Below are 122,996 nucleotides of genomic sequence, written 5' to 3' on the forward strand. Positions count from 1 at the left end.
TTTGTAAATTTAATAAACTTGTTATAATATAAGGATGCGAAACGTTCCTATTATAAAATTGTGCATAGCTAACGTTTAAAAACAATGAATTCGATTCGAGAATGGTTTGATTTTGACATAACTCCGAATGTGGAGCAAATTATTATCACTCATATTCTGTTATTAGTATCAGTTGGTGATGGATTGTAATTCAAAAATTTCTTTTTCAGAATAAAATCAATTTCGAAATCTAAAATTCTCTATACTGAACACTAAAATATTTTTAAATATCACCTAAGACCCTAATCACAATAACGCAGCAATCAAACTGCAAAATTTGACAACTACAAAAAAATATAGGTTTTGGATTATTAAATGGAATCACACACAATAAAACTGCAACCGCAAACTGCAACTACAAAATTAATTTATTTTCTATTTTTACAGTTACTGCCTGTCATATTTTGCTGATATTTTGACATCATCGTATATTATTTTTCTTATTGTATGTTGTTGCGGCCTTATGAAGTTACTGCGCTTTATAAAGTGTTGAAGCCAACATTTTTGCAATTATCAAAATTTGCAATTTTAAGGTACGGTACCGTTGTTTTTAGGGCACAAAAATACTCTCAAGCTATTGAAATACTACCTACATAGTTTTCATTTTCAGTAGCATGAATATTCAATTATGGTAAATTCAATTTAAGTATGAAAAACTGAAAATATGATTTCAGCTACTTTGAAAATTGTATTAGTAATGACAGCTTCACACTTCATAATATTAAAAACTATAGGAAAAATTCAATATTAGATAAAAAAAACATCCAACTAAAAATAGAATTCCATTGAAAATGATTGATGTTAAAAAGGCCCAATTGTTCTCAATTCTCAGTGTTTCATAAAACACGTACAAAAAAAAAAATTTCCCCGTAGATAAAATTGTTATCTTTCAATGTCTACGTTTATATTTTTGTCATGTAATTGTTCTATGAATTATGGGAATAGCAAAACAACTAGAAAAGTTTTAGTGGTTAAATAAACAATATGTTAAAATTTGTAATTACGATATATCTATCATGCTTTCCGCCGTTTCAATTTTCATTGGATACTGTCTAAGAATTATAAGAATGCTTCTTCTATAATTGGTAAATTAGAACCAATTGGTTTATCACTTTCGGTTAATTTTCAACTTTTTTGGCTGTTACAAAAAATAATATTTTGCATAATGCATAATATATCAAAGTTTGAAACGAACGAACGAAAATGTGAATTTCCTGAGAAAGATTGTTTTGACAATATTATTCTAGATCATTGCAGCCAACTTTAGTTAATATTAATTTATCGACCATGTTGGGTAGTGAAATTTTGCTGATAAAATAATTTTTCTTTTAATTTGGAAACAATTTATGCAAAAAAAATATATAAAAAATTTAACTAGAAAGAAATTTGTTTTTTATATTTCCCTGTGATAGTTTTATTTAGTTTTCACATTTTATAGGTACAAATTTAGCGAATTAAAAAAAGAAAAAATGCCAAGAGGTATGTATTCAATTTCCACCAGCGCAAATTATTTTTATACGTGTATGTTGTGTTCATAAGAAAAAATTTCTATTTTAAAATAAAGAATTTGATGACAAGATTTTTTACATATAACTGGTTGCGTTTGCATTTTCGTAAATTAGATTTTTTTTATATACAAGTAAATATTTGAAAATGTTAAAATTTATAACCTCAAAAGAATCTGTTTTGGGTGTGCTACTGGTTTAGAATTAAAAAGAAATAAACAAAAAATAACATGTTCAATTTATACACTTATAAATAGTTGAATGTTGCAAGTTATCCATAATTTATAAAAATTAAGTTCAAATGTAGTAAGAAGAGAACTTTAGAATTATTAGATTTAAATAATTAATAATTTTCAAAACAAATTTGTATTTTTAGGAAAATATGTCAATCATAAAGGACGTAGTCGTCATTTCACTAGTCCTGAAGAAATGGAAGAGGAGATGAAGAAAAAGTATGTATATTTCTTAAAATGAAGATTTTGAAGATTTTAGAGGATATAAAAATTTTTTGTGTGTAGGCACCGCTCTAAAGACGAATCAGATGAATCTGAAGAAGAATCCGCTTCAGGTAGTGAGGCAGAAGAAGATTCAGAGGATGAAGATCACAAAGCAAAGGGGGTTGAAAGTTTGATAGAAATTGAAAATCCAAATCGTGCGCCACGTAAACAAGCACAAAAAGTTTCAGCTGTTAATGTAGATAAAGCAAATAAACCAGAATTATCAAGACGCGAACGGGAAGAAATAGAAAAGCAAAGAACACAGGCTCATTATCAAAAACTGCATGCTGAAGGAAAGACAGAACAAGCTAGGGCTGATTTAGCGCGTTTGGCTATAATTAAACAGCATAGAGCTGAAGCAGCAGCAAGGCGTGAAGCTGAAAAAAAGGCTAAAGAAGAAAAGAAAAAGGCTTCAACGTCAAAATGATCTTAAATTAATGATAAATAAACAAAAAATTAAATTAAAATTTTTGATCAGCCAGCTTTTTTGATAGTATATTAAACTAAATACGAAAAAAGTAAAATTGTTTTCAAAATTGATCACTACCAATACTTGAAAAATTAATTTTATAAGAATAAGCAAATTTTTTTTATATAGAATCAAAAGATAAAGAATATTTTAAACAGCTTGAAAGAGTTTAAAAAAATCAAAATACGTACACACACAGATATAAAAACGTGCATAAGATTCCTTATTATGAATACATAAAGAAAAGATTGTTTAAACTTTAATCAAAATTGTAATTTGATTCATTTTACTTTGTGTTTTTGAAATAAAAAGGAAATATTTTGCAGATTTTTTAAACTGTAAATTGTATTTTTAAATATCTTAAAATATCTTATTTTTATTGAATGTTAATATGAGAGTTTTTCAAAGGTTTAACAGGAATTTTATTTAAAAAAATTCATATTTTCCCTGAATTTAAAATTGCCGTAATTAAATTAATTAATACAACCGTAGCTAAAATATTGTTGAATAGATTTGCACAACAGAACGGTGGGACTTTTCTTAAAAAGAATCGCAAGGTGATAGTATCATTTATAGTAAAAATCTTAAACAAGTTATTAAGAAAATTTGTTGGAAAATGCAGAATATTAAGACAAGACATAAATTTTTGTATAAATTTGTTTGTGTTTACAGTAATAATAGGGAAATATTTACGATAAAAACCAGTATCTCCATTGATAATATCCCAGATGTGCAAACTAAGTTCATATTATACCAAAGGAAGTTGCTATAAATTTATTAATATTGGCCTAAAAAAGTTTTGTTTCTTTTATTAGTTACTGTTTACATAAACGACTAAATTTGCGATTTAGCCTGAGTGTGATGAAAGTCGTAACGGTAAACAATAGAAATTACTCTATTTTCCTCAGACTAACTGTCAAATTTTTTAAAGGTAAATTAGCGATAAATAATTTGTTGTAGAAGTTGTAAATAGTCATCAGCTGATTTTTATTTTAGTTGTCATTTTTATAGCACAATTACTAAGGTTTGACGTTGAGTTTGATGGTCATCAGAAAAATTCAGTCTGGAAGTACATTAAAAGCAGTAAGCCAAAGAAATGAGTATTAGGTCTGTCTATTATAAGAAAGTTTTAAAAACTTTTAAAAATTTTACAAAGTTTTTGCATGCAAAGCGCCTGGGATAATACTTTTTGAACAAAAATGAGAGAAAATAATGACATTCTCATTTTCTCAATATTTAAAGTTTTGTAAAGTAAAATTTAATGTTTCAAAAACTTTTAAAATCTTACAGCTATAGAAACACATGTTTTTCTTGGTTGTGTCAGAAGGTTTTATTTTTGAGAAAAAAATTTTTCATCAACAATCATTTTTTTTCAAAACTTTTCAATTAAAAGTAAAATAAAATAACCAGTATGGGTTCACAAATGGCTTTTTCTAAGTTTCACACTTTCATAATCAAAAATTAAAATTTTCAAAAATTTTTTCAACCGAAATGAACGCAAAGAACAAAGTATAAGCTCTAAAATTTCAAACAATATGCACTAGTCTATTTTGGCCATACAAATTACATGACAAAATTACATACAATATATCAAACTTACGTCTTTGATCAGTTTCAACGTGTTCTTAACATTTCTATTCTTGCTAGTACTTTTGTAGATAATCTTAAATTTTATATATAAACAGAACCTTCCACATAGAAAATCACAAGGAGAAAGTTTTTGTATGCTATTATTTTGCCTGTCATTGAAATCTAAAACTGAAAACACAGGACACAAAATAATAACAAACACAGGAGAGTAACCTTCATTTAACCATTTAAATTAATTAATCTTAACCTTATGCGACCGATCTTGTAAAATTTTTTAGTCTTTTAGACGGATTTGTTCTTTGATACTGAAATCCAAATCTATCCCTGCGTATATTTACACATTTTGTGTTTTCTTTTATACTTTTAATCGAATTATTTCAGCCCTGTCAAGGCTCAGCTGATTGATTATTTCTTTTTTCAAGTCATTGTCATTGTAAAATTTGTAAATTATAAGAGATGTTAAAAAGTTAGAAAATTTCTTTAATTTGTGTATGTAGTATTGAGTATAAAATTTTCATATTTTCCATTAAAATATTATTAAATATAGTTTAAAGAGGAGGAAAAATAAAGAAGTAGAAATAATGTACAGTTTTGATGGTGATTTTAGACGTAGACCAATACAAAACTTGGGTGGTAAAACTACAACATCTGACCGAGATGAAGTTATACGTAAGGTAATTAAAAGAAATTGTACGACGAAATTTCTCATACATGTTTCCAAATAAAATATTGTAAATTTTTAAGATTGTTATTAAATTGGTTGCATAACTTTTGAATCGATAATGTTATATATTATTTTAGGCTCAAGTCGAACGAGAAAAACGTAATTTATTAAGACAACAAAACAATGGGGCTATTATATTACAATCGTATTCTCGAAGTTTCTTGCATCGACAAAGGAAAAAACGTCTAGAACGAGAAAAATTTGATGAATTTCTGAAGGAAAATAATCATTTATTACAAAATGAAAATAATTTAAGTGTTGCATTAAGACGTTTGATATTTTTTTATTCCCCTGATAAAGACTGTAATCGACTAGTTGAAGTATGTCAACAAATTATTAAAAATCCAGACAGAATAATTGTGAACGCAGTAACGGATTCTATTTGGTTACATCGAATAAAAAAACTGCTTAATTTATGTTTAACTCAATTGGGTGTGCAAAATTCAAATCAAACAATACCATTAAGAACTTTAGAAACATTTGCATCAGGAAATTATATCATAAAGTATATGCAAAAAGAAACAAATTTAGAGGACAATGATAAAATATCAGAGTTGAGAGAAAAGTTTTTGAAGAGCTTATTTGATTATTTAATCCAGAACGGAAATTATTTCAAACGAATACGTATAATTTTAGAAAATAAATGCCCCCCATTGGATGGCGAAACAACACAGCCCCCAAATCAATTATGCCGAGCTCTTTTCGAAATGATTTTGTGGCCAATGCAATTAGTTAAAAATAATGAACACATGTATTGTGAATCATTTGCAAAATATATTTTAAGTCCAGAATTTAGTGAACCCATACGGTATTTTATACTTCCCAGTTTGGCGACAAGAAGAGATTTTCCATTTAGTCAACTAATAAATTGTTTAGGTTCCAAACTTTGTAATCGAAATTTGCAAAAAATGGATATTGATGATCAGGAATTATTTACCCACAGCAATAATAATAATACTAAATTTGTGAAGAATGAATCCAATACGGAGCTCTTTTCTTCATTTCTCCTAAATTCAATATTTATTTTAGATACGGATGTATTAGGTAAATATAAATTATGGCTTGATTATTTAGATTTTTACCCTGATTGTTTTTGGTTCCAGATCAATTAGGTAAGGACGGTATATCTCTGGGAAACTATATCAAAATTATTTCAACTATCTCACCAAAAATTTTGAATTTACCTAAATCGACTTTAAAGCAGAATACAATTGATGACTTGGATGACGATGGTGTGTCAGATGATTCTGATTGCGAGATGGCTGTTTTAAAATCAAATCCACCTCTGATATCTTCAATTGAAACTAAAACTTTATTGGAAATCGTAAATTATCTCAACAGTACAGCCCGAGTTAAATTAATTTGCGAGAATGTAAATAAATTTATAGCAGATCCGGAAATTTTATACTCACTTTGTAAACTTTGCCACAACTTGATGGTGTACAACAAGAATGCTATAATGATTTACGAACTTCTTTATAATTTAGCTTTCATGCCTGAATTTATACGAGCTATTTGGTATACTTTAGCATCACAATCAGCAAAACAAGGTTTTTCCTCTCCTCTGATATTAATATCGAAAGGGATGGTACCAAAATCCGAAATAGAAATTAATCGTACAATTGCATTTTTAGCAACATTTTGCGCTCTTTTTGGCCGTCTTTTACCAACTAGGCACGATGGGGAATTTAAAAGAGAGCACTCTTTTCAACAGGATTGTTATCAAGGTAAAAGTGATAAATTAATGCCGTTTTCGATTGAAGAAATCGTCCAACTAAGTAAGACATTGAAGGAAATATCGCTCGGTTTAGTTGAATTGGCATTTCCAGAGACAAGATCTGCGCTTAATGAACATTATAGATCAGTTTTGGGGCGCAGCCATTCTGATGATGAGAAAATAAAGCAGAAGAAACAAGTTTGGACAAACTTACTTAATGTTGTTGTAACGGTTTTAAATCAAATTCATGCTCGAGATCTGCGGATGTCATTTTGTCCTGAAAATCATTGGACAGTTTTGACTTTAAATTTGCCATTGGATAAGCCAACAGATTTACCGTTAACAAGAGCGAGCAGAATGCGAGGCATAAGACCTTTTCAGCCGATCAGAGACTTTACTAGAGAAGATTTTGAAAATAACGATGGACCTCCCATATCCACTAAACAAATTAGATCAATTACTATACTAAGAGAAATTCCATTTGTTGTACCGTTTAATCAGAGAGTTAGTATTTTACAAGGTCTGATCGCTGCTGATAAAATTAGAGTTCAAGGTAATCTACAAGGGTTTTTACATGGCCCTTCAATATTATTGACCGTTAGAAGATCACATTTATATGAAGACGCGTATGATAAATTAAGACCAGAGAACGGTATGTTTGTTTTCTGTAAATTTTTATATTTCACATTTAAAAATTCTACATTTTTAGAACCTGATTTGCGACATAAGTTTCGTGTTCAGTTTACTAATAGCCTTGGTTTGAGTGAAGTTGGTATTGATGGTGGTGGACTATTTAGAGAATTTCTGTCTGAACTCATAAAAACAGCGTTTGATCCGAATCGAGGATTTTTCATGATAACCACCGATAATAGATTATATCCAAATCCTGGTGTTGCTGATATTGTTTCGGATTTTGAGAAACATTATTATTTTATGGGGCGTATATTAGGAAAAGCAATTTATGAAAATCTTCTGGTAGAGCTTCCTTTAGCTGAATTTTTCTTATCAAAATTGGCTGGAAAATATTCCGATGTTGACGTACATCAGTTAGCCTCCTTAGATCCTGAATTGTATAAAAATTTATTATCTCTTAAAGAATATGATGGGGATGTTTCAGAATTAGGGTTAGATTTTACTGTTGTTAGCAATGATCTGGGTAAAACTGAAATCAAAGATTTAAAACCTAATGGGAAAGATATAATTGTTAATTCTTCTAACAAAATTGAATACATACAATTGATGGCAGATTATAAGTTGAATAAACAAATTAGACAACATTGCGTAGCATTTCGGAAAGGTTTGTCTAATGTACTTCCGGTTGAGTGGCTATACATGTTTAGTAATAAAGAACTGCAAATATTAATATCTGGTGCGGAGATACCAATAGATAGCGAAGATTTACAAAAGCACTGCAAATATGGCGGTGAATATAGTCCAGATCACCCAACAATACAATGCTTTTGGAAAGTATTCGATGAATTTACTGATACACAGAGAAGACAACTACTAAAATTTGTAACGAGTTGCTCTAGGCCACCATTGCTGGGTTTCAAAGATTTAGATCCACCGTTTTTAATACAAAATGCTGGCAATGAAGAAAGGTTACCAACAGCAAGTACTTGTACTAATTTATTAAAATTACCTGCATTCAAAACTATCGAACAAATGCGTGAAAAGTTATTGTATGCAATACAAGCTGAGGCTGGATTTGATCTTAGTTAAAAACAATAATTATAAGAAGATTTTTTAACTTAATATACTTATGTATGTGTTTATGTATTAATGCATATGATATGTACATACATATAAAATATGAAAGGTTGGAAAATATTAAAATAAACCTATATTTAAATAAGAATATACGAATGAAAGAAAATTAAGGTCTCTGTATTTCTTTCCAAAACTAAACTAAGATAAAATTGAAATATAGATTAAGTTGTTTACATCAAAAATAATAGTTGGATTTATTTCATATAATTTTCATTTAAGTGATTTAATACCGTTGAAATGGGGAAATAAGTAAATATCTATGTAAGTATATCTATGTAAGTATAGAACTTTCAAAATCGATTGAGTATTTTTAATTGCAATTTTTTCAATTTGCTCATTCTCAAAACTTGTGTCGGAGGTTATGTGGACGTAATATTTAAACGTATAAAATATTAAATTAAAATAGATATTAAATTTGAAAATATTTTTAAGTTGTTCATATTTTATATACATAGATAAATAAGTATGAAAATAGTTTTTAATAATCATTCTACACATAATTTCAGCAAATAGTTTGCTCTGAAGCAATAATTACAAATTAAATAAATTGAAAAAAAAAATCTAATATGCAAAATTTTTAAATGGCTGAGAAGTTATAACGAATTTTACGTTTCTTTGTATTGTATAAAATAATAGAAATGATCTGTGTAAAATAAATGTATAAAACTACTGTAATTAAAAATTACAGTAATTACTGTAAAAAATTAAATTTCATGGTACTTAATGCTTATTAGAAATAACTTTATTTGAAAATTAGAATTCAATTATAAAAATAAAAAACTCTTTTTCGTTATAATGAAATACCCAATTAATTAAACATTTCCGATTCTCTTTAATGCATCTTTCGCGGCTAATGCCATTTGCCATTCATTTGAACCATCAGGTTCTAACGATAAAATTTTATAACTTTCTTCAAGTAATTCAATAACTTTTTTCAAGCGCTTTCTTAATTCTCCAGTATTAATTAACTTCATTTCGAATTTTTTCGTCGTTTGAATCATAATTGGAGCATGCAACTCATACATTATTACTCCTAAAAATTAATTTTCGAAAATTAAAAGAGTGAATCTGTTTTTTAATGTTATATTATTATTATATTACCTCTTAGTCTTGATAACCCTGGTTCTAAAATATCAACAATTCTTAACACATCTCTACAATATTGTTCTTTTCTCTCAAGAAGTTGCATTGGCATTTCATGAATTAAGTAACCTTCACTTCTACCATAAAGTTGACACAATGAGTATTTTGCTGATACATTTAAATAATGATCCTTTGTTAAAACATTACAATATCTAAGAAATACGTTATCATTTTTTAAAGTTGTAGTTTTTATTAATTTTGTGTTGATTTATAAAATATTACTTGTTTAAAAAATCTTCGTAAGCTAATATGTCATGTGGATCTAGTTTATCTAATTCTTTAAATAATTTTTCCAGCATAGCACTAACTGACTTTCCACTTGCTGAATAATCGCATTTGTTACAGCTAGTGAACAAATTGTTTTTAATTAAATTGCATTTTATAGTTAAAAATAAGGTATTTAAAATAATTAATTTGAACTTACTTCCAATCAGCATGCTGTTCTAGTGGGTTTTCTGTCAAAACAGTACCGTTTTTACATTTCGGACATTTTAAAGCACTTGCATATGTTCCCAATTCTGTTGGATCTTTACAACGATCGCAGCAGCACCAAAAGAATTTCCCTTCTTGCAAATGTTCACGTCTTCTCAATGTGCCCTGGTTAATCACGGTTAAAATAAAATCATTAATTAAAACGAGAAAAAAGTTTAATTAAAATTTGAAAACATTTGGATGTACGTAATGAACATACCCATGTACATATGTACATGATATCCAAAATCAAGCAAAAATTAAAAAAAAAATAGATATTTACATAGTATGTACATATGTGTATATTATGTATATGTATGTATGTAATTTTAAGAAAAATTTTTAATTTTTTTACTAAACTTAAAGAAATTTAAACAAAGCTCGAGAAAGAATATATCTGGAAAATTATTATTGTGCAAAAAGGTAGATGACAAGAAATAAGCCAAAATTCGCAAAATACCAGCCTATTCTAAATATTTTCCTTTATTGGGAAAATTTCTCAAAATGCTAAAGAACTTGAGATGTTATTATGAGACTTTCATAACTTCTTTAAGATTCTAACTAGGTGTTAGTTCCAAACAAAAATTTTATCCATTTTTGATATTCTAAACTTACTTGAAAAGTGTAAGCGTAACTTAGTGTTATTGGATCACCTCGGCTTAAAGATTGTGTTACACGAATTGTTAAAGCAAAATTTTGTGGATTATCTGTATGTGTGGTGTTTGGTTTACAGTCATGTGATAATAAAAACGCTGAAGGATATGTTGCTCTTGCTTTTGCTCCCAACTGACCAATTTCAAAACAATTAACTTCAATAACACCACAAATTGTATGAATTTCATCTTCTGTAAAATCATTAATTTTCCATGAAAGTTTTAGTTGATTTACAATAACTTCCTGATTTCGATTCCATAATGACGGAATTTTTTTTCGGATATCATTATGATGTTCCATTTTTTGAAGAGTTTTCCATTTTTCAACATTCCATAATTTAAGTAATAAACATCTTAATGGTAATATTACTTCATAAAGAAAACGTACATCCTTTCCTTTACACGCATAAACGAGATCAGCAATATTTTTTTCTTTATATAGCTTACATTCAAATTTATTATGGCCATTATCGTGATAAATTCCAGGACATTCTGCACTGCAAAGTGGCCATCTACATCCGGGGCACCTAAAAATAAATAAATGATAATATTATATTAAACTGTTACGTAAAGAGAAGAATATTAATTTTCTGATAAAATTGTTTTATGGCATTGTAATAATAATTGGCGTTATTGTTACATTGAAGTAAGCTTTAAGATAATCTTATAATGAAAAATATTTATAAAATCTCAGTTTACAGAAGTTGAGTATAAAAACATCAATGCAATGAATGCAGTGTTCTCATTATCACTTTGTGATTTCGGTTTTCACAATGATTTAAACTCGTTTTTTTTAAATAATTTTTCACATCGCTTTTCTCTTAGAAGTCTAATGGTAGGCATCGTAGATACCGAACATTTTAAGAATTTTTTCAAAATAATTATGGTTTTTGTTGGAATAAATTATCACAAATTCAATCAGCTCAAATTTAGAAAAATTTCCATTTTCGGAAACTGTAGCCATTGGTTTGGCTATTTTTGAAATCAAAATTTTGGGAAACATTTTTAAAAAACTATAATGAATTCTAATTTATTTTACACTTACTTAAATTGCGAATCTAAAAATGGAAATTCAATTGGATGATAACAACCTAAACAAACTGGATCTGAATCGGAACAAGGTCCAACAGCTAATGGCTCTTCTTGAATTATTAATTCACCAGGATTAAGATGTCTTGATGCTACTAAATAACGTCCCATAATATCAGAGAATTTTATTTCATATGGCAGCTGAGATTTTGCTACTATTTTTGTATTCATCTGTTGGATTTCATCATCTGAATCATCACTTGATTGATTAGGTGAAAGAGGTGATTTTGTTCTGGAATTATTATTAACTCCGTTATTGTTGTTATTATCATTATGCGGACGTTTCTTTTTATGTTGCTTCTGAAAGAGAAACGAAAATAAAGAAAAATTAAAAAAGAAAAACAAAAAATTTAGTTTTATTGAAACAAATCAGTGGAAATTTTGAAATTATTGCTGACTGTTTACTTGTAAAACGGAAGTAATCTTAAAGAATTTTTTGTATAATTTTTTTACAGTTTTGTAAGATTTTGTGATTTTCACATGTTCCGTATTTAGTTTCTCTTTATACAGGTAAAATTTTAGTTTTCAGTATCTTTTTGTATTTTTTACGTAAAATTTTATATTGTATAACAATAAAATTACTACCGTTTTAAAGCTGTTGTAAAGCTAACATTTTAATAATGTTATTGTTAAACCAATGTGCTCAAATACACACATATGTATGTATTTAAGTGTGTTCATCACAAGCCGCCACAAGTTTTTAATTTTTAAGAATTTCTTAAGCTTACTCAAGTCAAGAAAACATTTAATATTTAAACGATTATACAGAATTTGTATAGTAAATTTGTATGACTTTAATGGTAATATAGACATACAGTGCTATACTATTTTAATTAACACTTTGAACTCCAATGAATCTTCAGGAAACATTTTTAATGCAGCAATTTTTTTTAAAGGTCTATAACTTTAAGATAAATTTAATTACTGCCAAAGAGAAAAAAACCGAATATTTTTAATCTTTTTTAATAAATTTAGGAAATAAAGCTAGACTTCAGGGGGGCTTAACGAAAGCTCTTTTTGTGTTCTCTGCGGTAAGAGTTTAAGCTAATAAATTGGATTTGCTAAAACTAATTGGTGTTACAATTGGAGTAATGTGTATGTTCCTTTTGAGTTCATCTGTGAGGATGAGACTGAAAGTGTTAAGGTTCATGAAAAACGGTAAAAACCCTCTTAATTATTTATTTAAAATAACATAGATATAAGTAGTCAAAATTCTATTATTTTAATAATAAAAATTTAGAATATAAGACAAGTTTTCCTATGAAATTCATTCGTGCAATGCATAAAAAATAAAAGTGTGTTTGCAAATGCAATACACACTACTTACATATATATCTGCATACATACATATGTTGCACTGCAATCTTTAAAAATTTCTTTTATAAATTTTTCTTTTTTTTTCATTTTTAACAAAATGTTTGAATACTATCAAGTTCAATTATGTTTATACTTGAATAACACACTACATGGTTGGCAAACCTTTTTAACTCTCTGTGTCACAAAAAATTGTTATACTCAAATAGTAATATAAAGGTAATTAATTAATTAATTGAAATTTATTAAAAATGGAACTAAAATTGTTATTTGTTTATATCATATTAGTATGTATCTGTATGTATATTATATAAATATATACACAAAATATACATACAATAACCTATGTTTGTATCTATGTAATAACTATATGGTTTGTAACTATAATTATATCGTTATGATTAATAGAGAAAATTTCACTTTTCTTAAAATTTCTTGCATTATTTGCTTCTGACTTTTGTGTAATGAGTTTCTTCCTCCTGATATGTTATAGGTATAGATTTATATTTAAACTTAATGTACATACATAAAATTGTAAATAAATATTGCGAATAAAAGTGTGATATTATACCTATAAACAATTTTTATTTGAATAATGAATGAGTGGGTTTTTTCTCTCTCGAAATGAAAGTATATGAACTTGCTTTAATATTTTCTTTATTGAACAAATTTGAAATGTGAAAACATAACCCTGAAATTTGAGTACTATTAATGAATAAGAGAAGGTCATGGATTATACATGTAACATGATATATAATATTTAAATTCTTTGCGAGTACTATGTGTTATATCTGTGTCATATATGTATATATACATATAGTACACTTAATAAACAATATGAGAAGCTTTTCGCTATGGGAAATTGAAGGTTGAAGGACTTTTATCCGGTAAAATGTTTACATTTTTATGTATGTACTGAATTTCTTATTTTCTCCTTATATTTTGTAAATAAAGAATAATTTTAATTGTTTTTATGTCTGTTTTATAAATTAGGTCAAATAATTAATATATCACTTTTATTATATTTATTTATAAAATAAACTGCAACTTAACAAATTATGTTTATTGCCCAATTTAAATATTATTGAATTTTTAGTTCATAATTTGCGTTTATTTGTTTTCTTTTTTTAATTTATTTATCAATTAAAAATGAGATGATGAGCTCATTTAAGTATTTTACGATTATGTTATAAGAAAAATTTATATTTTAGGATTATTTATATAGAAATTTTCATTCCATGTTGCTTTTTTAAATATTTTCTATTCTACATGTGAAGCATTTTTCGTGGGCATAGTATTCGCTTTTCTTTACAAAATAAATAATTTTTAAAATTTGTTATCTAAGTTTGACATTAGAAATGTTTGCGGGTAGAATTAAATTAATAACCAACCGCAGGTGTGAAAGATATTAATGTAACATGAGATATAAATAGGTTTTTAAATGTATTATCACTGTCTAATAATTGAAGCTAATTGCCTCAATTCTACATTTTTTGACAATTTTATATTAATAATTTTTTTTTTAAATAAATTAATTTTTGGTGTTTACTCTGGCGTATATTGCCAGAAGGCAATGTACAATAATTGTTTCCACATCATTTAAGGCAGAAAACTAAAATTTTAAATTCAAATGAATATTTTTCCGAGAAATCTCTATATAAGTTATGGACTTCCAAAGTCTTTAACAACTTATTATAACAAAAACACAAGTACTTATGTTTTATAAATTCAAAAAATACAAACGCAAACAAATTACAACTTGTTTATTTAATTGTAGAACAGCAAAGGCAAGCATTGTGACAAAATAGTTTTTGAAATTGGTTTTTGTGTCAGAGTAGACGGTTAGTTGATAAAAAAATGTTTCTTTTAGAAGCTGTAATTATATAATTTCATAATTGTGGTAAATTAATGAAAATAAATATTGAAGATGGTCATCTTAAAAAGTATCTCAACTTTATCAGAGAAAATGTGCTACTTTAGAAAACATTTTCTTGATCAAAATTTATTTAATTTTTTAGATCGACAAATTTTCAATTAAAGATTTTTGGAATTTTAATTTGGTGCGAAGCGTGGTACTCTTTTTATATCTGCATGTTGTGTTTGTATGTGTGAATTTAAATTAAAAAAGAATTTGACTTAAAATGTCGAATTATTCAATATGTCAAAAATAGTGGAAAAATCATAAACAAACTATGAATTTAACAAAAACAAAAAAAAAAATACTTCAAACCATTTTCATATGCTTGTTCTTTTTATCGTCTTGTTAAATAAATCCGCGAAAAGAAAATATTGATTTTTAATTAATTTAACTGTCAAAATAAACACATAATATTAATATTTTCATTTAAATTTTAGTTAAATATTTTTAGATTTTATATGAAGTTCTAAATAAAACCATATTGGAAAATATGTACTGAAATTAGAAATTTATATTTTAATAGTTTCGTAAGCAATATCGGGATTCCAAACAATGTTGGGCAATATTTAGATATCAATTATTGTTCCGGGATTTTGCTTAAGAATGAAAAAAACAAATGTCGAAATTGCGTGTACGCATACATTAAATTTAGTACGCATATGTTAAATTTTCTAATATTTCTATGACAATTTTTTATTTTAATCAATCAAGTAGACTTGACTAGAAATAGTAGACTCGTATTGTAAAAACTATAAATTTATTTCTAAAATTTCATATGCAATTACCATTTACTTCATCTCTGAATACTTGCTGCGGTAAATGTTTCAATATTAACACAACTTCGCATTCATTCTAATAATTATACTCGTATTTACTCTTTACTGTACGAATATTCATTTAGGTCTGGGCACTTTTTTATAAACGGCTGGATTACGGCTGGAACCAATACTCTTTACTGTACGAATATTCATTTAGGTCTGGGCACTTTTTTATAAACGGCTGGATTACGGCTGGAACCAATATTCAAATGGAAGCGATAATTTTTTTTTTTTCAAAGTGTTCATTGTAATTTATTGTTATATTTAAATATGCTAAATAAATTATTTTAAAAATTTGTTTATGACCATACTCCACTTAAAGTCACATGATCATTTTAATTGAAATTTGTATATGTATAATTAATTATAAAATTTTTTTACTGATTACTCAATAAATTTTTAATAAAAATTCAAACAAACATTGAATCCACAGTTGACTATGGTTAAATGAAAAAAAAATCACAAAATTAAGTTTAAAATAAATTTGGCCGAATCAAAAAGTAATATAAGACTCTGTAGCAAACCATTTTGAAATTCATTGACCTCAAGCAACAGAAACAATTTATGTATTGTGTGAGATGTGGAAACACTTTTTTTCATCGTTGGACCTAATCAGTTTTTGATAATTTTTTTAATTAAAAGAACATGGACCCAAATATATTTAATACACATGTGTTTGATTTCAGAATTAAAAATTTTTTTTTAGATTTTTGCTCTTCGTAGTTAGTACGTCTTAATTTTGTATACCTATACATATGTATTTTGTATACGTATTGCACTTAAAGAGAATTAAAAGATGTGGTATGCTTAGTTTATATTTAATTTAATTTTAAATTTTATTTTATTTATTAAAAATTTTTTCTTCCAATAAATTTTGTAACAACAGTATAAAGCTAAATCATGTATTTTTCTTCAGGTTCTTTTCTTATATGAATTTTATTACGAAATTTAAGTATCAATCCAAAGAATGTAGTGTTAAAGCCATTCTTTGATATCGGAGAAATAGGAAAGTCTAAAAGATGGGCTTAAGATAATGCGATCCAACTGCATGGTTAATTTGGTGTGTTAAAACAAATAATATTCTTATATCTCTTCTACTTTCAGTTTTTGTTTTTATAGAATTTCAAAGAAGCTTACAGTTTCAAAAATAAAAGAATCCGCAAATTGAAATTTTATTAATTTTGAGAGATGATTACTAGGAAGAACGTGGAAAAAAATCATATTTCAACAGATTCAATTATGTATTAATTTTTACAAACTACTAAAATCTGGAATTACTACGGGCTTCGGTCTGAAAGAGGGAATTTTTCGTAATAATTTGTACTCATTTCTTCAATCAGGGCCCCAAGAATACAACATTTCTTCAATTGATCGGAGCTCATTGTCACAACTCTTAATATGATCAAATTCAATTTCAGTACTAAAAAATTAAAACTTTCAATACCTCTCTGTTCCTTTTCTATAAAATTTTCAAATGCAAAAAAATTTTCAATTTACTTACTTAAATATTTTTTTATTTCAAAATTATTGATGATAATGTTCCCTCTCTTAAATCAAGCATGTTTTTCCTTATACTAATTTAAAAACATTACAAAAATAAAAACAAAAAAAATCATTTCAGTCAGAAAAATTAAATTGGCTAGATGAAGTAAAAATTCGAAAATCAATAACAATTTGTTTTATGAAACAAGAAAAAAAAAACAAAAAAAAATTGTTTTAAATAATTTTGAAAATTTTATTTTAAAATATTTTGGTGAAACTTTAAAATTTATGAACTAAAAACATAACCAGAAGTCAATTTGATTAATGCGAATAGGTTGGTAAATTTAATTTTAGCTTTTGTGTATATTTTGTATACTCAGGAACTTGTATACATATGGATGTAATATGTGTATGGGGTGAATATGTATGAACATACATGTGTATGTATACAAATATATTTGTAGCACCAGAACATGGAAATAAATTTTCAGATATTTAAAATTTAAGCGATAAATTAATTTAACAGGTGCTTTATGTTACCCCTCTTCAATTTGTGGTAAATTTTATAAGGTTTTCTTTCGATTTTCCATATAATTATAGGTTTCAAATTAAAATTTCATTTGGAAAGCACATATGATGATGACAATTCTAAATAATGCGGTTATATACAATATAAAAACTAAATTAATTTTAATTGAACAGTCTGTATATTTACATACATACTCTGAAATTATTTATAAAACATAACTGCGTGCTTTTTTTAGGATAAAGTATTAACAGGATCTAGTTGAACTAATTTTCCCAGAATTTTTATTTCTTTTTCGTATATTCTGCATTGCAATGAAAATTCTTTTAGAGTTGTGTAAAGTGAGATTAAATTATTCGAGTTTTCGAATATCCTTGAATTTATTGGCGGAATTATTGAGAGTAAAAAAATAACTAATAAAAACAGATTAAATGAAATTTATATTACTCGGAAAATACTCGGATGTTTTAACACCCTGAGGGCATGTCCTGATAATGTAAATTTTTTTTTAATTACTACTAATGCAACTGGATCAAAACAATGTACAAATAGAACTATTTCAAATTATTGCATATATTCAGGATGAAAAAAAAGAGCCTTAACATAATGTTCTAATTCGACGGTTAATTTTTACTTTTATAGAAATTTGGAAAATCTTGCAGTTTCGCAAATATAAGACGTTTTAAATTTAATCATTTTACAACGTTCGGGTTGTGATATGAAGTTGGAAAAAAGCTAACCGTCTAGAAAAAGAATATTATTGAAAATTAAAAATAATTGTGGATTAAATAACGTAGCGGGCCGACCGACAGAGTGAAACTAGTAAGCAATTTTTATACCCGTACGAACGAATGTTCGAAGGGTATACTAAATTTGACTTACCGTTTATAACGCTAAGAAATAACGGTGCTAGATATAGACTCAAGTGTATGTTTTTGATCAGCGTCAAATTCTGAGTTGATTTAGCTCTGTCTGTCCGTCCGTTCGTCCGTCCCAACGATAACTCAAAAACTAATTGAGCTAAGTTCACCAAATTTTCTCAAATGATTTATTGTAATAAGTGCAAGAACCCTATTTAAATTGGACATGATCGGGGCACCGGTTCGTGTAGCTGCCATACAACTTCAAAATTTATTTGGCTATATCTCAGGAACTATAAAAGCTATGTTATTGAAATTTCACACAAACGAATATATTGGCAGGTTCAATGTGCCTCATAAAACTCGTTAAAATTTCTTGGCTCTTTCTGGTAGCTGCATTACAACTTCAATAGTAGTTTGGCACACACAGTATTTTGAAAAACACATAGCAGTGAAATTTTGCATAAATTAATATGGTGATACGGCAACTTAAAGTCATAGTCTGTCCCATAGTCAGTTATGTCATCTTTATTCGCACATAGACTAACAAATTCGTACGGGTATCACAGAGTTGACAAGGTCAGCTCTATTTTTTTTCTCGTTTTAATTTTATTTTAGTGCAACTAAAAATTTCGTTATATATTGTTCTGAGGCTATAGTGATAAGCTTTTCCATCAGATTTTTTCCTTGAACAAGATTTATCCATATGATGTACAAAAATTGAGAAGTTATACCCCGCCTAATGTTATATATATATTCCAAGTTATAATCTTACTGTATTATAAAATCTTTTACATTTTAATTAATACAAAAAGATTTTTTGTTTAGGGATAAATGTTTAAAGATAAACATAGAAGATAAGAGCAGAGGGTCCTTGATTGGTCGGTATGTGCTTTAGACTATAATTTACTAAAGACTCTTAATCTACATGTAATTTTATGATTTTAATTTTATGTTGCATCATTCACGATTAATTATTGTGCAATATAGAGCAGCTAAAATGAAGAATCGAAAAAAAAATACGAAAAAACTGCAATATAAATGAGTCTTTAATGTAAACCGAAGATTTACAATTATCACGTAAATTTTTTCACCTAATTTTTAATATTTTTTATTTTTTTTAATGTAAATTACATTTTGTTAATCCTTCATTCTTTAACACATAATTAATTTCATGTTAGGTACATACATATAATAAAGAAGCATAGAATTCTTTGAACTTAGTGCCGAATACTTCAAATTATTAATTAATTTTTAATTGAATTTTTGTAAAGAATGCAAAGAACATATTAATTATTTTTCTGAAAATATTTTTAATAAATAAATTTGATTTATAATTTTTTTGTACTGACACTTATCTTGATAAAATAGTATTGCCATGTTTATTGCATTTTTAAATACCTATATGAAATCTGTTCGAAATATGAATTTGAAATAAATTTTTTGATGAGTACAAAAGCTTTGTCAAAAAGTTTTTTACAATTTTTGTAATGAATCTTATTTATCAAAAAGACTGAAAATTGGTCTGCAGAATAAGCAAGATGTGAATGGAACGTACTACTGAAATGCAAGTATGATTATAAAATAAAATTTAGTTTAGATCAGTCATCTTGCTATTTTACTTGCCAAGTTTACAATAATTCGTGTAATGCAATTTTTGAGTAGAAAAAGCTTTTTCGTATTGCGTGTATTTAAAACGAAACACAAAATTTAGGAATTATTAATTTATTTTTTTTTTATTAAAGGTGACGAGTTCTGTTGATTTTTTTGAGAAACAATGTGAAAATCCAATTGAAAAAACGAGAATTTTTAAGTGAATAACGAACCAGACTGTAGTATCAATGAATTATGCAAAATAAACGACTGGATTGTCGAATTGAAGCCATATAATCAAAATAAATATTTTTGGTAAGCGTAGGTGATTTCTTTAAATTTAAACATGATATTAGAATTAAAAAAAAAACAGTTTCTTTATAGTAAAATATTTTTTTTTAATTTAAAATTCAAGCCTAGCTAAAATTCAAATTGTTTCTATTTAAATGGCAAATCTCTTTTGCGTCACTTATATTTTTTACACTCACATCACTTGACATTCGTTACGAAGCTAATTACAGAGCACCATAGCTGGGGTTGAATTGGTAGACTTGATTTTTTACATTCATTTGTCACAGGTAAGCAGAATATATGTTTTCTTTTTGTTCAATGGCCAAATAGAACTCTAAAAAGTATTGTTAATTTGCTCATCGATGAAAATTTGGAAGTTAGAGTAAATTTTTTTGTCCACTGACCCACTGAATATATCATTACAAAATTCATCTTATAAGCAAATATGCTTAATTTTTTAGCAATGCAACATTACTGCAATTTTAAATCCACGGTATGCTCCTATTTTAAAATGGAAAATAGACAATCGTTTTCCAAATTTATTTGTGCTAGAATGAATTTAGAATTTTCATAAGGTTAAGTAAAATAAAGAAAAACTGAATTACTGTTGGGTAAATTCATTAAAATTATATTCATCACACGTTTTAATAATTAAAATTAATAATGTTAAATTTTTAAAATTTTATTTGTTACTTGTGCAATCAGGCCAGGTGCCGCTTTTATATGCTCTTTCGAATAATCTTAATTTTCAATGAGTGTTTCTAGTCATTTAGATAAAAAAAAACTTTTAAATTTAATTTTTATAGATAGTTTTTATGTAAAATTTTTTTTTATAGTACAATTATTGTTATTATTGTAATAATAAAAGGAAAAAAGAAGAAGAATATTAAAAAGATTTTTTTTTTGGAATTAAAATGTCTGGCGTTTAAGAACGTGGTGTGGTATAAAAATAGATTGTTTTGTAAATGGATTTTTTTTTCCTGGGATTTCTTATGTAATTTACTTTGAATTAAATTTAGATTCATTTAAGAGAATCAAATCTAAATCTTATTTTAGAATTTAAATGTTCTATATTTAAATTTGTATAGAATTACTTATTTATGCATTTAATATGCAACAAAGCTAGCATATGGCTAAGTGAACTTTATCACACTTTTATGATTTTTGGCCTAATTCTGTTACAAGTTTGAATAATAAGAAAATTTGAGTTAGGTTTCCAAAATAAAATTCGAATAATGCTTACACAAAGATAGCTTAGTGTGTAAATTTAGTGAAAATCACTCAGTTTATTTTAAAAGAGATTGTATTTTCGTTAACTATTTCTTGAAATTATCCATAATTATAGAAACACTGAATTGGCCATAAGCCTATAGAAACACAGAGTATTAATAATTTTCTTTCAAATTGGATGGAAATAGTAACATCAATAGGTTTTTATAAGAGGACCTTAAATGTTATTTTAAAAAACATTTGATAGTTGTTTTATGGTATTTTGAAATATTTGTGGGCGAATCATTCATATTTTGGTTTGAAAACCTCGATACTAGGAACATAAAACGCGTTATTTGATTTGAGAGTGTTTGAACAATTTTTATGCTATTTTACGCAACTTACAAGAAAAACGTTGTTTTTATAAGGATATACATTGTAGTGAAGAGAATTTGATTATTTGGTATCAAAAATTTATGTTCAGTGTTAGAGATTTGGGCCAATGTAAGAGATCTCTTTCTTTTTAAACCTTTTGGTACAAATATTTAGTATTACCATTGTAGTTTACATAACAAATAGTTTATATAACGATATAAAGAAATCTATTTTTGTAATTATAGAAGGAATTGTTTAAGTGGCGCTAGTGAGCAATTAGTTTTAATTAACAATAGCGTCACTCAACAAAATTAGTTCGTTTGTATAATTTCAAAAATTGTTTTCTGTATGTCACTATACACTATCTATACATATATACAGTGGTATTACACATGATTTCTGTATGTGTTCAACTGGTGACAATTTTGCAACTATTCAATTTTCTGTTTTACGAATTTGTATGTGTCCAAATAAATATGATATTGGGAGTGTAATTTTTTTTAATTTAAACAATTAAAAATTTTTCTTTGAAATATGACAAATCGTATTACAAATCCATAACATTATTTTTTGAAATTTTCATATGTATGTATTTAAATTTTTACATTTCAATATTTTTTCAATTTAAAACAAAAATTGGCATGATAAAAATTTTAAAATTTTTTGAAAAAATTCATTGCAATGTCGGTCATTATTAATTATTAGTTTATTGTAGTTGGTGAGGTAAGCTTGCAACCGATTAATTTTAAAATATCGCGTATATCGTGTAGTTTTTGAAAAAAACTTTTTTTTTTATTTTATTAGGAGAATTTTCCAAAAATTTAATGAATGAATAATTTTGTTAAGTGCAATTAACATGTTTTTACATTAAAAATAATTTCATTGCTTTTGGCTTCATAATATTTATGATATTCACCACTTAGATAATTTTTTTTTTTGAAATTCTGAATAGAAACTAGTATATGTAGTGTAGTTTGTTAGGTAAAGTATGCAAGAATATATGTGAAGATATTTTTATTAGTTTTGAATTGGCATTGAAAATTTTTATTTTACTTTCCCTTTTTGGTTGAATCTACGCATATGTATGTATGAGTAATTATTTATAGTAATTGCATAGCACGCGCTTCGTTTCATATTTTAAAATATTTTGCACTCAATTTAAAAAAAGAATTTGTTTTTGGTTTTTACAATTATTTTTGAACAGAAACTATTTTGAAAATGTGTTATACACTCGGTATCTTATCCTTAAAGTCTTAAATCTCAAAAACTGCGAAAAATGCAAAAATGTAAATGGTTTCTTAAAATGCAAAAATCAGTTGCAAAAAAATAAAAATAAAAACTCCAATCAACTTAAAACCATTTAAGAAATAAATACCGAAAATAAACTTTTGTGAGAAAGACTTCATTACATATATAAAAGAAAATAAAGGTTCCTCACCCTTTAATTTCAATATTATTGCACATACTTTGGGTACACTTTCTTAAATCCTTGTATATGCTCTTTAAGTTGGCGCAATTATGAATATTGAAAATGCTTACTCACTTATATCACAATTATTCTTTTACACATAATAATTATGTAATTAACTTCAGTTTCTAAAAATGAATTAACTCTATTAATTAATTTGTTTTTCTCCTTGTAGTCTGTATCAAATAATCTTATATTCTTATATTAGATTATTTCATATATTCTGAAATTAGCTTTTCAGAGATTAATTAGTCTTCCTCCTCAAATATACCAGAAACCCAGTATCTATGTACGTGTCTATTCTCTATTTATTTGTTTAAATTTATATAAAAAATTTCTGTAGTGAATTTATCTTAAAAACTTTAATATATAAATTGAAAATTTGTGAACAATTTTCACCTTCATTAACGAAGCATTTATGTACATTTTAATGTAAATTTAACAAAATTTATGCGATTCAAAAGATAATTTAATTTATTATGAGTTTGCACCTTGTTTTTGGTGATTGAATAAGAAAATTAAAAAGTAATAAGATGATGCGTTGAAATAAATACGTTCATTTCCATCTAGGGTTACCGCACTGTTAAAAATTATTATTTGTCACATTTATAAAAAAAGTTAAATTTTGAAATAAGCTATCAAATTCTACTATTTTGAAATCAAGCTCCGGTGTAACAAATAAGTGCTTAAGTCACAGTAAGGCACTAACTGAACAAAAAAAATAACTTCAAACACAAAAAATAACTTAAAATTAAATTCACAAAATCTGAAAAGCACTCGAAACACTTATTGAACACTCGAAAAATTTTTTAGGTGTAAACAATTTCCCTTATAAAAGATTTTGTATAAAGGGAAAAATTTAAAAAATTAATTTGAAAATTTTAAAAAAAGGGCCAAAAATATTTAAGCAAATACAAGTGAAACAATGGGATGGCAACACTGTTTGTACCTAGAAACTGTTTAATGCGAAAATAATATGGCATTATTATTTTAATCAAATAAATGTCCTAAAAAGATTTGCTTGTGTTGCGGAAATATTTTGAAATTCATCGTTTAATACATCAAAGAAACCAAAAATGTACTTCCGGTTTAAAATACAAAATCAATTTTGCAACATTATGGTACCAATTTTATTTGTGAAATTCTCCAATCTGCAATTGCAACTCCTTATTTTTTATCATAATACCAATCACTTATAAAATGTGTAATGTGCACAACAAAAATCCGATTTCCTACAAAGTAATGACACAAAAAAAAAAAAAAAACAAATAAAATGTCAAGATTTTCCCGGGAAAAAATCAGTATACCGTCAGAAGAGTAATTTTTCTATCTTTAATTTTAAATTTAATTTTTTTTGATTTAATCATATCATCTAGACGTTCTCATTTTTAGGTACCTAAACCACAAGCATTCAAATTTCGTATAGTACGTCTTTAGCAGCTTTATTTATTTTTTTTTTGTTTAACTCAAATTTTATTTTAAAAATAAAATACACAAATCTGATTGATTTCAGAATGTTATCAACGTAAAATGAAAGCATATGCGATAAAAAAAAATGGAATGCTACTGCAAAAATAATTTTCATTTTTTGATGTCATTGTTCTAAAATACAAAATATTTTTGTTAACTTTAGACAAAAAGACAAAAAAAAAAAAGAAATTAAAAAGGCAGAAAAATATGAAAGACAGCGAATTACGCGGGTGGACATTTTAAGTGCAAACAGAAATTTTTAATATTATATAAGATATTTTATAATATGCATAAATACAACACATACTCTCCATTCTTATAATAATAGGATATTATTATATGTTTGTAAATCTGACAAAGATTATTATAAAAGTATATAATATTATAGTATACAGAAGAGGGGGAGCATTGTTGGTCACAAGCAGTGTATGATTTCGAGCGGAAATAATATTTAAAATTTTAATTTCTTTGAATTTATAGTTGAATGACGGTGAATAGAATATTAAAATGACTCAAAAAAAATTTCTATTTAATTAATCTATAGATCTTGTATTATGAGTGTTGTATTGATGTAAAAGAAAATGAATTTTTTCAAGGCTTTTTTTTTTAAAAATAAATATTTTAAATAGGATCCGTAAAGTAATTTAATATATAAATAAAAATGCGTCTTGAAAATGTGTCAGAAAAATCTTTGATGAGAGAAAATAATAAAAGAAAATTTTACCGTTGGAAGTGGTGGCACAATGTAGTTTTATTTTACAGACAAATTAAAATATAGAATGATTAATTTAATCACCAGTTTATAATATTTCACGAGTTTATAGTATAGTAAAGTTCTGAATCACATTTGAAAAATGTATAATTGTGTTATGGAACTTATGCAAGGGAAGCGTGTGTATTATTAAATTAGATTGAGTTTTAGTATATAACAACCACAAAAGAGTTCAATATAAAATTGCGACAACCTACAAAATTGAAAGAAAATGTCATGTGATCCTTTCTCTTTCAATTTATTTACTAATTTCTTACAGATCAAAAATTTGTGTGTAATGCAAAAAATGTCATACATGTCTGCGAAGTTTTAGTTGATTGAAATTATAACTCTGCGTAGCATTCCTAAATACTTATATTCAAATTAAACATTTCTATATTCTGAATTTCTATTCTAAAAGTTTCAGAGCAGTTGGCACTTTGGAAAGTAATCTTAAAATTAGTTACAAGATTTTTCACCAACCTGACGGGCAGACATACACACATATAATAGTAATATGACACGTATATAAAATTGTGGATAAAATGATGGATAATTTCAGAGAATTTTAAGAATTCCATATACATAGGTCAAAACCAATGAAAAGTGATTCGAAGAGGATTTATTTTTTAATAAAGTTTAAAAATTGAATATTTTTTTCTACCTGTATAATATTAAAATAAAATTTCGATATTGTAATGATTAGTAATCCTTTTGACTTTCTTTATGAACATTGCTAAAATTCATTTGTATTGAGATTTTGATCATTGTTGAGATAGTGATCTCCATAAAATAAATAATTTCTGTAACAACTATCACTCTAAAGGACGTATTATCACATACTCCCAAATCACATTGCAGAAATCCAAAAGGAGAAAAGCAACATATCCTATTGTTGATTGCACCAGTAGTAATTTTTCATTTTTATTTTCATTTTATTATTTTTTAAATTACAATAATTTTTAAAACTTTAGTTGTTTGTATTCATAATTTTCAAATTAGTGTTAAATTTATGGTCTTTTATAAAATGAAATGACTTTTTTTTTGGTACAAAATTTAACTAACATTAATAATCTTTATGTGAGCAATTTTAATAAATAAGATTTAGGATATTCAAAATTTTGAAAAAAAAATTGTGCCTATTAATAACAGATTGTGTCATAATATTTTTAACGTTGCAAGTTTTATAACACTAGACAACACTTAACTAACATTAATTGTTGGGATTTTTGTTTCGAGCACAAATATGTTAGTCTTTATACCCGTACGAACGTATGTTCGAAGGGTATACTAAATTTGCCTTACCGTTTGTAACGCTAAGAAATAACGGTGTTAGATATAGGCTCAAGTGTATGTTTTTGATCAGCGTCAAATTCTGAGTTGATTTAGCTTTGTCTGTCCGTCCATCCGTCCGTCAGTCCGTCCGTCCGTCAGTCCGTCCGTCCGTCCGTCCCAACGATAACTCAAAAAATAATTGAGCTAAGTTCACCAAATTTTCACAAATGATTTATTGTAGTAAGTGCCAGAACCCTATTTAAATTGGACATGATCGGGGTACCGGTTCGGGCAGCTGCCATACAACTTCAAAATTTATTTGGCTATATCTCAGAAACTATAAAAGTTGTGGTATTGAAATTTCACATAAACGAATATATTAGTAGGGCCAATGTGCCTCATAAAAGTCGTTGAAATTACTTGGCTCCTTCTGGCACCTGCCATACAACTTCAAAAGTTATTTGGCTATATTTCAGAAACTATTAAAGCTATGGTATTGAAATTTCGCACAAACGAATATATTAGTAGGGCCAATGTGTCTCATAAAAGTCGTTGAAATTACTTGGCTCCTTCTGGTACCTGCCATACAACTTCAAAAGTTATTTGGCTATATTTCAGAAACTATTAAAGCTATGGTATTGAAATTTCGCACAAACGAATATATTAGTAGGGCCAATGTGTCTCATAAAAGTCGTTGAAATTACTTGGCTCCTTCTGGTACCTGCCGTACAACTTCGAAAGTTATTTGGCTAGTTTCTTAGAAACTATAAAAGCTGTGATATTGAGATTTCACACAAGTGAATATATTAGTAGGACCGATGTGCTTGATAAAATTCGCCAAAATTTGTTGGCTCTTTCTGGTAGCTGCCATACAACTTCAATAGTAGTTTGGCACAACCAGTATTTTGAAAAACACATAGTACTGAAATTTTACGTACTATGTGTTTACGGGTATCACAGAGTTGACAAGGTCAACTCTATTTTTTTTCTCGTTTTTTTTATTTTTTTTTTTAAATATATTTATTAGTATTACACTTATGTTATGGACATTGTACTACAGTATTAACAATTGATAAACCGATATGAGAATTCAGTAATTTTTCAGTTTGTTCTAAGTACAAAAAAATTGTAAAGTGAAGAAAAGAACTTTTTATAATTCGCTAATTAAAAAAAGTTTTTTTAATATTTGCACTCTATCCGTTTCTTCTGCATTTGTACTGGCCGATTGAAATTTTATATTAAAATATGTATAATTGCATATATATACATATATACATATACTTTAGTGAGTAACTAATTTCTATTATGAATTTTACTAATACAACATCATACTTGTGAAATTAATAAGTAATGTGCTTATTGCACTAATAATTTTACTTAATGGAAATTTCTTCATGCAACTGCAGAACAGATGGATGACGTAATCAAAGGAGCGAGTTAAAGGCAGAAAAATTAATTAAAAAATTTTTCTCCTCGAACTGGACCCGAACCAGTGCTCTACTGTGTGTTTCAATAGTAGCAGTCAATGTAAACAAACAAATATTTAGTAATCATGTGGATTACAGTATAAAGCAATGTAGAGAACATTTCGTCGGCAATTTCTTCATGCCTCTGTAGCTCAGTTAGTAGAGCGTCCTCCTAGAAAGCGGTAGGTCACTGGTTCGAGTACAGTTCGAGGAGAAAAATTTTTTAATTAATTTTTCTGCCTTTAATTAATTTCTCTTAGAATTAAGTTTTTTATATATTTCATCCGCTCTTACAGTTACTGCTGTGGAAATTGTCATATTTTGCTGTGGAAATTGTACAATTTTGTACAATTGTTGCTGTGGAAATTGTCATATTTTGAAAGGATATGAACAGAAAAATGCATAAATTTGCTAAATACGACGCAATTATTTAACGACAAATTGAAATTTTAGAAGAATCATGTTTCCGAGATTTTTATGGATACTGAGCGAATATTCCTATATTGTTCGGTATTCATGCACAAATGTCGAAGCAATGATGTAATGTCGTAAATTAAAGAGGAATGTGATTTATTAAAGTGACTCTGAATCTACCTCTTTCTATTACTTATATTTGTTTCCAAATATTTAGAATAATTTTTGTTATATAGACGTAATTTGAAGTTTTAATTACAATTTCTAAAGTTTTTGTTTAACAGTATGCTGAAGCAGAAATAAAATTAGTTTAAGTTACCCACTTCTTTAGAGTAACATTCTTTTAAAATTAATGAAATATCGTCTGAGACACGATTTCTCTAGTTGTTTTTAAATTACTGAAGAGCTTTTTATTGTTTTGTTGTTGGATTATTTTAAATTTTGAAATTTTTAGATTTTGTTGTTCTTCAACACCTTTAAAAAAATTGTTTTGCTGGTAAATTCTTACGTTGTCGTTTTTGTGTATTATATAAGCTTTGGATGTGGTCAGATGCTGCTTACCATAACAATAATTTAAACATAAAAGAAATTTGAATTTGAGGTATTCTATTTGTACATTTATATGAATATTTTTTTTTAATAGTATATGTATAACAAATCCTTCTGTAATAAATATTATACTTTTTTTATTAACAATACTTTACTATTTTTAGTACAGTAATAAATTAGAAAAAAACTCAAAAATAAAAGCAAATAGCACAGAAAATTTATTAATATTATTTTTTTGCTTTGATTTTATTTAAATTATGGGATTTTTATGACAAAGGTATCGTATATGCTACCGCCGCATTAACATTTTTTAACTAATTCTACTAAAATGAAAATAAAAATAAATTAAAATGAATTTAAATATAAAAAATTCATATAAAATTTTTAAATTAAAAATTAATTTAGCAATAAAAAATGGCAGATTGCTTCTATTTGTTTCATTTCGATATTTATTTAAAATTTATGATATTAATAAAAATTCCATTTTAAAATTTATTTTTTGATTTAGTATATGGATAAGTAATTGAGATTACGTGACTATTTCGGAAGCAGCAAATGGGTCTTCATAAAGGAGTGAGGATTAGAAAACATAAAATTAATGTTGAAGCAAACAAGTTATCTAATCGGGCTCAAATGAATCTGTGCCACAAGGGGTGTTCTATTTTTTGATCAAAATATTATTTCAAATATCAAAATACTTTGCTATTGTATTTCGCTAAAACTTGAAAGACAGTGATTCTGAAAGAGTGTGAATATTGGATTGCATTTTATTTTCAAGTCCTTAATTGGCCATTTCGAAAAGTTTTGGTTCGAAGCTATTATTCTAACAGCAAAAAAACGTATGTCTACTATAAGCAAAAAACATGGGCAATAAGAAATTGGGTAAATTTTTTTCAAATTTAAGAAAATGATTTTGCAAACAATGGTGTCATGACAAAGCATTTATTGTTGAATATATTTACTTAAAATGTAATAAATTCGTAGATCCCAAAATACAAATTTAAAATTTAATTATTCTTTGTGTGAGAAGCGTACGTACCAACTTGAAATAAAGGTGGATCGATACCGTTAGTTCAATGTAAAGAAAGTGAATCTTTAAGTGAAAAATTATCGACTAGCTAGCTACTTGAAATATTTCAACAATATAATATAAAAGTTAATATGTATTTCGAAAAAAAAATATTGCATACTTTTCGGAGAATAAGCAGAAATTAGAAAAGAGCGACCATTATTTAAGGGATAATAGGTTAGAGTTATGATAAATAATTATGGGTTTTGATAACAAGATAAAAGTCTGACAGAAATTTTAAGACATTTTTTTTGAAGAACTAGTGTGACTTATAACAGTATATACAAAAATTTATATAACCAAGGATATCTAGATGTTATTCAAGTAAATTTATGTTTGCTGATGAATCTATACAGGATAATTATAGTCTACTGATGAATCTAATACGGGATAGTATAGTATAAGTTGAGAAAGTATAGCAACTATAAATTTATATTTACTTTATTAATTATTTTCCAATATCCACAAAATATATTAAAAGAGGACTCCAGTTAAGAAAATTTTTTATTTGAAAATATTGACAAAACTCCGGAATAAATAGAATCAAAATTTTGTCATAAATTTAATTTCAAGAAAGTAGTTTTGAAATATTGTGAATGAGTACTGAAATATTGGGAATGGATCACCTTTTTTGCAATTTTGGTTAGAATTTTATTCATAAATTTATCTTTAATATATCAATTTCTCTTATAACTTAATTATTAAAGATTTAATATTAAAATCTGTGAAAAATTATTTTCGCAATATATTTTTATTTTATTTGTCTCTCTATTGTACATGATTGTACGTACATTGAGTATTCATATTGCACCTCAGTTCAATTCAAAATATTTAAATTATGAATTATTGCCATATTTAAATTATTGATTAAATTACTCGTAATACTGCACTATTTTGATTTCAATCGAATTTAACAAAAAGTGCTTAAACTAAAATCGAAAAAATTGCAGAAACAGTTTGCAGTTTTCCTCTAGCTGGACGAAATTTAATTAGAATTTTGCTTTTTTTTTTTATTTGTAAAGATGAAATATTTGGGGTTATTCTTAATAATATTTGTAGTTCTTTTATTATAAATGTACATACACTAAAATGTGAAGAAATTTCAAAATGCGAAGTTTTTATGTAAAAAAAAACTACGAAATAAACCGAATTTGAGGAAAATTATAAATTTCGATATATTGCGATATTATTCACAATTTAGAAATTCAAGCAGTTAAAAGGGTGTTAAGCCATAATGTATACCTACAAATTTTTGAGTTTCAGAAGTGCTTGTACGGTACATGCATAATACATAATTCAATCTTTATATACTAAATTTAAAAACTTGCTGTTTCCAATTAATTATTAATAGCAATTAATAACTTCTCTTAATTATTTTTCAAGTTAATAAAAATAAGTAAATTGCTTATTAAGATTCTCTTAAATTACTGAAATTTTTGTACTTCTCGCTGTCTTCCTTGTTATAGGCAATTCGGAAAAATACAAAAGGCAGTAACCGACATGAGTTAAAGTCAACAAACTTAAAGTTACAAAAATGGTGTTTGCAAGAAATGTAATAAATAAAATATTAAATAAAAATTATTCCTTATTCAGAAATTAAGTACGTATTCGTTTAAATTTAATAAAGTACCCAATGAGGTAATTTGTACCCATTTATTTAAAGAACGCAAAGAAACAATAAAGGTGTCTTGATTTCATTTCAATTCCTTCGCAATAAAATACAGAATAATTTAACAAAATTTACAAAAGTATGTGTACAAACCTTTTTCCTGTAATTCGGCATGCTACTTGTCTGTGATCTAGTAATTTGAGCACTTATTTTAGAAAATTACCATAAAATATATTTTCCCATAAAATATAAAATTTCAAAAAAAAAAAATTCTTTTTATTTTGCAAAAAAAATTTTCAATATTTTTAAGATTTATTTTTCAATTATCACAAAATTTTCACTTCTCTTGCTTAAATTTTTATATACATACAAAAATAAATATTTGTTTTTTATTATTAAAATTAAAAAAAAATTGTCTAACACTTTTCTTTTGAAAATTCGCGTTTTTTTTTCTGAATTCTTTTTTAGAAAATTACGAAAAAAAGATTTCTTTTGTGAAAATTTATTTTTTATTTGATTTGTACACTTTTTTTTCTTTATTTATTTATTTTTATATTTCAGATAATTTTCATTAATTTTTTTTCATAAAAATGTTTATTATAACAAAATATACAATAGAGAATAAAAAAATCAAAAATAAAATAAAATTTATAAAAAATGAACAACACGCGTTTTAAAAAATCGTATGATAAGATGCGCGTACTGTTGTTGTATTCAACGTTTGATTTAATATTGAACAATTTGAAATTTCGGAGACTATCCGGAAAATTTAGTTGCGAACATTTTTTTTTTAATTTTCTTTAAGATTTACACAGTCCGAAGAAGTGGTTTTCATTTGTAAACAAACTGACACTGGCTACAAAAATTTTATTTTTGAGAAATTTTCGAAAACTTTTTTTTTTTATTTCGACTAAATAAAATCGGAAAGAAAAAGAGTAGGAAAGCCAAAAAACGAAAAAAAAAACCATATTAAAATTTAAGAAAAAGAAAACTTAAATTAAATAATTAAGAAAAATAAATCGGAAAAACCACTAGCTACAGTTTTTATAATAAAAAAATGAAAAAAATTTTTTCATTATCCCTGTAAATTATGGGAATATTTAGTATAAATTCTTGTATGTGTAAGTTATGTAAGAATTTTATTTGTAATCATCAGAAAGTGTGGCTTCATTCAACTTTAAAATTTTGTAATTAAAAGGACGTAATCGTGTATCTCGCTATTTCACTAACCAAGTGAGAAGAAGGTGCATTATCGACCATGCAACTGTAAAAAAATTTTCCTATTGAATATCTCGTGCTTTCTGAAATGTATACAAATGTTTATCATTATTTATTTACTGGCGATAGATTCTGCCGATTGTTTGAGAAAAAATGCACAACTTCAGTAAATAAAAAGTGAAATACAAAAACGAGATATACGATTAGGCCGTGAATGATTTGAATAAATCTTAATGTATACAAGTAGAGCAAAAAAATATGTACGCAGTTATTTTGTGCTTAATTAGACTTTTTATAGAGAGGCTGCCGAGTAGCGAGTGTTTACTCTCATTAAACTTGCCTTTTATTTTTAATTTTAATATGAGAAAATTAAAACTTTCTTTCCTTTTTATTTCAAGAAATGAAATTGGGCATTGTCAATTTATAACTAATTACAAATACAACGTGTAGTTGTTTATATTTATTATTAATTCTTATAAGAATAATAATATGAAAATTTCTTCATATAACTGCAAAATAGATGGATGACAGTTAAAGGAACAAATTTCTCCTCGAGTTTGGACTCGAGCCTGTGACCTACCATTTTTTAGGCGGACGTTTTACCAACTGAGTTACAGAGTATGAAGAAATTGCTGGCAAATTGTTCTTCATATTGCTTTATACTATAACCCATTCCGATTGATTGATTGCGCCAACAATTTAAGAAAAAATTTTGAAATTATAAATTTTAAAATTCAATTATAAACTCAAAGACAATTTTTCAACACACTTTTATATTAATTGGTTCCCGTTAAACTTGTATAGTACATATACGCGTATATTTCTTTCGGAAAAACAAATGAAAACTAAAATGAAAATTTATTCGAATTGAAAATATTTATACGCTTTCTATACATACTTATATTCATGCATATATATGTATGTATATGTGTAAGCTAAACTGTCTATCAAGAGAGCAAACTTTTAATCATGCTGTAAACATTTTTCGGATCCAAAAGGAAAAAACAAAAAAAAATCGAGAAACAAAATTTTCATATAAAATTTTTTTTTGTTTTTTTTTTTTTGGCTCTTTTAAAATTTTTTTTTTATTTGTTTTTCGAATTTCACTTTGCCGTTTTATTGAGGAATTTTCAAATCTCACGCTTAATCAATTGGGTGAAATTTTGAATTTCAGAACAGATTTTTACTTATTATAAAAAAAAATAAAACTTATAGATTTTTTTGTATATGGGGATTTAGTCGCATAAATGTAGAATAAAATTTTTGTATGTATTTTTCTGAATCACCTCGTATTATGTGGCGTCTTCTTAGTATATAAGAGCATTTGTGTATTATAGTGATGAATTGTCATAAATATTCATTTAATTTCAATGCTCATTAATATTAATTAAGAAACATTGTTTTTCACAGGATTTTAAAATTTTTAATTAAATATTTTTTTTTTAATTTAATATTATTTGGGACATGAAAATTATAAAAATTTTAGTAGCAAGATCAAGAATTTTAAAAATTTTAGTACCAGTTAGAAGTAGTAAACATGTTCTTATATAAATTCAAAGTTTATTGTTATTTAAATTGTTTATCCAAAAGTTAGTTGTAGTTCTTTTATTCACTCATGCTTTGTTTTAAATTGTTTATTAATATTTTATATTTTTATAATTAATCTAAGTACTTAGCACATTATTTCCATATCGCTTCTACTGCATTACCAATTGCTTTACTTACTCGCTTACATGATGAAATTATTGTTTGATGCTCCTAAATCTCCCCTTGTACATCTACATATTATGGTTTTTGTGAAATTTTTACTTTGGATTACAACAAATGTTGGAATACTTTAATACTAATCTTGTTTGACCCAGATCATCGTCTAATAAATGTCTAATAAATTGTTATTAAACTAAAATATATTAACTGTATAATGAACCGGAATAAATATTAAGTAATATTTAAAAAAGAAGATGTACAAAGTGTACTTCCCATTGAATTACAAGGGAGAGCTTTCTTGTTTCTTGTTAATTTCCTCAAACTTAAAGATTTGAAATCAGTTTTTGAAAAATTACAAAGATTTTCATTAAGACTTAGTTCGCATAATAAAATCTTTTTTTGCAACAGTTTTATTAATGACAACATAGGTTCAGCAAATCATTTATCAGTGCTTTTATTAAAAAAAAATTTTGGAATTTACTTAAATTTTCCTATATGAAACACAAGTTTTTACAAAAAATGAATTTATACAATTATTTGAGAAGTATTTTTACATTTTCACTATGAACCAATTATCTAACAGTATTAAGGAAAGAATATGCAATACCCTTTTTTAAAAACAATGAGAAAACCTTAAAGAAAACAAAAGCTGTTCAATTTTTCAATAGTAGGTTTAAAAGAATGCAGGTGAATTGGTGACAGAATGCAGGTAAATTTGTGAATCTTGAAAATGTTTCAATCAGTTCTTAACGTTAAAGGTAAAAATCATTAATAGCACATTTGTTTCAGTGGCAACTGATTCGAGGTCCATGTGTCTTTTGAAAAATGTTTATAAAATATAAAAAAAATTTCTAAAATACAAAAAGTGGTCGAGTTTTTGGTTACAAAATAAAAGCACATTTTAAAATTTCATGCTATTTCCAGTGGTAAAATTAAAATTTTATCAAACTATTACTTTTTAAAACTAAAAGAAATTTTTTTTCCAAATCAGTGACGATTGTTGTCCAAAATATTTTGTTCTAGTTTCAAAATTAACATATGTACGAGTACGTATGTAATTTATTTAAATTTTTCCAAAATATGTGAATTGGAAAATTGTTTTCACTTTCTTAAGAACAAGAAAACACTTAATAGGTCTTCTTAGTTTGAAAAATCATTTAATTTGATTGCACCTTATTATTTGAAAACAAGAGTATGCATTTTGATTATTGTACGTACGTCGTACACCTACAACAAAAAATTTCAATTTAAAATTATAAATTGAGCGCGAAAAATTTTATTTTGAAAAATTCTATATAAATTTTAAATGAATTTCAATGAGCGAGTAATTAAAAGAATTCTTAAAAATTATAATGAAATTGCAATTTAATTAATTTGTTTTAAAAATGTGATGAATATTTTGTGTTGGGTGTTTTTTTTTATGAAAATTTTTGATGTAATAATAAATTGTAATGTTTTTTAATATTTTTGAGAATTTCGAAATTAAGATCTTTATACATGAATTTTTTAAAATGTTGTAAGATATCTAATTCAATATTTTTTTACAGATTTTTTGATATTGTAATTGGATGTTCGTTGTTTTAATTTTTTTTTGAAATTTCTTTCCCATTAAAATGGTTTATGTACATAGGTCACATGTACATTTAGTTGGAAGCCATCTAACAAATATATTTTTTATAATAAAGTTAAAACTACATCCAATAACTCCAATAATGTTCTACATTGATCAGCATTGTTTTACGGACAATTTTCTTTTTTTTCAGTGTACATTAAAAGCTTCTTAAAAATTTTGTAAAATTGAAACAAAAGGCAATCGGTGAGACCATAAATGCAAATTGCATGTAAACAATTTTGAGTTAGCGGATCGCCAACCATTTTTTTGCATAAATGTTAAAAAAATATCGTTATGTTTTAAAAATTTTGTTAGAAAAAAATGTTCTGAGAAAAATTTAAAAATAAAATCTGGAAGAAGAAGGAACACTTCTTGAACTTCTATAGATTGTAGATTGCAAAGAAGGGGTAAAAATGCGCCGTTGAATCTCGATAAGTTTTATAACAAATAAAACTTTTATAATTCCTAATTCTAAACTTTAAAATTTATTGATTTAGTTTTTAATATGAAAATATTAAGCTTTCGTAGAGGAAAGTGTGAATGGCATTTAACAGAGTGTTTTATTTGGCATTTAATTGGTAACTCTGTTTAGATTGACCGTACTGATTTTACAGCCCATTTAATATTTAATTGATACATAAACTATTAAATCAGTATACATATAATTTCTCAAAATATAAGGAAACGCTTTTTCAGTTTGTTTAAAAACTGCAGCAGTAAACTCAGAATTTTATATAATATAATGGCAATTCTGCAGTTCTCATATTGCCACTTTGTGAATTTTTATTTTTTGCAAATTTGGAATTTGAAATTTTTGTAGAAGTAATTTTTGCTATCTGAGTTATTTAAATTCTAAGCTAGAGCTGCAAATACCTTTGTAATATTAAAAACACCCATTAATAAAAAGTAAAATTTGTACAAACACACATACATGCCTCTGCTCACATTTTAAGAGGTATATACAATATGTCAATGCCTTATAAAATGTTATTGGAACGTTCTTTACAAATACAAAATGTATTTTCAATATTAAAAGATAAAGTCTTAAAAAATATTGATAAAGCACGAATGATTTAGATTTTCTTTTTATATTATATTGTGTGTGAACTTCAAAGCAAAAAATATACTAAAAATAAAATGCGCAGGGTACTTCATATATCTACACAATGTACACGTATAAATAGAAAAAACGTGAAGAGTTATTTCAGGATTACCCTAGCAATAATTAAAATGAGTAGAGCAAAAAAAGTAATTGGAGAGTCTTTCCGCACACAGGAATTTACGAACTTCAATGATAATCATCTTATTGATGGTAATATGAAATTGAAACGATTGTAATAAATTTAACATGCCAATAAACAACTGCTCAAAATATAGCTAATCCAAATTTAGTTAACTTTAATTTTTATTACCTAGACATATTTCCAATAAAAATAATTATAATAATAACTTTAAATTATTATTAATGGTAAGTATAGAAGAATTTACACGCGTCCCAAAGAGCATGTCGTCCCAAAGGAGGTTTTATGTATCACAAAGAAGGTATTACATGCTGTAATAATTATTAACTAATTAAACTAATTAAATAATAATAAATTTTTATAAATGTTATGTGCTTAGATAATAACTGTGATATTGTATCGTAATTCCTGTTTTAATAAGATATCACAAATAAATCAACAGTTTAGTTTTGCTTTTAGTTTTTTGTTTTCCGAATTTCTAAAAGAATGTAAGTTTAATTCAGATATTAAACCGAATTTGTACTTTTTTTCGATTAAATATCTTGACTGGTCAGTGGTCATCTTTATCTATAATCATTAAAAATTCTTTATGTATGTATACATACATTTTTATTTGAACGATATTTTAAAAGTATTGCGTGCTTTATAACAATTTTAACCTAAACTAATATTTTCTTTATATCTACTTATATACTTACAAAAAAGCCAACCCTAAAAGTTAAGAATAATAACAATATTTTATTATATTCATGTTATAAGTATGTATATATAAGAACACTATTAATAAATAATTTTATCAAATCTATCTTTAGTTCATAAAAAAACAGAAAAACCTAAGTGTGTAATACTAAAAAGGATTAAGGGTGTAATTTTTTTTATTCTGGTGACACGTTCTCAAAATTTAATAAAAATAAAATTTATCCTTGAAAAAATTAATTTCAATGATTCATACTTATAAATAAATAAAATTTTAATTAATATTTTATATTTAGTACAATTAAATATTTTAATACGACCAGTCCGAAGCGCTCCTTTATAATTTTTAATGTTAGGAATTTGCTCTTCTTTCAAAAAATAAAATAAAAATTTATTTTACTTAGGAATTTGCTGTACTCCTGAATTTATGCAAAATTTTTAAAAGATCCAAAATGTGAAAACTTTTTCATGATATAAACGATGTATACAGTGAAATGTTGATGCAACATGTTTATAATAATATGTTATTTTCCTGTAAGAAATTATTTAGGTACATGTGGTGCACAAAATTTCAATATTTCACAAAAGGTATGCAAAATTTGGTTAATTTTTATTTTTTTTATAGTAATTTAAGTAATCAATTTAAAATAATGATTGGATTGTTGTTAAAATCTAGTAGACTGAGTACAGCACGAAATCATTTTTATTAATAAAATGGATGAAATGTTTTTAAAAACTAACTATTAGAAGCATTAATGAATAAAAGTATTTTTTTTTTCTTCTTTCTTTTCACTTCTAGGAGGAGCATAGGACTAGTGCATATCATAGATTGTCATGCCCCAGTTTCATTGCGTCAGAGTTGAGAATAAAAATGTAGTAGAGACAAAATTAGGTACAAGTATTGTGAAAAAACTGGATAAATTAGTTTAGATACAATTTCAATGTCAGACAACTCGTCTTCAACCCCACCAACTTCTCAATTTATCTTAAAAAAATATAAAAAATATCAAAAAGGACGAATTTATAGTTGTTAAATATAAAATGAATTAAATGTGATCTGAACTTGTTACATTTGCTTGTATTGTGAAAGTTTACACAAACCATTAGCATTTTTTCGAGGCAATTTCTCTTTCTTTTCAATGTGATTCTTTTTTCTCTTTCTTGAACAATGTGGAATATAATGGTTTCCCAAAAAACTCTGCATAAATAGCAATGGAACATTTCAAAGTTTACACAATGTTTACTATTATGAAAGTCACCAATTTTCATATTTAAATGTAGGTGAGTACAGAATATAAAAACTTGCTCCTTTCTTAAGTTGTAGGCAAAAGGGAATAGAAAGGCAATACTCTTGTTTTTTTATATAAAGCAAGAAATTTAATTTAAGGACATTTAGGTAATAAAAGCAGCCGATATTTTTGCTGTATGTTACAACAAATCAGAGATTTTTTTTGTAAAATTTCTTATTGTATAAAAGTTTGTGTAATTTAAAAATCAATTAAGAGGCATTTAGGTGACCGAAAAAAAAAACAAAAGTGACCCAAAAAAATGGAAAATGTCATTAATTATACACACAACTATACAAGTATACATCGATTAACGTAATTTGTTTTCCAATTTGGTTTACACACTGCAAATTTTTATTATCCTTGTTGCTTATCTCACTGTCAATCTAGTTTACAAACTTAATTGATTATTTGAAATCCAATTCAATATTTAAAATTTTTTTTATACCAATATTACAAAGTGTAAATCTATTCATGTATTCACAAATAAATTAAAATAATCAATTAAATTGTATTAAATCAATGTCTTCTTTCTTCATTGCATACAATTTGTGAGGTATTGTAATCGAATCAAAATTCACGTTTTTCACCTAATTTAGATTTTTTCAGTCTGTCTGTCTTTAGTTGAATCAATTTTTATATAGAAATTTATTTGTCTCTTTCTTTTACTTTAGTAATTAAAATAACTTATAAGTAATAATCAATTTTTATGTTCCCTCTTTGATTGTCTTCTTGCAAAAGAAATCACCAGATTAGAAAGATTAGGGCAATACTTTCAGCATGGAAAACAATTTGAACAACAAATTACCCTAATCGATTTAAGTGGGTATATAAAAGTTGGATTTCAAAAACCAGAAGTTTACTGCAGGCGAATTTTATACCAAAACGATAGTTAAAAGTTTTTTGGAAATTTTAAAATATCGCAGTCTTTTATGTTTCGGAAGACTATTGTAATACTTTTTTTGTGGAATTTAAATTACAAAAACAGTGTTCTTAAATAAAATGTTCTTGTGAACTTTTCGGGGTACCTTTTATATCCATCCGGCGCTCTTTTACCAGTCTACAGAGTAATACCAGTCTACAGGTAATATGCAATCTAAATACTACTTCGCAAAATACGCATCGTATTCGGTTATGTGCTGACCATACTTTTTTTTTTTAATTTCTACAATAATTCTAAAAATAGTGAATAATTTGAAAGTTCACAATAATGTTTTTACTATTTCCTATGTACAACTCGTACAAAAATGTACTCATAAATCAAAACCAAATTCATTTTTACAATATTATTACACAAAATACACAAAATATAATTATTTTGACCTCAGACTTTTATTTTTTATAAATAATATAAATGTGTATGTAGTGTATATATATATATATGAATGTACGTTTGTTTATGTGTATATTTTATAAGGGATGTTTTGTTATTTCTAGACGTATAATGCTTTATGTACACAAATTTCATTTTTTATTGTCCATTGATGAGTCCAAAAATAAATTTTTCTTTTTCATTTCTTTTTCTATTTCATTTTGATCTTTATATAAATTTGATGTGACATAATGAATATCGAAATCCATTCATGATCAATGAAAATCATAATTAAGTATGAAGTTTTAAATATGTGGGAGGACAATGATATAAAAAAAATTATTCAAATATTCACATGAATGGGTTGACAGTAAAGTGTACGTATAATTTTCATTGCAGATTTTTAGATAATTAGCAGTTTATATAAAAGATCAGATATAAATTGCTAAAACAAGAACGAATTTAGTTGTTTAAACAGTCTTTAAATTAATATTATACAAACTGTATGATTGAAATATTCCGTCATCCCCAAAAATTTGAAATTTTTCCATAATTGCATTCTATACCATCGTGCAAAACTGCGTAAATCAAAAATCCTTAATTATTTTTTAGAAAATGTAGCCCTATGCAATTAACTACATTTTTAGGAGTACTTCTATCTTGAAATATATCGTTGGAATGTGTTTAAATATAAAGCTCATTAAGGTCTCGTGTCGCTAATGTATAATGTGCGAGCAATTAATAACATTATTAAATAATACTACATTAAAAAATAAAAAAATATTTTTTAAAATTAAACTATGAGCCAACATTTTTATGAATATATGAATGCAAAAACCGTCGCGTAGTCAAAAATTTTCATTAATTACCTTAATTTTCAATGTAGATTTTCAAATTTCAAAACTAATGTCAGCCAAATCTTTTCTAAAGAAGATTCCCAATGGTCAAATTTCAAATGAAAATTTCAAGTCAAATATTTTAGAAATAATTAACTTGCAAAAATAGTTGGAATAAAAAATTTAAATACATTTTATATCCAGAAAAATGCTTTTATGATTCAAAAAAAAAAAAACTTGAGCATTGGCAGAAAAAATGATATTTTGCAAAATTGTCAAATAAAAAGAGTCTAAGCAATTAAAATGCACAGAATTTCAGGATTTATAGAATAATATATAAATTTTTTTGCATGTGTTATTCTTTTAAACTCTAAAACTTACAATTCCACGTCTAAAAATTAACAAACAATTTAAAATTGCATCAGTATTACCAAAAATATGAAAAAAACCAGAAACAATCAAGTAAATAAAATATAATTTTTTTCTTATATTTATGTATGTGTGTATGTGTCTTAGTTGAAACTTGTATGACAAGGTTGTTATGTGTGGTTTTCCATTAAATCAATTTTTAAAAAATTCTAGCTGTCACACAATACCTACTTAATATTGAGCGGTACAACCACATTTTTTCCTTATTTTTATTTGTTCCTAATTCTTTTTTAAATTTATTATCATTTTTTTTTATTTTTCGGGTTTCCCGTAGAAAATATCAACGTGGAAAACTTTATTCAACCGCTATATTAGTGAAGTGAAAAAACTAAAATACCTACTGGCACCGTCAAATAAATAATAAAAGAAAATTAAAAAAAAAGGAAAAACTACAAAAAACTAAAAACAAAAAAAAAGAACGCTAAAAAGAAAAATTAAAAGAACACATTTTTTTTTTAAATGGAAAATTAGTGCAAGTTTTGTTCTCATGACGGTGTGGTCGCGTGTTCTTTTAATTTTCATTCGCATTTGTTAGAATAATACATACAAACATATAATAATTTATACGGGAAATTGCTAATTACAAGTACTGTACATTTGTAATATTTGAAAAATTATTAATTGTTCTACATAGAATTGAAAAGTTAAATATTCCAATTAATTAAAAATAGTTGTTCTTTGTCAAATATATTAAACTCAAGTTCTCACAGAATAAAAATATTTTTGTTATATCATCGTCATTAATGAAAAAATAAAAGAAATTTTCTTAAATATTCGGAGAGATCTAAATTAAAAATCATTTTTAATATAAAAATATAAAAAAAATTAAAATTGTAAAATCAATAAAATTAATAATTTTATTACCATAATTTTTTAAATTTATGCTTTTTACAAAAAAAAATATTATTAATTTCAAATATCAAATATTATTTATACACATATACATAGCTATATCGTATATTTGGCCTTCTATATGAGCGTGTTCATTTCTGGTGGCAGTGCGTTTCTAGTGATAGTGTTCATTTGAACTTAAACGATTTTGATAGTAAAAAAATATTCAATTTTATTTATAGATTATTAAATTAATCCTTCATATACAAGAAAAAAAAAATTTATATAAAATCTTAGACAAGAAAATAATTTGTCTTTTTTGATAAATTGAAAATTTGGAAAAAAAAAGAGAAAAACAAAATGGTTTCAAATCAACCACCCGAGAATTCTAATGACACTGTAATTAATGATAAAAGCAATGAAAATCAATTAAATTCGACAAAAAATAATAGTAGTCAACCAGAAAATAGTAGTGAAAATTGTGAAAATGTTAATAGATGCGCAATATGTCAAATTGAAAGTAAATTAAGATGTTCAAATTGTAATTTTGTTTATTATTGTTCAGCTGCTCATCAAAAACAAGATTGGAAACAACATAAACAACAATGTCATCCATTTATTGTAAGAAAATTTCTATTTATTAATATTTTGAATTTAGAGCACAAATTAATAAAGAAAAAATTTGTTTTGTTGTAAAAAAAAAATATTTTTTACTTCAGATTTTTCGCGCCAAAAAAAAATTTTATAATTATGTCGGTATAAAGTTTTAAGATTGTTATTTGTACGTCAACACTCCCGTTCCCCCAGTTTTCTATTAAAGCAACTGATGTTGCTCTCTTTCATAATTTTTATACTCTTATGCATGACAGAGGGATGCCTGATTAGTGACTGAGTCATTTTATTCAACTGCAAAGTCAACTGTCTTATATGATTTAACCAGTTAAAAAAGGCTAATTTTATAAAGTGCTTCTCATTAGTTAGAAATTTTCCAAAAGATGATTTAAATTTTAATACTGTGCTTTTTAAATTTTTTCTTAAAATATTGATCAAATTTGCTTTTTCTTTCGACCCTCAAAATAAGTAAATGGTAACCACATTTGGCAATTTTGAAAAAAACGAAATGCAAAACGAAAATATTCTTCTCACTTGAAAATTATGCTATACAAATGCATCAACACTCATTTACTTCGATTTTACCCGAGAAGTAGAAAGGCTAAATACAAAATTGTGCGCTAAAATTTGGAAAAAATTTTTGTATTTTTATTAAGAAACATTTTAAAAATCCTATGTGCAATAAAGGTATTATTGGAATTTTTGAATGTTATTGAGAAAGTACACCACATGGTTGATTATGTGAGAACTATATCAAATTTTTTAAGTTTGTTGACAACTCTGTAGTAAATATACAGGTAATATTTCTAAATTGCTTTTTGAACTATTTATATTTAATTACATTTTGTATCAATTATAACTTTGGAATCGGTGTTATAAACCGTGCTTATGTGGAATCCAGATTTGCTATATCGGTGGAATTATAATTGAGAATGAAAATGCTCAAGTATTAGTAAGAATGATAAGGTCAAAACTATGATTGCCATTTAATTCCGGTGATTAAAAAATTATTCTTTTGATGAAAGGTAAATTTAGTAGTTCCTTTACAATAAGTAAGTGATGAGTAAAAGATTTATTTTTTTAAAATGCAATAATCACTATGTTAATAACAATTTTACAATTGTAATACATAGACAAAATTTTTCGGAATTATTTGACTTAAGAGTCTTATGAATGGACTGTCCCATATTCCATAAAAACTTCATTTTCTTTCAACATAAAATATGATATACTTTATTTGCACTATTTTCTTCAAAAAATTTCATATAGTTTACAACTCCATAATAATTTTAACATCATGAAATTGCATTAAACATGAACCGGTGAAAATGTTGAAAAATTGCCAATAAAAATATTTTATTTTTTTACAAAATCTTATTTTTAAACATGTTTTATTTTTATTATTATTTATTTTTAATTGTTACATTTTGTTACTATTACGAAAGCAATAATTGGCAACTGATTCTTTTATTATTTATTTTAGATAAAATCAAATGAAAAATATGGAAGATATTTAGTTGCCAGTCGTAATATTAGAGCTGGAGAAATTGTACTTAAAGAAAAAGCATTAGTATCTGGTCCATCACAGATTACTGGACCAGTTTGCATTGGTTGTATGAAAGGACTAGAAGAGGATGATGGTCATACAGAATGTGATAATTGCGGTTGGCCTATTTGTTCAAAAGAATGCGCAAAGATACCGGAGCATGCAGTTGAATGTGAAATAACAAAGGCGCGGGGTAAGGTAAGAGTTAAATTTTAATTAGAAAGGCTTTTAAAATGATTAGTATTTTGTTAAATGGGCAAAGTATTTAAAATTAAAATTTCTTGAAATAGTGGATAGCAACTATGTAACCAAACTATGTTGTTCCTTCACTTATTATTGTTCACCATAGTTTTCAAGCAAGCATATTTTTTTCAATAAATGACATTGTAACAATTCAATCACATTATTGTGTACAATTGCAATTATTATTAACACAATTATTGTTGTGTAAATTTTTAGATTTGGCTGTTCATAATGATTATTATAACTACCTGCTTCATTTGCTATTATTATACATACATGCATGTTTGTACATATGTAAATGTTTTATATTATCCTACAACATGGTACGCCATATTTTCCATGTTGACACATTGTATACAATTTATTTGAAGTGTAATCTTTTTATATGCAATTCGTAAATAGAATAAACCACGACGTTAATTTAAAAAACAGTGAAGAAAAATATCATGTTGTCTATTTTAGAATTGTCATATAATTTATGAATATAGAATGATTCTGACAGACGACTTTATAATTTTTTACATACATACATATGTATATAGAAAATAAATGATAAATGCTAGATATGTATATTCCCTCTAGTTGATTACACCATGTTTAATCGATTTTCCTCTTTTGTTGAATTTGAAAAACTGAGATAAATTTCTATCACTATCAAAACATACATATTCTTCATCGTTTAATTGGATCTCCTTTAATTGAACAACTTGAGATGTACATTAACACAGACATTGATTCAAAATTAAAACTTAATTATCTATGAGCAATTAAACAGAAAATCAATGGAAGAAGTGATTTTATATTTAGTCAAAAATTTAATCTTTTTTTGCACCGCTTTTTCAACTCTGCGTATTCATATTAATGCCTAAACTGTGGACTTAAAAACCCCGTTTTCTTTCACCGATTGCTTAATTTGACGAGATTTTTTTAATTGATTTACCCGCTTAGTTGAATCAAAAATTCTGTACTCTTCTCGGTGAAAATAACCGGAGGGAATAGTTTTTTAATTTATTCGACGAACATTACTTATGATACATGTACCAAGATCGAATTTTCATAAAAAATGTTGAATTACAAACTACTCCCGATTAATGCAAAAACTTGCAACCATTGTGTCGTTGTACACGCTGGTTTCTATGAAACAAGAAAAAGCACCCGGCCGTTTACGTTCAGAAATATACAAAATAACTTCAACACCGGTTCTTTTGGCGAATGAGCATCTGAACTCACTATTTCAAAAAATTAAACTCACAATCCCAAAATACATTACCAGAGTTTGTATATGGTACCTTCTTGAAAATACCTTTTAAGAGTTTGCTTTACTTTACTTTACTCCCGATATGCTTGAAATAACTACATATCTTTAATTGAAAGGTAAAACGTAGGGTTAGTCTGATTTGGTGAGAAAAACAACACTGAACTGTTTGATGATGGCAAATCACAGTCATAAAAAATTACCACAAATAGATCAAAAAGTTACCAACCAAATGACGTGTTTTTGGGTTACCAAACAATTCAATGTACCGACCTCCCATTTTTCTAATAGTAAGTCAGTGTAATGTTATACCATATTTAAAATTTTGTTTATCTTGTTTTTGTTATTATTTTTTTAATTATTTGTTTATATTTTCCTAATTATTTGTCTACTCACAAAAATAAACGCAATAAAAAAAAAAATAAAACAAACAAGAAATTCATGTAAAAAATAATGTTTTTTGCACTTTTCCAAAAGCAATTGAGAAAAAAGTGCTTCATACTTTCACTTTGTCCGTCCACCTTGGTGTCTGTTTTAAAAATCTCTATATCCTTTAACTTTTAATTAACTTTGTTTCTGTAGAGAACATTTCCACCATTTCTCCTCTCTGCAAAAGTTATAGTTCCTTATAGTCCTAAAAATGTCATTGTTTGACTGTATTCCTGGATATCAAACACGTAGAGAGTTCGCCAAACGCTTCATATAACGCCCAAAAAGACGGTTGAACATTGAAAAGACAAAAAGGTCATCCAAGAACGGGGTTTTTCTAGATGATAATTCTTAGGACTCTGAAGTTTTAGTATCTTTTAGATACCATTAAATAGTTAATTACGTTAGAATAAAAATTTTTTTTCACCTATATCTTTTCTTTAGAAATTATCGCCACTCTAAATTTGTAAAATTTCAGTTTTCAATTTTCTGTAAACTCACTTACTCAACCGTTGAACTCGACGATTGTACTGAGGTTTCTTTCAATTTCTCTTCTCTCATCCCAAATGAGAAAATTTTAATGAAAGTAGTTTCAGCGCCGCCAGCCGCTAAACGTGTAATTAGTACTAGAATAATTTATTATATAATGTTATACAAGTGAAAAATAAATAATTTAAATGGGTAGTACTTAGTAGATTTCTACTGTAGAGAACACATTAAATTTTTCAAAGGAAGAGTGCTACTTAAACACACCATTACTGATTTGATCCGAATTTATTTAAAGAATAAATTGATGTAAAATAAATCTTGAACACCAGAATTGCTTAAAGTGTTTGAATCATGGAATTGAGATATTTTGTGTCGGAACAAAATATTTTTCAATATTTTTACAAAATTGCAATTGGTTAGCAAAAAAATCAAATTTTGAAATTGTAAATACCCATAAATTTTGTATCAACAGTTTTATATGAGGAATTAAATGATATTCGATTGCTGCTATAAGACCCATGTAACTTTTAACGAATACCATTCTATTCTCATATAAGAATGAGCAATTGAATGATATTCGATAAAAGTTATTGCATTTTCGAAAGGTTTTATTACAATGATTCGAAAATTTGCTTACTTAATTTGGTTAACACTCTTCTATAATTTATGATTTTCTAGATCGCAGTACTTTGTTGTTTCGGTACTGCTTTCTACCAATTTATTTGAATTTTTAATTTACATAACTTGGGTTATAGGGCCGAATTATCGATGCATACAGAACATTAATCTTAAAATCAGAATTTTTTTTTTTAAATATTTTGACAGAAAAAGGCTATAATTATTGTTTCAACGATATGAATTTACACAAGCATATTATCCGGTACGCGCGTATACATATTGTTTGTACGATATAAATAAAATTATTGTATGTACATATGTACGAATATAAAAAAAACTTAGCCGGGAAATTTTTTTACTTTCTTTTGTTCTATACTTTTCAATATTTGGTTTCAAAATAAAAAAAAATGTAATTAAATTTTTGGGCAATTATCCAAAATAGCAAGTAACAATAATTAACGAAAGAATGATCAAATTTAAAATATAAGATGTATACATATATAAAGACTTATACTATAGAGGAAGAGACTGGTGCGTAAAGAAGGAGAGTGGCCCAATTGTCTAACGAAAAATAAATTTTCAAAAATATATAAACAAAATTATATTTTTGTTTAAAATAACAAAAATTGATCTTCAATTTGATCAATCAAATATTATGGAATATCATTTTTCATCTACACATTATTTGTTGATTAATCACTGATTAAATCTTAGTCACAACCTTCATGATTACACATAATTATTATTTAAAAACGCAATTACTAAAGTAGGCATACAAAGAATTAATTATTGCTTCTTAAAAGATTATTAAATTTTTCGATTATTAAAGTACAATAAATCTATTCAAAGATGGACACTGTGAAAGACGAAAGAATGTCATTGTCACGAAAAGAATCAGATTTAAGGTTGTCAAACGCGAAATTTTAACCTTAAATATTACAGTTTTGAAGTTGTCAGAAGAATGCGAATAAAAATAGTTTGAGTATAAGAAAATACAAGAGTTTGAAATCCATGAATTCTCTCTAAGTCGTCATAAAATTTCAGTTGCTTGTGCTTCCAGATTTACTGTACGTGGTTAGATTGTTGTCAAAATAATGTAAAATACGTCAAAACAGAAGAACGAAATTTTTGTCTAATAATCTTTTAATAAGTTTGAAGAAAGTTTTGTTTTTTTAAATTGATCCTTTCTATTGGATATTAAAAATTAAAGCGTCTAACAATATAGTGAGAGTTTTAAAGTATTCATTGCAAAAGTCTCCAAAAATATTTTTCCTTGATTAATTTGTTTTTCTTCTATCAATTTATTGTAGGTGGAAATTTCTAATTATATTTCACCACATCCAATTTATCAATGTGTAACACCATTACGTTGTATGCTATTAAAGAAAACTAATCCAGAAAATTGGTCAAAATTAATCCAATTAGAATCACATGAAAATATTAGACGCGGCTCACAACAATGGAAAATCGATTATGAAGGTGTTGCAAAGTTTATACCAAAGTAAGTGATGCCTCAATAAATTTTTTTATATTTTTGTTTCTTTATTCTTTTAAAAATTCGAGTAAATTTTATTAAAAATACAATTCAGGGTGGTATTAATTTTAATTATCATGCTTGCACACAATTCGTTCATCTTTAGTGTTGCTTGTACATTACAAAGTCTTTATTTTTTTGTAGATTTTTTAGAACTACTGAATTTAGTGAAGATGAAATAATGAAAGTCACTGGTATATTACAAATAAATGGACATGAAGTACCATTATCAGAGCCACCATATGTTGCTATTTATAATCAAGCATCATTAATTGAACATTCATGTATACCAAATTTAACAAAAAGTTTTTCAAAACGTGGTGATGTTATTTTTTGGGCAACTAGATCAATTAAAAAGGATGTTAATTTAAGTATTTGTTATACGGATGCAATTTGGGGTACAGCAGCACGTCAAAATCATTTATTACAAACAAAATTATTTAAATGTGAATGTAGCCGTTGTAAAGATGTTACAGAATTGGGTACAAATTATGGAGCAATAAAATGTAATAAAAATGATTGTGATGGCTTATGTTTACCATTAAGTTTAGAGACATTAAATTCACAATGGAGGTAAGTAAAAGAATATTGAAAAAAAAAATTTCCTTTTCAAATATTTTTTAATAAATTTTGCATAAAATGCAGAGTGAAATTAATTGAAAATATTTAATAAAATTTAATTGAAGTTCGAAAAACTTTAGACTAAAAATATTTGTCTTGACCTTGTTCGTATTTAAATTGAAAAATAAAAACAATATTATCTATAATAAACAGAATTCCCGTATAATTTTTTAATTTCCTTGTAGATTTAATAATTTCTAAGCTTTAAGATTTTTGCCGGAACTTAAACAAGTGACCTCATATATTCGACGTAATACATGTAGGAATAGATTAAATTTTATTTTATTAATAGTATATTGATAATTCACTGATGAAACATAAAGTCGAGTGGTTTGATAACACTTAGATTTGAAATAATTGAATTTTTATTGAAATCAATTTAAAATTTTCGCAATTTAAGTAAGATAAGATAAAAATGCACCTATTATTATAATGAAACCGTTTCAGATGATTCAAATTTTGTCAAGATGTTATTCAAAAATTTAAAGCGGGAATTTCTGAGTACTAAATATTGAGTTAAGTTAAGAGTTATGTGAAAAATATTTCGAAGTTTATTTATTCAGTTAATATTAATATAGTACGTTGATAATTCTTACATTATTAATTTTAAAATCATAAGCAAAAAATTTTCCTATAATACGTTTAAAAACCTAATTATTACGTTATATATTAAAGTAAATATACTGTGTATACCTTTAGTAAATCAAATAAAGCTGCGCAGAATTCTATCTTGACAAGCTTTTAAATTTTAACCGTGTTATTTTTAGACTGGGGTTTATTTGTATAACAATTTTTACTTGTATTTAAACAATATTGAATTCTTATTGAACAATAGTCTTAGTGGAATACAATGAAAATGTTTGGTATCAATGGAATGAGCCACATTTACTACGAATAAAGTTTCTTTGTTGAATTTAATGTAGTATAATGTATAACAATAATGATGAAAAGAAAAATATTGTAATATTTAATAATATTGTCTAGTAATAAAGAGAGACAGACAGGGGTTGGTTGGATAGAGTAATTTTCAAGATAAGAAATTTGTAAATGTTATAAATGTTAAATGCTAACTATAGCAGGAATAGCTAAATTCTTGTAATCAAAATACAATGAACACTTTATGTTGGGACACAGAAAGGTTAATGTGCCAATTTTAAATTATTTTGAGTGATTTTATATACAGAAAAGGAAAATGTTAAAAATAGAAAATATTTTCTCTCAAAAATAAGAGTTCTGACAAGTTCTATTGATATTATTTTTTCTATCTAGAATTTATATTATAACCCCATACATATTTAAGATCGAAAATCAAAATTTATTCCAAAAATGAAAATTTTATTCGTTTTTCGGATTTCTTTTATTCGAAAAAGAACATAAATTTTAAGTTTTAAGGCTAGGCACATATATGTAAGAAGTGGTTTTTTAAAATTAATGGAAACTGTTTCACCGCTTTTGAATGTAGAGTTATTTTACACCTGAAAATTAAATTATAAATATTTTATCTTTTGCTAATATTATTTAACTTATCATTTTTGGTTATTTCTGACATAAAGACAACAAAGTTTTTTGTAGTACAAAACTTAATACACATTAAAGATGAAGTGAAACAAATAAAACAAATGTGCTTATAGCTAGATCGTGGATAATAGGCATTTAATATAATAGAGTACTGACAAGAATTTACTCATTCATATACTTATAATGAAACTTGAGTAACACCGTTCTAAACATAAAAAGCTTTTCAAAACATAGAGAACTCTCTAACGTGGTATATACCCATAAAATTGTTTCAAATTGGAAGCATTATTTGATATTTCCGATTGAAGATGAAAATTTGTTTTTGGGTAGTTAACAATCCCTTCCTTGCTAAGCAATACTATAGAAAACAATACTTCCCTCATATAAAATGTAATGTGGTCGGCGAAATATAACGTCATTTGGAAAATAAAATTTTCAGAATAATAAAGTATATTCATTCCCCCAAAATTGTGTCCATATTAAGTACTATTAGTATCTAGTTAATTTTAAAATCATTAATACAAATAACTGAATCCTAGATTCCTAGATTTATGCAATAGTTGAAACATTTTTAATTAAAATTTTAATAATGTTTTTTATAATACAAAAATTTCTGATCAAATTTTTCTTATTTGTCATGGAATTTTACAAAGAATAATAAGAGAAAAATAAATAAATATGTTTTTGTTTAATTCAGTGTGAATTTTGTATGAATGTGAGTAAATTTTAAGTTTTTTGCGTTGATAATATACAATTGAAAATATTAGAAAATATTCTTATGCTTCTTAAGAAAGGGGAATACTTCAGATACATAATTTTAAATTATAAAGGAAAAATTTAATACCTTAAAATAAAAGCGTCACCAAATATTGATCTAATTGAAATGAATAAATATTTTCGCAATAATTAGGTTATTCTAATATTAAAAATCAACAAGTACGTATGATTGTACGAACTAACTATGACCGTGACATCCAAAATGTGAGATAATTATTTAAAATTTTGGAATACCAAACATATAAGGTGTATATGAAAATGATATAAAAATGAGTATAAAAATGTAGCTGAGCTCATATCAGGTATCAAACTAGCACATATTTCACATCAAACTCGCTCATGTTTAAAACAACAATTAGGCTTTTCTGTATTCTTTATATGAGTCACCTTTTATAACAAGCTTTACTATTCTGTTAACTGTTGCGTATGGAAACTCCTATGATGCGGGAAATATTTGATCAAATATGAAAATTTGAATATAGATTGTCACATTCAGGACATTGGAATATTTCCTAATTTGGAAGCCAAATTGAAAGTCCCTTTTTAAAGCGGAATTCTTAAATTATAATATTCCAAGTAATTTAATTATCTTTTTCATTTTCATACAGAAAAATTGTAAAATTATAAAATCTATTTACAATATTGATAATAGGAGTGTGGTTTAATTTTGCCTTTTATATTATTTTGCCGCAATTTATTGCTAATAACCATCATCAGGATTTTGGTAATTTTCCTTAGATGCGCTTTTGTCTATGTAATCCAAACAAAATTAAACAGGTTATTTTTTAAATGGTTTCATTCTTGTGTATATTGTACATATAAGTAAACATTTGTTAAAATTTTCTCATTAAAATTATTTTGATTACAATTATATACATATACCTATTTACACACATACACACATACATACTAAAAATATTTAATTATAATTATTTCCAGATTGTCAAATACCTTTTACCTTGAAACCTTAAAATTATAATTCAAAGTTGTTTCATTTGAAAATATGAGAATAGCTATACGCAAATAAAATATTATTTATAATATTTCATTTTAAAAACAATTTTAATGAGCATATAAATTGTTGTGGATTCAATCTTCGAACTTTAGTTATAAACTTGCTGAATAACTGATAACATAAGAATTTAAAAATGGTGAATAATCGTAATATTTTAATAATTAAATTAATTTTCATTCTTATTGTAAATGTTATTGCATATCCGATAGATGAAAATATATTTAAATTGGACACAAGTTCAGTTTCAAATGATTCTAAGACGAATTCTATAATTAGTTTAGTTTTAAATAAAATTATGACTTCTTTAGCATCATTTAGTACATTTGCTGTTGTAAATTCAGTAGTAGTAGTTAGTCCTGAAGAATTGGGTGATTATTTTGAAGGTGATATGATATTAAAAGATTATCAATTTAATGAAATAATGGATCAAGGGAAACGATATACTAGAACGAGATATAGAACACAACAGAAAGAGTCAAAAGAGAGTTTATGGCCAAATGCTATTGTTCATTATTACATTAGTACAAATTTCTGTGAGTTTTTAATTTTAAAATTAATTTAATGTGGCGATTTCGGAAAAGATGTAGAATTACAAATTTTTTTTTCATTATTTTTTTTTTGTAAATAAAGCTAGCACTGCAGCAGTTTCAATTAAGGAAGCAATGGATGCTATTCAAAATACCACTTGTATACGTTTTATTGAAAAAACTACTGAAACTGTAGATTACATTCATTTTACCGTAAGTTTTTACTAATATACGTTATATATGATTTAAAAATATGCATAAGTGAAAAGAAAATGAAAAACTAATAATTTTTTCATTTAAAGAATGACGGGCCAGCTTGTTACTCAAACGTAGGCCGCCAAGGGAAAAGTCAAGCAATAAATTTGGTTGATTCATGTTTAGGAACTTTTAAAATTGCACATGAAATACTTCATGCTCTCGGTTTTTTTCATGAACAAAGTCTTCCGGACCGTGATAAATATATTAAAATCGTATACGATAATATTTTGGAAGATAAAGAAAATAATTTTGCAAAATATGAACTTCCATTTATAACGAAACTTGGTGTGTCATATGATTATGAAAGTGTTATGCATTATAGTGCAGTAGCTTTTTCAAAAAATGGTAAACCAACAATTATACCAGAAGATCCGAATGCTGTAATTGGTCAAAGATCTAAATTAAGTACAAAAGATATTAAAAAATTAAATTTATTGTATTGTGAAAGCAAATCATGATAATTTTTATTAAGAATCAAAAAATTTTATGTATTATTAGTTATAAGAAATGTAAGTGATGAATTTTTATAAGAGTGTTATAAAGTCCAATTTATTTTTAATTATATTAAGATATACTCATCGTACATGTGTAGAAATATGAAATATGAAGTAGTACTAATAAGTAAAGTAATCTCAAAATTTAAAAACAGGTGTAGCAACTCAACTATATTAAACATAAGTAATTCAAACATATTAGACGTATACGGATGTAATTTGGAAAAAATCGTTAACAAAATTTTTGTTTATTATAAAAATTTGTAAAAGTTGTTTCAATAAAATATTTGAAATAAGATGTAAGAATTTTATAGTTTTAATCTTTATCAGCAACATTTGATATTTGTTCACTGAAGGATACGGAATGGGAGAAAGAAAAGCCCCCTTGATGAAGCTTTAACATTATTTTTATTGCCTGTTTTGCCTTTATTCTGAACTTCTTATACTGTGTTCTTTATTCACATTTTATGCTTACGTGTTTGTGGAATTATAAATTCCTCTGCATTTCGTTAAATGGAATTTACTGCTATAGAAATGAATATTTTGCGAATTTTTTTACAAGTTCTTTTAAATTATCCAAAAGTTGATTTAGTTTTTCAGAATAGATTAAAAACAATGTGGAAAGTTTACAAAAACAAACGCATTATAAAAAATTTAGCTCAACTCATTTAACTCAACACCTTAGAAAAAAAGTTAATTCGGTTTAAAATAAATCGAATCTAAATAAATGGAAGTAGTGAATCGAATTTTAATAATTTTGTTTTGCAGTTGAAATTTTTGAAAAATAGACTAAAAACGCATTGTACGCTTGCGAACAAACTTTTTAGACTAACTTGTTAACTATATTGGATTTCAAATTATTTGCAGATTATTAAAAATTTTTAGCCTTGAACCTTTGTATATAACTATAATCAATTTGTTAATTAAAATGCGAGTATGTTAACAGAATTAAAGTTTTCATTTCATAGCCGATAAATCTTACAATATGTTTTTTTTTTAATTTAGTTATAAAAATAATTTTATTTATTTTATTTATTTTATTTTATGAAATAAAAGATTTATAATCTCTGAGTGATACATAAGCCAAATCTTAGTATTTGTTTTTTTTTGTTTCTAGAAATTTTACTATTATTTTTTAAATAATTTTCAAATAAATTTAAATCTGCTGTCGTTTTAATTCAAGAGACAGTACATGCTACTAAAATTACTTTTTATATACATTTTGTAAAATAAGTAATGGAAACGTGAAATTCACACTTTCATCTGCTTTATTTTAAGCTACTCGGGAAGATTTCGTTGTAACATTTGTGAATTATATAGAGTAAAGTAATATAAAGATTTTGCTTTTACAGGGTGAATCTGAAAGGTATACAGCAACCTGTACCATTGCTTAAAGGATCGAAAATGAGTAAAACTTTTGTTGTGGACTGGGTGAAAAATCTCAATGGTTTACGAGTTCCAGGGATTTTAACGAATTTTCACGAAATTTTTACTTTTCCAAGTTTTTTTTGATTATAACTTTAGTTTTGAAAAAGAGAGGAACTTCAAACAAACAGTTTCAGAAATGCTTAGAAAAGGCCTTAAAATTATTTTGTGCATTTCATGTACCTTCGGAATACCAATTAAGAAGAGTCTTGTCGAGCTGCTTAAGCTTTATTTTATAAAAAATTTGAATATTAATGTTTTCACTGAAATGTAGATAACAAGTAATAAAATTGAAACGAAATTTTATACAAACTTTTAATTTGAAAAACAAAAATTGATTTTAAAAAATTTTAAATTTTTGAAAAGAAAAAATAAAATTTTCTATTAGGAAAAACAAAAAAGAAATCTAGTAATCAAAAATTTTTTTTCGAAACTTTTCTTGGTAAAAAAAAGGGTAAGTTTTTAATTTTTGCCAATTTTTGTAAGAAATGGTACCTATATGGTTTGAAATTTTTAAATGCATTTTTCTCAGATTGGGTGCAATTTAAAAATTTGAAAAAAATATTTTCGAAATCTAGACACCATTTGGCATCTGAAGTTATAAAAATTATCCAGCTGGAGCGAATTTTTAAAGACATGCCATACAAATTTTGACATTTATTCTAATAGAAAAAAAATTTCTTATTAAGAAAAATTTTTTTTAATAGAAAAATTTTTTTTACACAAAATGGAGTTTGTAAATGATTGTAAATGAAAATTATGAAGTTAATAAATAATTTAAATGAATTTATAAATTTTGGACAAATGACTACAAAAACTGAAATTGGTGTACGGTTGAAGCAAAAAAAAGAAATTTGAAAAAAGAAAAACATAAATTTTTCCAGAATTAGGTGAATTTCCCAGGAGAATTCGGTGTTTGTTTTGAAAAATTTGTAAATTTTTTGGATAAGGAATTCTTGTTTTTCCAAATTTTTGATAAAGGAAAAGGTATTCAATTTTCATTGAAATTGTGGCTCACAATATTTTTAGTTTTTTTGCTATATCTTCTGTACCATAATTTTTTTTTTTCATGTTTGACGACTTAAATTAAAGGTTAAGCAGATGGGAAAAATTCTATAAAAATTTCAAGGTTTCAAAAAATACCTTACGAAATTATCTGGTTAGAAAAAACTGAAAAAATAAAACAAGTGAAAAATTTGATTTTCCCTAAATTTTGAATGCTTGGTATTCCAAAGGTACATTAAATACAGAGAAATATTTAAAGCCCTTTACTATGTCTTTCGGAAACTGTTTGTTTGAAGTTTCTATCCTTTTCAGAATGGAAGTTATAATCCAAAAAACTTGGATAAGTAAAAATTTCGTGAAAATTCGTTAAAATCTCTGGAACTCGAAACAAAAGTTTTACCCATTTTCGATCCTCTAACCAATGGTATATGTTGTTGTTTACCTTTCTGAATCACCCTGTATAATTGCTTTTCGTCGAAATTTATCCTCAGCTATTCGAAAAAAAAATATAAAATACTGTCTCAATTCGAATAGCTGCGATTTTGTGCTGTCTCTAAATGAAATTGTTCTACTAACACACAGCAACAGTTTTCTAATATTTTAAAAATATTAGCAAAATTTGTATCGAAAAACTTACAACGTCAACATTCATAAGACGAGACGTGGCACTCGTAAGAAATTTAAATGTTATTCGAGTATATTTTTTTATTTCTTTTCCTTGAGAAATAAGCAAAAGCGTTGCTACTCCAATGTTCGTTGCTAACCGAGTGTACAAAATTAGAATTTATTTGAACTTTACTACGATCTTTAAAAAGTAACGTGCGAAATATTTCATGCTCTTGGTTTTTATATAATTAATGAAAAAGTCCTTGTGTCTGACATAAAAATGCAACACTTGTATACGTGTAAAGGCAAGGAAGAGTAGAATTTTATATACAAATACTTATTTTATTATACATACGAATACTAAGTATTACAACGATAAATTCGAAACGGCAGCAATTGGACAAAAATCTGATATTAGATATAAAAATTAAATTTATTATACGAAATTAAAGCCTGAATAAATTATAAAAGTTCAGTTAAATACTTATTACATTAAATTACATTAAGAATTTGTTTTGTATTAGAGACTATTCTATACTAATATTGTGGGGTTGCGAACAAATTACATACTTAGTTTAGATATGTATTTTTCATCGCACACCATTTTACAATATTGAAATAAAATGTGTTTCTTTAAATTTCGTGATGTTTACAAGTGACAAAAAGTAAATGAATTTTTTAAGTGGAGTTGTGTTAGGTCAGTTGTTTTAATAGTTTTTTTGTTTTGCTTTTATTTTTAAATTATGTTTCGATAATGTTGTTGTGTAGAAAAGAGAGAAAGGAAAAAAATCATTGAAAACAATTGAAAATATGGTACAAAAATAATATTTACCAAGTTTGTAGCTTTTTCAATTGTTGATTTTGACGCTGTGTACACAGAACATAAAAAGTCCGCAAAACATTATTTTTTTGAAAAAGTTTTTAGGAAGTAGAAATTATTTTTGCAATTGTTATTGAAAATATTCAAAGGGAAAAGGGAAATTTCATTTGATTAGGTTTATGAACGCTAAGATCTGAGCAAAATATTGAATATATCTAGATTAAGCCAATGATTTGTAAAGCACGATGTTTCCCTTGAAAAACTGAAAGGCTTTTTATCGAAAATACAAATTTTATTACAATTTTCATTACACAAGAAAATTATAATAATTATTGCATACTTATAGGAAATTATCAAAAATTATATTAACTATTTGCAATGAATAAATAATAATATTTTTTGTAATACTGTAAAAGTAGAAGAGAAGAAATAAAAATTCTGTACCTACAGTAATTTTTTTTGCAGTTTACCAAAAAGAAAGATGTCGAGATTAAAAGATAAACAACAAATTTGAATTGCGGTTTACAAGTAATGTTTCATAGTAGAAGAAACTTAGCCGCTTTTTTTCTGCTTCTACAGAACTTAAAAAGTATTTGTTGTTTTGACACATTAAATTTCATACTTTCCATATTTACGACTTTGAGGCGCCGTAATTAATAAATTTTCTTCTTCCAAAATATTTGCGAATTATATGTGCCATATGTGTGCAAAATGTCCTTTTCAGATGAGTTTATTGTTCAACATTTGTGAATAAAATTTCAGCTTTTTATCTAGAAGGGTGCAGAAAATTCGTAATAAGAAGCATAGATTGACGGATGGATGAAACTAATAGAGCAATTTTTTTTTGCTTTGTTGAAGTAGTATATCTTATGTATATGTATAAAATCTACTACGATTATTGCGGTAGTCTAAATATACTACAGCCGTTTCCGGAGGTATCACACTAGCATATCGTACTTAATCTTATAAGTGCGTACTATTTATCGCACTTTAGTATTTTTCATATTAAAAATTTGGGACAGTTAATAAATTATAGAATTTTTTATGTCAAAATTATTCGACAGCGTCGAAAAATATTTTTATTTTAGTATTATTGTTATCTTGGTGAACATTATGACAATATTCATCTAGTCTATCAAAAATCATCTAATATCGGTTTAACAACACTAAATTTTTGACAGGAACACACTAGGAACACACTATTCGGAGTTTTCGGAAAATAAACGATATTTTCGGAAAAAGCCTATATAAGTATAAACTTTTTTGAAATTTCGAAAAGAACAGCGTTCTTCGAACACATTTTTTTGTGAAATTATAAATCTAAAAGAAAGTAATTAATAAGAATAGTAAAATTAAATTAAACTTATATTTGTTGAGGGGTTACCTTACTAGTTCATGCATAGCTACTTATGTATATATACGGCTATATATTTCATATATCTTTAACGCCAATTTGTAGTAAACTAAGTAATTTTTAACACTACTTATTGACAATTCATTAAATTTATTAAAGAATTACAATACAAAAATATAAAAAACAAAAAACAAATACCATATTTTTTTATTAAACATTTTTAACAAATAAATTAAATTTAAACCAATTAAATAAATATAAATAGCTGGAAAAATTTTTTTAATATGCTTGCTTCTACTTTGAAAGAAGTGTGGCAAAATCGGTTGATATTATCCAAAATATTTAGTGTATGTTATTTTCCAGAAAAACTTTTATATTGGTAATTGTAATTAAGATGTGAAAAATGTCAGTTTATCACTCGAAAATAAATTTATGCCAAATAAGTGTGCCAAAATAACCTATTTAATTATTACTACTAGTTTCAAAGCCTGTAACATACCAGAAGTTATGGAGAATTAAAATATTTATGGTATATAAAAATAATTATGGTGAATAAGGTATTGTGGTGAATAAAAATATTTATGGTGAATAATGTATTTATGGTATTTATGGTATATTATGATATTGCAGATGGTTTTGCACGATTATGTTGTATGAGGTCTCCATGAATCGCAACTGATCATTATAATCATCCGTTTCAAGCATGCATTTTTAAGGTCCATATTAAGTTATGAGCTTAAATTAGAGTGCATGGTCTTTTTAACACTTTATATGAGAATTTTAAAGTTATGATTTAAAATTTCGATATTTCAAATCCATTCCCATTTAAAAATTTTAAATTAAACAAACAGATAATCTACAATGTTTACTTTTAATTTGTTTCATTAACTCATTTATTTTGCTGTTTATAATAATTATTAGATAATAGTTGATTTAATAATGTTTTATTTTCCGAAAATATTGATAAAATTTATTAAATACATAAATAAGAATAATAAAGTTTTTATATCCTTTGTATGTATGTGTATATAATAATTATTATATGAAGATAATGGTACTAATAAGAAAAGGTTTCGGTAGAGAAACAATTTGGTAAACAGATTATAATTTTTTCCATTTTTATTGTATGTATAAGAAAAAAATATTTTATTTGATTAAATGTATAACTGAGGAATAATATATAGGAGACCAATTATTATTATTGTATACCTTTTGTATATGAAATAAATCTGGAAAATCTTAATGAAAAACTTTGTTTTTAACGGTGTTATTGAACTTAATAATTATTTGTGTTCCAGGCGTGACGTATAATATTAGCTGCCAGCTAATATTATAGTCATAGATTAATTTTTTGCTAATCAACATTTGTCGTATGTATATCAAACAAGTGTTTATTATAATAAAATACTCGTATATTGAAATTTTGAAATTTGAAATTATAATAGCAATATCAATATTAAAAATTATCCATTTATTATATTTTAGAATCAACGTTACGCTCAAGCGTCTCTATGAATATTTTTTGAGTGTAAAATTTGCTTTAATATGTTAACGTACTCACATATTATGATTCTTGTCTCTGTTAAATATTTTCTAATAAAGCGCAGTAACTAGCACACTATACGAGTATTACAATTACAATGAAAGAAAAATTTCAAAATGAAGTCAAACAAGATTTACGATAGTGAAAGTATATTCATAAAATTTTCATTTAGAGGCAATCAATAACTTCCAAGCAACTGTTATACCTCCAAAAACGCTCAAAACTTTTAGGGCAACAATCTCTTGTTACCTTATATTATTAAAATTTGCCTAGTATTAAAAGAAGTTATTTTTGAATTTATTTATTATTAAAATATTTGGAAATTTTATAATTTTCACCGACTGTGTAGCATGCACCGATAAAGGAGATTATATTTCGTTGGAAATGGATTTCTCCATAGCAAGGAATCGTATATAAATTATTTTTGGCGAGACTAAAATTTCGTATATAAATTATTTTTGTCGAGATGATGGTTTCTGTAATTTTGCATGAATATAACTACATATGTCTCATATGAAAAAACTTTGGTATATGTCTGGTCTTTTCAACTGGACCTTTACTAAGAGCCGATTTTACATTTTTGATAATTTTTAAGAAATGATAATATTTAAGAAATAGTTGACGGTATTTCTTGAAATTTATTATTTGAGTTTTTTTTGTCATTTTGGTAATTTTGGAATATTTTTTTAGGTAATTCGGTTAGCTTAAGTGAACCCATTGCTAAGTGAAAAGAACAGTCAAACTTCCTTTTTTATTGGTATATTCACCTTAAAACTTACTAGCGCCTTTAAAATTTGCAAGAATTCTTAGGCCATATTTTTAATCTTCAAAAGCAACTTCACTATACCAGAACATACAAATTGCGGTTGATTATGTGCTGATCACATCAGATTTTTTTAATTAACTTAAATTTATATTATTTGTTATTTTATTTTGAAACGCGATTAGGTAGAATTGATACCAGTGCTCTTCTATACCCGTACCATATCCTGGAGTATAGTGTGGCCTTTAAAAGAAAACGCAAATTTTCTAGTGGTTTAAGGGGACAATAACAATATCAATTTTGTAATCTTTGAAATTTGTCAATTTTACTCATATTATCTGCTTAATTAATTAAATGATAAGATAACAAAAATTTCGTTAACACAAAATTATAATTTTAAAATCAAAATCTTATAAAAATAGTCCGAAAATTTGATTTAAAATTTAGTCTTATTAATAAATTTAAAACGTTAATTTAAAACTTAAAATGATTGCCAAATCTCTTCTGTTAATAATTGGTGTTAATGCATTTTTCTTGGTTGTTCGCACACATCCAATTGAAAATGATCCTGTATTTCTGGAAGAAATAAACCAAGAAATAGATCCTGAAGAAATCGGGGATTATTTCGAAGGTGACATGATATTAGACGAAGAACAATTAGATAGTATTATGAATAACAGGGGACGTAGTATTCGGGTTGGTGAAAAATATAAATGGAAAAAGGCCACTGTTCATTATGACATTGATTCCATTTTTGGTAAATTAATCATTTGAGAAACATTGTTTAGGTTCATGAAATAGTACTTAATAAATTCTATTTTCCTATATAGACCAATCACAAGTTGATTATATTTTGAAAGCAATGCAAATTATTGAACAAGTAACATGTATTAAATTTTATCCGAAAGCCGAGAAAACAATTGATTACATTAAAATTAAAGTAAAATTATTAAGTAGAAAATTTTAATATAATTATGTAATTAAAATAAAATTTAAGGGTCTTCAAAACGGATGTAATTCTCGTGTTGGTCGCCAAGGTGGAGAACAAGTAATTAATTTACAGCCACAGATCCCTGGAAAAGGATGTTTTGTTTTATATAAAATTGTTCATGAATTTATACATGCTCTTGGATTTTATCATCAACAAAGCGCTTTTAATCGTGATGATTATATTATAGTTGTTGAAGAAAATATTCGTGAAGGTTACAAGCATGCATTCAAAAAACATGAAATTTCGGTAGCAAATGATTTAGGTGTACCATATGATTATGAGAGTGTCATGCATTATGGTCCAGGACTTTTCTCAAAAAATGGCCAACCAACTATAATACCATTGGATCCAACAGCTAATATCGGTCAAAGAGTAAAATTAAGTGACAAGGATATTGCAAAATTAAATTTGTTATACTGTAGCAAAAATTGAGCTTAAAAAATTTTGAAATTATTGATAAGCTAATTTTTAAGTTCAATATACAAAGAAGAGTATTTTTAATAAGTTTTGCTTAAATGATTCACATAGAAAAATGCCTGTTGTTGTAAGTTCCATTAGCAGTATTTTTTTCCGAAATGTTGTGACTTCAAAGGAATGCTGTTTTCATTGTTTCGATAGCATTGAATAAAATTTTGTTACAACATAAAGGGAACCTGTTTAAAATTGCCAACATTTCCTAGAGTTCAAAAACAAGTCTGACGGCTTTAATTCTCATGCCGATATCAGATTTACTTACGTATCAAGCTTAAGATTTTGGCACTAAATGCGTTCTAACTAATCCAATCTATTAAGATTTTTGATAAGCTTCCCGATAGGTCTTTGAAAGAGAAAATCCACATAAAACAAACTGTTCGTTTGTATCTTCGGTATATGTTTTAAAAATTACGGCGGTTTAATAAAGCAACAGTGTGCAATTCAAAATGAATTGTTTGCAGAATTCAAAAACTTTTGTGAATAATTTCACTTGTATAATGAAAAACAATTGTCAAATTCGATCCCGTGCATAGCAAAAACCGATTGTAACAACTTTATAACTTATTTAAAATCCATAAATTGAAGAACTGTATATTTCCACTAGAAATTATTAACAATTTTTTACTACTTTTCTGGCACAATTTTCTGTAATTTGAAGCTGCTGTTCTTAAACGCTTGCAGGCTTAATCCAATTAGTAAAATGCTTTGATGATGATCGGTTAAATGATTTTGGTTTTAGAATCCCAATTAAATTATAAGAGGCACTCTTCAAAATTGCAAATCCTATTTATCTTATGAGGGATTAGTTTAATTGATTAGATAAATATAACGAGCATAATCTCAAGTTATTTTTAAAGTTTTGCAAATTGTTTGACATATAAAGTAGATTCGCCTTAAAAATAGAAGTAGATTCGCGTTTACCTTCATTACATTTCAATTCTAATAATAAAGTTGAAAAGTTAACAAAATGGCAAAGTATTTATTTTTAATATTTGGAATATCTGCAATTATTGCAATTGCTAATACTATTCCAGTTTTGCATCAACTAGAAGAGAAATCAAAAGAGATTGATCCGGAAGAGCAAGGTGGCTATTTCGAAGGTGATATGATATTAGATCAAGATCAACTTAATTCTATATTGAATCCAAAGGGCCGTCATATTCTTATCGGTGAAAAATATAAATGGAAGAATGCAATTGTTCACTATGAAATTGATTCAGTTTTCAGTAATTTGTCTCTTTGTCATATAGTGTTATTAAATATAATTTTGAATTTGATTTTAGGTGAGCAACAAGTCACAGAAATTTTGAAAGCTATAAAAATTCTCGAACAAGCAACATGTATTCGTTTTTATGAAAAAACTGCTGATACAATAGATTTCATTAGAATTACTGTAAGTTAGTTTATATACTCGTAGTGAGGACGAAATTTTCTTGTACTAATTTAAACTTGAATTATAAGGGAAATCCAACAGGATGTCATTCTTATATAGGACGTAAAGAGGGAGAACAAGAACTTAATTTACAATTATATCCGGTAGGAGAAGGTTGTTTCATTTTACATAAAATTGTTCATGAATTTATACATGCACTTGGATTTTATCATCAACAAGCTGCTTCTAATCGAGATGATTATGTAAAAATAATAGAAAAAAATATTAAAGAGGGGAAAGAACATAATTTCGAAAAGCATAATATAACAACCGTTACTGATCTTGGTGTACCATATGATTACGAGAGTGTTATGCATTATGGTCCAACAGCTTTTTCGAAGAATGGTGAACCAACAATTATTCCTTTGGATCCATCAGCTAATATTGGTCAAAGACAGAAACTTACAGAAAAAGATATCCTGAAATTGAATTTATTGTACTGTATGAAAGATTAATTGGAAAAATTGTGTGCTATTAAAAATAAATTTTAATTTTAAATCGAAATTTTACGTATCTTATTATTTGTTAATTAGATCTTAGTGAACACTATTTTTAAATAGCATAAAAATTTAATTTTCTAGCATAAAAAAAGAGGTAATTTAGTAGGGTTTACACAAAAGGATTTGTTCACAATTGCAGTAATCCAAAACTTTCCGAATCGCCTTTGAAAAAGTTTTTTGTGAATTGTAATTTGATTTCAACACCTTAATAGGTTGCTGATAACCGTTCTATAAATAATAGGATGGGCTTTTAATATTTATTTGGATTGAAATTTTATAAATTTATCTATTGAATGAGAAAATATTTTGTTTTCGCAGAATTTCAAGCAGAATTTTATTGTAATCAAAATTATGAAATAATCATTTTAATTATAAATTTACAAAAAATTATCATCTTCATTTCTCTATCTATGAGATAAATTTAAAGTGAGTTTTGAGCTTTCATTGAGTTGGAAGACTTATAAAAATCCCTATGTATTCTAAACTTTACGGTAGTGCCAAATATATATCAAAACTGTGAAGGTCAAAATATTTTAGAACAATATGAAAGGATACACAATACTACTTCTTGCTTTTTATGTGATTACTTCTTCAATCGCAATTCCAACTGAATATAAGTCTGAAAAGTTGGAAGAAGAAATTGATCCCGAGGAAATGGGGAACTACTTTGAAGGCGACATGATGTTGGATGAAGAGCAACTTCAAGCTATAATGAATCCCAGAGGCCGTAATATTATAATTGGTGATCAATATAAATGGGAGAATGCAGTTGTCTACTACGAAATAGGACCAATATTCAGTAATTTTTAAATAAAACTCTATCTAAAAGTAAATAATAATATATACATATATACATTTTTTTAAAAAACACCATGTAGAAGATCATCATATTACTTTAATTTTACAAGCATTCGATGTTATACAACAAGTGACTTGTATTCGTTTTTATCCAAAGACTGCGACAACAAAAGATTATATTAAATTTACAGTAAGAAAAATTTGTAAATATTTCCAAGGAAGAATTATTATTTTACTCTAACTGTTTATTTTAAGGGACAACCAAGTGGTTGTCATTCACCTGTTGGTCGTAAACGAGGAGAACAAACACTTAACTTAAAGCCAAGTCCCATTGGGCAAGGTTGTTTTCAACTTTATAAAATTGTGCATGAAATTATTCATGCTCTTGGCTTTTATCATCAACAAAGCGCTTATGATCGTGATAATTTTGTAACAATTGTCGAAAGAAATATCCAAGAAGGTAAAAAAAACAATTTTAGGAAATATGCAATTTCGCAAGTAACTGATCTCGGTGTACCATATGACTATGAGAGCGTTATGCATTATGGTCCAACAGTATTTTCAAAGAATGGTCAACCAACTATAATACCACATGATTCTACAGCAAATATTGGTCAAAGAGAAAAATTAAGCGAAAAGGATATTGCAAAATTGAATTTGCTTTATTGTAAAAAATAACTCTTATTGCTTACTATTGAGTTGAGTTAGTTGTTACTTCTAAAAATGTATAATTAAATTTAATATAAACAAATAAATTGGTATGTAATACGAACTTCGTTTTCATCATGATATATGTACCGCAATCAAAAGTGTGTCACCCAAATTACTGAGTCTTCTACATATTTTTATGAATTATGGCAAAGAAAGAAGATAAAACGAGAAATCTCCAGTTTATTACACAATTTCAAGTTTCGTACTGTATATCGAAAGTTTTCTGCGATGTCGGTGTCACGTCACACATTTTAAATATGACATCTGCAATGCAACATTACAAGTTTCAAGTTGTAAGAGTTTTAATACACAATCAAAATGTAAATATTGTAGTTAAAAAGCTTTGGTTGCTTTTATTTTACAAAGTAATTTAAAGGTTTTGAATTCGGTTGCAGTTTAGTCCCGGCATTTTTAATAAATTCATTCGAACAAAACTGTGTGTCAGCGTTTGAAATTAAAATTTGAGTTGTCCAATTTAATAAAGAATTTGTAGTTAAACTTGTACAACCTAAGCAATAATTTTTATATTCTAGATATGAGATTTATTTTTCAATAGTTTAATAACCAAAATATAACTAGTTTGTATTTTATTTTTCAAATTGATTCTTTATTTTAAAGAACTAAGATAATCTTATTAAGCAATTACTAGAACTTGAGCACCACTTTATTTTTATTTTTATTTATCATATCAAAATTATACAATGTGATAATAATAGGCCATAAGTGTAGCTTTATTTATAGTGTAATTATCTATTAATTCTAAGGAATTTGTATGAATGTTTCCTAATAATATTTGTAGCATTTTGGAAATTTTATTGTTTTATGATCTCTTAACTTTAAAAACAATAAGCAATTTTCATTTAAAGAGCAATTCTGTAAAAGGGCCTGATAAATTGGAAAGTACGTGAAACACTTGAGAACAACATATTGTTTTGAATTTGATTTTGTGTCCATCACAAACCTAACTATCAAGAAATATTCAATTATCGCCTGCCAATTTTTCATGTATTCCAAATATATTAATAAATTTTTGTGAATTTCTAAATAATTTCAATCACTTGATGAAGTTTTTTGTTATCATAAAAGAAATTTGTGAGAAAATCAAAATTCTCATCATTTTTGTAGATAACAGCAGAAAAATTTTGAAAAATACTTTAGAGATAGCGCCAAACGAAATTTTTATCTTAAGTTTATTGGTTTTTCACTTTTATTTTATCGTGTAAAATTTGTAATTCGTAAGAAACGTGCTTCTTTTGGAATTGATGATATGATCCATATCTGCTTTTTGGCATTTAGTAACTTAGAATTCCGCTACATGAAATAATTTTTAAATAACTTTGAATTTTCTTGTTACTGTCCCTGAGTATTGTTAAAATTTTGCACAATTTTTTAGCCTAAATATTTTACTGTGTTTTTAAAACAGAAACTAATAATCAAACTCATACGAGTACTAGGGTTTATAATAACATTATCAAAAACTTAAATTTTGTCACTATTATTAACTTTAATTGGATTCGATACGTCTACAATATTTTATAAATATAATGATAATACAGAGCTCCGTAATGAAGTTTGAATGAGTGTTATCTGGAAATATAGATAAGATAATTTATACTCAAAGTTTTTTTTTTCAATGTTAGGTCTTATACAGAGAAAGTACTTGTGCAAAAATGGAAGGATTAATAAATTGTCAGTCTAATCTAAAATTTAATCTAAAATAATTGTCACTTCTTCTTTCGCCTTATCAATCAATTGTTGAAGCAAAGCTTTATTTTTTCCAATTTTTTTGAATTATAATAAAATTCTGTATTCATTTCAAATTTTTAATCACTTTGAAAATTTAATTAAATCAGTAAAGTTAAAATTTTGAAATGATGAATCGGAATACATTATTGATAATTGGAATATGTGCAAATCTTTTATTGATAACTATTGCACTTCCAATCGAAAACAAATATGATCCTGATGAATCAGAAATTGATCCTGAAGAAATTGGTGGCTTTTTCGAAGGTGATATGATGTTAGACGAAGATCAATATGAGGCTATAATGAATCCAAGAGGTCGTAATATACAAATTGGTGAAAAATATAGATGGAAGGATGCTATTATTTATTATGAAATCGATTCAATATTTGGTGAGTTTATTAACCATAATATTACATATGGATTTACTGAGAATGTCTAAAATAATATTGATATTTAAAGATAAACATCAAGTGACACTAATTCAACAAGCTATTGATGTTATTGAAAAGAGCACTGCATGCATTCGTTTCTACCCTAAAACAGAAAACACAAAAGATTATATTAAAGTTATTGTAAGTTTTGAATAAATTAAGTGTCCGATCATTTTTTTTTAAAATGTAAAAAATTCAATTATAGGGTAATCCAACCGGTTGTCATTCTCGTGTTGGTCATTCTGGAGGAGAACAAACACTTAATTTAGCACCAAATACTGTTGGAAAAGGTTGTTTCAAATTATATAAAATTGTACATGAATTTTTACATGCACTTGGTTTTCATCATCAACAAAGTACTTATAACCGTGATGATTTCGTGACAATAGTTGAGGAGAATATTAAAGATGGCCATGAACATAATTTCAAAAAATATAGCATTTCGAAAGTAACTGATCTTGGTGTACCATACGATTACGAGAGTGTTATGCATTATGGTTCGAAAACATTTTCAAAGAATGGTAAACCAACTATAGTACCACATGATTCTAAGGCGAAAATTGGTCAAAGAGAAAAATTGAGTCAAAAAGATATTGCAAAATTGAATTTAATGTACTGTACGAAAAAATAAATGTCAATTGATTAAAAATATTTTTAATAGTTTCTTTATTATTTTTGGGCAATGGGGTTCCTTAAATTTTATAATGAAACAAATGCGAATATTAATTTCCATTTGTTTTTGAAACTTACAAATAGAGTTCATAAATTTTAATACTATTTAAATATGTCGTACTTTTCACTCTGCACTATTTTTCAATCTGCACTATAAGTATATAATTACAATAAATTTTATTAATATTTATTAATATTTTAATTCACAGATGCCTAAAATGTCAAAAAACATTAGAGATTGCTTATGTTACCGATATTTTGGATAGAGCCGGCAAAGATTTAGCAGCAATGGAGAAAGGAAATGCCGATCATTGTAAAAGGTAAATTACTGTACCTATAACATAATAATGAAATAATTGATAATAGCGGCTACAGTACAATTAGTACTCATCTCAAAATAACTAACGAATACGAGTGCAGTTTTTGAATAAACTCTTATGGAACTTGAAATTTGAATAATTCTTAACATTATTTAATTTTAATTAGGTTTTGCAATCCGTGCTTATTTCATCATTGTCTTTATTTCTAGATATATTAATCATTATACAAAATGGTTACCGAAGCAACATCATTATATTTGTGAAGTAAAAGTTGCTTTAGCGCAATTAATTGGAAGTGGTGGTCCGGAAATACTACAAAGTATAACTAATGATGAATTAAATAAGAAAATTGAGTTATGCCGTGAACAAATAGGATTATTTGAAAAATTAGCTCCATGTAAGTATATATGAAAAAATGTTCCTTAAAGGATTCAATTAGAAAATACTTGAATTCTATTCGGGCATTCTCTTATCTATTGAGCTTGCCAATCCTTTAGAATAGTTTTCGAAGAACTGAATTTTTGCTTAATTTTCAATTTAGAAATTCTGTAAACGTAGAAAAAATATGGGTTGAAATTCTCAAATTGAACATAAAATTTTTAAAATATAAAAAGTGTTATTTTAGAAACCCTTTGGTTTAAGTTGAATTTAATTTGCTTAACATAAACGAGTAATCATAAATTCTAATAATGTTTATTGGATAATAATTTTGAAAAGAACTTAATAAATTAAAATTTTCTATTGAAAATTTACAACTTGTTTATGAAAAAAGAAAAAAAAAAAATAACCAAAATTTTATAGTTTCTTTTATTTTGAATTCTAATATCGATTTGAAATGAAAATAATAGAGGCGTTATCAAAGAAAGGTGTTTAAGATTGTTAAAAAAATATTCAAAAGCTTCTTTTAATAGACATTGTATGTGATTGTTACTTAGTTTTGAGGCTTTTACAATCATAAATGATCAGGGAGGAGTTTGAGTGTTGATTATTAAAGATACTTTTATCAAATAAGATTTTGGTAGGATTGATGAGAGTCAGATAGGGCACTATAGCTAAAGATTGTGGAAGGTTTAATAAGAGGTATACAGGGTACTACAGCTACCAATAAATAAATAGTGTTGGCACATTAATTAAGTATTTTCAATTACTTAGAGGAAAATGTGCATTGAAATTTCTACACTTTTAATTCTTGGGTATTTACTCCGTATTCCATTATTAATTGTTATATTATACCAGTGTGTTTCCCCAAAGGCAAATTAATATTACGAGTTCACAACAAACTTCTTTTGACTAGTCTGGCTACGTACGTGTAATAAATATATGCAAAAGAAATTTATAATCAATTTAAGTTAAAAGAAAATTTGAATATTTTCGGAAATAGCATGAGAATCGAAATTATTGATATTTAATATTCCCCTGAGTGCGACACTGCTTTGCTACTCTTACATTATTGTGTATAATTATTTTTTTCCAATTTATATTCAAATTTTATATTTATTCTTCTTGTATCTAAAATGTATTTTTTTCCCCATTTTAATTTTTATTTTTATTGTATAGCTGAAGCTAGAATGTTGGGTTTATTATGTTTTGAATTACATGCTGCTTTAGCTGAACGTGGTCGTCGTGCCTCAACTCGTGAAGATGATGCAGATATATGTACATGTGCGTTGGAGGAATCTTTAGAATATGTTGAAAAATCAATTAATTATTTACAACATGAACCAACAACATTATCTGAGGGCCAAATATATGGACAGGCAAAGATTAATCGAGATTCATTGAAATTAGTTATGGGGCTGCCGTGTTAAAATTATAAAAATATAATGGAAAAAAATGAAAATAAAAAAGAATTAAACAATAATTTTTTGACATTTATATTGAGAAAATTTTAAGAAAATAAAAGAAAAGAAAAAAGCAAAATATCATAGCGAAAATATTTAGAAAAATGTTTTTTTTTTTTTTATAGTTTTTCCCATTCTTTATGAATTAGAATTCAATGGTAATATCTTTATATTTTGTTATTTTTAGTTTATTATAAATGAACACCTCAAGAATCAAACAAAACAAAATTTTTTTTCTCTTTTATTTGGTATCAAATCTGGAGGTGGTAGTCGAATATTTTTATTATTCTTTTGACAAGAATAATTGGTTTGAACTTCGGTAGGAACTTTTTTTGTATTTTCTTTTTTGCTTATTTTGAAATTCTATAATACAAAATTATTTACTTTATTATATTTAGCTCTAGGTAATTTGAATTTTACAAATTAAGATATCTTATAGTGCAAGAGAATTTTGAATGTAAACATCCATGCTTCTATATACAGAAGAAGAAATGCAGATATTTTATGTAAAATTTTTAATATTAAAAAACAAAAGTATAGTTTAAGAGAGTGAAAAATGCGATCATATAAATTAAATGCTGCCTTCATTAGGGACTATTAAAAAGATCACATTTATTTTATTCTAACTTTTTACTAGAAAATAAGAATTTAGATCACAGACCAGGCCAATTTGAATTGAAAATAATTTTATAAAAATTTGGATTAATGGCAACAGATAAAATTTTTAGGCAAAAACTTTTAAACCAAACCCATGCAATTTGTTAATTAATTTTTAAAAGCTCCTCATTTATTAAATGATCCTCTCATGTGGTAATTATTAATGAGAATATTCTAATGTTTTTGAAAAGAAGTACAGGAGGAGAAGCGAAATATTAAGAACGCTGCTTATTCGAGTATCCAAAATAATCTCATGTATATGCATAAATGTATATGCCTTCTAACAAATAAGAAATTTCAATTCCCCCTTTTTACTTTCAAAATTAGTAATAAAATTGATTTATTTGACGTTCCTTCGAAAATTTGTGATTGCAAATCAATAGTTTAATTATATACAGGACAACTATGAGATAAAAAAATTCTACTTTGAGATAGAAAAAAATTCATTTCGAAAGTGAAAATTGAGAGAATTAATTTTGAAATGAGGTGAAAAGTTTTATTATGTAATTTAAATTATTTTAAAAAAACATTGTATCTTGTGACGCGGTTTAACTTTTAAAGAAGCTCAAATTGTAAGAACAAACTCAATTGAAAATTTTGCAATTATTTTTTTAAATAATTTGTTAGAAACATAATTATTATTTTACTTCAGTGTAGTCTTTTGAATAATACTTTAATATGTAAAATGTACAAGTTGATTTTTAGAATATGAAAAAATTGCATATATTTAGGATTAATACTATAATTTGGTAAAAATACTAAAAACACATAATATAATTTAGGGCTTGATTAAATATATCTGTCTTTTTTACTCGCTTAGTGAGCAGAAAGTGAGTTGGTATAATATGTTTGTATATTGCAATTCGCAAGTGTAAAAGAATTGTTCTGTATTCCTTAACTTGTTTTTTTCCAAAATCATAAAAACTTTTATTTTTTAAGATGATAAGTTCAGCCAATATTTTGAAAACAATGATAACATTTTAGTTGAAGTAATCATTTAGTTGTCAGTTAGTTGTCATTTAGTTGATCAGTAATCTTGTTTTAAAAATGACAAATTAAAAGAACGAGATTTTCGATTGGACAATGAATAAAAGAAGGTGAGATAACTGAAAAAGTGAGATATGCATACTCAATTTTTTTAATTTTTACAAATTTTATTCATGAGTTTTCAAAGTTTTTTTATAAATTGATAAAAAAATTAATCCTGCAGCTATTTTAATGTTTAATTTTGCTATATTGGAATTTTATATTGCGCACTAACGGTGTTATTGTGAATGAAAATAGAAAATTTGCATTAAAAAATATCATTGCTTGGATCATTGCATAAATTAATGCAAAATAAAGTTGAACCTTCCAATAATAATGGTTCTTTCAAAGGGCTAAGTGAACATACTTTTTTTAAACAAGTAATATTCTATTTAAATTATAATTGGTCGAGTTCTAACTGCAGATATGTAACTTGGTGATAACTTGGAAGGTGAAGAAGATGGAAGAAAATTTTGTTCTAAAAAAACCAACGAATTTTTTAATTTCTGTCTAAATATTAAGTTCCTGCAACTTACCGCCTAAGAAAAAAACAAAACTCTGTAAATGTACGCATAGATGAACAGCCGGACGAATTGTTTGGAATGTACTACAAACGGAATGTTATATTTGTTCAAATTATAATTCAAAAATATTAAAGTATTATAATTATTATTAGAAAACTATTATAAAGTTATGTATGAATATTTTTTTGGAAAAATTATTCTAAAATATTTTAGTTTTCGTTTTAATAGTGATTAATTTGTAAAAATCACTTTAAGCGAGCAATTTTTCAATTATAAATTGGGTCATGAAAATTTTTGCTGTAGTGTATAAATAACTGTAATTAAGTGTCATAATATTTTTCTTTTAAAAAATTTATTTCCATTCTTTAACTGATTTTCCGAAAGAAAATATGCTTATTGGTTTTGCTCTGTTCTTTTTACTTTTTGTCAAAAAATGATTTTAATTTGCATTAAAGACACATTCAAGCTTCTTAAAATTACAGGTTAAAACAGACAATAAGACTTTAGATTAGTTTATAATAGATAGACGGAGCGGCATCAGTGAGGTATAAATCACAATGAGTTAATAGCTCTAACTTTGAAAAGGATAAACCTGCGATGCGTTAAGGGCGGTTACTTTTTTCTCTCTGTATATAACTTAAACGTTTTATACTGACGGATCAAAAGACCTTCCTTATGTTTCTACTAACGGCTTGTAATTTCTGCAAAAGTTGTTACTTGTGGTCTCAATTAGTTCGTATGCATCCCAATTAAGTTATTGCTAATCAAAATGCCAACCAACGCGCTTCATTGCGCAATGCAAAAAGAGAGAGCATAGTCTTTAGGAGAGTGCAATTAACTCTTCGTTTAGTCAATCTCTTTAAGCAGCTTAAGCAAATCCAAACACAGACAAGAGATAGTGTTTTGTTTTTTAATTATTTAAATTGTGATTTTTTTTCTTGTCCCCTGACTAGTACCATGAATTAATAAATTTAAATTACATTAATTAAACATGTGATTTCTAATGTGGTAAGAATTGTCAATTTAATTAATTAGATCAAAAAATTTTATGAAGCACTAGCAGGAAATGTGCTTCAAAAATGAATGAAATAATTTCTTTACTTTAAAATATTTTAAGTACACTTTTCGCAGCAAAATTTCAATTTTCATATTGCAAAGTAATAAATTTGCACTTTTTTATGGAAAAAGTCAAAGGGAACAGTACATTTAGTCTTTATATTTCTCTATAATTTTAAACTATAATTTGTGTATATAGTAGTGCATTCGAGCCATAGCAATTTTAGTGTACTATTTGTTCTAGTTCCAAATAAATTTTTAGAAAGTTTAAAATTATTTTCATGCACTAGATTTAATTTCTTTTAATATAATTAAGTAACAATTTGCTCTAATAGAGCAAATTGTTACTTAATAACATGCGCGTGCTTAAATCGTAGAAACAAATTATGAAAAATATTCTAGAATTTTTTGAGTATATTTAATAAAATATTAAGTAAATTAGCAATATGAATTTAAAATTTACTATTGGAGTAATTATAGAAAATTACCTATGCACAATTTACAATGTATTTGAGGAAATGATCGACTTTTACTTTTAAAGTTCTAGAGGGCAGGAATGTGAACTTATAATATTATCGTTTCTTTTTTTGTGGAATGGTATTTGTTTGAATTCCATCATTAAGCTCGAATTATTTCACTTCTAATAATTGGATGCAAACTGAAGACAAGGTCTACGAAAATAATTGGAAATTTTTTATTTTGAAGATTTTTTTGCATTAAAGGAAACACAAATTTAATAAACTAACGGATATAAAACCTTGTAGTAGTTTTCAGTCAAAAAACGATTTCTGTGATTTGAAATCTTGTGTCTAATAATAAGTAAGGTAATCTTAATAAAAGGAGATTCTTATTATTTTTTAATAACTAAATTTTTTATTATATTTCAATTAACATGCTTATAACATTTTCCAATTGAAATTATTAAATAAGTCAAGAAAGACCGTGGAAAATATGTAATGAATTTACAAGAGCTATAATGTACTTGTACGTATAGTTGCGTATGTAATTCTTAAATACCCATATGATATACGAAATAGAATTCTTATAATTTTCCCATACAATATCATTTAAATCCAAATATTTTTTATTCTAATGATATACGTTACAAATAAATCTAGAATGAAATTTATATTTTCTAGAAAGTACACAGTTTATATATTATAATATTTACAGTTCCACCAATGCAATACGTTCTTATAAAAAACTCACCATTCGGTGATCGTGTTTTAAATAGAAAAAAATATTTTTTTATGAATATTTTATTCATATTTGTGTAACAATCATTATTATTTATATTTATATATATTAAAGCATAATTATTGTAAAATAACACCGTTTTAATTTCTATGCCATCGGTATTTTTATAAAATTATTACACATATTTTTTATTTTAAATTTTTTTATCCTAAAAAGAATTGTTTGATTATAGTCTTTTGTTTTTTGTGCTTATTTAATGCATTTTAAACTAGATATTGTTAGTAAGAATATATACTACAGGAGCGGCTCAGTATCTTGAAAGCCCGAGCGACTTTTCAAAATTTTGCAATATTTCGAGGGCCACATATAAAGCTGTATTAAAAAGTGTGCTTTTCTCAAATTTTAGATTACAAATTATGTCCATAACTAAAATGTTAGAAATTATTTCATTCAAAGCAAGTTCAAAATCGGTCTAGACTCTAATGTTGAACGATTACAATTAATGATAACGTGACTGCTTATCTTAATTTTGTTCAATTTACTCTTTTACTTATTTTTGTTCAGTTTTAAGACATTTTGAAAAACATATACGGAACGATAATAATTTTTTAAAATTTAATAACGCAATAATAGGAAAAGGTTAAATTCATTAAGTGCTATAAAAAATTCTTGAAAGGGCCGCATTTGGCTCGTCGGCGGAAGTACGACCAACTCTGTTATATTATACTTTACATTTTAAATTAACTAAACTTATAATAGTAACAAAAATAATAATAGCAAAATATTGTATATAGAAAAAAGTGATATAAAAGAAAAACTGTTACAAAACGTGCTATGGCACCATTAAATAAATAATATAAGAAAAAATTATAACTGTGTGTGACTCATAACAAAATCTGAAGATCGTAAATAATTTTCCAGGCAGCTATATGAGCTTTTATCTTCTTTTGTCTTCTTTAAATTATATTTGTGATAAAAATTAAACAAAAATGAAGAAAAACGAAATGGATTTCTTTTTTATAAAAATTATACTAGATCAAAACTTCTTAAAGATATTTTTGCATTTATAAATGGTTTTCCCGACAAAAAAATATTGGTCTTATACGTATATGGCGATCTATGTGAATGGTTAAATGATTTGATTTAGTTGGACACATGGTAAGTATTTAATAATAAATTAATATACGGATTCTTAAATGACAAGATTAAAATACGCAAAATGTCAAGTTCTTGTTTAAATAACGTCAGCCATTGATATTAATCAACACCTTAAACTTACAGGTGAAATACTGCACAACATATGTACATTGTTTTCTATTATCAATTTAATTGCCGGAACTTTCGAAAATCTATTCATAAACTTAATTTGTGTTTACCTTAATTTTTAAACATATGTTATAATTATATTGAAATAAAATAGAACTATAGAAATAACTACAATCTGTAATGAAGAGCCTACACATATAATCGCAAGCCAAATAACTTTCACATGCAAATTTAATTATAGCTTTAATTTGTAAAGGTTTAAAAAAATTTCATTTTAATTTTCTTCATTAAAATACTTTTGTACTTTTGTTTTCATTCATTCATAAAATTTTACAAACACGAAATTATTAAAATAAAAAAAGTACCTAGATACTAAGATTTTTTTTTTAATTGGTTTGATTTATGAAAGATGATGTTAGCATGCAACTGTGTTTACGCTAATTAACTTGAAAATTTAATATTATGTTTTAGTATATAAGTAACATGTACGCAAGCATTAAGGGAATTTTTCGTTAAGATATTCTAATTAAATTTTAATTTTCAATGTCTATTTTGTGTCAAACAATTATTAATTTAAATCAAAAAATTATAAGACATAACCAAATATAAAAGTCGGATGTGGAAATTGTGAAAGTTAAGGAATTCAAAATCATTGGTTCAATTTCCCTGAAAAGTTTTAGTTGGAAATCAGAACTCAAATATTAAATTTAAAAATCTCGTCAACTAGTTCATCAGCTAAAATCGCAATGGTTTTCTCACAAAACGTTGCTATATTGTCAAACGAAACTTATATGTATGTAAAATTTCAAGAATATCTGGTAAATATTTTACTAATAGTGATCAAAATCGGTCCATTATAAAGGTCTAGTTCTTGAAATCTGACGTATCCCGAAAGTTAATCGAACCGACGCATTTTAAAATTCGGCTCAGATATCAATTGTCGTGAAAATCTGTTTAGCAAATTTCCAGGAATGCACAGACAGGCGGACATCTCTCTAAAAATAGGACAGTAAAAATAAATTTTAATATGACTACTTTATCGTAGCAATTACGAAATATATTTATCACAGAAACATGCAGTTTTGGCAATAATTCTTATTTATATCAGGGTTAAAACATTGTAAGATCTATATTTTACACATTTTTTCTTAGTTTTTACGAGCTCTTATCATCAAGGGCTATTTGCAAATACACCATACTTCTAATATCTCGCATACATACATTCATACACTTATCATTTTATATAGCATTTTTGTATTTGATGTTGTCTTAAAAATCTGATTGCAAGCTTATTAGAATTTTTTTCAAATTATCAGAAATGCAATTTGAAAATTATTTAAATTTATTAGTTGGTATTTTTTCGATACGTTTATGCTTTATGAGATGGAATTTGTGAAATAGAAATGTGCCCCAGGCTTATACACTAGTGAGTGTATTTGTAAATTTATTACATTTTTGTCGAATTTTTCTTTCAGGCTACTGTAATTGCTAGGCTACACAAAACTCGTTGCTCAACATTGTAATTGTTAGTGTTATTTTTTTAATGGAAACTATTTCAAAATTTTACTAATAAATAACTATTGTAGTTTAAAGCAAACATAACATGATATTACAAAACGCTTATTGCGTAAAAACAAAGTGAACACAATTATTTTAGGGAGAGCGCGAAATTAACTATGTACATATTATATTAATTTTCAAATGATAGATTTTAAAGGATTGGTTAAAGGTCATGTGCATAATTCGGGAAGAATAACGACGAAACTAAAAAATATAACTTCGACTTCTGGAATTTAAAGTATTTATATCTGAGTGTAAGTTACGATCAAAGGCTAAAAAACGTTGTTATAGAACTATTCTACAAGTATATGAACAAATTTTCCGTATTATTTTGTTGCAGAAAAGTTTTGTATATTAAGGATAAAAGTATAAAAAAAGCAAGTTTGCGACTCTACATTTTGACTTATTTTATTAATCTCGCAAATGTGCGATATGTAAAAGATTACTATGCAGATTGATTGTAAATCCGGTAGAAAACCCAAAAAAACATTAAATAAACATGCTTACAAAACTTCTCCACCCTTTAAGACAGAAAGCTGATATATTATATAGGAATGTGTTTTTAAGAAACCAACTTCAGTATAGAAGGTCATTTTCACCTATTCGTAGCTATTTAAGTGTTAATGTATTTTTTGGCATCTTTTTTCCATTAGACCGTATAAAATGTAGAAATTTAACGTTCACAGCGTTGCAGCATTCGAAATATTTGTTGATTTTCTTGGAATAAAATTATTTTTCTACATTCTTTCTCATTCAAGTTATCGGCTACCAAAATGAGTAAAATTCCAATTTTCCACTGCTTTTTCCAATTTCCTTAAAAAGGGTAAATTTCTTGTCATAAAAAAATTATAATCATTTATCCTAAAAAACATAATAATAGCAGTCGAAAATTAAAAGGTGATCGTGTTGGTTAGATTATTGCTTGCTCTAAGATCCAATAATTAGGCAGTAACGCATATTTAAATAAAAATTTTGAATAGAAGATTTAAGAGAGTGTTTTAAGAAAGATTTTTTACTTGCATTTAAAATTGTACAACGTCATCTCTTTCTGTTTTGCACAAAATTAAGAAGGTATTGCCATCACCTCGATTTTTGTAAATTTAGTTTCATCACTCAGGTGCGTGTAGCTTAACCGGCTTCAAAATTGATAAGCTTTCATAGTCTTAGAAATTTCGAAAAGTCTGTTTAAGAAAATAATTTCTAAAATCTTGCAAGTTTTCTTGAAATTTAAAATAGTTTTTATTAGCAGTATTGGACTTATTACAATTCGTAATTTTCATTCAACAATATGCATAACGCTAAATCTTTGTGTATTAGCCATATAAGGTTTTTTATTTATCGCTCATAATATGAAATTGATTAAACTGAAATTCGATTCGATTTTATTATTTTAGAATAAAAAAATTTTATTAGCTGGTCATCATAATATCAACCGGGCATCATAAATAACACAAATAATTCATTTCTTTAAGATGCTCAAAATACCAATAACATACAGAATACGATCTCATATATGACATACATGTATGTGTGGAAAATTTGGTTATTTAATCCAAGCTCTATTGGAATAGATTTATTTTACATTCATTCAATTCAATGCGGCCTGTTGAAATATTTTCCTTTCTCGTTATGTAAATTTTATTTAAAGAAACAAAAAAAAATATTAAGTAGAAAATTAATAAATATTTCCTAAATTTTTTTTTTTATGAATGAAATTCGATTTACATTTACATATACGTGTGTGTATATAATTTTCAACGTAAGATTTTTTATAATGATTTGTAAAAGGAAATAGAAATGATCTTCTTTACATATAGAATTTATTTTCAACACCAAATTTTCATTAAAAGTAATAGCTCTTACAACACCTGCTAATTAATATTTTAATGGGTATCGTATATAATTTGCATATACATGTGAAATGTTTTTATTACACACACATAGGCTTACAATTTTTTAATAGAACGAAAATGGAATATTTAAATTTAAAATTCCTGTTATAATTTAATAAGCTCGGGTCTAGCCAATGGTTTATAAAGTAGCACTTTTCCCTTCAACAATTAAATATACTGTTTTTAAAAGCAATCCACATAAATACTACGTTATTAAGCTCATACCGAAATATTTTAAATATTGCATACATTACGGAGAAGGCAAAAAAACATTGAAAGCGACGTTAACATAATGCTCGGATTCAAAGGTTAATTGCAAAAGTTAAGAAAAATTGTCATTTTTTTAATGAGACGTCATTCACCGTTACCTCTACATTTATAGAAATTTGGAAAACTCACAAATTCGGAAATATAATTGCCTGAAATTGAAACTCTACGAATTTCAAGGGATGATAACTTGAGAGGGGGTAATCAAAACGATGTATTGAGTTCTAAAATTTTTGTTTGAATAAAATTTCCTACAAGCTGAATATAGGAGGTTATAAGTCCCGAAAAAGGCTCTGGTAAAATTGCCGTTAAACTCCGGAGATCGTATATATATATATAGAAACTGGAGAAATACCAATTAAAAGAGAAGTCAGAAAAATATGTTAATTACAATAAAATTATGGTCAAATTATATTTGACCGAGTTCAGAAATTTTACTCAAAGATATTTTTGAAAATCAGACTTTTGAACGCGCTTGACGCGGAGAGCTTTTACTTTGAAAAAAAAAATTAATATTCTGTAACCGTAAGAACTGGATTTTTTCAACAATGCGTGAATGTAAGAAAATATTTTTGAATTATACTAGATGCAGATAGAATTATGAAGCAATTCTTATTAGATTCATTCAAACTTTTATTTCATATTTTATTATGTTCTTGTATTTTACTGGAATTTATAACTAATGACAACACAATCATCTTTAATATGCAATTATAAAAAACTGTAAAGTTTCCAAAATCTTGAACAATGGCTAGATCGGTGGATCATTGTGCATAGTAGCAGTGTAACATCATTTCTTTTATAGTTATGGAATATCAAAATTTTTATAGCATTCAATAGTATAAAAGCACAACGTATAAATCTCATTAATCCAAAAAATATTAAAATTTTTAATAGCTTTTATTGAATACACTTTTATAATTGTAAAATCTACATTTTTTGTTTTAAATGCTTTAAGAATTTGTTTTATTTTTCTTTAAATACACCTTAAACGTTTCTTAAACAATGCGGAAAAATCTTTAACATAAAGTGTATAAATCGAGGCCGAATAAATTTATTTTAATGGTAATAATATTGAATTGCCTTATTAAATATACCATATGTACATATAATATCTTTATTCATTTAAAATACATAATAACAATATGTAAATTCCAATTTTATCAAAAACTCATCTTTCCATAATGGGTTCGATCAGTCAATACTCGGCGGCATAATATGTAAGCCGAATAAATGAATGAATTATGGGAAAATGAATCAGCGAAACATTAAAATGAATTAAGAAAAGTAGATTTTAATCATATAATGGTGCATGATGATGATGATGGTGCCAATGATTATATCAAAATATTGATGATTTTTGTATAATATTCGATAAAGAAGTTAAAGATATAAAACCGTAAAAACTAGTTTATCTAATAATCAAAATTTTTTATATAGGTGTATTCATATGTGTAACCATAATCTAAGATAATAGTGACATGAAGTATGTGTTAAGTGATGAATATATGGAGTATAAATTGAATATAATATCGTGCACATAAATACTTAAAAAATTATTGTATAAAAATCATCACGTATGGGTTAGATTAGGTGGTCTCTAAATATTTTATTGGTTCCTTATTATTATCTATTTTCTTGATATAAAAAGAAACTTATTTACTTATGTAGAGAAAGAAGTTCAAAATTTAAAATAGAGCAAATATTATTCCAAACCGCAATATAAAATAGAATTTATACACTCTTGCTCAGTGTTAAAAAAACAAAAGCAGATAATTATTAGTGTGGCATATTCTAACAATAATATTAAATCCGTTCTCAAATCGAATAATCGAATAAAAGCCAACTGAGCGGGAAAGCTACGGAACATCTTCTTTTGTACATCTTCTTTTGATTCGTAAAAAATAAAATGGCGAAAAGTGCAAAACACTTAAAAATTTAAATAGATTTATTTTTTTGTAAATAATAACTTCCCTTTTGTTTGAAATTAAAATATAATTATAGTAAATAAAAAAAATGCGAGTACATAGATATGTAGGTCATGATGGTCATCGGTTTGCAATTTTTTCCTCATATACATGAGAGCTTTATTGATTTTATTTTAAAAAATTTATTTATTAAAATTGAACTTGAAATCAATGTGTAATAATTGTGATATTTCATTTTTGTGTTGCTTTTTCCCAGAAAATAGTGTGTTAATTTGAGAATTTCAAATTTCTCAGAATAACTGTATGTTTTTATAAACAAAATGGCAAGAAGAGAAGCTTTGTAAATTCCGAAAGACGAAAACTTGGGAGGGGGAGCAAGTAGACAAAGATATAAACAAATTCTGCGTTTCAGGAATATAAATTATTTGTTATTGTATATTGTATATTGCTTTGTAGAATAAAGCTCAGCAAGGTGCGACTCGGTAGAATGTGCAGATACAGCAGAGGCTGATCTTCTAAACCCTGGAGATGTTCTTGGGTCTTCCGCTACTACACATACTTCCTTAAGAAGGCTAAGCTGATTACCAACTGGATGCTAGCTGGTGAGGATAGTGATAGTTAGGCTTGGCGGATCACGGATAATTGATTACCTGAACATAAACAATTGAAGGTAATTGCTCCAGAATAAGAGCTCTAAAAAAAAGTGTCCTATTCGGCCTTGGTTCATTAGCAAATAGCTAAATAGGCTTAACAAAAATTAATTTGTGTATAAAAGTGTGTTTTTGTACTAAAAATATTGTGTAGAAATTAATGGATGTGTATATAAAGAATGAAACTAAAAAATACGTTGGTTTTTAATTTTATTGAAAATGTGCAGAAATCAGAAACAAAACAGATGTAATGAATTCAACTTGAAAATTGACATGCTTCGCAATCCTACTTCTCAATTAGTATCAAATTCTAAAGTCGATTAAAAATTTTATTTCAGCTGTTAATGCTTTATTTTCGGATTCTCATAAATTTACCTAAATGCAAAAGTTTTATTACAATTCTTCAAATTAACAATTTAAAAAATTTTCAAAAATTAACCTTATTTTCTTTAGAAATTTTATCAATGCGATCATAAATTCAAATTCCATAGTGAATTTATAGCACTATGTCTGTAACTATATCACAAAATAATATTCCAAGCTATTAAAACATGTTATGTGAAAATTAACTTGTTATAAAAACTATTAAACAAAACAAAATATCGAAATTGATTAAAAACTCAACAATATCAAAAAACAACAACTGTTAACATAATCAACATTGAATAATTTATTTACTTAATTAAAATAAATAATAGTTAAATTAAGATAAATAACCCCCGCTTTTTATTTACATACAGATACCTACACATTTTAAATAACATGGAATATTATGATAATGTGCCTACATATGGTATACAGAAAAACTAATTCTTTTGGAATACTTTTGAAATGGGATTTCGGACTTTCTTTCGGCTTCAAACAAGAAACCCTTTTTTTTGTCAGATTTCACAGGAAATAGTGTAATACAACTGAGTATTCGTTGAATGTAATTTTAAAATGAGTAAAGCGCTTTTCGTTTTATTAAAACACACTTTCAAAAATATATAACACATTCTGAATAGTGTTAGTGAATATGCAAAATTTAGTCACTTTGCTTTGGAAAAGGTTTTACAGATATTTTTTAATTTTTTATATTGAAAGATGAGCGACTAAGAAGTTGATTTTCTTTGAAGTTATTGTGTGAAACGGACCGAGACCCTTAGGCCCTTCTTTTGTCGACCCATAGGATCTTTGTTATTCCAATCACCACCTACATTAGCGCTATATCTTGGTTCCTGAGAAATTGCAGTATAGCGTACAGCTCAAGCTGCAAAACCTCCATCGGGGTCACAAAGGTCCCCTTCCGAAGCATCTCAGTCGTAGGCGAGCTACCGCCTTGCATTAACATAATAAATACTCCATCGTTTCGTCCTCTCCCAGGCAGAGGCACTAGATTTTACTCTCCGCCTTGACCATTCTCTTCATATGGACCATCGAGAGGCAGTGTCCTGAGGGAGACATAAATTTTTTGGAATGAAATAGATCTGCACAAAATTCCTCGTTTCAGTTTAGTAACAGATTTCCTGTTTTATTGGGTTCGGAGCTTTTAAATTCGTACAGGCATGTTAAATTAGTTTCATTATAAAAAGGTTTTGCTGTAAATTAAGGTAAAGTTTTTCAAAATTTAATTATGCTTATGGTTAATACTATCAAAAATGTCAAATAAATTTAAAAATTTCATACGAAATTTTTTCTTAATTTCTCTTTTAATATATTTCCGAAAATTAAAACTAAATAGTAAAAAAAGAAAAAATGGACATCAGAAATTTAAATTTTGTAGAAACTTAAAATTTTATTTGTTGTTTGCCTAATTATAAAAGTCTTGTTAAATAAATTCAATTTTGAAAGATGCATTTTTAAACATAATGTAGAAAATGTGTTTTAGCAAATTTAACAGGTTGCATAATCATAATATACGCTCATCACTTTAATTAATAGAAACAAATAAATGGAAAAAAATAAATTAAAATTAAGCATAAAAAGTAAATGTTCCGAAACTTTATAAACTTTAGTTTGTTATTGATTTTACTGTTCAGAAATTCTCAGCCAGCTTTCAAGAGAAAACAATAAAACTTTATCAAAAAATTCTCTTTAGCTTATGGAAAATTTACCGTACAAATTTCTTCTTTAATTAATAAAAGGCCAAATAATTTTCTTCTATTGATCAAAGATAAATAGAGTTTCTATTAAAAAAGTAAACATGGTTTCATTTAGTCAGTGCACACATTTTAATTCATTAAACACTTCTGGTGAAAAACAATTTTTCTGCTATGGGTATATAAAGACATAAATATGTATATAATATACATCATTGCTCAAAAAGAAATACAACAATAGACACCAATGTTTAGAGCAAAAATGGGTAAAACATTTGTTCTGGGATGGGTGCCCAATCATCAAGGTTTTTGATTTTGGTATGAACAACTCAGAATCACATGTTTAACTTTTTCTGAAAGCTTTTAAAGTCTTCGGATTCAAATAATTTGTTTGCTATATCCTCTGGACCATTGAAGATTATCGGTATAAATTTCTGTAAAAAGTTTTTTTGAAATTGAGAAAAAAAATCTTAAGAAATTGGAGAGACAAAGGAAAAAATAAATAGTGAGAAAATTTCAAATTGTTCCAAAGCTTGAATGCTTTTATTGTGAAAGTGCATAGGTAACCAAACAATGTGGTATCTTGATTTTCCAGCCACCTGTTAGATTTTTTCACCATATCTTCGTAAGTGTTAAGATTTGACACTTAATCAGGAACAAAAGTGTTACCAGTTTTAATCATCTATCATATTATTGTACATTGTATATTTTGTTTCTTTAATAACACGCAATTTATTAAAGTAAGTTGCTGTTTGATTTACTTTAAGCAACCGCTCAGTGCTTATAAAAAACGCTGTTGAATGTTCCATTCAAAGTACTGACTATTATAAAATCTATCCAGTATTGCAAAGCTAGAATTGAAATATTCTAAAATATTGCAGTATTAAAGTGTTTTACATGTTTTTATAATATTTAATAATAGCTCAAAAAAACAAACAACAGATATTACTGAAGTTTATAAAATAGATATATGTTGGCAGTCTTACTGACGAAACACTTCCAACTTTAAAACACTTTGTTAGAAATGAATAAGGCTCCGAAGATTGGTCATAATACTAAAATATTTTAAATATTTCCGGTAATATGAAATACTTATGCATTTATATTAAAAAAAAATTCTCTTGATTTTATTTACATAAAAAAAATAATAATACTGTTTGACTAATTTTCACGGTCCAAACATGTTTATATTTAGACTCTATAAAATCTTCATTCGCACCTATATATACCTACATATATCCATATGAAAATATCAATGAATCATATAAGAATGCAATCAGAAAGAAAAAGCATATTATGTAAGACAAACCATCTTTAGATTTTTTTTTAATAATTTTACTAGAAATAATCTTTCTTATCGGTCCATTATGGATTAAGACAACTAAATGGTTTAACATAGATTTTTTTTACATTAATCTATATATTTTGACTTAAAATGGATTTTCTTAATTTTCTTTTTTACGTTAAGAAAGTAAAAATATGAAAAATAAACCATAAAGCTAGTTATTGTTTATAATCGAATTTTGATTTCAGAAAAAAATATCTAGGTATCTACATATAGATGTACGTATGTTTGTAATACTTAATATTCTTTTGAATATCATGTCAAAATTCAAAGGCCCAACAACAAGAACTATATACAAAAAACTAAAAATAATATCTTTTTTGCTATAATGGGAAAAGCTGTACGCCTTTATGGAATTTTTATAATTGTTTAGGTTACAATAATGTGAAAATAAAAAGAAAAGTATATAAGAAACTTAGTAAAATTTATGGTATTATAATATTAAGGTTAAAATAAAGAAAGTTTATAATTTATTTTAAATAAACTGACTATATAGTAACGGTATATAAAAAATAGGTAAAGATGAATAATTAAGCAAGTAGGAACAGAAATACATTTGTCTCTAAAATAAAAGAACTTGACATTCACGCATTTGTATAAGGTTTACCATATATTGTTTAAAACAGACACTGTCAATTTATAAAAATTGACAGTATAGTTGTCAACTCAATTAATATTTAATAATTTTTCGGTTAATTTGTGCATTCTTTGATTGATTGTATTTATCACTATAGTAAAATAAAAAAAAATGTCATTAAGTTCTGCTGAACAATATGGTAACTTGCGTATTTTTTCATAATAGTGAAATTGAATATAAAATTGTAAAATAAAAAAAAATTGATAGTTCCGCATTAGAGCTTCAAATGAATAGATCTTGCATAACAATAAATAATTATTAGTCGCACTTTAAAAATGAATATTAGATATGGGCAAAAAATGTAAATTTGGCTCGCAGTAAAAGTGCAATTGCTAACACCTGATTTCGTCCGAAAGTTATATGGTTTCTTGTACTATTAAACAAAGCTTATACATATAAAATGTTAAGTTGATCTGTTGAATATTTTCTTAAAAATGGTTAAAAATGTGACGTAGTCAAAATAAACGCATACAATATAAAATTTCATTAAAATCGGTTGAGATTGAGAGATACACATGAGCGCACACAGACTGACAAGGAGTCGATCTTGCGCTAAACAGTTAGTTTATACTTCTTTGCTAATAATATGTGTGATAATAATATGTGAAACGATTTTCGTATTCCGAAAAACGGTAAGGTAAATCAATTTCCACTTCAGCAAATGCGAAAATCTTTTCACGAAATTCTAACTACATAGGAAGGACCCCGGACATGCGAAATTTGTTGCCATTGCATAACCTCCTTTATTTTATGCGATTCAGTTCGTAGTTATGTGCACATTGATTTATTAAAAATTTTGCTCCGAATTTGAAATGTTATCTGTAATTTTTTTAATTGAATTTAGTTGATATTAATTTTTATTTCTTTTTGTTATTTATTATTTATACAGATATTTATGTACATATGTATTATTTGTAAAATTATGAGATTTTTAAATAATGTAGGTACACTACAAAATACTTTTTTTTAAAATTGCTTTTTTTTTTCAAATCCTTTCTCATTTGATTTTTTTTTAAGAAACAATTTTAACTGATGGGTAATAAATATGAGACCATTTTATACACATATGTGTATGTCAATTAAAATTATGTCAGAAAATATACTTACAGGCACGTAAACGAATTTTCAGATGTACTAAATTTAATTTTCTCCAGCTTTCATTTAAGACTTGAAACAACAAAAAAAAAATTTTATAGCACAAATGATTTCTATGTCAAGATTTTAAAGCCACTTTTTTTCACTATATTTGATTTTTATTAATTTTAAGCGCTGTAATTATCAACTATCATTAATTTTTGATGACAAAAGTTACTCGAAAAAACAGTTGACATTTTGAAGAGCCGTTATTTAGATAAAGAATCCGAATTTTAATGTTTTTATCGAAATGAACAAATAAAGATAAAATTGAAACGAAATTGTATACAAACTTTTAATTTGAAAAACAAAAATTGATTTTAAAAAATTTGAAATTTTTGAAAAGAAAAAATAAAATTTTCTATTAGGAAAAACAAAAAAAAAATCTAGTAATCAAAAAATTTTTTTCGAAACTTTTCTTGGTAAAAAAAATGGTAGGTTTTTAATTTTTGCTAATTTTTGTAAGAAATGGTACCTATATGGTTTGAAATTTTTAAATGCATTTTTCTCAGATTGGGTGCAATTTAAAAATTTGAAAAAATTATTTTCGGAATCTAGACACCATTTGGCATCTGAGGTTATTAAAATTATCCAGCTGGAGCGAATTTTTAAAAACATGCCATATAAATACATTTATTTAATAAAAAAAAAATTTTTTTAATAAGAAATTTTAATTTTTTTTAACAAAATGGAGTTTTTAAATTATGTGATAATAATATTGTGAAGTTAATAAATAATTAATAAATAATTTAATGAGATTAATAAATTTTAGACAAATTTCTACAAAAACTAAAATTGGTGTACGGTTGAATTAATTTTTAACGGTTGAACTAATTTTTTCAGAATTAGTTCAATTTCCTAGGAGAATTTGGTATTTGTTTTGAGAAATTTGTAAATTTAGCACTTTTCCAAAAATTTTTTTGAAAAAAAGTGTGTCTGTTTACAAAACTTCTACACCCTTAAAGATAGAAAGCTGAAATTTTATATGTACATAGATCTTTACTAGAAACTTATTTTCGTAGAACAAAATTTTTACCTATCTCCCTCCCTCTAGAAGTTAAACCACTCCAAAACCCTAAAAATGCCATTCTTCAATTATTTGTTGCAATGAAACCATAAGCATTTTTGAAATTGTGCAAACGCAGCAAGTCAATGGCTTGCTTCCTCTAGCGCGCTATACCATAGCTAAACTTTAGAAAAACAAAATGGCCGTTCAATTTTACCGGTATCTAAAGTCCTTTTTTCCAAATTTTTGATGTCATTTTCCTTCTAGACCCCAGCCTGTAGAAGCTTGAAATTAAATAAAGGGCTTTTAGACATTAACAAATAGTTCATTTCGTTTGAAGAAAATTTTTTTCCATCTCCTACCCTTCTCAAGTTATCGCCTCTTGAAATTTGTAAAATTTGAATTTTTGACACCTTATATTTCCGACACCGCAAGCTTTTTCAAATTTCTATAAACACAAAAAGCTAACGGTAAATTCCATGACATTAAAAAATATAATTACTTTTCTTAACTGACACAATTAAACCTTAAAATTGAGCATTATGTTAACCCCATTTTATATTAATTTTTGCTTTATTTCAAAGACTGCATATATGCATCATCCTAAATATATGCAATCCTAGAAATAGTTTTGTTTATGACTGAAAATCATTTTAATAGTGTGGTAGATATACATAGACAGTTTTTTGTTTGAAGGGAAAAGTACTACAATACAAACCATTGGTTTGACCCAACTTTATTTTGGATAAGGAATTCTTGTTTTTCCAAATTTTTTGATAAAGGAAAAATTATTAAATTTTAATCGAAATTGTGGTTCACAATATTTTTGGTTTTTGTGCTATATCTTCTGTACCGTAAAGAATTTTTGAATGTTTGAGGCCTTTAATGTTTGTTACATTAAAGCTTAAGAAGCTGAGAAAAAATCTGTAGAAAAAATTTCAAGGTTTCAAAAAATATCTTGAAATTATCTGGTTAGAAAAAACTAAAAAAAATAAAACAAGTGAAACACTTGATTTTCCCTAAAGTTCGATTGCGCAGGTACAAAAAAAACGGAATCAAACAACATGTTTATTTTAAATCCTTTGTTAGGCCTTTCAAAAACTGTTTGTTTGAAGTTCCTATCCTTTTTAGAACGGAAGTTATAATCAAAAAAACTTGGATAAGTAAAAATTTGTTAAAATCTCTGTAACTCCGAATCCCTCGAGATTTCACCCGGGAGCAAAAATTTTATCCATTTTCCATCCTTCAATGTATATGTTTTTGTACACCTTTCTGAATCATCCTGTATATATATAGATATAATATATAGTTTAATTAGGGTTACCGTGAATTGTTTTATTTGAGTCAGATAAAATACATACATATGTGCATAAGTGCATTAGCAACTTCATTTGCGATTGGTGAAATTACACTATTCCAATGAGTTCTTTTGCAGGAATTGTTATAATTATTTATGTTTACAGGAATTGAATCCTTGATCCTGTACAGGTTCTCAAATTCTTAATATTCTTAAATTCTTGAAAAAGCTTATAAATTTTGTGTTTACTACAACAAATTATTTTCATAAAAGGCTCGTAATTTTTGTTTTTTTTTTACCTGAAAAAAATTTTCAAATTAAAATATTTTGACTGGTCAGACAATATTGTTAAGTGATTTTAGGTATCGGTTTTTGTGAAATTTTTTCTTGATAAAATTCCAGAATGGTGACAAACTCAAATTATTTGTTATTTCTTTCAAATGTTTACATAATAATATTAATACAAAATGTCTATTTAGCTCGTGATAAGAGGAGGTCATCTTTTTGTTTAGATTATTACAATTTCTACGTTATCTACTGAAATTTAATTTATTTCTTCCACGACAGTGCATTAAAAACTAAAAATTGTAAAATTCAAACATGTTTGTATGTAATAATTTTTGTATGTACATACTATATTTTCGAGAATTAGATCCCAAAATAGTTTGGTTTTGAATTAAAACTCGAAATTTATATTATTTAATGGTAAAAGTAAAACGTAAAATAGACAAACTTTTCAAACTGTAAAATGATTTTTTTTAAATAAAGTTGAAAATCTCAATCATTTTCAAATCAGAGTGCACTAATATTGTATATATAGGCGAAAAAAATTTTCATTAGTACAGTTACTAATAAGGACTTAAAAACTCATTAACATTTGATTAAAATATGAGAAAAAAATTTCGGAATATACATGAGATTTCTTTGATTTATTTAGAATATAGCGTCGATAAAGAAATAGAAAGCACGAATTTAGAAAACTACTTTTCAAGTAAATTCAATTTGAAAAAATCGTAAAGTTGTAAAGCTCATAAATTAGTGCAATTGAATCGGCATCTATAATTTCAGAACTACATTCTATGCTTGTATAATTATTTCCAGAAGGAAGATTATGCCCTTCTGGCTTAATTCATGTTGGTAACTGAAATTCTCAATAAATGCACTTAATGCTTTCTGCTTTTTAATCGACGATAGATTGTATTCTATTCCACTTATTACGGAATGTATGATAAAAACTTGGTCTTAACATACTAACAATAAGCGAAAATATTGAATGAAATTTTTCTATTTTAATTTTATTTGTGTAACAGATGGAAGGCGCTAATGCATATTTTCTTCTTTAGACTTTAATTTCTATACTTTTTGATTAATCCTAATATTTTAGAATGATTCATACTATAAATATTAAAAATATTGCCAACATTTTATTAAATTGTGATAAACAAAATATTTGACGGGAAAAAATAATCATTTTATAAAAAAATCATGATTCTTTAAATTCCTGATTTATTAGGTTTACCTGAAATTTTTTAATTACTTAACAATAATTTTAATTTTACTCCTCACTTTTTTTTTGCCTTTCCAATTTTCTTTCTAAAATATTTTTTATATTTTTATTATGATTTTCATGATAAAAAGCATAATGAATTAGTTTTTTCATTTGTAACAGTCTCTCGCTTTTTTTGAGGTTAGTTGAATTCTTATATCAATATTTTTTCTGAGTCAAATGAAATATGTTACAATGACATTTGAGTGACTGTGACATTACTTGTAACATTGTTTAACCCTAGTTTTCAAATTGTGACAAATTCCAATACAAAATTGTTTTCAAGGAGTTTCAAAATAAAATATGGCTCGAAGTTTGTGCAGAAAATATTGGCTTTTATCTCTGTCAATACCTTGCAAAACTTAACATTACTCGAATTAATCATATGAATCTAGGACTGGCTTTATATTCTTTTGAAAATAAATATTTTGTAATAGTAGTAAAGTTTCAAGTTTGTAATTTTTTACAATTTTGTTTTGTATTGATTAATAATACCCTAGAGATGATCAAATTAATTTTTCAATAAATTTTGTTTTTGATAATCATTTTATCAGGCCTGGCCAAATGGATTATTCAGTCAGTCAGTCAGCAAAATATTTACAAAGTCTGCTAAAAAAAATTGGAATGAAAAAATTTTTTTTTATACTTTAAAAGCTGAATCGAGAATAAAGAAAGCGAAATGAAGTTATCGCTTTAGAATTTTAAAAGGAATTCATAACTTGGAAAGTTAAAGAAAATAATGCAAAGTCATATGGGAGTGTGAAGATTTCAAAGAAAGAAAAAGGTATATAAAAAACCCCGTCTGATATTATCAGTTTTTTTTGTTTTTTATTTTGTAATTCATTTTGACTTAATTTGGAGTTATGAATTTTTTTTTGTTTTGATTCACAAGATACGTGAAAGTATTTTCAATTTGATGAAATAATAATAGTAATAACAATAAATATGTGTATGTATATATGTGTGTGTAAATATATTTTTCGATTGCTATAGTAAACAATGTTAAAAATAAAATTAAAGGTAACAATGAACAAGGTTGATTATTGATTATGGAATCAAATTGAATATTAAGTAATACATTAAAAATGTTGTTGAATTTATTATTTTCTAATTTGCTTATTGAAATGCTTTATATTTTCGAATTGATTTTTTGCATTTGTATAATAATTATTTATAATAATAATTAAAATGAATTTATTCAATTGCTGTACTAATGTATACAGGGTATGATTTTGAAAGGTATATAACAATATAAAATATTGTTTGGAGGATTAAAAGTAAGTAAAATTTTTGTTTGCAATAGGGTTTTAAATCTCCAAGGGTTTTCATGATACAGGGATTTAAACGATTTTTCACAAAATTTCTACTGATCCACGTTTTTTTGTTTCCAAAACCCGCTACGAAGGAACAAGAATCTTCAAACTCATAGTTTTCGCAAGGGCTAATAAATTGCGTGAACCCAATACCTATGTAACCATATTTTGTATTTCATGTACTCAAGCTTTACTTCGAGTCATTTAACTAATAAAATACTTTTATGGTACAGGAGATATAACAAAAAAACTATTTCTAGTTATAGGCATATGTTGTATACATTTCTGAATCACCACATTTCTGAATATGTAGTAATAGCAAAATGGTGCCAATATTATTGTAATATTTCTTTAAAAAATATTGAATAAAATGCGGAAATTTTGAAATTTATACATAAAATGTAGTTGCTTCAATTTTAAAATATTTTCTTAAAACCGTACATAAAATACAAAGTATATTAGATATGTACAGACTTTTAACCTTCATTTTAGTAAATCAAGAAATGAGTACTTTATAAAGAACAGAAATGAATCAACTTAAATCAGCTTTAAATATTTTATTGTGTGACATTCAAGTGCATAATGTAAATTTTAAACCGATTTAATATTAAATTCACAATATAATTGAAATGATTGATCACTGATCTCATTATAAATAAAAATAATAAACAGTATTGAAATATAATTAGAAATTAAACACACCACAAAAATTTATGACCATGCATTATAAACACAATTTGACCATATGTATAGTTATGCCCAATGATTGATAAAAAATAAAATATTAAAAACAAAGATTACGTTCTCTAATTTTTTCTTTTATTAAAGACTGAATTTTTTTCATAAATTTATATTGGCAATTTTAGAGAGGCTTGTAAAACAAATAAAGAAAGAACAAGTAAAAACGTTTCAGTCGGTATAAACCGATTGAATAATACCCTGCACCTTTCGTTATTGTGTAGCAATTACTCGAACCTGTGAAGTCATTCTATAGAAACTTCACGGATATGTCTGACCTATAATTGGACATCCGACTGCCAAGTTTCATGAATCTGACTTTATAATTTTACCAAATATTTAAAATTAGCTTTTGGAGTTGTATGACAAGCACCTGAACCTGTCAAACAATTCCATCAAAACTTCACAAATATATCTGATCTACAATCGGACACACAACTGCCAAGTATCATGAATCTGACTTTATTATTTTTCCAAATATTTAAAATATGCTTTTGGAGTTGTTTGGCAAGTCCCCGAACCTGTCAAGCAATTCCACTAAAACTTCACAAATATATATGATCTATAATCGGACACACAACTGCCAAGTTTCATGGATCTGACTTTATTATTTTTCCAAATATTAAGAATAAGCTTTAAGACTTGTATGGGAGCTACTCGAACCTGTCAAGCAATCCCATTAAAACTTTAGAAATATGTCTGACCTATAATTGGACACACAACTGCCAAGTTTCATGAATCTGACTTTATTATTTTTCCAAATATTTAAAATTAGCTTCTGGAGTTGTATGACAGGTACCCGAACCTGTCAAGCAATTCCTCTAAAACTTCACAAATATATCTGATCTATAATCGGACATCCAACTGCCAAGTTTCATGAATCTGACTTTATTATTTTTCCAAATATTTAAAATTAGCTTCTGGAGTTGTATGGCAGGTACCCGAACCTGTAAAGCAAATCCTCTAAAACTTCAGAAGTATATTTGACCTATAATTGGACACATGACTGCCAAGTTTCATGAATCTGACTTTATTATTTTGCCGAATATAAAAAATTTGCTGTTGGAGCTGTATGGCAGCCACCCGAACCGGTGCAGCTATCCCATTATAATTTTTAGAGCATGTGTAGAATATAATTGGACACATGTATACAAAGTTTTATATTTATAGCTTTATTAGTTTTTGAAATATTTAAAATAAACTCTTTGAGTTGTATGGCAGCTACCCGAACCCGTTGTCCGAATCAGTCCAATAACAATAGGGCTCGTCCTTGGCACAAAAGAAAAAACTTGTGAAAGTTTGGTGTCGATTGCATTATTCGTTTTTGAGTTATCGTGCGAACGGACGGACGGACGGACGGACGGACGGACAGACGGACATGTCTAAATCGACGCAGAATTTTACGCTGAGCAAGAATATATATATATGTCCATACCGCAGATGACTCCTTCAAGTAGTTACAAACTCCATACCAAAGTTAATATACAGTTCACGAAGTGCAGGGTATAAAAATTCAATGAAAATGTATTTAGAAAAGAAAATATAATTTTTTGAATCATATTTCGCAATAATTTCTATTGAAGATTCTGTTGAAAATTTGGATAGAATACACTGAGGCCAAGTAGGCCCATTGTGAGACCGATGCATCTCCATATCCTCACCCTCACGTGAATAAATCTGAGTTCTTTATAAACCGGTTTAGGTTCTTGGCATTTACATTCGCCCACAATGGGCATGAGCACAGAAAATGAGCCATCATCTCTTCCTATTAGAGATGTGAATTTTTCTTAAAAAAATGATTTATTTGGATCAGTTCAAATTGGAAACCAAAGTGTCGATTCGTCAAAAATCGTATAGAAATATAGATCAAACACAAATCGATTCAAACAAACAGTTTATATATCTGATAATTTAGTAATTGAATATCTACTGCGCGAATTTTATATAAAGGTACAGTGTGTTCGCCAATCAAACATTGCCCAGTTATAACTCCTGTCACCGCTCCAATGTCACACCGCGAGACAACAGATCCGCCGTCTGACGCAGATCTATCTTAGGCCAAAGTTGTCCAGTTGCCCGGCATATCGTTCCAACTTCCAGGTAAGATTCCAAGAGCCATCCGTGCCTCGCGAGTTTATCAGTCCTGTTGTTTCCTTGGATTCCGCTGTGATCCGGAACCCAAATCGGGTTGATTTCCAACGATTGCGCCATCTCGTTAAGAAGTGATCTGCAATTCCGGACCATCCTTGAAGCGGACGTCTCCGCTTCCAACGTCCTTAACGCTGCCTGAATGTCCGTCAAAATGCTAATACAGCTGCATTTTATCACGTTGCGCACCAGCCATTTTATAATCTTGTTTATTGCAACCATCTTCGTCTGAAAGAAAAAAATGCTAAGTGGCCCGGAAAAAATAGAAGATCTCCAGCCCAGAAAAATGCTAAGTGGCCCGGAAAACAAAAGAAGATCTCCAGCCCAGCTTCTCTGGACTAGAGTAGGTTGCATCTGCAACGTTAATAGAAAAAAATACTAAGTGCGAAATAGAAAAAAATGCTAAGTGGCCCGGAAAACGAAAGAAGATCTCCAGCCCAGCTTCTCTGGACTAGAGTAGGTTGCATCTGCAACGTTTCAGGCATATTGCATCATATCTTCTGAAATGCCAACAAAAAAATTTGACGAATGTGCTTAGAATCTATTTGCTGTTGTATTTGCGACGTTTTTAATATTGAAATATCTGTCAAATTGTGTAAATCTGTGAAATTATAATACACAGAGATCGAATTTGAAAAGTGAACGAATTAAAAGATTTGAATATGCATACATTTTGCCAATATACGATTACTTTGCGGTGGATTACTTTTGTTCAAAAGTTTAAAAATTTTATGTAGGTAAATAGGTCATATACGCCATTATTGCATATTTTGATACTATAAATTTAGACAGCGACACGTATTAAGGTTGTAGATAGCGACAGATATTGTGCTTTCTTTGTTTTTTTATTTGGTACTATATTAAATAATTTTCTAAGGAATATGCCACATCTCCAGTCAAATAGATAACATAAAAGTTAATTCGCTTTCCTGTCATTATCTTTTGTAGTAGACTTTCGCTCCACATTGATACATCATGACATCGTCCTGAGTCTTTATACTTACTATAAAGGTTTCTCTTGCTATTCTAAAATGAATAAAAAAGATATTTGGGAGACAATTTTTTACGTTTTCAAAGAAATGAAAAACTTTTGGTAGTTTACTAGTTTTTTTTCACGTAAATTAAAGCCAACATAGCGCAATGCCTTTGTTGAAATCATCTTTTTTTTTTGTAAGTTTGATCTTTGCATTGGCTCCTAATAATAAAATAATTTTTCGTTTAATATTATTTTCGTTAAGCCATTTTTATTCATTTTTACACAATTTTATTTTCAATGCGCTAGATATCATGAATTGAATGTTGAAATTGAATGTTTTATACGGGTTTGTAATTTTATCAATGATTTAAAGCTTTAATATAAGTTACTCTCTGTAAACTAAAGTATATAAGAAGAGATAAGAAATATCACTTTGAGGTAGATGGAGGCGGGATGAGTTTCTTGGAAAGAAATAACTTTCATTCGGCGGCTGTTATAGATGAGTGCTTCAAAGTATCAGACATCATTGACAGTCATTTATATACACAATATTCATTTTTTAAAATTAAATAAACGAATGAAGTTTTTATGAACATGCAACAATGTAAGACTCCAAAAAGATATAGACAGAGAGAGAAAAGCAAAAAAGATCAAAAATAAAGGCCAAAAATTAATTTTCAATTTAATGTCATAAAATATAAAAAGCAATTTTGTAAATTTCAATATTTTTATTTAAATCAATAAGAAAACGCAAAAACTGATGATGACAATTAAAAATATATAAATTGCAATTGCTTGAATATTAAAAAAAGTACTTTTTATATATATGTAGGTAATATAAGTAATTTGCCTTAAGGATATAAAAATCTAAATTATGTCCCGCGGCTTAGGTATTCGTTATCGGTTATTATTGCCTTCGTCGTCATCATTCCACCGTCATAATACTACAAAAAAAATTTGTTGATCACTGATCTTTTACACATACATATATAGATAAATATAGAAATCTGAGTGTAATAATATTGGATACTTTTATTGCTTTCTTTTTTGTTCGGCTTTAAAATTTCATTTTCTCTTTTAATCTTCTAAAAATTTCGCTTCTAGACGTAAAATTAATTTCAATTTCATTTGAGAATCAGTAAAAAGAAGTTTACGTTTGTGAAGCAAATAAAATGTACTTGCCATTTTGCTTTGTGAGTAAGTGCCAAATATATTATTAATTTTTGTATTCACTTTTCAATAAAAATTTTAAGCATATTTGTGGTGAAGACTTGAAACATTTTATTTATTACTTTTTTTGAACAGTAAGACTCATTTAAATTTTTTGAAAGCTTTTGAGAAAATTTTCAGTGCTATGATTATTAATTAATTAATCCTTAATAACAAAAATATAAAGGCTTTACGATAAATTAATAAAAAGTTTAACTGAAAGATTGCTCCGGTATGTGCGTAAATATTTCGTTTTTCACTCACCAGGTCAGAAAAAGAATTGCATTAAAATTCTCAATTTCACAATTATACTTTGAATTTTTTCATTTATATTTTTGTTATTTTAATTCAATTCTTAATTTAACAAAATAAAAGTTAAATAAATAACTAACATTAAATACATTATTTTGTTCCAAAAGCATTTCTTCGTTAAGCGCTGTGATGAAATCAATAGATAATTAGATAACCATTTTTTAACAGTCTGTATTAACACAATAAATTAGAAGTTAACGCCATTCTATTGTATATTATTAAAAAAAAGTTTGAAGAGGTCCAGAAATATAGTTTAGGATTTCAATAAAAATCAAAGCTAGAGAATATACAAGAAAAACGACCAATTAAGTTAAAATAATGTAAATTGCAAAACAAGACTTGGAATAGTCACTCACTCTTTTCAAACAAACTGTGAGGAAAAATGAAATTCAATGTTGCCCCTTGTCGTAACTAAATAACTTATCGGCAGTGAAGTAACATATTTTTCTAAAGCTTTATTTAAAAACACATGAATTTGCAATCTCTCCAATTTTTATGAATTGCATTATACTTAATTATACTCCAGCTAACTACTACTGGGTTATTCATTATAGGCAATATGGGCAGTGTATCATGTAAGTTTTTCAATTTAAACTAATATCTACGTAATTTTATAATAAAAGTAATAAATACATTATTGTGTTATTTGAGTACATTAACATATTTAAAGAATGAATAATCAGTCGTTTCACCTTTTACGAATCAAAACTTTTTTTAATTTTTGCTAATTATCTGGAATTGGCTATTTTGTAGTCATTGGTAATATTTAGTTATTGGTGCGAATTGCTCACCAAAAGAAATTTGTTGTTTTGATTTTTTTAAATGAATTTACTAACAACATCGTTGTGGCTATAGTTATAAATTCGACATAAAAGAACAACCGATTTATAAAACGTTGCACTGTGCCCGGCATTCATATAAAAGCGTGATATTTTCTTTTATCTTTCAAAAAAGGGTTTAATTTTTGTTTTGGTTCAATTTCATATTTTTTTTTTCGTTTTGGTTACTTCCATTTCTTGTGTTACTTTTAATACATTTTGTTGTTTCAGTTTTGGTGTTCAATTGGCGCGCAGAGTTATTAAAGCAACTAACGACTTAATAATTCTTTTGTAGGCGTCAGCTAACCCATGGCTTTTACAATTTTATTTATCACTTTTCAATTTTAGTAAGTATACTTATACGTATAGCTATAAGTATTTTCGTTTAAATTTTTCTTCAGATTTTTCTCAACAACAACTGGGTTGAAGATGAAAATTGGTTTTGTAAATGCGTGACGATTTTATTTCAATTTGGTTTCTGTTATTTTTATATCGACCGCGTACAAAGAGGTATTTATAAAATATTTGAAAAAAAAGGTTGATATTTTTCCAAATGCGGTAAACCTCCAGTGTTTTCAATTTGTAGGTGTGAAAGGAACTTTCCAAATTGTTCGTGAACAAAACAACTGGGGTTAGAAATATTTCTTCGATCCTTTCTTTTCGATGAGTTTGCTTTACGATTCTCAGGAACCGAATTTTTTTCTTAGAAGCCAATTTAAAATATGCTTGTATCTATGCTAGTGGTCAAATTTATAACAATATTAAAACTGAATTATGTTTGTGATTTGAGCAAATTATCAAAAATGTAAATTTTACATTTTCATAGTTTTGTAGGTAGGGACAGATTGCTACTAAAAAACAAAATGTTTTTCTTACAAATTTTTGGTTTAGAAAAATATCCATTCAATTAGAATGGATTCGTAAGTTTGTCGTGTACAATTCAATACGCAGGGCCAATAATTTGATACTGATCCAATAGGTTATAGTATATATTATGTTTATTATAATAGCAGTATGTGTATTCTACAAACCTGTCACTTAATGTTAAAAATATAACTGTTCCTGATGTCCAAATATATGTAAGTATATGTATATGCACATACTTGTATCATATAAAAACCAAATCTATTTACTTACACATATTTTATGTTTAAAAGTGTGTTTTGGTGAAAATATTTTGTTATTTTAATTTTTTAACTTAGCAACTTACTAACCTAAAAATAAAACAGACTTAAGTAGTTTTATTGCTTTGTTACAATGCAATTTACAATGTTTTTTCCCTGAATTAGAAAAGAGTATGGTTGGCTAACATTTTGATTGCAATTCTTACTTAAATGCTTTTACAAAAAACGTAAAAATGTAAAAAATAAGAATAAAGTAAAATAAGAAACTATGAAAAAAAAATATTTTTTCACATTTTATGCTGGCGTTAGACAAGTTAACAGAATTTGCGATGGTGGACTATTTAAATAAGACGGCAAAAATGCTTTTTTTTCTACAAATAAAAATTTCTAAGTGAACTCGTTCAGTGAACATAGTTTTTTTTTCTTGATATTAAATCACGTTTCTATTTTGTAGAATAACAGGAAAGGTTATGGGAAATTAAAATAAGTACGTAGCCTCTATGCATTTACAATGCTCACATAATATAATATTTTATTTGAAATTGGCTGTTCTTGTACAGTTGTGTGTATTGCACAATAATTTATCAATTTGTGTACATCAAATTTTGTAGCACATTTTGAAGTGTATTTGATGTATAGTGATATAAAGTTTAGTTAAATCGCAAATCGTAAATAAATAGCAAAAAATTTTAAGGAAAAAAATAAAATTTTAAGGTAAATGGAAGGATGGAAATAAAAGCCGCTTATTATATGTGAAACAGGATTTTCCTTGTGTTTTGATGTAACACCTAAATAAAGATGAAATTTGAAATTTTAGAAAATTTTATTATAGAAAGTCAGAATTGAATTATATATATCAAGCAACCCAGCCTAACTGTTCATTTGCCTGTTCAAGTGCTCAATTGAGAAAGGGATAACAAACAAGGTCTCAATTAGAATTTTATAAAATTTGACAAAAAAATTATAGATATTCTAAACAATCTAAACGATACTTGCAGTGTATCACTTAAAATTTGTTTAAAATTTATGCTGTGTATAAATTTACATTACCTACATTTTACAATGAATGTTTTCGGCTACTCTTTTACAAATTGGCCTTGCAAGAAGTCCAGTTGATAGACTAACACTTGAAATTATTTTTCGTGCTTCATACGAACACGAAATTATTTTTCGTGCTTCATAGAATTTTTATCATATGATAAAAATTTATACGTTTAAAGTTGACAAGAAGATTTGTTTTTAATAAATTTAAGACCCTAATTCAGAAGTAAATACAAGGCAAACATCATTGATTAAATTCTTATTTTAGTTTCCAATATAGTTGCAACATACTATATTTTTTGCGTGAAAATTGGGAAAGAGGTGTTTTATAAAGCATATTAAGTTCATAAGTAAATAAGCAGTAATCTTCTAGAAACAAAAATTGACAAGAGATTAACAGTAATTTTATATTTTGATAAATATTTTTAGAAAAAAATTTTTGCAGGTTTTAATTAATTTTTAATAGTTTTTAGTCATCGGCCACTTTCGGTCGAAAATTGTTTTTTTTTGGGTTATTTCCAAAAAAATTATATGCATGTATAAAAATCGTAAAACTTTGTTTGCTCGTCGGGTTACGGAACATGGTTTATACAAAATATGTTCGTATGCCCCTTTTCTTCAAGTTATAGCTCTTCAAAGTTAGAAAAATGCATGCTTTTGACAAACTACTGTGTTCAAGCCAAAAGCAATCTATGAATTCAGTACATTAAGTATAGAAAGTTCAAAAATTATTCCTTCTAATAAAAAAGCTTTAAATGCCGAATTTAAAATCAAAACTAAAATGTGAGACATTCGAACCGATCCTCTTAAATCATATCAGCAAACTTCCAGTTTTATAGTCTTATAAATTTTTCGAAAATTATTACTGATCTTAAAGATGCATGAATAAGAAAGCTGGTGTTCTCTTAATGTTGATTGAACACGTAAATCTAAAATAGCCATATTTAAAACAATTTCTTATGCGAATGATGTGACTGATTTATAATCAAAATTTATTTTAATTACTAACTTGTGAAGTATAATAAAAGTTTCAAAATAAAGTCTATATGTAAAATACCAATAATAATCAAATTAAATAATTTGGATTTCACAAACATTTTTAATATACATAAATAGAGAATTTGTAATTGAAGCAAACACACCTTCGCCATGTTATATGTTTTACTTTTAGACCTTTTCTAAAAAAATTGGAAATAAAGTCCTTATTAGTTTCACTCTGCCCGTCTATCCGTGTATCTGTTTACAAAACTTTTACATCCTTTAAGATAGAGAAAGCTCAAATTTTATGCACAAATAGATCTTTACTGGAAACATATATGTGTAGAAGAAATTTTATGCTTTTCTCGTCCTGCTCTCTAAAAGCTATTACCTCTTGAAATACTGAAATTTTCGTTCCTATTATTTCTTATTGAAATCATAATTTTTTTTGGAAGAAAACTTTTTTCCACTTTTCCACCGTCCAAATGAGCACCCATCGAATTTCATAAAATTATTAATATCGGTGCTTTGTTTTTTCGAAACCGATAAGTTTTTCCAAAGTTCTATAAGAAGTTAACGGTAAATGTCATCCCATTAAAAAATGTAAAAATTTATTTTAACTCACTTCTTAACAGACAAATTTGTCCATTACGTTAACGCTTCTTTAAATTTTTGCTCATCCAAAATGTATGCAACAATTTGAAATATTTGGTATTTAAAAGAATGTAATTTAAAAAGCTATTAGATTGGTTTCTGAAAGAGCATTTTCACTTGTTCAGCGAAAAACTGCTGGTTTAAAAACCATTGGTTTTATCCCAATTTATTTTTTTTTTGTTTTTGGTAATAATTGATTATTGCTAAGTGAAATAAACGATTTCGCAACGGGTGGCAACACATTTGACTAAAATCAATTTTCATTTTCTTTATTTAATTAGAGCAGGCTAAGTAATTTATATTTTCAATTTATATACTTAAATAAACATACATAGATACTTGTGTACAAATACAGAAAAATAAATTAAATATTGGCAATTGTGGTACCCACGAGTATACGGAGTGTTTATTGGCTGAAAGAGGAAAAATAAAATTTTAAATAAAATAAACTTTGTTGTTACCTCCTGCTATTCATCTCATCAGGATGCCAATCTACATTTTTTTTCTTGTTTTTCTCCTTTTTTTTAGCGAAAAACACTTTTTCTAAAAACACTTAACTCCAAAATGGGTATGTAACATAATTGGTTTTCCTACAATTATACATTTGTATGTATATGTATGTATGAATATTGTGTACTGCTTGCAGAAAATCCAGGCAAAAAATTCAAATTATTATTTTACAAGTGTTGCGTCAATATTATATGGAAAATGCATTTTGTGTACCTATGATTAAAGAATTTAAATAATAAATGTGCATATTTTCAAAACACGTGTAATTTCATATTTTTAAATTGTGAATAAATTGATTCAAAAAATTCATTGATTTTGCATTGTCACAATAAATAAATTTCAAAAAGAATTATTACTTTGTCTTTTCGCTTGTGACGTTGGATTTCAATGTGCCGAATACTTGTACAGTATATGTACTTATTTTTAAACATTCATTGTATATGCAATTCTTTATATTTATAGTTTTTCTTTATAGCGTCTGCTAAATAAGCAGTCTGTGAAATACAAAGACTTTGTGAGGAAAACAGTTTGCTTTTGCTGAAACCTAGGATAATTAAGTAACAAATTACTGCTTAAACATTACTTAATTTATTACTATTACTTAATAATTCTTGATTTGTTAGTTACAGAAATGTTGCCATATGGAAGATCCATGCGAATTATTTGGAAAATTTTCTACCAACAAAAATTTGTTGGTCAAAGCAGTTCATTTACAGCATTCTTAAATATGTTTAAAAATCAGTTTTAAAGCTTACCTTTTGGAACAGTTTTCTTAATTACATTAATAAATTTCTTAACTGTTAAAGAAAATTTAGGCTAATCAATGTACTTTTCGAATCCTGAAGTTCCTCAACCTCAGCAAACCTAAATATGAACAAAAGAAATCTTATTGTTAGATATTTGTTAAAACATACGCTAAATATGCACTTGTTATGTTGGTTATAGATTTTTTTAGTGCTTCACTAAATTTTCCTCTAAATGTATTCAATATTCTGCATACACATATTATGTATTATTGAAAATCATCCATTACAACAACAGCATTTTCTAAATTTCTTTTTTGGTTCAAAATATTGTAAAATTGAATTTAAAAGGTTGTCACTTCTAAAGTGTACAGACACACATTTATTAAGTGACATTATGGAAATTTAATATAATAAACATGAAAATTATTATAGATTATTGTTAATTTGTTTGGAAAATAAAATAGTTGAACTAAATCATCTCAGACAACATTAACAAAAGTAGACAACAGTTAGTTGATTACTAAAGTATTTACAATTTGTAGAACTTTTCTCATTCATCGAAGTTTTTGTCTAACAAAGCGATGCAATTAAATATACATATCTATAATGATGTATAAGACACTGTTGATTGCGTCTGATGCGCAATTATGTTGCTCTCATGTATAACGTGGTCTAGAAAATAATTGAATTTCAGTATAAGGAGAAATTTTTAAATATATAACGCAAAATTGAAAATTCATAGTGGCAGCACAGCATGGTCCAACAACTTGTTTTCACCCCAAATTAGATACACCTAAAAGGCTCACTATATTTCGCACGAGATGATTTTTGCAGATAGTGAGACAAACTACAATGAATGACCAACAATGAAATATGTTAGTGAACAATCTTCGAAATTCGTTTAAAATTTTAATTTTCAAGTGAAGGCTACATCTTCGATTTAGTAAAATAAGAAATTTTCAATATAACTTAAGGGAACATAGACCCTGAATTTTATTCATGTAAGCTATTTAAATAGAAGAATATTTTGGATATGCAATTTAGAATAGTGCGTGTGGAAGAGGAAGAGAAAATCTAGAGACATTATTCCCTAAATTTTAATAGAAAATTTTTGCTTGGATTGGGATGCTTTTAATCCTTCCGACATGGATGATATTTGGTAAGTTCTGAATATATCTACATATATGCTTATAAATATATCGGAAAAAGGAGATCTTAGAATGTTAAAGTTACTTAAATTCGGAGTCACATAATTTACTTGAAACTTCTGACGTTTAATTTGGAAAATGTTCGGATCTTGAAATATCATTCTTGTCTTATCGCCGAAAAAAAACATTACGTTGGATCTTGGAATAGGTATATAAATCTAATAAAGTTTATACTACACATCTTTGAGAATACTATATTGTATTATGATTGAAAGACGGCTATTTAGTTTTATTAGGTAGGATTTTAACTTGATTTAATAAATTTTTTTTTTACATTAATTTTTGCCCGTAATCAATATTTATTTTATTTGACTGTTTTCTATTGCTAATCCCAATTACAAAAATGAACATGACAAAATTTAATAGGAAAAGAAAACTCTCATATTGCACAGCATTGTGTACTGCGAAGCTGAACAAGTGAATCCAAAGCTTTTGTTATAGGAAAAGGTTTTCTAATTTGTTTTTATTTTTTCTTTTCATTTTCGAATGATAAAAAGTAATGAAAATAATTTACAGACTATTTTTTCCTTGTACTAGTTCATGATTTTCCACGTAAACTTTATATGGATTTTAATATTGACAAAATAAAACAGTAAAGTGAAATTATTAATTAGAATTTCCATTTATGATACACGAGTTTTCAATTTCATTTTATGATTTATAAGTAGTAACATTTAAAATATGTAATTGTATTCATAATTTTAAATTCCACACTGCATGAGAGAAGATTTTACAGTTTTAAGGGAAGATGTCAAATTAAGAACAGTAGATTCAGTTTAATTCTAAAGTTAATGCTTATGTTAGATTTTCTAACTATATATATATACATATATGTAAATATTTTTTTTACTCTAGCATGCTGTTCCTTTTCTATTTTATAAAATCATTTGATAAAATAATGGTGCACATGGCAAAAATAAATTGCTTTCAAAATATACTTTTAAGGAGCAAACAAGTCGAAAATTATTAAAATGCAATTAAAAGAGGATACAGTTGTCACCTAACGGTAAAATAGTCGAAATAAGCAAGATATTTTCAACAAACGAGACTGTTGTAGTCCAAATTTAAAATTACAAAATTTATAAGCTCTATTCAAAAAGCAGAGATTCTTGATTTTTTTCGCGTAACTGCACAAAACAGTTATAGTTAAGTATTAACAGTTCTAATGTATTTTTCACAACAGACATTCACTTTACAGACGATGCAATTAAATATTCAAGATAATCACAATTCACAAGTGTTGGACTGATGATATAAATTCAAATATTTAATAAAGAGGCATTTATTGACATATGTTTGTAATATGATTATTTAAAATGTTATCAATAGATATACATATTTTTTTTGCTGGCTTAGCGTGATATAAAATGCAGGTCTGCGAAATCTATTTATCCTATAAAATTCGTAAAATTTTGAAATAGACTTCTGATAAATATCACAAAATTGTTTAAAAAAATTTCAAGATTTGAGATCACCTACTTTGTTTCACCATCGACTTTTAAACCATTGGCCGATAATATGCAATATTTTATTGAAATTTACTATTCCAGTTTTGTAGAAATTGGAAAATTCGTTTGATTAGAAGGAACTGTTTGTTATAATTATATTATCTGTGTAAAAGAAACTATAGATAAATATAATCTCCAGAATTGGAACAATATAGCAAAATTCCATTTGGCTATACTTTGTTCTACGAAAAATATACAATAAAAATAAACACTTTCCTTTTGGCATACAGTACTGATTATTATATAATTTGAATCTTATAACTCTGCACACATACGCTAAGTCAGATTAAAAAATTTTTATTAGTTTTTTAAATCATGTATAAATTGTTCAATATAATAGGTCAGTTTTTGGAATAGGACCAAAATTTCAATTCAATAGCGAAAATTTATAATGCAATAAACACACAAAAACAAAAAACAATAATAAAATCTAAATATCTATTGGGACCTATGATGTGATTGAAAACATGAACTTATAGATAATAAAAAACTATTGATGTCGTTGCATGACTGTTGCTTATATTATTATTATTGTTATTATTACTGTATAATATTATTATTGCTAAGTTGATTGTTTATTGCCCTCCGGAGGAGATTTAATATCACACACTATAAAAAAGGTTTTTGTTTTCTTATTAAATAACGAAATTACAATATTAAGTTTTGTATATATACATTCAAAAAAATAAAAAATAACACAGAATCTGTGGAGGCTGCTGAATTGCTTAATGGTAAATCGATATTTACCATTATTGTTTTTCATTATTTTATTTTCTATTAAAAAATAAATCAAAACAAAAGAAGAAATTCAAAATTTACAACATACTCCACCCTAAACTATTAATATGTTTTACAAATATGTTGATGTGTGGTCAAAAAATTGGTGTCTTGCTTGTTACTATTATAATTTTGCTATTACATTATTACTGTTATTCTTGTATTTAATTTTACTATTGTGTATACAGTGTTTTTTATCTATTTGCATTTCCTTTACATGTTATTTGAAATTTGATATAAAATCTTAAAGATTATATAAAATATGAAAATATTCATGTTGAAAAGATGTGTAAAGATGGCCATGTCATTGTTATTGCCGATGTTTTAATTCTTTTTTTTTAATGTATGTATATAAAAGGTAAGTATTATAGCAGGTTATTATGCTCATCGAATACCTGAGAACATTCAAGCATAAAAAGCTCTGAGCTTCTCTTATACGACTACGTATTTTGATTCAGTATTTCCAACAATGGAGCAGGTAACCAATTATTTTCTCATGATTTTTATGCAACCGACTGGTCACCTTATGTATATAAATTAAATACGTATTTGAAAAAAAAAACTAAAATTATGTCAAAAGGGCGCAACCCAGAAGAGAACACTTATATACTTACATATTTAAGCTTTACTTTTTATATATTTTTGTATTTTCATGGTTAATAATGGAATGATAGAATTAACACAGTTCACAGTTTTTCTAATAATTTTCTTTTCTTTGTGATAAGCGTGTTCTTAAAAGTGGTTTCTGAATTATATACAATTAATTTGAATTGTTTCAAAAATATAACCATTGTTATATTTGAGCTATTGAAAAAATTGTGAGCGGGGCCATTTTTTGTTCAAGAATGTAGTAGCATATTGTATTTAATATAGAAGAAGAAAGTTTCTTAAGGGAAGTCAACTATTGTTTATATTTTAATATTGAGGAAGAAAGATCGGTTGGATCATTCATAATTTCTACTTCAGATTTTTCATTACAAAGTTTGTTTTTTTAAATTTTTCTCAATCTCATTATGTGATTATAGATATTAAGTCGATTTTCTTTTACGATTATTATTTTCTATGAATAATATACTTACAAGACATTTTGATTACTAAAACTTATGTGTGTACATGTATGTAGCCATATATTTTAATGCATTTAATTTATGTTTTCTTAATAACAAAATAATAAAATATTTTAAATATTTTATTGAATGAAATCATGTTTTTTGTTTTGTGAATATTCGTACATATTTTAATAATAATACATATATGATATTTTAATAAAAATTTACATAATATATATGTACATATGTATATATGTATGATGATTATTATAAATTTGTAAATTATTTAGTAATTTTTAATCTTCAAAATAATAAAGCATTTTAGTTTAATTTCCAATTTTATTTTTATTTTTTTAAGGTAATTTATTGTAATTGAAATATTTGATGAACATGGGATGATTAGTATTTTTTATAACAATTTGATGGAAACAATCAAATAATGAACAATGAATCGATATGTGTTTAGAAGTAATGAATCATTGCAAATACATAAAATTATCTTTTATTGTGAAAATTTCATCAATTTTGAAACAAATTAGCACTTTTAACAGAAAATATAAATTTACATTTAAAGATTCAGAGGTCAGGTTTTCTTATTGAGATAATTAAGAATTAAAAAAAAATAATGGATATTTGCATACATGTAATTAAAAATAAGCACAGATATATTAATTTTAATATTAAACTTATATATTGTAGATATTGATTTAGTATACTTCTCATTGACTAAGAAATGTTCGTGTGCTAAAATATTTTTCAAAAGCTACTCAGTATTAAACATTTCCGACGATGTTGTGCATTTTCAGAATGATATTTACAGGTTAGTATAAATTTAGTGTACACTAGTATTTTTCATAATAGTGTAACATAGTATAAAGATTTTTGTCAAGATACCTTGGAAAATGAAAATTTTGTAATCAGTACGTATTCACTTTTAAAAAGTTTCTTTGTCTCGTTGACAATATTAATAAATATTAAAAATTTATTTACCAGCTCCGTATAATATTAAAAATTATATGTAAATATGGGACGAGACTATTCTTCTAAATCGAACTTAGGTAGTTTTTGGTTTTGTCCTTTTAATTTTTAATTAATTCAGTAATCTTGAGATAACATTCTTACTTTTTAACTTCTTTGTAGATTCATATATGTATGTATGTACACTGAAAATTTGCTATCTGTAGCATAAAAATTTATAAAAATTTAAAAAAATTAATTAAGAACTTTTGGTATTCATAATTTTATTTTGTTCCTGTTTTCTGACATTATTTTCTCAGAAACGAAATTAAAGGCTCCTAAGTTTTGTAAAATATTTCATACTTATTCAAGAATAAGTATTGTTTTACAAACCCGTACTTTAGAGCTCGTTTACTACTATTGAAATAAATAATTCTATATTTTCATATAATGTTGCATATATTTAGGATGAATCTTAAAGTAAAAATTTTAAAAGTTTTATACACCAGCATAAAAATTTGATTAGAGTGCCGGTTTTTAATTTTGTTAAAGAAAAAAAAACATATTTTTCTCACATATTTTTGCTTTTACAAATATTTGATGGAGTTAAAAGTGTTGAAATAATAGCGGGCTGAAAATTGACATTCCGTAATTTTGACGAATAATAAGTCGAAGTGCGGAAGATTACGTATGGACACAAAAAAAATTTATTCGTTACTTAGGAAAATAAAAATGTATTCGCTGATATCTATACAACATTATGGAAAAGGAAAGGTATAGAAATGCTGTTAAAAAAAGAATTGACCAGAACGGATGTTGACAACCTTGCAAGTGACAATTTATGAACATTTTTCCTATATGGTTCCACTTCAAACATATTACCCTGTTTACTTTTCTTTTCCAATTTAAGGCTTTACATTGTAATACCTACAATTGTATAACATAATTAATTTTAAATAATATTTAACATTATTTTTTATTAGTTAGTGAATAGTCATGTAAATCTAAATATGATGTACTAAACATGTTCAAATATTTTTTTCTATATGAGCAATAAAAATAATTTTTATGAATTATTCAATCGCCCACACATTATTTCCAAGATAATTTTTATATTTAGGATCTAAAGTTGATTGTGGGTACAGTTAGTTAGTCTAATACTAGGTCAAATTAATCTGAATGCATGTGAATTTATTTACATACACGTTAATATTTTAAGAAGAAAATGCGTTTACTATCTAGCCATTTTTGGTTTTTATTCCGTTTGTATTCCAGTTATTCAATTTTAATAAGTTTTTATGGCATCAAATAAAATTTGTGTTTTACTCAAAATGAAATTGCATGTGTGACAACTTATATGTAATTTAAATTATTTGGTTGATATATTAGATATGAATGAGCTGCATACATCAAAATTTATAATAGTGGAACTTCATATTTTCGCCTCTTCCAATTTTAATATGAATTTGAATCGTCTCCTTTATAACGGTGAGTTATATGTATTCATATATTACTTGTCTTCAAAAGTACTTGGAAGATATCATGGGCTATATTTAAGCAACACATTCCTATCGTACAGTGCTCATTTCTACGATTCCGGCTGCTCACAATTTATGATTTTTGTAATTAGTCATATTTCATTCACTTAGATATTTTAAGTGATACATATATATTATTTTATACAAGTGATACATATATTTTTAATGTTATATATTTTTAGAAAAAATTCAGGATCGTTCCTTTCTTACAACTATTAAAATTCCTTTCTTAAAACTATTAAAAAAATATTTACAGTTTGAAGTCTAATATTTTATAATTCAATTTTATCAATTCCAAATAACGTATAGGTATGTCAAGAAATATATGTATACACACAGGTTGAAACACAGGGCCGCAAATTGTATTGAAAATGTAATGCGAAATGGGGTCCAATCCAAAATCTAAAGCTGAAAGGAAAAGATGCTAGCAAGTTTCTAGATGCTTAGGGAACATTTAATATTTTAGAAATTTAAATAAGATTAAATAATATATAGAAAACCTTATAATAATTTTGCTTGTACTTCATTAACCTATTGAGAGTAAAGTTTTCAGTTTCCGTAACTCAAATAAAACTACATATCTTGGCATCTTAAGTAAACCATTGGAAACGCTAATTATAAATCATTGTTTTTATATTTAATTATTAAAAACGTGAAATATGTGCCGCTTCTGCTTAACAAACCTGCAATTACAAACAAGAAATTCTAGATTTTCTAAATAAGATCACAAGATACAATGACAATTTTCTGCATCCTTCTGTATACAATAATTCTGATATAAATCTTACTCAAACCAATTAATTTATTTTAATAGGTTGACAACATTTTTGAATATTTATTTATGAGTTTCTTAACTATACACTTGCATATAAAAAAAATACTTTGTAACATTGTTCTGATGAATTGAAATTTAAAGGGAAATCTTTGGTCAAGATCCAGTTTTTTTCGTGGTTTTTATTTATGTCTGTTGTGAATTGTAATTGCGACAATATGACATAATATTGTGCACAATACATTAACTTTGTATTATGTGATTAAAAAGAAATAAAAATGGTATTGACACTGAGGGGAAGAATAACAAATTCCTTTTACATATGCACTATTTTTTTGTTTATATTCTGCGAAGTGTTACGACACGATTACGTAAATGTCATGTTTGATTTGATCAAATATATAAGTAAGAGCAGCAAATGAGAGAATTAAATTAAAAAAAAAAATTAAATGAACAACAGCAATCACAGCTGACAGCAAAATGTAACAGAAAAATAGTAAGAATATCAAAAAGTCAACGAACAAACATTAAATTGTATCGTCGTCGTATCAGTTTGATCTGTCAAGCGTAATTTCTTACTTCATTTTTTTTTCATTTTTTTATTTCATAGATTTCTTTTTTGGGTTGGTTTGTGCTGCCGTTACTGTCGCTGGTGCTGCTGATGCTTTTTCTCTTTACTATTTTGTATCTTTAGTAAAACATAAAACATAATCTTTGAACATGCAATTTACGAGTGTTGAATTATCGATGACATTTTTAGATTATTTTGTTGTTTGTAATAAACTTTGAGAAAAAAAAAATTAAATAAATAATTTTTTAAGAAAAAAAAATTTCTATCGAAAAGGTATACATGTAGGTATGTATACAATCGAGTGCATTTGTTTTCAACCTACTACATCATCAAAAATGAAAGAATATAGCGTTTATATTGTATCAAATATTTTAACAACAGCGGTAATAAGGAATGAAAATACAACAGAAAACCAATAACAAGGAAGATATTAGTTGTAATTTAAAATCAACAAAAATAAAAAAAAATACTTCAGAGAAAAGTCAAACGTAAAGAAATAAACCAGTAATCTATTACAATAAATGCTGAAACAGCAGGTCCACCACGAAAACATGAACTCGATAGGGTGCTGCTATAGAGTTTGTAAGTTGCATTTGAATGCATTATGAACTGTTTCAGTGCGCTAATTCTAAGACACATTATAAAGAAGGAAAGCACAAGAAATGTTGTAAAAGATTTTCATTTCAATTTTTCTAAATTTTATTTTTTTTTTTTATCTATAGTTTTTGTTGTTGCTATTGTGTTTTGCTTTAAAGCACACATATTATACATATAAAATATAAGAACTATTAAAATTTCAATAATAAATAAAGGAAAACTGATTAAAAGAAATTGAACAATCTTAGAAGAAGCACTCTAATAGGAAATAAATTTTAAATAAAACAATATTTTTTAGTTACTCTAACAATTTTTGGGGTTGCCGAATTTTCTTAATGCAACAGAGATAAACCGAATGAAGATTTGTTTTATAAAATTGTTTTTTTTCTATTAATGACCAATATTATTTGAAAATGGAAAAAAATTACTGTATTCCGGGATCCAATTTTATAGTGTTACAGTAAGTTTTTTTAAATACACACATTTGAAATTAATAAGCTACGATTTGAAACTTAGTCAAAAATTAGAATATTGAATTGAGCGTTTTTATATAAGTAAATGCCCGACATATGTTTATGCATATAATACATATATGAACATGCATATACTGCAGTACATCACATCTCTTGGGTGTTTTGTATTTTTTTGTTACTGAAGACAAAATGTATTTGCTAAGTGTAGTTGTTTTATATTATGATAATGAATAATGACCGTTTTAAAGAAATAAATCCAAAAGACGAATTTTCATATAATTATTTTTTGGAAAAAATTAAAATTTTTTTTAAGTTATTAAATGTCACACGTCCGATCTATAAAATTATTTCCAAGAAAATTTGATGAGTTATAAGAACTTTTTAAGAATTTTTTTATTAGTACCTCATATAACCCTATAGTTAGCAATTTTCTATTGCAATAAATCATGTCAAAATTCTAAGTAATCTATGATCAGTATGCTAAATCTTTTTTGTGTTCTTTTCAGAAGGGAGAAAAAACTAATTTACATAAGTAAAGAAGTGAGTTTTATGTATGACAGTTTTAAAGGATTATTCAGAATTCTTTTCATACGATCGTACATTTTTGAGCAACTTGAAACAAAATCACTGTGTTTAAAGTAAAAACCTAGTTACATGAAATTTAATACAGCCTGTTTTTATTAGAAAGGAATTATAAACAACGTACGGGATAAATGTAAGAAATAATGATCAAATGGCAAGCCTTAAAAATAATATTGGGTAACCATCAATGACGATTGTATGTACATACTTACACTAAGACTTTTTTCATAAATTTTATTTAGAAACATTTCTTTCCTGTCTAAATTTTTTCTTCTTGTAATTTAAAAGTTCTGGTCGTTGTCTAACAAAAAAGAAAATGAGATTAAACCTTTTTTGTTTCATTTAAGTTTTAATTTTTGATTTTACCATTTACTAAATTGGCAGGTACATGGGTAGATAGGTAAGTAGGTATGTAGATTGGTAAAGTTACGTATTGTTATATAAAAATGCTTTCAAATATATTTTTTCTTTGTCTTCTCGGTTTTTACTTCTTTTTGTTTTTTTGTGTTCCTGATGAAATGAAAGATGTTATCAATGAATTCCTGCACTAAACTATTTGTAATTGCATGTGATGATGGCACAAGTGCAACATTTAAGTCACAGTATGCACAAAATGAATGAAACGGGAATATATAAGAAAAAAAAAGGGAAGAGATTAGAGTTTTTGAAAAATTTATAGAACCGAAACATATAATCAGAATCGGAAATTATATTGTTGCTTGTTTAATGTTTTACTTGTTTTCTGTTCTTCTCTCTTCCATTTGGAGTGTTTTTTTTTTTCATTACGTTCTTTTAAAGTTGTTAGAAAAAGCAAAGTACTCAAACTATCGAGATTCTATCTATAAAATTTTAAAATGGTATTTTCGGGAGAAAAAAAAAATTCAAGAGTTTTTGTTACTTTTTAATGTTTTTAATGGTAAGTAATTTTTTTGTAATTAAGTGCTTTTTTTTCTTATTCTCTTTTTCTTTTTTGAGTAAAACATTTCTTGTTGTATATAATAGAATTCAACTAAAAGATTGAAATTTAAAAAATATTGCATGAGTTAAAATTTTAAACTATTTTTGTAGTATTTCTGGTTCATATTTTCATAAAAGAGTCTCCAAAGTTGTTGTAATTAGAAAAAAAAATTTGCAATTAATTATAGGTTTGCACTACTGATAATTGCTAAAATAAGAAAAAGTCTTCATATTGGCAATTTTTGCAAACGTCCCAGTATTGGTATAATACGTGCAATTTGTTAATGAAAGAGTCAAGTTTTCGGGAAATATTCTTCTAACTCATTATGAGAATTATCTTAAATCAAAGTTAATTTAAACGAGTTAAACTTATCCTCGTTCTGATATTTTTGAATGAAAATAAACTTTCTGGGACTGCATTTGTAAATAAATAGTTAATTAAAGGAAAAATTGTAGATTTGTAGATCGTATTGATGAGGTAAGGGTGCACCGTAACCAACATAAAGGATCTATTGTGGCATACCAGGTGTAGGAGATGCCCCTACAACAACACTTCTTCGAAACACACCCGTCTGATAAATTCGAATAACTTGAAACGTTTGGGAGATCGCAGTTCCGCCTTTCCATAATTTCTTTAAAATCCATAATTTAAAGAAATTATAGAAAATGTAACAAAAGGAACCGAAATTTGTCATGACAAAAACTAGCTTATAAATTGTTTTAAGAAAAAAATATATACACACATCACTTAAACTAATATTAAAAAACTACTACCTCGAGAATTTTGAAATCAAAATTATGAAGGTTTTATAACATTCATAAGTTGCTTTATTTCGCTGTGGGAATAGGTTTTGTTTTATTTATACTGAATAGATTTCTGTAATTTTAGAATTTTAAATTCTTTAAGAATCGAAAATTTTCTAAAAATATCGATTTTTTTTAAAAACGTACGGCCTATGGTTCTGACTTGGAAAAAATATTGACTCAAGTAAAAATATATTGCCGCGTCAGATGTCATTGACATACTCAATAAATATACAAACTGAAAACGTATTTCGCAATTGCAACCCATTGTGTAACGCAATTTCAACTTCAAAAAATAAGGCTTATGGGAAATTTTGAGAAAGAATAGTTATCAAGTGCCTCAAGAATTATTATAATTAGCATATATCATTTCAAGTTAAAATACGTATACAAAGGGATATTTGGAATCATTAATTTATATTTGAATAATTTATTGAAATAAATAATTAAATTGATTATTATTACCACGTGCATCTCTTTTGTTAAATAGCCTCATGAAATCTGTGTATCTTAATATGTAGTTGCTGAAAATAATTAAATTTTTATTCAAATATTATTTCATATTGGTCCGGTAAAAAATAAAATTAAAATAACAGCGTTATGATGATAGAAAATATTCTTCTGAAATCACAATTATGGCGCCTGTTCGTCACCTTAAACACTTTAGTTGACTTACCATCAACATGTTTCTGCAATATTTAATACGTTTAAGCTACTTTAATAATGATATTGGTTTACATTCATACAAACACGTCATATGACTACATAAAATGCAAGCTCATACTCTTTTGTAACTTTATGGTTGTAACTTTATTCTTCAACTCTTAAAGTTTAAAACACATTACATTTGTGTGTCATCTATACATTAAGTTCATAATATGTAATAGATTATGAAAAGAAACATAGATTAAGGGTTTCTTGAATTATTCTACATACTCTGTAATTTTAGAATTATTTCATAAAAGGAAAGTGCTATATAATTTTCATCTTTAAATATACCGATCACTCTAGTTTGTCCTAAAGTGAATTTGTATTTTAAAGTGGATCTAATGTTTTGTAAAGTAGCCCTTTTCCTTGAAAAAGTTACATAAATACTGTTTGAAAAACACAATCGTTTGCTTAATTTATGTCATAAGAAAATCGTACATGTTATGAAAAAAAATGATTGCATACTTTTCGGAGAAAAAACAAACATTAGAAAAAAGGTTTACAAATTTGTTAATTGCGTAGCTTTTTCCAAGTTTTGCGTCTATCGAAAGTGGAGGGAAGTGGAAAAAACTTTTCTTCTAATGAAATAAATTATTAATCAATTACTCTTGGAGCCTTTTAATTTCAAATTATTGCAAACTGAGATGTTAGAAAAAAAAGTGTTTATGATTTAAAACTTTGGAAATACGTGTTCAGCGTATAATCGTTAATTTTGGCGGCCTTTTTTTAATTGTAACGTTTGGCTATGCTATTTCGGGATAATAGAAACTATGTTTCTGCGTTTGTAGAATTTACAAATTCCATAGATCTAGAACTTTTGTAACTTTAACATAAAAAATTATCAACAAATTTTATGCCCCTCATAGTCCTCCTAAATCACTTTTAGAACTATGAGGGGCATAACATCAGAAGGGGGCGAGGAAGATCAAAATTTTCTTCTAGAGATTTTGGTTTCTCTCAAAGATGTATAGGTATTTCTGATTCTATCTTAAAAGATGTAGAAGTTTTGTAAAACAACGCACGGAAAAACGGACGATCATTATGGAGTCTTTCCGATTTTGCTGGAAATGTGCAATTCCAACAACCATTTTCCTTATTGACAATTTCATTCAGTTTTATTTTACTACAATATTAATGCCCATTTTATGTTACTTTAACTTTATTCATTGTAATGTTAGTTATATGTCGTTTGCTGGCAAAAGTTGTGAATATAATATGCCCCGAGCTATCAAAAAAGGAAAATTTATAAGGAATAAAAAGAATTAGCAAAACGTAAGCAACCAAGTTAAATAGAGAAAAATGGTAAACAAATACGAAAAGAATGAAATAATACAAAAAAGAAAACAGTTATATGGCGGTGCAAATACAAAACAAAAGTATCTTCAGATACATTACTGTATTCATATTCGATATAAAGTGCAATTTAAACCGTTTTATGCGTAATTATGTGTCTGTTTGTACCTGCTATTATCAAGTGTCAAAAATGGCGACAGTCATTCCATTTTTGGTTAGGTTTGTGCTGGAAATATTGTTTACATAACAATAGTGCCGCGATATCTAGTAAACATTCATTTGCCTACTGTTGTAAAAACGAAATCTGTGTATTATAGGTTCTACCCAAATGTAACAATTTTCGTGTAACGACTGCTCTTATAGTTAAAAATTGTGCAAGAAAATGCTACAATTTTTTTACTTAGCGAGAAATGACTGTTCTTACTATTTTGTTCCACATTCCAAATCTGCATATATAAATGTAAAATATTGTTGTTTAGTTTGATATTGATGTTGCTTGGAACTATTTTGTTGGGGTTTTTTCCTTAGTTATTTTATTACCTATTGTGATACTTAATTAATCCAGACGATATCAGTTTCTAGAATATCTTAAAATTCTATTTTTAATTTCAACAGTTGAAACAATGAATACAAAATAAAATTTTATAATAGGTGCTGTCCTGAAAATATGGTACTTTTGCTCCTTGGACGAAAATTTTTCATTCTTTTATTAATTACACATAAACTTGATATTGATATCATCAATCATTATGTGTGGCATTCAGACAAAATTACTTAATAATTATTAGTAGTTTTCGCAATCAGGTGATGATTAACAAGATTCTTAAGACTTTTATTTTACTAAACTTTTAAAATGAAAGTACATTTTTTTCGAAAAGTAATATGGAGAAAATTATTGAGAGACGTAGTACAAAACCAAGTATGAACATTTTGGAACACTATTTTTTAATTTGGATATTGTGTATAGGTTAAACGTTATGATAAGCATTTTCGCTTTTTCTTTGACTGATTAAATCGCTTGTAGAAGAGCATATTGTATAAGCATATTATGAACATAAGTGCAGAATATTTCAAAAAAAATATTCTATAACCAAAACAGGAAATTGGCATTGTATTGTCGTCGTTTCGACAATATGGTATGTAACAAAATAACAAAAAAATGCACAAAAACTTTCTTATGATCTAACACCTTCAAGATGATCATCGTGTTATAGTAATGATTCCAGTACACAGTAACAAGTAAAAAGTAAAAAATCTGATGTGATCAGCACATAACCGACCGCAATGTGTATTGTCTAGTTAAGTCAAAGTGTAACAGAATATTATAAAAATGTCTGTCGAATACTTCTTTCCAATTTTTAGGACATTAGTAAGCTTATAGCTAACAAACCTAGAAAAATGTACATGTGGCTCTAATGTACATATAGTAGGGTTTCGCTGTGTGCTACCCGAATTCCCAGAAATGCTCGCCAGTTAGTTTGGGTAACAACCAGAATTCAAATATCAAATTTAAGATATTGCATTAATTTGTTCCGTAGATATGGTGATAAATGTAAAATCGGCCCACAGATCAGTTTTCAAGCCCTGATCTTTCCAAAAAATTTATATGTTCATTGTATTAATACGAAGAATTTAAATATTAAATTTAAATGAAATCGGTTGATTATTTCTCTTTTTATATACACAAAAATGTGTATTTGGCCCGTAGTAAACGTCCAGTTGCTGATGCCTGATTTCTTCCAAAAGTTAGGTGGTTTCGCGGATGGTCGAGCGAAGCTTACATATGAAATTTCAAGTAAAACAATTGAATGTTTTCTTCAAAATGGACAAAAAAGTAAAACAGGCCCGCTAAAAAGTGCAGTTCCCGTAACCTGATATATGCCAAAAGTTGATCAATCCGTGATTAAACTTTTCAACTTACGTATAAAATTTCATCAAAATCGGTTCAGCCGAACTTGAGACACAGGCGTTCACACACAGACCGACAAACTGACAGGTTGCTAAAAATAGTTTATTTACATTTCCCTACCATGGAGAAGTGCATTCCCGCTGAAAACTCGATATGTTGATGACAAAATTTGTTGCCATCACATAACCTACCTATTGTATACATAATACGGTCGGTAAAAAGAGGTTGAAATTTAAAAAGTCGGCAGCCAATACTGGATGAACAAATATGGTAAGATCAGGAATATTGAATTGGAAATCTTTAATAAAATTATATAAATCCATAAAAAAAATTCAAAAAAAAATTATCGAAAATGGTAAACATCATGTCAAAATTGAAAATAGAAACGACAACACAGCCAACGAAATTCACTTTATTTTGGTTTTGTTATGATTTTTAGAATTTTTTCTTTGTTTTATTATGGATTTTATACGAAAACCTGACTCAGGTGATTATGCACTAAGAAGTAGTAAAACTAGATAAACATAATTACATATACATGCACAAAAGCTTACTTGTATAGAGTACAAATCTTAAAGAAGTATAGGAGAAATTGCAATTTTTCTTTTGAATGAAAAAATTTCATATAGTTAAGAATATAGGTAAGAAAGAGAGTTACATACTTAAGTGACATTGTAAAAGTAATAAATAACGTATGGTTTTCAGAGCGACTTAATTCCAAAGCGTGAGCATACGCGTATATGTTAAAGCTCCTGCACTTTAATATTGTTGTTTGTAATCATTAGTTAAGTTTAACCTTTCGGCTAACATTTAAAAACGCTTAGAAATAGGTTTGAGAATATATCAATACTAATATATATGTGTATTATTAATTAATTATACTGGATAGTTAACTGGACAATAGTTAACTGAAAAACTCTGAATTAAAATTGGGAAAATTTTTGCAAGCTGCCATACAACTGCTAAAATGATTTGAACTACAGAAACAATGAAATAATA

At 26.3% G+C, this 122,996-nt stretch overlaps 6 protein-coding genes across 8 annotated transcripts; 5 read left to right on the top strand and 1 right to left on the bottom strand.

The window, feature by feature from the left end:
* Positions 1-1,322: 1,322 nt before the first annotated feature.
* On the top strand, positions 1,323-2,853 carry LOC129606394 (28 kDa heat- and acid-stable phosphoprotein-like). Its single transcript, XM_055516705.1, has 3 exons — positions 1,323-1,518; positions 1,921-1,996; positions 2,063-2,853. Exons 1-3 carry the CDS (start codon positions 1,509-1,511, stop codon positions 2,466-2,468), a joined length of 492 nt encoding a protein of 163 aa, XP_055372680.1. The 5' UTR covers positions 1,323-1,508; the 3' UTR covers positions 2,469-2,853.
* A 1,632-nt stretch (positions 2,854-4,485) lies between these two features.
* LOC129606211 (ubiquitin-protein ligase E3C) lies at positions 4,486-8,481 on the top strand. Of its 2 annotated transcripts, XM_055516380.1 has the most exons (5): positions 4,486-4,589; positions 4,648-4,774; positions 4,902-5,868; positions 5,928-7,193; positions 7,251-8,481. In XM_055516380.1, exons 2-5 carry the CDS (start codon positions 4,682-4,684, stop codon positions 8,261-8,263), a joined length of 3,339 nt encoding a protein of 1,112 aa, XP_055372355.1. In that variant the 5' UTR covers positions 4,486-4,589; positions 4,648-4,681; the 3' UTR covers positions 8,264-8,481. The 2 variants fall into 2 exon arrangements, with proteins under 2 accessions (XP_055372355.1, XP_055372353.1); XM_055516378.1 differs by having other exon boundaries at positions 4,531-4,774.
* A 550-nt stretch (positions 8,482-9,031) lies between these two features.
* On the bottom strand, positions 9,032-34,154 carry LOC129606360 (SET domain-containing protein SmydA-8). Of its 2 annotated transcripts, XM_055516659.1 has the most exons (8): positions 33,923-34,154; positions 32,278-32,658; positions 11,624-11,967; positions 10,541-11,105; positions 9,879-10,051; positions 9,677-9,799; positions 9,413-9,606; positions 9,032-9,344 (listed from the first exon to the last, which is right to left on the bottom strand). In XM_055516659.1, exons 2-8 carry the CDS (start codon positions 32,296-32,298, stop codon positions 9,124-9,126), a joined length of 1,641 nt encoding a protein of 546 aa, XP_055372634.1. In that variant the 5' UTR covers positions 32,299-32,658; positions 33,923-34,154; the 3' UTR covers positions 9,032-9,123. The 2 variants fall into 2 exon arrangements, with proteins under 2 accessions (XP_055372634.1, XP_055372635.1); XM_055516660.1 differs by lacking the exon at positions 32,278-32,658.
* An 8,753-nt stretch (positions 34,155-42,907) lies between these two features.
* Positions 42,908-72,746, top strand: LOC129606192 (SET domain-containing protein SmydA-8). Its single transcript, XM_055516350.1, has 7 exons — positions 42,908-43,913; positions 45,388-45,648; positions 49,795-49,985; positions 50,163-50,591; positions 70,710-70,820; positions 71,030-71,217; positions 72,378-72,746. The coding sequence occupies exons 1-7, from the start codon at positions 43,653-43,655 to the stop codon at positions 72,626-72,628; spliced, it is 1,692 nt and encodes a 563-aa protein (XP_055372325.1). The 5' UTR covers positions 42,908-43,652; the 3' UTR covers positions 72,629-72,746.
* On the top strand, positions 65,131-66,138 carry LOC129606194 (seminal metalloprotease 1-like). The gene is made up of 3 exons (XM_055516352.1): positions 65,131-65,435; positions 65,493-65,602; positions 65,671-66,138. Exons 1-3 carry the CDS (start codon positions 65,177-65,179, stop codon positions 66,094-66,096), a joined length of 795 nt encoding a protein of 264 aa, XP_055372327.1. The 5' UTR covers positions 65,131-65,176; the 3' UTR covers positions 66,097-66,138.
* On the top strand, positions 69,459-70,473 carry LOC129606193 (zinc metalloproteinase nas-14-like). The gene is made up of 3 exons (XM_055516351.1): positions 69,459-69,786; positions 69,857-69,969; positions 70,034-70,473. The coding sequence occupies exons 1-3, from the start codon at positions 69,522-69,524 to the stop codon at positions 70,457-70,459; spliced, it is 804 nt and encodes a 267-aa protein (XP_055372326.1). The 5' UTR covers positions 69,459-69,521; the 3' UTR covers positions 70,460-70,473.
* Positions 72,747-122,996: the final 50,250 nt, after the last annotated feature.

The sequence above is a fragment of the Condylostylus longicornis genome, unplaced genomic scaffold (assembly GCF_029603195.1).
Source record: "Condylostylus longicornis isolate FDR11 unplaced genomic scaffold, ASM2960319v2 ptg000018l, whole genome shotgun sequence".
In the NCBI taxonomy this organism is placed as follows: Eukaryota; Metazoa; Arthropoda; class Insecta; order Diptera; family Dolichopodidae; genus Condylostylus; species Condylostylus longicornis.

Bases quoted from the DNA above. Each gene is read 5' to 3' on its own strand.
- LOC129606394 (XM_055516705.1), top strand. The intron at 1,997-2,062 runs GTATGTATATTT...TTTTGTGTGTAG, and splicing joins GAAGAGGAGATGAAGAAAAA to GCACCGCTCTAAAGACGAAT.
- LOC129606211 (XM_055516380.1), top strand. From the start codon at position 4,682: ATGTACAGTTTTGATGGTGATTTTAGACGTAGACCAATACAAAACTTG. The intron at 5,869-5,927 runs GTAAATATAAAT...TTTTGGTTCCAG, and splicing joins TTTAGATACGGATGTATTAG to ATCAATTAGGTAAGGACGGT. The intron at 7,194-7,250 runs GTATGTTTGTTT...CTACATTTTTAG, and splicing joins TAAATTAAGACCAGAGAACG to AACCTGATTTGCGACATAAG.
- LOC129606360 (XM_055516659.1), bottom strand. From the start codon at position 32,298: ATGCCGAATTACAGGAAAAAG. The intron at 11,968-32,277 runs GTTTGTACACAT...TTTCTCTTTCAG, and splicing joins TGCCGAATTACAGGAAAAAG to AAGCAACATAAAAAGAAACG. The intron at 9,345-9,412 runs GTAATATAATAA...ATTAATTTTTAG, and splicing joins AGGGTTATCAAGACTAAGAG to GAGTAATAATGTATGAGTTG.
- LOC129606192 (XM_055516350.1), top strand. From the start codon at position 43,653: ATGGTTTCAAATCAACCACCCGAGAATTCTAATGACACTGTAATTAAT. The intron at 45,649-49,794 runs GTAAGAGTTAAA...AATTTATTGTAG, and splicing joins TAACAAAGGCGCGGGGTAAG to GTGGAAATTTCTAATTATAT. The intron at 70,821-71,029 runs GTAAATTACTGT...CTTTATTTCTAG, and splicing joins AATGCCGATCATTGTAAAAG to ATATATTAATCATTATACAA.
- LOC129606194 (XM_055516352.1), top strand. From the start codon at position 65,177: ATGGCAAAGTATTTATTTTTAATATTTGGAATATCTGCAATTATTGCA. The intron at 65,436-65,492 runs GTAATTTGTCTC...ATTTGATTTTAG, and splicing joins TGAAATTGATTCAGTTTTCA to GTGAGCAACAAGTCACAGAA. The intron at 65,603-65,670 runs GTAAGTTAGTTT...TTGAATTATAAG, and splicing joins TAGATTTCATTAGAATTACT to GGAAATCCAACAGGATGTCA.
- LOC129606193 (XM_055516351.1), top strand. From the start codon at position 69,522: ATGATGAATCGGAATACATTATTGATAATTGGAATATGTGCAAATCTT. The intron at 69,787-69,856 runs GTGAGTTTATTA...TGATATTTAAAG, and splicing joins TGAAATCGATTCAATATTTG to ATAAACATCAAGTGACACTA. The intron at 69,970-70,033 runs GTAAGTTTTGAA...ATTCAATTATAG, and splicing joins AAGATTATATTAAAGTTATT to GGTAATCCAACCGGTTGTCA.